We start from the raw sequence: 129,655 nt of genomic DNA, 5'->3' as shown, positions 1-129,655 counted from the left end.
GGCCAGAAAGTTTTATTTTAATCCAAGTTAGAGCAAGATGGTTTCTATTGCTTGCTTCCAATGAAGACCTAAATAACAACAGTCCCTCATCACAAGCACTGTAACACACTGATATGATTTGGCGGGGTCCCCACCCAAATCTCATCTTGAATTCCCAGGTGTTGTGGGAGGGAACTGGTGGGAGGTAATTAAATCTTGGGGCAGGTCTTTCACATGCTGTTCTTGTGATAGTGAATGAGTCTCACAAGATCTGATGGTTTTAAAAAGTGGCATTTTGGCCGGGCACAGTAGCTTACGCCTGTAATCCCAGCACTCTGGGAGGCCGAGGTGGGCGGATCGTGAAATCAGGAGACCGAGACCATCCTGGCTAACATGGTGAAACCCCGTCTCTACTAAAAATACAAAAAATTAGCTGGGCATGGTGGTGGGCACCTATAGTCCCAGCCATTCAGGAGGCTGAGGCAGGAGAATGGCATAAGTAAACCCGGGAGGGGGAGCTTGCAGTGAGCCGAGAGTGGCATTTCTCTGCACAAAGTCTCTTCTCTTCTCTGCCGTCATGTGAGATGTGCCTTTCATCGTCCAGTCTCAGGTATGTCTTTATCAGCAGCATGAAAACGGGCTAATACACTAATACACACACACATCCATACACATACACAACTGTGTAGGTACACACCATACAAATACACAGACCCGGACACACCATAGTGCACGTGTCTTTATTTCTGGATGATATAAAAGAAAAAACTTAAAAAACACCCCAAACCAAACACCAGTGGATCCCCAAAGCAATGTGATTCCCTCATCCCACCCGGATAAATAGAGACTTCTGTCAGTCTACCCTCCCGCCCCATAAACCCCTCTGCTATAGACATACTCTGGGTATATATTACTCTACTCGGCAATAGACATCTCCCGAAAATAGAATTCCTGCCCTGACACCTGACTCTTCCCTGGCCTCATCAGACCACCCGCCACTGTAGCACACTGGTGTCCTTGCCCCCCGTGGTCAGGGCCATGCTGTCATCCCACAAGAAGGCCACATTTGTCACGTGGCTGCTGTGTCCACCGTACTTGTGGCTGAGGGCCTGTTATAAGGAAAGAAGTAAGTGAAGAAAGGTCAGTGGGGACAATGCCACTCCATCATGGTCCTCTTGTCTTGACCCAGTTCTTCTCTGCTCTTCCTCTATTTTTTTTTTTTTAAATCACTTAGGTTAGAGTGAAGTCACTGAGGCGTGAGCACAGCTTCAATGTAGCCTCGACCTCCTGGGCTCAAGGGATCCTCCCACCTCAGTCTCCCGAGTAGCTGGGATCACAGATAAGCGCCACCACACCTGGCTAATTTTTTTTACTTTCATAGCGATGGGGTGTCCCAATGTTGCCAGGGCTAATAAACCCTTGAAGAACCAACGGAGGCCAGGTGCGGTGGCTCACGCCTGTAATCCCAGCACTTTGGGAGGCCAAGGCAGGCGGATCACAAGGTCAGGAGATCAAGACCATCCTGGCCAATGTGATGAAACCCCGTCTCCACTAAAAATATAAAAATTAGCTGGGCGTGGTGGAGCATGCCTGTAATCTGAGCTACTTTGGAGGCTGAGGCAGGAGAATCGCTTGAACCAGGGAGTCGGAGGTTGCAGCGAGCCGAGATTGTGACACTGCACTCTAGCCTGGCGACAGAGTGAGACTCCTTCTCAAAAAACGCAGCAACCTCCGAAAAGAACCAACAGAACAGCTGCGTGTGGTGGCTCACGCCTGTAATTCCAGCACTTTGGGAGGCCGAGGTGGAGGTGGATTACTTGAGGTCAGGAGTTCGAGACCAGCCTGGCCAATGTGGTGAAACCCCGTCTCTACTAAAAATACAAAAAATTAGCTGGGTGTGGTGGCACATGCCTGTAGCCCCAGCTACTTGGGAGGCTGAGGCATGAGAATCACTTGAACCCAGGCGGCGGAGGTCGCAGTGAGCCGAGAGCATGCCACTGCACTTCAGCCTGGGCGACAGAGGGAGACTGTCAAAAAAACAAAAACAAACCAACAAAAAACCCAGCAGGGCAACTGAATTGGTTTATTCGACAAGTTAATGGCATAAATAGAAGAAACAGCATGCACATGGGGAAGGCTGTTCTACATGCTGAGATTTGAGACATAAGCAAATGCAGTTTGGACCCTGATTCAAACAAACCAACCGTAGAAGGCCAGTCTGGGGCACATCAGGGAAATGTGAATATGTACTGGCTATGAGATCATATTTAGGAACTGATGTTTTGTTTTTGCCTCCCTAGGGATGAGGCATATAAGAAATTAATGTTGCCGGGCGCGGTGGCTCACGCCTGTAATCCCAGCACTTTGGGAGGCCGAGACAGGCGGATCGCCTGAGGTTGGGAGTTCAAGACCAGCCTGACCAACATGGAGAAACCCTGTCTCTATTTAAAAAATACAAAATTAGCCAGGCATGGTGGCGCAAGCCTGTAATCCCGGCTACTTGGCAGGCTGAGGCAGGAGAATCGCTTGAACCCAGGAGGCGGAGGTTGCAGCAAGCTGAGATCGCGCCATTGCACTCCAGCCTGGGCAACAAGAGCAAAATTCTGTCTCAAAAAAAAAAAGAAGAAGAAGAAATTAATGTTAATGAGTAGGAGTGGTCAGAGGCTTGTGGATATGTAAGAATTCTTCTTTTTATTATTATTATTATTTTGAGACAGAATCTCACTCTTTTGCCCAGGTTGGAGTGTAGTGGTGCAATCTCAGCTCACTGCAACCTCCGCCTCCCAAGTTCAAGTGATTTCTCATGCCTCAGCCTCCTGTGTAGCTGGGATCACAGGCGCCCACTACCACCCACGACTCCTTTTTTTGCATTTTTAGTAGAGACGGGGTTTCACCATGTTGACCAGGCTAGTCTTGAACTCTTGACCTCAGGTGATCCACCTGCCTCGGCCTCCCAAAGTGCTGGGATTACAGGCGTGAACCACCATGCCCGGCCAGAATTATCCTTGTTTTTTTAAACATGAATGCTCAATTTAGAGGGCTAAAAGATAACCTATGTGTTTTTGTGTGTGTGGTGTTTTTTTTTTTTTTTTAAGACAGAGCCTTGCTGTCGCTCAGGCTGGAGTAAAGTGGCATGATCTTGGCTCACTACAGCCTCTGCCTCCCGGGTCCAGGCAATTCTCCTGCCTCACCCTCCCCAGTAGCTGGGATTACAAGCGTGCACCACCAGGCTTGACTAATTTTTGTATTTTTTTTTTTTCTTTTTTTGAGACAAAGTCTCACTCTGTCACTCAGTGCGGTATCGCTCAGTGGAGTGCAGTGGCATGATCCTGGCTCACCGCAACCTCCGCTTCCCAGGTTCAAACGATTCTCCTGCCTCAGCCTCCTGAGTAGCTGGGATTACAGGCACCTGCCACCACGCCCAGCTAATTATTGTATATTTAGTAGAGACGGGGTTTCGCCATGTTGGTCAGGCTGGTCTCAAAATCCTGACCTCAGGTGGTCCATCACCTTGGCATCCCAAAATGCTGGGATTATAGGCATGAGCCACCACACCCGGCTACATATGCAGTTTCTTAAAACTATAGACCAGGACAGGTGCTGTGGCTCATGCCTGTAATCCCAGCACTTTGGGAAACTAAGGTGGGGAGGATTGCTCAAGTCCAGAGATCAAGACCAGCCTGGGCAACAGGGACATTATCTCTATCAAAAATACAAAAGTTGGCCAGGTGTGGTCATGCACGCCTGTAATCCTAACTACTCAGAAGGCTGAGGTGGGAGGACCGCTTGAGTCCAGGAGGTCAAGGTGCAGTGAGCCGAGATTGTGCCATGCCACTGCACTCCAGCCTAGGCAACAGAGTGAGACCCTGTCTCAAAAATAAAAAAAGAAGAGAAAGGAGAAGGAAGAAACAAATGAAATAAATATACCAAATCTGGTAATAGTTGAACATGGGTAACAGGTACAGGAGGGGTCACTGTACTAGTCTTTCTGCTTTTATGCATGAAAATTTCCTAGGAAAATGCTGAAACAACCCCTCTTCTGTTAGAACCAGAGAATGGTAAAATTAACGTCCAGCTTTTTTGTTTGTTTGTTTTCGTCTTTGTTTTGAGACAAAGTCTTGCTCTGTCGCCCAGGCTAGAGTACAGTGGTGCAATCATGGCTCACTGCAGCCTCAACCTCCTGGGCTAGCAATCCTCCCACCTCAGACTTTCTTGTAGCTGGGACTACAGGCGTGCACCACCATGCCCAGCTAATTTTGTGTGTTTTGTAGAGATGGGGTCTCACTTTGTTGCCCAGGCTGGTCTTGAACTCCTGGCCTCAAGCGATCCTCCTGCCTCAGTCTTGCAAAGTGTTGCGATTACAGGTGTGAGCCACTGCACCTGACCTTGGCCTCCCTTAAAAACTTGTAAGATCTGGTTGTATATCCTGTGCCCAGGTACATAGTAGGTGCTCAATAAATATTTACTGAGTTAACAAGGATAAAAGAACCAAAGAGCTCAGAATTGCAGTTGCTCAGAATTTTAGAGAACCACGTCTTCGGCTGGGCACCGTGGCTCACGCCTGTAATCCCAGCACTTTGGGAGGCCAAGGCGGGTGGATCACGAAGTCAGGAGATCGAGACCATGGTGAAACCCTGTCTCTACTAAAAATACAAAAAATTAGCCAGGCATGGCGGCGGGCGCCTGTAGTCCCAGCTACTCAGGAGGCTGAGGCAGGAGAATGGCGTGAACACGGGAGGCGGAGCTTGCAGGGAGCTGAGATCACACCACTGCACTCCAGCCTGGGCAACGGCGCGAGACTCCGTCTCAAAAAAAAAAAAAAAAAAAAGAGAACCATGTCTTCAGCATGGCACACTCTGAAATTCATCCACCTTTGGATTAAGAAAGGCCCTTGGGATCAAGACCACTGTCTTCCTTGTACAGATGGGGAAACTGAGGCTTACAGAAGGGGTGGGGTTGGACCAGAGCTGCCCGAATCTTGTCCCCACCCCTGCTTGCTACCCCTGTCCACCCCCATCTCCCCAAGGGACTCACTCGAGGCTGACAGCACGGGTAACTAAACAGGTGAACTTTGCCAAAGTCATCAGCTGAAGCCAGCAACTTCCCATCATGGGAGCGGGCCACAGCATTGATATCAGTGCCATCCGCCCCCTCGGACCAGATCCCTGTGGGCAAGATGGAGGTAAGTTGTAAGATGTCAGCTGGAGCCAGGGACTGCCAAGAGAAGCAGATTGCCACACCAGCCACCCTAATTTGTTCCGACCTAGCCTGTATGTATCCAAGGATACGACCCAGAATGACCTTCTTAAAATGTGAATCCGAGCCTGCCCCTGCTCTGCTCAAAACCCTTCCATGGCTCCCTGGTGATCTTAGAAGAAGGTCTATGGTTCTAAGCCTCAGCGGGCCCCATGCACTGCTCCAGCCTCATCCCTCATCAGTGCTCCCGTTAAACTCTGTAATGATTTGGCCACCCTGCCTCCCTGCATTTCTCCGAATGCCAAGCTCTGTGTCACGCCTGGGCTTTTGTATGTGCTATTCCCTTTGCCTAGAGACTGCTTTCCTTCTTCACTGCCCTGGAAAGTGACTCCTTATCCTCCAGGTCCTAGCTCAGATGTCTCTTCCTCCAGGAAGCCCTCCCTGATTCCCTCCAAGACTAGGCCAGATGCCCCACCCTGGGTTTCCCTGTCCCAGCCCTGCTCACTCTGGGTCATCACTGTCTGGGGACAAGTCTGCCTCCCCAACTGGACTGAGAGCCCCAGGAGAGCAGGGCCCTCAGTCATGGTCACTGCCAAGCCCATAGCGGGCACAGAACTGCTCAGGGAATACGTGTTCGCTGATTTCGTGCCTGAATGAATGGGTGGCTAGGGCACCGGCAGTGTGGTCTCTCCTGGCCAGTCACCACGCCCATTTGGTTTCATTTTATTACAGCTCTAATCAGTCATCTCACCCTACCCTTTCCTCTTACACAAACACAGCCCACATGCAGTAAAGGAGTGAGCTTCCTACACTGGAGGTAAACAGTAAGACTCTGGAAACCACCAGCAGGGATGTCTCTCAGAACTCCTGTCCTCGTTGAGACCTCTCTCATTCCAGAACTCACCAAACACCCCAAACCCCAGGACACAAGTAGCTGTGGCCCATTCCATGTTCCTCACAGCATCTGCACTGGTGATCTGCTTACAGGTAGCCGGGTCCCCTGGGGCAGAAAATGGGAGGAGACATTCAGAGTTGGAAGAACTACGCAGTAAACCCGTCCCTTTCTTAGACAATGGGAGCTGAGGTCCAAGACAGAGGAGGCTAAGGTCCCAGGGCTCATTCCACCTGTCAGGACTGGCTGAGAAGGCTGCATGCTGGGTCTTCACAGCCAGCTGCATAAGCGGGAGCATCTGCTTTGAAACCTGCATCTGGCAGGGCGTGGTGGCTCATGTCTGTAATCCCAGGAGGCGGCATGAGCCACCGCGTCAGGTTGGATCACCTGAGGTCAGGAGTTCGAGACCAGCCTGGCCAAGATGCGGAAACCCCATCTCTACTAAAAATACAAAAATTAGGCCGGGCGTGGTGGCTCATGCCTGTAATCCCAGCACTCTGGGAAGCCGAGGCAGGCGGATCACCTGAGGTCAGGGTTTAAGATCATCCTGGCCAACATGGCGAAACCCCATCTCTACTAAAAATACAAAAAAAAAAAAAAAAATAGCTGGGCGTGGTGGCAGACACCTGTAATCCCAGCTACTCAGGAGGCTGAGGCAGGAGAATCACTTGAACCTGGGAGGTGGAGGCTGCAGTGAGCCAAGATCACACCATTGCATTCCAGCCTGGGAGACAAGAGGGAAACTCCATTTCAAAAAAAAATACAAACAGAAATATTAGCTGGGCATGGTGGTGTGCTCCTGTAATCCCAGCTACCTGGGATGCTGAGGCAGGAGAATGGCTTGAACCCAGGAGGTGGAGGTTGCAGTGAGCCAAAATCGTGCCACTGCCCTCCAGCCTGGGTAACACAGTGAGACTCCATCTCAAAAAATAAAAATTAAACAGCTGGGCGCGGTGGCTCACACCTGTAATTCCAGCACTTTGGAGGCCGAGCGGGCGGATCACGAGGTCAGGAGATTGAGACCATCCTGGCTAACACGGTGAAACCCCGTCTCTACTAAAAATATTAAAAAATTAGACGGGTGTGGTGGCAGGCGCCTATAATCTCAGCTACTCGGGAGGCTGAAGCAGGAGAATCACTTGAACCCGGGAGGCGGAGCTTGCAGTGAGCCAAGATCGCACCACTGCATTCCAGCCTGGGGGACAGAGCAAGACTCCGTCTCAAAAAATATATAACAATAATAATAATAAATAAAAATTAAAAATTTAAAAATGTAAAAAAGAAACCTGCATCCCTGCATCCTACTCATCCAACCAGAAAGGGGAGGAACTGACTAAAAGTGGGGTACACCAGGGGGAAAATAAGCCAGCAGTCCCTGAATTCCAAATCAGAACCAGCCTTGAATGCTAAGGGAGCGAGACCTGAAGCCCCTGCCTCCTGTCCCAGAACTCAGGGAAGTCTGCAAATGAGACGGAGGAAGAAATGTCTCTGGGTCCCGGAGAACTCACAGTACAGAATCTCATAGTCCCCGGAGTTGGTGACAAAGCAGCTGCTGTCCTGGGCCCAATCCAGGTGGGTGATAAAACTGGAATGGCCCTGCGGGGGAGGGAAGGGATGGTGTTAGAGCTGCAGAGGGCGGAACCAAAGAGAGGGGGACAGGATTAAATCAGGAAAGTGGAAGGTCAAATACAGAGGTAGGGCAAGAACACAATGGGACTAAAGGAAGGATACACAGGCCTTTGGAGTGTGGGGGCAGGGCCAGACTACTGTGGGCGGGGCCAGACTGTGATGGGCAGGGCTAGACAAAAAGCACTTAGAACACAATGGGAGTTTAGAACAGGTGGGCAGAGCTAGACACGGAGGAGCTGGCTTTGAATGTGAGGGGCGGGGCTACACAGAGGGGCGGTCTCGGAACGTGAGGGGCGGGGCTACACAGATGGTGAGCTTAGCACGTGGGGGCGGGGCTACACAAAGGGGCGGGCTTAGAACACACGAGGTGGTGAATGTGTGGGCGGGGCCAAGACTCCTTGCTCTGATCAGGGCACAGTCAGTTGAGTGTTGAAAGCTGCGCTCCCTTGAAGTAGAAAATTGGTTAATTCTGCACCCCCTGGGCGGGGTGGCGGCGCGGGCTGGGGGCCACTGCCCACTCACCGAGCACTTGCCCAGGCGGCTGACCTTGCGGCCGCCCTGGTCCACCGTGTACACGTACACCAAGTTGTCGTGGGAGCCCACGGCCAGGTACGCCCCGTCTGGGGGAGGGGGAGGGGGGCTATGAGGAGGCACCCAGGCTCCGCCCCCTCCTTGCCCAGACTCAGCCCCCTCAACAGTCCCCAGCTCCATCCCCACTGCGTCCCTCATAGGCCTCCCTTCGAAGGCTCCACCCCTCCCCCTGCCAAGAACTCTGAGCCTCTGTCCCCTGGCCCTGCCGCTTGGGTGTCCCAGGCCTGCCGCTTACCTGGGGAGAATTTGACTACTGAGATCTGTTCATTGCCGTCTGTGTGGATAGCCACCAGGTCATGGGTCTCCGTGTCCAGCAGCAGCCATCTTGAAGGAGAGGGCGTGGTGGGGGGGAGGAGGGGTGAGATGATCTGACAGAGAGGGGCGGCAATTTGTGGGGTCTGAGGGAGGGATCAGAAGGACCCCAGAAAAGATCTGGGCTGGGCACGGTGGCTCAGGCCTATAATCCCAGCACTTTGGGAGGCCGAGGTGGGTGGATCACTTGAGGTCAAGAGTTCAAAATCAGCCTGGCCAACATAGCGAAACCCCGCCTCTACTAAAAATACAAAAATTAGCCGGGCGTGGTGGCGCATGTGCCTGTAATCCCAGCTACTCGGGGGGCTGAGGCACGAGAATTGCTTGAACCTGGGAGGCAGAGGTTGGAGTGAGCTGGGATCATGCCACAGGACTCCAGCCTGGGCAACAGAGCAAGACTCTATCCCAAACAAAACAAGGCCAGGTGCGGTGGCTCATGCCTGTAATCCCAGCACTTTGGGAGGCTGAGGCAGGCGGATCACTTGAGGTCAGGAGTTCAAGACCAGCCTGGCCAACATGGTAAAACCCCATCCCTATTAAAAATCAAAAAAATTAGCCAGGCATAGTGGTGGCCACCTGTAATCCCAGCTACTCGGGAAGCTGAGGCAGGAGAATCGCTTGAACCTGGGAGGCGGAGGCTACAGTGAGCCAGAGGAATATTGAGGGATCGGGGCTTGCTAAATAGTGGGATTTGGGCAAGTAGGAGAGAGGGAAGAAGGGCCAGTTACCCAGGGAGCAGAGAAGCCCTCCCGAAATGCCCTCCTCAGCTTTACCTGCCAGTCACTGTACCCACAGCCAGGACAGAGCCACTGGGGTGGAAGCCGGCTGAGCGGGCAGGGTCCTGAGAAGGGAGAGAGAAGAGGCAGGGCTCAGAGCTGGGGCCCCATGTCCATCTGGCCATTCTCCTGCCTCAGGGCCAAGTCTAATCTTGGGATGAGGGCTCTCCCCTCCCTCTGCTGCCCTTTGGGACACCACCACCCCAGACACCATGGCAGCCATTCCTCTTTCTATTCCTGTAACATGTTAGCCTGAACAGAAGACATTCCTCCTGTCACCGCTGTCCCGGGATCCTTCCTTACTCCTCTTCTAAATTCCCACAGCTTTATTCATCCAAGACAACTTCTTTAGATAATTTCCTAGATGTGGGAATGCTGGGACAAAGGGCATCCAGAATTTTAAGACTCTTTTTACTTTTATTTTTAATTCTTTTAATTTTTATTTATTTTTTTGAGATGGAGTTTCGCTCTGTCACCCAGGCTGGAGTGCAGTGGCACGGTCTCAGCTCACTACAACCTCTGCCTCCCAAGTTCAAGCAATTCTCCTGCCTCAGTTTCCCAAGTAGCTGACATTACAGGCACCCACCACTGCGCCCAGCTGATTTTTGTTTTGTTTTGTTTTTTGTAGAGATGGGGTTTTGCCATGTTGCCCAGGTTGGTCTCAAACTCCTGGATTCACACAATCTACCTGCCTTGGCCTCCTAAAGTGCTGGGATTACAGGTGTGAGCCACCACACCCAGCTGAAATTTTTATTCTCTTTACATTTTAATTAATTGTGAATAGCCATGTGTGGCCAGTGGTTACCCTATGGGACAGTGTAGCTCTACACTTGACTGTTGCAGCAGTCACACCTTCCTTGAACTCAGCGGCTCCTGACTCCCCGCTCCTCATGGCAGCTCCCGACAGGATGGTTCTGTGTCGTCCTGGGCTCCCTTCCAGTCAGGAACCTACTCCTCCACCCCTTCTGAGAGAGCTTCTAAGCACCCAGTTCCCTGGACAAAACCCCCACCCTGCTTAAAAAGACCTTGTTTGGGCCAGGCTTGGTGGCTCATGTCTGTAATCCCAGCACTTTGGGAGGCCAAGGTGGGCGGATCATGAGGTCAGTTCGAGACCAGCCTCACCAACATGGTGAAACCCTGTCTCTACTAAAAATACAAAAATTAGGCCGGGCGCGGTGGCTCAAGCCTGTAATCCCAGCACTTTGGGAGGCCGAGACGGGTGGATCACGAGGTCAGGAGATCGAGACCATCCTGGCGAACACGGTGAAACCCCGTCTCTACTAAAAAATACAAAAAACTAGCCGGGCGAGGTGGCGGGCGCCTGTGGTCCCAGCTACTCGGGAGGCTGAGGCAGGAGAATAAGTAAGCCGAGGCCCGGAGCTTACAGTGAGCGAGATCTGGCCACTACACTCCAGCCTGGGCGACAGAAGCTGAGACTCCGTCTCAAAAAAAAATACAAAATACAAAAATTAGCTGGGGCGTGGTGGTGTGTGCCTGAAATCCCAGCTACTCAGTGGAGGCTGAGGCAGAAGAATAAGCTTGAACCGGGAGGCCGAGGAGGTTGCAGTGAGCGAAATCATGCCATTGCCTCCACCTGGGTGACAGAATGAGACTCCACCTCAAGAGGGAAAAAAAAAAAAAAGACCTTGTTTGGTTTCAGTCTAATGTGCTGAGCTCTGACACATGGAGAAAGGTAGTTCTGTTAGAACGGTGCGTTTCCAGTCCCCGGGCCCCTCACCTCGATGATCCTGCTCCACAGGGGCTGGTGGGACTCTGAGCTCCACAGATGCACCAGCTTATCCTGCCCGCAGGTCACAAACTGGGCCTGACTGGGGTGTGTGGCCAGGCCCCACAGCTCTTCCACATGGCCCTGGTGGAAAAGGAGGACAGCAGGATGGAGACAGCAGCCCTGGCCTTTTCCCACCCAACCCTAATGCCAGACAAGTGCTGGATAACTCACCCTGCCCCAGCGGGACCCAGGGAAGACCTTTCCCGGTGTGTCTGAAGGGGGCCTCGATTGGGCATCTGAACCCAAGTTCTAGTGTGTGACTCAAGGCAAACCCTGCCCCTTCTCCAGGGACCTCTGCTTTCTTCTTTGTACAATGGGAGGCAGGAGGGCATGGTGGCTCAGAGCTTGATCTCAGGGGTCAAACAGGCTGCACTCTGGCCACACGCCTCCCAGGTCTCCAGCTCCAAGGATCTGGGAAGGCCCTCGTGGAGTCTGCCTGCAGCCAGACAGAGCCCAGAAGTCTGAGGGACCTCATGGAGGGCACTACACCTGATGGCTCTGACCCTCGGCCTTCTATTACTGACCGAGGGCAGTCACCTAGGCAGGTGACATCTCCTTGGAACCTCAGCTTGATCGTCTGTAAAATGGAGCCAGTTGGTGTGGGTGCCTCATAGCATTCTTGTGCTCACTCAAATCGTGGATGGAAAATGCTGGCCGGGTGCGGTGGCTCAGGCCGGTAATCCCAGCACTCTGGGAGGCTGAGGCAGGAAGATTGTTTGAGCTCAGGAGTTCGAGACCAGCCTGGGCAACATGGCAAAACCCCATCTCTACATAAAATACAAAAATTTGTCAGGTGTGATGGTGCACACCTGTAGTCCCAGCTACTTGGGAAGCTGAGGCAGGAGGATCCCTTGAGCGCCGGAGATGGAGGTTGCAGTGAGCCAAAATGGCACCACTACATTCCAGGCTGCGTGATATAATAAATAAATAAAATGCTAAACATAAGGATAATTCAGAGAATGTGGTCACAAAATGGAAATGTCTAACTATTATTATTTATAACAAGTTTTTTTTTGAGACGGGATCTCACTCTGTTACCCAGACTGGAGTGCACTGGTAGGATCTCAGCTCATTGCAACCTCCACCTCCCAGGTTCAAGCAATTCTTCTGCCTCAGCCTCTTGAGTAACTGGGATTACAGGCACACGCCACCATGCCCAGCTAATGTTTTGTATTTTTAGTACAGATGGTGTTTCACCATGTTGCCCAGGCTGGTCTCGACTTCTGATGTCAAGTGATCTGCCTGTCTCGGTGTTCCAAAGTAATATTAATATTACAATTAATAATTATTATAGCCAATATAATAGTATGGGCTGGGCGCAGTGGTTCATGCCTGTCATCCCAGCTCTTTGGGAGGCTGAGGTGGGTGGATCACCTGAGGTCAGGAGTCTGAGACCAGCCTGACCAACATGGCGAAAACCTGTTTCTAATACAAAAATTAGCTGGGTGTGGTGGTACATGCCTGTCATTCCAGCTACTTGGGAGGCTAAGGCAGGAGAAGCGCTTGAACCTTGGAGGCAGAGGTTGCAATGTGCCAAGATTGTACCACTGCGCTCCAGCCTGAGTGACAGAGTAAGACTCTGTCTCAAAAATTTAAAAAAAAAAAAAAAAAGTATAAATAGAGTGCTTCCCGGTAGGTGAGTTATTTAACTGGGTCAGGGACAAGGGAGGGAGGGAGGAGGCCAGGAAGGGAGGAGCAGGCATTTGAGCTTCGAGAAGAAATGCAAGCAGACTCCAGCAGAGCCTTCCCCAGTCTGTGGAGCTGGAGACCGAGAGGTGTGTGGCCAGGGTGTCTGCAGCCATGGGACAACCTGTAGGGACACTCACCAACCTAAAGGATGCCACCCCCAATCAGAGTGGCAGGAGGCAGCACAGTTGGAGCAGGGGCCTGGGGCCCCTCTGCTGTGCTCGGAGTTAAACTCTTGGTTGCTGGATCCTGGGAAGGGGTCCTGGGTCAGGGCCAGGTCAGAGAAGGGACACAGCAGGGAGGTGAGGAGAACTAGGAGTGGAGAGGGGGAGTGGATAATGCAGGGAAGACAAGCGGAAGAGTTGGGAAGAAGGGAGGGGTGAAGTGGAGGGAGGCGCACCTGGACCAGCAGCGAGAAGCCCGTGTGCACGGAGCCCTGCAGGATGGAATTGCGGGTGGTCCCCACGTACAGTGTGTCTCTGTGGCCCTCTGCCACAGTGCGTACAGGGCCAAAGTCCTCGGGGACCTGGGTGGGCAGATAAGAGGGAAGATGAGTAGGATGCACACAGGGGTGGGCGTGGGGTGACATGCTGTGGGGAGGAGGGTCTGGTGTTGGCAGCCCTGGTGAGATAGGGGGGTCTCTCCACCCCCATCTGAGCCCACTGCCCCTCCTCACCTCCACTTCCTGCAGCTTGCTGTAGTCAGAACCCCAGAGGACCACCCGCCGATCACGGCCCCCTCCGGACACCAGCGTCCCGTCCCGCAGGGCGCAGAGCCCAAACACGCCACCGTCATGGGCGCCCAGCACCGCCTGTGTGATACGGTTCCCACCTGCAGGGTGGCCAGGGGCAGGGTCAACAGGGAGAAGCAACCCCTGTGCTGACCCCTGAAAGCATCTTGAACTCTCAAGCCTATGTCCATACGTTCTCACTCACCTTTCCACCTTTCTTTTTCTTTTCTTTTCCTTTTTTTTTTTTTTTTTTTTTGGGACAGAGTCTCTCTGTCGCCCAGGCTGGAGTGCAGTGGTGCTACCTCGGACCACTTCAACCTCTGCCTCCCAGGTTCAAGTGACTCTCCTGCCTCAGCCTCCCAAGTAGCTGGGATTACAGGTGCCCACGACCACACCTGGCTAATTTTTTGAGTTTCTAGTAGAGACGGGTTTCACCATGTTGGCCAGGCTGGTCTCAAACTCCTGACCTCAAATGATCCACCCTCCTCGGCCTCCCTAAGTGCTGGGATTACAGGCATGAGCCACCATGCCCGGCCTCACCTTTCCACCTTTCTCTCTGCTCTACCACCCACCCAACCACCCAAGCACCTGCCACATACCCACTCAAATACAATACCATATCATCCATTCATTAAACCATCTGAACTAACATCTACCCATCCATCCATCCACCCTTTGGCCCATACACCCACCCATCCATCCATCCACTCACTTATCTACTGGTCTGTTAGATGAACACTATCCACTCATCCATTCATCACCCATTCATCCACCAGACTATCCATCCATCACCCTACCCATTCATCCACCCATCTCTCTACTGATCCATCCAGTCAGCCACCCTGCCATCTATCCATCAACCTACCTCTTATCCAATCATTTGCCCTCTCTTGTTTTTTGTTTTGTTTTTTGAGACAAAGTCTTGCTCTGTTGACCAGGCTGGAGTGCAGTGGCACAATCTTGGCTCACTGCAACCTCTGCCTCCTGGGTTTAAGTGATTCTCATGTCTCAGCCTCTGGAGTAGCTGGGATTACAGGCATGTGCCACCACACCCAGCTAATTTTTATATTTTTAGTAGAGACAGAGTTTCACTCTGTTGGCCAGGCTGGTCTCAAACTCTTCGACTCAAGTGATCTGCCCGCTTTGGCCTCCCAAAGTGCCAAGATTACAGGCACGAATCATGGCACCCAACCTAATAAAGACAATTTTTTTTTTTTTTTTTTTTTGAGACGGAGTCTCAGCTTGTGCTCCCAGGCTGGAATGCAGCATGGATCTCGCTCACTGCGCCCGGGCCCCGGTTCACGCCATTCTCCCGCCAGCCTCCCAAGCAGCTGAGACTACAGGCGCCTCAGCCACCACGCCTGCCAAGTATTTTTAGTAGAGACGGGTTTCACCATGTTAGCCAGATAGTCTCGATCTCCTGACCTCGATCCACCTCGCCTCGCCTCCCAAAGTGCTGGGATTACAGGCTTGAGACACCGCGCCCGGCCAAGACAATTTTTTAAAAAGAGAGGGCAGGCTGGCTGAGCTGTGACTGATGTCAACAGAGCACTTTGGGAGGCAGAGAGGCAGGCAGATCACGAGGTCAGAGATTGAGACCATCCTGGCTAACATGGTGAAACCCCGTCTCCACTAAAAATACAAAAAATTAGCTGAGTGTGGTGGCAGGTGCCTGTAGTCCCAGCTACTTGGGAGGCTGAGGCAGGAGAATGGCATGAACCCGGGAGGCGGAGCTTGCAGTGAGCCGAGATGATGCCACTGTACTCCAGCCTGGGCACAGAGCGAGACTCCGTCTCAAAAAGAAAAAAAAAAAAAAGAGAGAGAGGGCAGGCTGAGGCGGGTGGATCGCTTGAGCTCAAGGGTTCGAGACCAGCCTGGACCACATAGCGAAACCTCATCTCTATAACAAATACAAAAATTACCTGGGCCTGGTGGTGGGCACCTGTAGTCCCAGGTACTTGGGAGGCAGGAGGATCACTTGAGACTGGGAGGCAGAGGTTGCAGTGAGCTGTGATGGCACCACTGCACTCCAGCCTGGGCGCTAGAGTGAGACCCTGTCTTAAAAAAAAAAAAAAATTCTTTATTAAAAAAATTTTGTTTTTGTTTGAGACGGAGTCTCACTCTGTCCCCTAGGCTGGAGTGCAATGGTGCCATCTCTGCTCACTGCAACCTCCGCCTCCTGGGTTCAAGCGATTCTCCCACCTCAGCCTCCTGACTAGCTGGGATTACAGGTGCTTGCCACCATGCCAGGCGAATTTTTGTATTTTTAGTAGAGATGGGGTTTTGCTATGTTGGCCGGGCTGGTCTTGAACTTCTGACCTCATGTGATCTGCCTGCTTCGGCTTCCCAAAGTGCTAGGATTACAGGTGTGAGCCACCGTGCCTGGCCTAAAAACTTTTAAAAGTAAAGATGAGGTCTCACTATGTTGCCCTGGCTGGTCTCAAACTCCTGGGCTCAACCAGTCCTCCTGCCTCAGCCCCTCAAAGCGCTAGGATTATAGGCGCTAGCCACCTCAACCAGCCCATCCTCTCTTTCAGTCAACTACCACTCACCAGTTAATGTGTCCTTCTATCTACCCATTTTAGGCAAGGCGCGGTGTCTCACGCCTGTAAGCCCAGAACTTTGGGAGGCCGAGGCGGGTGGATCACTTGAGGTCAGGAGTTCAAGACCAGCCTGAGCAACACCGTGAAATCCTGTCTCTACTAAAAATACAAAAATTAGTTGGGTGTGGTGGCGCGCGCCTGTAGTCCCAGCTACTCGGGAGGCCAAGGCAGGAGAATCGCTTGAATCCAGGAGGCGGAGATTACAGTGAGCCGAGATCGCGCCACTGCACTCCAGCCTGCACAACAGAGTAAGACTCCATCTCAAAAACAAGCAAACACACACAACAAAAACAAACAAACAAAAAAACACAAAAAACAAACATCCATCCATTTTCTATTTTCCCATCTATCTACCCATTCACCCCTCTATCTACCCATCTGGCAATCTGCCTATTCATTCTTTCATCCATTAACCCATTCAATCAATAATTCGTTAACCAGTATTTGCTTTGGGCCCAGGTTCATATGGGGACACAGTGGTGACCAAGGCAACCACACACCCTACCCTTGCAAGGCTCACTGTAAGTCAGCGCCAACCCCAGGTGTTCAGGCCCAGAAGACTCAGGTGCACACCCAGGAGACTGAGATCCCATAGAGGAGGGAGACTGAGATCCCATAGAGGGCTCCACCCAGCCAGGTGAGTCAGGGAGGGCTTCCTGGAGGAGGAGATAGCTAAGCAAGGATCTGGAGGTAGGGTAGGAGTCAGCTGGGACAAGAGAGGACGGGAAAATGTTCCAAGTGGAAGGAACAAGTTTTTGTTGCAAAAAGCAGAGAGTAGGCGAGAACATGGATAACTGAGGGAACTAATAGAGATTTGGTGTGATTAAGTGTAACATATAAGGGCATGTATGTCAAGGCAGGAGATGGCAGGGCCAGATCGGGCAGAGTCCTGGAGGCCTCAGTGAGGAGCATGGACTTGTCATAAGGGAACCTGGGAGCAATGGAAGGAGAGGGATTGGGTCAGATTTACATTTGCTTCTGGGAACAAACCTAATCGGAGGTGGCGAGGCTGAAGGCTGTGAGGTCAGGAAGGAGACTGAGAGAGGAGAGGAAGAAACAATAATTCTCTTTAATTCCCATCCTTCAAGACTCAAATGTGGTTTCACTTCCTCCAGGTGAGCTGGGCTCTCTTTTTTATTTTTTGAGACGGAGTCTTGCCCTGTTGCCCAGGCTGGAGTGCAGTGGCACTGTCTCAGCTCACTGCAGCCTCTGCCTCCAGGGTTCAAGCGATTCTCCTACTTCAACCCCCCCCCCCGACCCCCCGTGTAGCTAGGATTACAGGCACCCACCACCATGTCCAGCTAATTTTTTTTTTTTTTTTAAACAGAGTCTTGCTCTGTAACCCAGGCTGGAGTGCAGTGGTGCAATCTCAGCTCACTACAACCTCCACTTCCCAGGTCCAAGCAATTCTCACGCCTCAGCCTCCCAACTAGCTGGGATTATAGGCACACGCCACCACACCTGGGTAATTCTTTTGTATTTTCAGTAGAGACAGGGTTTCTTTCTTTTTTTTTTTTTTTTTTTGAGACGGAGTCTTGCTCTGTCGCCCAGGCTGGGGTGCAGTGGCCGGATCTCAGCTCACTGCAAGCTCCGCCTCCCGGGTTTATGCCATTCTCCTGCCTCAGCCTCCCGAGTAGCTGGGACTACAGGCGCCCGCCACCTCACCCGGCTACTTTTTTGTATTTTTTAGTAGAGAGGGGTTTCACCGTGTTAGCCAGGATGGTCTCGATCTCCTGACCTCGCGATCCGCCCATCTTGGCCTCCCAAAGTGCTGAGATTACAGGCCTGAGCCACCGTGCCTGGCCAACAGGGTTTCACCATGTTGGCCAGGCTGGTCTCGAACTCCTGACCTCAGATGATCCACCTGCCTTGGCCTCCCAAAATGCTGGGATTACAGGCATGAGCCACTGTGCCCAGCATGTTATTATTATTTTTTAATTTTTTGTAGATATGGGGTCTCACTATGTTGCCTAGGCTGGTCTAGAACTCCTGGGCTCAAGCAATCTTCCTGCCTCGGCCTCCCAAAGTACTAGCATTACAGGCATGAGCCACTCTCCCAGCCTCAACCCATTAGTTTATTAATAAAGTCATCCATTGGTTGGAACAAGCATTTCTTCACTCAACCATTGGCTAAGACAATCAAGTCATTTATTCATCCAATCATTGATTAACTTCTTAGAACAATCTGTTCTTCATAACACATTAATCCATTGGCTGAAACAACCATCCATTCATTCACTCACTCATTCACTCATTCATTCATTGCTGTATAGATCCACTGCCTAAAACAAAACCTATTCACTAACATAGCTAGCCATTAGTGGTAACAACCCACTCATTTGTTCCTTTACCTAGTCACTCTTCCTTTAAGGAGGATGACACATTCATTTACTTATTCTTCCATCCATTTCCTAGGATCACACCTTCATTCATTCCTTCGTTCACTCATTCATTGATCCACACTCTGGGACAAAGCATGTCCATTCATCTGCTCATCCGTCCTTCCTTCCATCCGCCCATCCATCCATTCATCATCTAACCACAACTGAACTAACCCATTCATTGATAATCTGGACTTGATCCCTAACAGGGGATTTCCAGAGGTCAAGGCGGAGGGGAGTCAATAAAGATTTCCTGGAGATGAGGATATTTGAGCTGAGCCTTGACGGGGTGTTGGAATCGGACATCCGTTTACACTCATTCCACACAAGCAGCATTCTACGAAAGGAGGCAGAGCCAGGAGTGTTTGGGAAGACTGGATTGGGGACCAAACAAATAGGGTGACACTGACCTTTGCCCCAAACATAGAGGTTCCCCCCAGAGTCCCCCGTGACCACGTCGCCACCTTCCAAAAAGGTCACACACAGCACATACTTCGGTTTCTCATGTTTCTAAGGTGGGGGAGGAAAGGAAGGTTTCAGAGCGTCACTGAAGCAGGTAGCCTCCCAGAGGTCATCTGTCACCCAGGACCGTGGCCAGGGAATCCCCTGTATGCATTTGGGTGTAAGGCTCTTCGTGGAACATCACTTCTCCCACCTGCCTCCATCCCGCCTGCAGTGCTCCGGTGGCCTAGAGGTTCTGACCACAACTGTCTCGCTTTCCTACCCCTGGGCCCACTTCCTGCCCTCTCTCTGGTCCCCCTGACTCTTTCTTTTGAGACATAGTCTCACCTGTCATCCAGGCTGGAGTGCAGTGGTACATATCGGCTCACAGCAACCTCCACCTCCTGGGTTCAAACGATTCTCCTGCTTCAGCCTCCCAAGTAGCTGGGATTACAGGCCTGCACCATCACGGCTGGCTAATTTTGTTTAGTTTTTGTTTTTGTTTTTGAGATGGAGTCTCACTCTGTCACCAGGCTGGAGTGCAGTGGCACAATCTCGGCTCACTGCAACCTCCGCCTCCTGGGTTCAAGCGATTCTCCTGCCGCAGCCTCCCAAGTAGCTGGGATTACAGGCGCACGCCACCACACCCGGCTAATTTTTGTACTTTTTTTAGTAGAGATGGGGTTTCACCACGTTGACCAGGCTGGTCTCAAACTCCTGACTTCATGATCCACCTGCCTCCACCTCCCAAAGTGCTGGGATTACAGGCGTGAGTCACCGCGCCCGGCCTGGTCCCCCTGACTTCTCCACTCCTGTTGGCACCTCATTCGTCCTATCTCTCCTCCTCCCTCCTCATCTTCAGTCTGTCTCTCTACGTCCCCTTCCCTGCCTCACTCCACCTTCTCAGTGTCTCTGTTTCATCCCCATGCCCAGTGTTCTCTGGGCTTCCCTTTTTGGGGTGGAAGCCCCATCTCTCACCAAAGGCAATGAGCCCTATGGGAGGAAGCCCTGTGTCTTCCCACCCTCTGCTTCCCACTCAGTTTGTCTGCCTCAGCTTGTGGCTCTCTCAGCCAGGCAGCCTCCGAGTTCTCTGATTATCCCTCATACTGACAACCGCAGCACCCCAGTTTTTTTTTTTTGTTTGTTTGTTTGTTTTTTTTTTGGAGACAGGGTCTCACTTTGTCACCCAGGCTGGAGCACAGTGGCACCGTCATGGCTCACTGCAGTGTCAACCTCCCTGGCTCAAGCGATCCTCCCACCTCAGCCTCCCAGGTAGCTGGGATTACAGGTGCGCACCACCATGCCGGTTAATTTTTGTATTTTTTGTAGATATGAGGTCTCACCATGTTTCCCAGGCTGGTCTCGAACTCCTGGATTCAAGGGATCCTCCCACCTCAGCCTCCCAAAATGCTGGGATTACAGGCGAGAGCCACCTCGCCACAGTACCCATTTATTGAGCATTTACTATCTGCTAGGAGCTGCTATACTCTTCATCCCTTTGAATCCTCACGACCTTTTTTTTTTTTTTTTTTTTTCTGAGACAGGGTCTTGTTCTATCATCCAGGCTGGAGTGATCACGGCTCACTGCAGCCGTAAACTCAGGCGATCCTTCCACCTCATGGCGCCCGGCCACCCTCTTAAATCCAGAGTTAAGGCGGATCATCACCATGGTATGGAGAAAGAAACTGAGGCCCCAGCAGGCAACATCTCAGCGTCCCTGTAATCCCAAACCCCTGCCACCCTGTGGGGGATCTTGCTACCTCCCTGCCTGTCCCTGACTACCTCTCTCAGGGCCAGCCTGTCCCCCAAATCCCTGGCACTCACCTCAAAGAGGCCTTGCCGCTTGCTCAAGCTGCCCCCCTCCAAGGTCCAGAAGTAGATGTGAGATTTCCCGCAGGTGATAAGCACAGTGGGGTCCGTGGGGTGGAAGGTGGCCACCAATACAGCCTCGTTGGAGCACTTTGGGGGTGGGGGAGATTCTGAATGAAGATCTCAAAGTCCCCAAGGCTACTATACCCACCCCTCACAGGACTGCCCTGTACAGCTGTTCGGGTTGTATGCTGCACACCTGAACTTTTCCTTTTTTTTTTTCGAGAAGGAGTCTTGCTCTCTCACCCAGACTGGAGTGCAGTGGCATGATCTTGGCTCAGTGCAACCTCCGCCTCCTGAGTTCAAGCAATTCTCCTGCCTCAGCCTCCCGAGTAGCTGGGATTATAGGCACGTGCCACCACACCCAACTAATTTTTGTATTCTTAGTAGAGATGGGATTTCACCATGTTGGCCAGGCTGGTCTCGAACTCTTGACCTCGTGATCCACCTGCCTCAGCCTCCCAAAGTGTTGTGATTACAGGCGTGAGCCACCGCGCCTGGATTTTTTTTTTTTTTTTTTGAGTAAATAAATAGAACAAAACCCAAGTTTCCTGCCCCCAGCCAGGATAGGTATGCAACCTGAGGCAAGTATGTCTTCCCCTAACCATGCCTCATCCATAAAATAGGTCACCTTCCAGAGAGGCAAATCGAGACACCACAGGACTGCAGAGTCAGCAGCCACCTCAAACCCACCCTTCTGTTGGGCCTGGTACACCACACCACATATCCCCACATCCTGACCAAGGCCCTATGAGGAAGATGCTACTCACCAAGGCCCTACGAGGAATATGCTACCATTATCCCCATTTTATTTTATCTATTTATTTATTTTTTTTGAGACAGGATCTCACGCTGTTGCCCAGGCTGGAGTGTAATGGTGCAATCATGGCTCACTGCAGCCTCAACCTACCAGGTTCAAGCGATCCTTCCACCTTAGCCTCCCAAGTAGCTGGGATTACAGGTGCACGCCACATCCAGCTAATTTTTTTTTAAGTGCCAGGAGTTTTTTTTGTTTTTTTGTTTTTTGTTTTTGAGACGGAGTTTAGCTCTTGTTGCCCAGGCTGGAGTGCAACGGTGCGATCTTGGCTCACTGCGACCTCCACCTCTGAGTTCAAGAGATTCTCCTGCCTCAGCCTCCCAAGTAGCTCGGATTACAGGCATGCGCCACCACGCCCAGCTAATTTTGTATTTTTAGTAGAGACAGGGTTTCTCCATGTTGGTCAGGCTGGTCTCGAACTCCCGACCTCAGGTGATCCGCATGCCTTGGCTCCCAAAGTGCTGGGATTACAGGCATGAGCCACCGCACCTGGCCTTTTTTTTTTTTTTAAGTAGAGATAGGTCTCCTTATGTTGCCCAGGCTGATCTCAAACTTCTGAGCTGAAGCAATCCTCTCATGTCGGCCTCCCAAAGTGCTAGGATTACAGGTGCGAGTCACCTTGCCCAGCCTATTATCCCCATATTATAGATGAGGCCACCGAGGCTCTGAGATGACAAGCAGCTTGCTCAAAGTCAAACAGCCAGCAAGGAGTAAAGCCAGGGCTTAAACACGGGTCTATCTCATTGCAGATTCCTAACCACTGAGCTTGGGCAAGTCCCACAGTGGCACCCAGGGGGAGAGGATGAGAAAAGTCACCTCACCTTAACATCCACCACCTTGGTCTCCTTGGCCCAGTCCCACACCGAGAGCATGTGATCATTGGATTCGTCCACTGCGCACAGCAGGTTGCCCCCATTCTAAAGAGGAGGAGAGAGGAGGGGGACAGAGGCAAGGGGAGTCAGGACCCATCCTCCCCCATGCCCATCAAGGCATTCACCACACAGGCCTGTTTTAAAACCTTCAGGCTGGGCACAGTGGCTCATGCCTGTAATCATAGCACTTTGGGAGGTCTAGGTGGGAGGATCGCTTGAGCCCAGGAGTTTGAGGCCAGTCTGGGCAATATAGGGAGACCCTGTCTCTTAAACAAAACAAATTTAAATATTAAAAAAAAAAAAAAAAGCTGAGTGTGGTGGCTCACGCCTGTAATCCCAGCACTTTGGGAGGCCGAGGTGGGCGGATCACGAGGTCAGGAGATCAAGACCAGCCTAGCCAACATAGTAAAACCCCGTCTCTACTAAAAATACAAAAAATTAGCCAGGCATGGTGGCAGGTGCCCGTAATCCCAGCTACTTGGGAGGCTGAGGCAGGAGAATCACTTGAGCTGGGAAGCAGAGGATGCAGTGAGCCAAGATCATGCCATTGCACTCCAGCCTGGGCGACAGTGAGAGACTCGGTCTCAAAAAAAAAAAAAAAAAAAAGACCTTCAAAGGCCCTGCCATTTTGCAGGAAACACATTAAAATACACCCTCCATTAGAAGCTGTGAAGACATCTGAAATGGTTTTCATACTATGCCTTGAAATGACTCATCCCTAAGAAACTCATCTCATTTGCCTTCAGCTATTGTTTCTCTGAAGCCAGCACCCCTAGCCAGGAATTCTTGGTGACATCATTTCATTTGCATTTACATATATATAGAATGACTGATGTAGGTGAAATTCAGCAATTAACCAAGTTGGTATTATTTTGGGTTTTTAATTTTAATTTAATTTAATTAATTAATTAATTTTTTTGAGACTGAGTCTCACTCTATTGCCCAGGCTGGAGTACAGTTGCACCATCTTGGTTCACTGCAAGCTCCGCCTCCCTGGTTCAAGCGATTCTCCTGTCTCAGCCTCTCAAGTAGCTGGCATATGCCACCACATGCCCTGCTAATTTTTGTATTTTTAGTGGAGACAGGGTTTCACCATGTTGGTCAGGCTGGTCTTGAACTCTTAACCTCTGGTGATACACCCACTTCCACCTCCCAAAGTGCTGGGATTGCAGTCATGAGCCACCTCGCCCGGCCAATGTTGGGTTTTTATGCCTTTCATTAAATACAGGTTAATTCTGATTTGGCAAGGTTTTATTTTTCCCACACCTTTGGTAACAATATAGCTTACCCCCACCCCAAGCTCTTAAACATTTCTTTAGGCCTCAGAAAACCCATGAAGCTCCAATCCAGTGCTTCTTAAGCTATCTGTGCAGGAGACTGGCTATTTTTTACTCCCTAATCCATTGAAGACCAATATTTTAATCAAATATGATACAAATGTAAAATGTGATTTATATATATACATATATATTTTTAGATAGAGTCTCACTCTGTCCCCCAGGCTGGAGTGCAGTGGTGGGATCTGAGCTCACTGCAACCTCTGCCTCCCAGGTTCAAGTGATTCTCCTGCCTCTGCTTCCTGAGTAGCTGGGATTACAGGTGCCCATCACACATAGCTAATTTTTGTATATTTTTAGTAGAGATGGAGCTTCACCATGTTGACCAGGGCGGTCTCAAACTCCTGACCTCAAATGATCCACCCATCTTGGCCTCCCAAAGTGCTGGGATTACAGGCATGAACCGCATCTGACCAATTTTTATTCATTTTTTACTTTTTCAAGTCAGGGTCCTGCCATATTGCCCAGGTTGCAGTGTAGTGGTGTGATCACAGTTCACTGCAGCCTCGATCTCCTGGGCTCATTCAATCCTCCCACCTCAGCCTCCCAAGAAGCTGGGAGTACAGGCCCACACTAGTACACCCAGCTAATTAGAATTTTTTTTTTTTTTTTTTTTTTAAGATGGAGTCTCGCGCTGTCGCCCAGGCTGGAGTACAATGGCGCGATCTCGGCTCACTGCAATCTCCGCCTCCCGGGTTCAAGTGACTCTCTTGCCTCAGCCTCCCGAGTTGCTGGGATTATAGGCACCTGCCACTATGCCCAGCTAAGTTTTGTATTTTTAGTAGAGACGGGGTTTCACCATGTTGGCCAGGCTGGTCTCAAACTCCTGACCTTGCGATCCACCCACCTCGGCCTCCCAAAGTGCTAGGATTACAGGCGTGAGCCACCATATCTGTCCTTTTTTTTTTTTTTTTTGAGACGGAGTCTCGCTCTGTCGCCCAGGCTGGAGTTCAGTGGCGTGATCTCGGCTCACTGCAACCTCCCCCTCCCGGGTTCAAGCAATTCTCCTGCCTCAGCCTCCCAAGTAGCTGGGATTACAGGCGCCCGCCACCACATCAGGCTAATTTTTGTATTTTTTTGGTAGAGACGGGTTTCACTATGTTGGCTAGGCTGGTCTCAAACTCCTGACTTCAAATGATCCTCCCACCTCAGCCTCCCAAAGTGCTGGGATTACAGGCATAAGCCACCATGCCCAGCCAAAATATGATTTTTTTACCAAAAAGCCCACAATCACACACTTGGATGTTGTGCTGCTGTCATTGCTCTCCAAATTCCTAAAGGCTTACTCTCGCTTTCTGTACTTATCTCTGCCCGGACATGCCAAAACCCGCCTGCAAATGGGCAAGGAGCAGCTGGGCCCTAGGTACTGGGTTTAAAAATGCCTGCGAGAGCTGGCCAGGCACGGTAACTCACCCGCCCCTTGGAATGAGGCCACGCCCTCATTGTGACGTCACAGAGGCGGGCCACGCCTCTAGCAGAATTCCTAGCTCTTAACCCAAGGGACGGGTGAAAAGGTGCGGGCACTTGCCCTCCTTTTGGGGGCGAGGGGGAGGGGTTAGAGTGGGCGAAGGACTTACAGATTTGGAGAAGCCTACACAGCACACGGCTCTGTCAAACACCCCCAAGCCCAGCACGTGTAAGGTGGAGAGGGAAACTGAGTCCCAGATGCGCACGTGGGGTGGCAGCGGCTGCAGGGAAGAGAGGTTTGTTATCTTGAGGGGACCAGCTGCTTGTCCCCCACAACTGCGTCCTGCACTCTTTTCGGCTTTCCCCTCCCTTCCATTACCTTCCCTTCCTTAGTGGTGCCCGCCACTTGTCCCGTGGCGATGGTGACCATATCCGGGTGGATGGCCAAGCTGCAGAAAGGGACAGACAGACCAGGGCTCAGTGGGAAAGAGGAGGCCCAGGACATTCATTCCACAAATTGGCTGGTTCAGTTTAGTCAATAAACGTGTATTTAGTCCATTAATAGCCGTAAGCGGATGCCCTCCGGGTACGCTGGCTCAGCAGCAAGACTTAGGCCTGGGGTCTCTAACTCAAATGCCAGCAGGACGCAGGTCTGTACTTCAAATAGCGGGCAGGAGAGCACACTGATTTAAGGGGGATTACACCACCCAGCTCCAACCACGAGGAATTGTCTGGAATGTCTATTCAGTTTTTTTGTTTTTGTTTTTGTTTTCAAGAGACGGAGTCTCCCAGCACTTTGGGAGGCCAAGGCGGGCGGATCACCTGAGGTCAGGACTTCAAGATCTGCCTGGCCAACATGAGGAAACCCTGTCTCTACTAAAAGTACAAAAATTAGTGGGGCGTGGTGGCGGGCACCTGTAGTTCCAGCTACTCAGGAGGCTGAGGCAGGAGAATCGCTTGAACCGAGAAGGCGGAGGTTGCAGTGAGTGGAGATAGTGCCACTAGACTCCAGCCTGGGAGACGGAGTGAGACTAGTTCTCAAAAAAAAAAAAAAAGATGGAGTCTCGCTCTGTCTCCCAGGCTAGAGTGCAGTGGCAGGATCATAGCTGACTGCAGCCTCCAACCCCTGGGCTTCAGCGATCCTTCCGCCTTGGCCTCCCAAAGTGCTGGTTTTACAGGTGTGAGCCACCTCGCTGCCCAGATTTTCTTTTCTTTTCTTTTCTTTTTTTTTTTGAGACAGAGTCTCGCTCTGTCACCCAGGCTGGAGTGCAGTGGCCAGATCTCTGCTCACTGCAAGCTCCGCCTCCTGGGTTTATGCCATTCTCCTGCCTCAGCCTCCCGAATAGCTGAGACTACAGGCGCCCATCACCACGTCCGGCTAGTTTTTTGTATTTTTTTAGTAGAGACGGGGTTTCACCATGTTAGCCAGGATGGTCTCGATCTCCTGACCTCATGATCCGCCCGTCTCGGCCTCCCAAAGTGCTGGGATTACAGGCTTGAGCCACCACGCCCGGCCTCAGATTTTCTTTTCCTTTTTTTTTTTTTTTTTTGAGACGGAGTCTCGCTCTGTCGCCCAGGCTAGAGTGCAGTGGTGTGATCTCGGCTCACTGCAAGCTCTGCCTCCTGGGGTCACGCCATTGTCCTGCCTCAGTCTCCCAAGTAGCTGGGACTACAGGTGCCCGCCACCATGCCTGGCTAATTTTTTTGTGTGATCTTAGTAGAGACGGGGTTCCACCGTGTTAGCCAAGATGGTCCCGATCTCCTGACCTCGTGATCCACCCGCCTCGGCCTCCCAAAGTGCTAGGATTAGAGGTGTGAGCCACTGGACCCAGCCCCAGATTTTCAAAAGAAGGGAATGATCCAGGAATTGAGTGAATTCACTGTCTGAATTTTTTCTGAGATAAAGCTTGCTCTTTCACCCAGGCTGGAGTGCAGTGGCTCAATCACAGCTCACTGCAGCCTTGACCTCCTGAGTTCAAATGATCCTCTCGCTTCAGCCTCCCGAGTAGCTGGGACCACAGGGGCTCACCACCACACCCAACTAAAACATCTGAAATATTGAAATATTGATATTCAATCCACATTTTCCCACTGAATTCAGCCTGAGGGCAGCTGGTGGCTTTGGAGAGGGAGCAAAGTCTTGGCCTCGCCCCAAACCCCACAGGGCGGCAATGTGAAAAGAGGCCTAGAGAGGCAGGGGCTGGAGCTCCACCTCCAACCACAGCTCCCTCCTGTCCCCTCCCTCCCACATCTCACCATTTGATGTCATCGTTGTGTCCCAGGTAGTGTCGCTGCCTCTGCTCCTCCACGCTGTATAGCACAGCCACGGAGGCCACAAAGTACACTATCTCCCCGGTGGGCAGCAAATAAAGATTGGCCCGGCAGTCTCGGCCACGGTAGCCATAGCTGGAGCCACCCAGGGGTCGGTTAAGGAATGTGTCTTTTTGTTCTTGTTGTTTGTTTTCTTTTTATTTATTTATTTTTTCTTTTTTTTTGAAAAGTGGCACAATCTCAGCTCATTGCAACCTCCGACTCCCTGGTTCAAGCGATTCTCCTGCCTCAGCCTCCTGAGTATCTGGGATTACAGACACACGCCACCAAGCGCAGCTAATTTTTATATTTTTAGTAGAGACGGGGTTTCCCCATGTTGGCCAGGATGGTCTCGATCTCCTGACCTCATGATGTGCCCGCCTCAGCCTCCCAAAGTGCTGGGATTACAGGTGTGCGCCACCACACCCGGCCGGTTTTGATTTTTTAAGATGGAGTCTGTCGCCCAGGCTGGAGTGCAGTGGCATGATCCCAGCTCACTGCAACCTCCGCCTCCCGGGTTCAAGCAATTTTCCTGTCTCAGCCTCCCAAGTAGCTGGGACTACAGGCACATGCCACCATGCCAGGCTAATTTTTGTTTTTTTGTTTGTTTGTTTGTTTGTTTTTTTTGAGACGGAGTCTCGCTCTGTCGCCCAGGCTGGAGTGCAGTGGCCGGATCTCAGCTCACTGCAAGCTCCGCCTCTTGGGTTCACGCCATTCTCCCGCCTCAGCCTCCCGAGTAGCTGGGACCACAGGCACCCGCCACCTCGCCCGGCTAATTTTTTGTATTTTTTAGTAGAGACGGGGTTTCACCGTGTTAGCCAGGATGGTCTCGATCTCCTGACCTCGTGATCCGCCCGTCTCGGCCTCCCAAAGTGCTGGGATTACAGGCTTGAGCCACCGCGCCCGGCCTAATTTTTGTATTTTTAATAGAGATGGAGTTTCACCATATTGGTCAGGGTGGTCTCCAACTCCTGACCTCAGGTGATCCACCCACCTTGGTTTCCCAAAGTGCTGGAATTAGAGGCATGAGCCACTGGCGCCCGGCCAAGGAATGTATTTTGCATCACACACACTGGCTGAGGACCAGACTCAACAAGCTCATTGGAATGAGGTTTTTCCGTTTCCACTCTCACCCCTGTAGTGGGCCTCCCACTCCAAAAAAAACATGTCTGTTTCCTTTGTTTTTTGTTTTTTGTTTTTTTGATATGGAGTTTCATTCTTGTTGCCCAGCCTGGAGTGCAATGGCATGGTCTCGGCTCACGGCAACCTCCGCCTTCTGGGTTCAAGAGATTCTCCTGCCTCAGCCTCCCAAGTAGCTGGGATTACAGGTATGCGCCACCATGACTGCCTAATTTTGTATTTTTAGTAGAGACAGTATTTTTCCATATTGGTCAGGCTGGTCTCGAACTCCTGACCTCAGGTGATCCGCCCGCCTCGGCCTCCCAAAGTGCTGGGATTCTAGGTGTGAGCCACTGAGCCCAGCCTGTGTCTGTTTCTTAATCCCCTCAACTTGCAAATGTGACCTTACAAGGAAAATGGTTCTTTGCAGATATAATTATAGATCTCAAGATGAGATCATCCTGGATTATCAGAGTGACCCCTAAATCCGATCACAAGTGTCCTTATAAACGACAGAAGAGGCAACCTCAATCTGCTGGGCTTAAGTGATCCTCCTGCCTCCGCTTCCCAAATAGCTGAGACTACAGGCATGCACCACCATGCCCAGCTAATTTTTTATATATTTTTTGTAAAGATGCAGTCTCGCCATGTTGCCCAGGCTGGTCTCAAACTCCTGGGCTCAAGCAATCCACTTGTCTTGGCCTCCTAAAGTGCTGGGATTATAGGCATGAGCCACTACACCCAGCCTACATGGCTAATTTTTAAAAAAATTGTTGTAGAGATGGGATCTCGCTCTGCTGCCCAGGCTGATAGTTATCTGGTTTATTTGTTAAACTGCTCATATTCCCCAATAAGACTGTGAGTTCCATGGTGGCTGAGATTGGGCTGTTCTTTTCATTTCTATATCTCCTCCTCCAGGAAGCCCTCCATGACCCCAGGCTGGGTCAGCCCCATCCCTTTGGATTCCCCATCCCAGCCTTGCACACTCTGGGTTGTCACTCTCAACGAGTCTGTTCCCATGCTAGACTGTATGCCCCAGGAGGGCAGGTGGATGCTGTCATGGTCAGCACTGGGTCCCCAGCCCTATGTCGCAGATGTTCAGAAAATATCTGAATGGGCCAAACACGGTGGCTCACGCCTGTAATCTCAGCACTTTGGGAGGCCGAGGCAGGTGGATCGCTTGAGGTCAGGAGTCCGAGACCAGCCTGGCCAACATGGCGAAACCCTGTCTTGACTAAAAAAAAAAAAAAAACACAAAAAAAATTAGCCAGGCATGGTGGCGCATGCCACCCAGCTGCTCGGGTGGCTGAGGCAGGAGAATGGCTTGAACCCAGGAGGTGGAGATTGTAGTGAGCCAAGATCGTGCCACTGCACTCCAGCCTGGCTGCCTCAAAAACAAGAAAATATCCGAATGATTGTCAGTACACATATACCCTGACCCAGTGGAAACTGCTCTGCCCTGCAGTCACTGCAGAGGGGAGCAATCTGAGGTCCATGCTTTTGCAGTCTCAGCCACCTCTCATCAGATGCTTATCAAGCCCCACTGGCAGGACATTCGGGACAGACTCCAGGGGACGTTTCCAGCTGCCTCGAGAAGGCTCTGGGCTCCCAGAAGGCCAGGCCATTTCACCAACCACCCTGTCTCCTCCAAAGAGTAAACCAAGGCTCAGAGAGAAGCAGACACGGACCGGATTCCTGGGGTGTGGACTCCAAGCTCAGTAGGCTTTTAGGAAAAAGTTTGAGTCCCAGAATCAGGATTCTTGTCCCTATCTATAATCTCAGTTTCCGTATCTGGAAAGGGGGGTATAATAATTTCCAAACTGTAGGCCTCGGAGAGCTCTCGGAGGCCACTAGTTGTAAAAAAACAAATTCATACCTGGAATAACTTAGAACAGTGTCTGTCACATAGTAAGTGCTTGAGTTATTATTATTTTGAATTTTTTGTTTTGTTTTGTTTTGTTTTTGAGACAGGGTCTCACTCTGTTGTCCAGGCTGGAGTGCAATGGTACAATCATGGCTCACTGCAACCTCGACCTCCCAGGCTCAAGTGATCCTCCCACCTCAGCCTCCAGAGTAGCTGGGAATCACAGGAGCATGCCAGCATGTCTGTCTATATATATATATTTTTTTTTTTGAGATGGAGTTTTGCTCTTGTGGCCCAGGCCGGAGAGCAATGGGGCAATCTCGGCTCACTGTAACCTCTGCCTCCTGGGTTCAAGCGATTCTCCTGTCTCAGTCTCCCGAGTAGCTGGGTTTACAGGCACATGCAACCACGCTCGGCTAATTTTTGTTTTTTTGTTTTTTGTTTTTTTGAGACGGAGTCTCGCTCTGTCGCCCAGGCTGAAGTGCAGTGGCTGGATCTCAGCTCACTGCAAGCTCCGCCTCCTGGGTTCACACCATTCTCCTGCCTCAGCCTCCTGAGTAGCTGGGACTACAGGCGCCCGCCACCTCGCCCGGCTAGTTTTTTGTATTTTTTAGTAGAGATGGGGTTTCACTGTGTTAGCCAGGATGGTCTCGATCTCCTGACCTCGTGATCCACCCGTCTCGGCCTCCCAAAGTGCTGGGATTACAGGCTTGAGCCACCGCGCCCGGCCAATTTTTGTATTTTTAATAGAGACGGGATTTCATCATATTGGTCAGGCTGGTCTCAAACTCGACCTCAGGTGATCCTCCCGCCTCGGCCATGAAATTCATTTTTCAGAGAAGGCAATTAACACACAGAGTCAAGGCGACTTTTCCAGGGTCACGCAGCCAGCTACGGGCTGGACTGGGGTTTGATCCCATCTCTGTCAGACTCCAAAACCCAGGCTCCCAGCCATTCCCAACTCATTGTTGCTCAAATGCACCATTCCCACTCTGGTCACACAGCCCTTGAACGTGCTGTACCTTTTTTTGTGTGTTGCCGAGGCGGGTCCCAAACTCCTGGCCTCAAACGATCCTCCCATCTCAGCCTCCCAAAGTGCTGGGATTACAGGCCTAAGCTGCCTTGACCGCCTTTCTATTTCCTCTTGAAGAGATGGGAGCACTGAGGGGATTCCAGAAAAGGATACACCCAGTCCAGCTTGAGCCGGCAAGAAGGCAGCTCCGAGCGTGTGTCCAGGCTGTAGGTGGGTGCCAGCTCATCTGGGATCAGCATGGGCACAGGGCGGCCCCTCAGGAACATTTTCACGGAGCCATCCTCTGCCAGGACACCCCCAGAGGTCAGGCACTGACACCAGTCCCATCCCTATTCCCTCTCCTCTTCCAGCTTTTTTTTTTTTTAAAGGCAAGGAAACTGAGGCCAGAAAGGCAAAGACCCAGTAGCCAGGATTCCTGACCTCTGGCTCCAGCCTGTCACCCCAGCAAGCAAGCTTCCACCAAGCCCTTCCCCATCTCCCCACTCACCCACACTGAAGATAACTTCTTTGGTTTTGCTGTCAGGAAAGGACAAAGAAAAACAAAAGGTCTTAGCAGTCAGGTCAGAAAAGGGGAGAAACCATTCCTCCTCCCCACCGCTCCCCGGAGGTCTCCGATGAAAACGGGGCCGAGTAAGGGGCAGAGCGCTGCCTCTCTGCAGGCCGTGTGCTTTGCTCGGTTGATCTTGCAGAGCCTAAGACACAGGCCCAGAGAGGCAGTGATCGCCAAAGATCACACAGCACGAAGCGGCAGGGACGCGATCCTGAAAGAAGGGAGTCACCAAGGAACCTTCCCTCCTAATCAGCACGGTGCTCCCAACGCCCCCAACCCGCAGTCCCCCAGCACCCCAAACGTCAAGCAGCGGGAGAAACCTGGAGAGTTTAAGGGAAGGGGCGTGTCCCCACGCCGGCCTGGGCCCCAGGAGATGGGGGAGACCTGAGATCTAAGCCCCGGGAGCGCGGAGAGGAGATGGGGGGTCGTCTGCAAAAGGGTCTCACCCAGCTCCAAAGCTACTCATGGCGGCGGCTGGCGGAGCTTCAGGGCCGGGGGTGGAGCCGGGACCGGCTCTGCCGCTTCCGGCCCTGGGAGGCGCCCGGACCGCCGCGCCCCTGCCCCGCCCTCCACGGCCGCCCCTGGAGCCGGAGGGTCCCACCGGGTCACACATCCCGGATTGTGGACTCCCGATCCCAGGTTCTTTCAGGGTGGGTGAGGGAGAGTGGTTGAGAAGACGGACTCCGGAGCGCGCCTTCTTGAGTTAAAACCCCCGTTCTGCTAATTCCTAGTAGTGTACATAGGTCGTCCAACCTCTGCCTCGGTTTCCTCATTTTAAAAATGGGGATAATAACAGTACCCGGCCGGGCGCGGTGGCTCACGCCTGTAATCCCAGCACTTTAGGAGGCCGAGGCGGACGGATCATCTGAGGTCAGGAGTTCAAGACCAGCCTGGCCAATGTGGTGAAACCCCATCTCTACTAAAAATACAAAACTTAGCAGGGCGTGGTGGCTGGCGCCTGTAATCCCAGCTACTTGGGAGGCTGAAGCAGGAAAATCATTCGAACTAGGGAGGCGGAGGTTACAGTGAGCTAAGATTGTGCCATTGTGCTCCAGCCTGGGCAACAAGAGCAAGACTCTGTCTCTAAATAAATAAATAAATAAAGATAACCCACACCTCCAGGGGATAGTTGAGAGGATGAAATTGGTTAATTATTGGGAAGTGCCTGGAGTATACATGACGCTGTATTTGTGTTTGCTATATTTGAGCAGAGTTGAAATGTGCAACTTTTGACCTTGGTCTTGCCCTTGCGTGGCCTCCTAGCTCTGACCACGCCCACTACACCATAACTCCAGGTTTAGGGTGATTTTTATTTTGTTTTGTTTTTGATACAGTGTGTTGCTCTGTCGACCAGGCTGGAGTACAATGGCGTGATCATGGCTCACTGAAACCTTGAATTTCCTAGGCTCAAGTGATCCTCCCGCTGCAGCCTCCCAAGTAGCTGGGTCGACAAGCTCAGGCCAGCACGTACGGCTATTTTCTCTCTCTCTCTCTCTTTTGTTTTTGTTTTTTGTTTTTTATTTGTTTGTTTTAACTGAGTCTCGCTCTGTTGCCGGGCTGGAGTGCAGTGGCGCGATATCGGCTCACTGCAACCTCCGCCTTCCGGGTTGAAGTGATTCTCCTGCCTCAGCCTCCCGAGTAACTGGGACTACAGGCACGCGCCACAACGCCCAGCTAATTTTTGTATTTTTAATAGAGAAGGGGTTTCACCATGTTGGCCAGGATGGAGATCTTGTGAAACACCCGCCTAGGCCTCCCAAAGTGCTGGTATTACATGCGTGAGCCACCACGCCAGGCCTAATTTATTTTCATTTTTAGTAAAGACGAGGGCTCACTATGTTGCCCAGCCTGGTCTCGAACTCCTGAGCTCAAACGATGATCCCGCCTCCGCCTCCCAAACTGCTAGAATTATAACCTCAGGTTTTTACTTGGTCCAGATCTTCAGTATGGCCCCGCCTCTGGAGTTGACCACGCCTGTCATTCTGATCTCAACCACCTGCTCCCTTCTAACCCTGTCCCTGAGTTGACTCAGTCGCTTGAGAATTGACTGCTACCTCCCCGCAAAGCTCCTTCTCCGGCCCGCCAGGCATTCTGACTACGTCCATTTTCTTTTTTTTTTTTGAGATGGAGTCTCGCTCTGTCGCCCAGGCTGGAGTGCAGTGGCCGGATCTCAGCTCACTGCAAGCTCCGCCTCCCGGGTTTATGCCATTCTCCTGCCTCAGCCTCCCGAGTAGCTGGGACTACAGGCGCCCGCCTCCAGGCCCGGCTAGTTTTTTGTATTTTTTAGTAGAGACGGGGTTTCACTGTGCTAGCCAGGATGGTCTGGATCTCCTGACCTCGTGATCCGCCTCGTGATTACAGGCTTGAGCCACCGCGCCCGGCCTTCGTCCATTTTCACGTACTCCTTAGTTGAGTACCTTCGAGGCCTCCAAGTTGGCTCCACCTCTTGCATTTGACCATGCCCCTACGGCCCCGCCTAACCTTTAAACCACGCCCTTTTCCACCAGGCAGTGTCCCCTGATTTTGATGTCAGGGCTTCTGGAATCTGGCATGCCTCCACCTGGTCTCAGCCTCTGTTACCCCGTACCCCAGGTTTTAATTTCTCCCAGGCGAACACTCTGGCCGCACCCTTAAATTTCTCAGACTCCCTCTTTCCTTGCAGAAACTCAGTGGCTGCTCCCTTGACTTCATCCCTGAAACTCAACGGGACCTCTCCTTTACTTTAATAACCACGTCCATAAGCCAAGCTCCTCCCTGACTTCCTCGCCCTGTAGACCTGACTGTCCAGCTCCTAAAAACTCTGGCCACGCCCCTCAAATATTGACTCCGCCCTCCCAGACCTTCCTCTGTTACCGTGCCACCTCAAGATTGGTCCTTCCAAGGCTCTGGCACTGTCCCCGCATTTGAACCAGCTGGCCCCACTCTAGGTTACGACCTCGTGGCCTGGGGCATGACTACATTTCTCGACCACTTCCTCCCTATCTCTTTCTGCTGCTTGACGCCGCCCCAGTCCTTACCCTTCCTTTTTGGCGCTACAGTTGCTGCTGGAGGATGTGGTCCGGCTGCGGGGGTCCTCGCGGCGCACCGAGGCCAGGCGCTCTGGTGACAAGTAGCGGCGGACACTGCTAAAAGAGAGCACACAGTTGGGGGCAGAGCCTTCGAGGCCAGCAGGCAAGTGCCGTGAGCGGGCGACATCCTCCCTGCACCTTCTGCTGCTGAAGCTCAGGCAAACAAACCACCTCTGTCTCCCACGAGGTCTTGGAAGAGGCTGGGGGTCCCGGCCTTGTGCCTTACCTGCGCCCGGAGGTCGCCTCCTTCTTGGGAGAGGATGGGGACGTGGCATAGCCACCCACGCGCCGCGGGGGTCCCGAGCCATTAAGGGGCGTCCTGGTGGGAAGGCCTTTCAAGAGCTGACACACTGGAGGGACGGGGACAGAAGAGGGTGAGTATGAGGACCAGGCCCCGGTCCTCCCCATCCCACCCCTCCAGTCTAACGGGGATACCCGAGGCAGTGGTGCCTAAGCGCGGAGGCGCCCGGCCCTTGGGGGTGCCCCGCGCGCGGAGCGCAGCTCCCTGTTCTTCGCACGCCCGCAGGCGACGCAGAGCATCCGCCAGCGCCGCCTTTAGGACCGCCAGCTCGTCTTCCTGTAACTGCAGCCGCTGCTCCAGCGCCGACACGCGGTCGTCCACTTCCATACCGCTCGTGCCCGACAAATTGTCATCTGGAAGACGGGGTAGTGCCGGCTGCAGGGCCACCCAGGAGCTCCAGTACCCAACGGGTCCCTCCCGCCTTCCTGGGTCTAAGCGAGGGGGCCAGCCACGCCCCTTTCCTGTCCCGCTACCTGGGGCTGGGACACTTGGAGATGGGCCAAGGAAGAGGACTCTGAAGGGGGAAGGAAATCCCCACCGCTCTCCAACCCATCCCCACACTCCTCTCTGCTGCAGCGCGCTGGCCCTGTGACCTTGGGGAAGTCCCTTCCCTCTTATTTTCTAAGATTCTGTGAACCCAGGAGCCTCTCGCTCTGGCTTTAAGATTCTATGACTAAGATGTGGCCAGGCACGGTGGCTCACGCATGTAACCCTAGCACTTTGGGAGGCCGAGGCGGGCGGATCACGAGGTCAGGAGATCGAGACCATCCTGGCCAACACGGTGAAACCCTGTCTCTACTAAAATACAAAAAGAAAAAGAAAAAAAAAATTAGCCGGGCGTGGTGGCGTGTGGCTGTAGGCCCAGCTGCTCTGGAGGCTGAGACAGGGAAATCACTTGAACCCGGGGGGTCAGAGGTTGCCATGAGTCAAGATCACGCCACTGCACTCCCACTCCAGCCTGGGGACAGAGCGAGACTCCGTCTCAAAAAAAAAAAAAAAAAGATTCTATGACTAAGACTTTAAGTATCTATGAGTGATAAGAGCATTTGCAAAATGACACACTAACCTACTCCTAATGACACTAAAGTTCTAGAATTGATCCCCAACATCCTCCGACGAAGATGATGTTATGAATTCCAACGTCTCTTCACTGTTTCTAAGACTTTCCCAGTCAAAAGGTCATGCCTAGCCTCCCCATGTCCCCTCCTCTCCTCACCCTGGGGTTCGACCCTAGAGCCAGCTGCAAGGACAGAGCTTCGGCGGCCCCTGGCGGCGGACTTGGGGGTTGCAGGCAGCGCATCGCAGACCCAGAAGACCCAAGGGAGAATGCAGACGGAGATGACACCTAAACTCTTCCCCAGCAGGCATTCCTCTTTTCTGTTTTCCTTCTTTATTTCGCCTCTACCCCGAGCCCCAGATTTGGCTCTCCAGCCTATGGATGCAACCAAAATGACTCCCCGAGTGGCCCCCCCAACCCCGCTCATTTTCCCAAAGTGGGAGGGGCGGAGACCCAAGGGGTCCCTCTCCCTCTTTTCCCCCAGAATACTCATACCCAGACTCATTGCTGACCACAACCAAGGAAGCCCTGGTTCCCAGCCTGGTGGAAGTAAAGGTGGTAGCTTAGACAGGGACAGGGCGTGGAGCTCGCACCTGCCATCCCGCGTCCATAGGCCGCCCAACTGGCCCTCTGGGCTCCGCAGTGCAGCCGCCGCTCCTCCCTCCTCCCCGCCGTAGCCCAATCGCCTGCCGAGGCTTGTCCGCCCTGCCCCCAACTCAGCGCCTCCCAGGTCCGGTGCCTGGACCTGCAGTGGGAGGTGGGAGCCTCCTGAGGTCAGAAGGAGTGAGCCGTCAGCACTTAGAACTCATAACAGTGGGAAACCTCTAGGGGTCTTGTTGGCATCAAGTTTTGCAAACGGGAAACTAAGGAAGGAGGCTAGCAGGAGTGTGCAGAGACACGCCAAAGATCACCCAGCCAGTAGGTGGGGGCGGGGGACCCAGTCACCTCCTTTGCTCAGCCTGGTCCTACCTACCATTAATAATACGACCAGAAAAAAATGGCATCTGATACCGTGAGCTTACATGTGCCAGGCGCTGCTCACACAAAACACTTAGCGCGTTCCTGGCTCATGTTGATGCTCGATAAATCCAGAATAGGATTAACTATTTTTATGATACCTAATGCTTTTGGCAACTCTAGTAGTCGTAGTGGCATAATCCATTTTAGGAGGAGAGGAGGAGGAAGGGTACTGAAACCCAGAAAGGTGACGTTACTTGTTACATGCACACACAGCCGATCAATGGAAGAACCCATACTCAACCCAGGAATGGCCACCCTGTCATTCTGGCTCTTAGAGGGACAGAGGAGGACAAAATAAGCATTCTGGGTCCCCTGCTAATTCCAGTGGTCCCTGGCACTAGCGTGTGTGCCCAGAGGGCTGAACCTCCAAACTGAGTTAAATAGAGGTGCTTTCATCTTGACACTTGTGCCCCACCCAGAGCGGCCAGTTGCACTGTCAGGCCTTGGCCAGCCCATCCTGCCAACCCCCACACCTCCACCATCCCCATCCCTGTGACTCAAGCCCTCTGCTCCCTCCTGACCATCCCCCCATCCTCAGCCCTTTTTCCCAGAGACCAGGCCTCACTTCCCACTTTTCCCTCCCAACTCCCCTCTTCTCCTATCTCCCTTCACCTGAGCCTGACACCCACAGTGGCCCTTCTGGTATCACACGCATTTGTCTAGGGAGAAGGGATGGTCCTAATGCACGGGAGGGCCAGGGCCAGAGGATTTGGGAGGTATCCTAAAGGCAAAGTCCTCTGACTGTCCCTTTCCAGTCCCACACTCTGCCCTCAACTCAACACCAAATCCATCCCCACCCCCTCTGTCTGTCCCCCTGCTACGGAGATAGGGGAGCGTTCCAGAAGCTTGAAGGGAGAAAGGGCAGAGTTCCAGGCCCAGTCGACTCCCAGGTCCTTCCCTCTTCCAATCCCTGGTTCCTTGGTGTTCTGCCCTTCTCTCCTCTCCGTCTAGCCACCTCTGGAGTAGCGGAGGATCCAAGTGGACGGGGGGCTGGGATCTGGGTTTTGGGGGCCAGGGACCTTCTCTTGGGTCAGGGTGCTGCTGAGGGAGAGGAAAGGGGGATCTTCAGCAAGGGAGGGGGATGGGGACTTGGAAGGAGGAGGTTGGGGCAAGAAGAGATGGGTCCAGCCTTGGGCGGGGCCAAGGTCGGAACTGAGGAGGGGTCTCACCGTTGCAGTATTGCAGCAGCGAGGACGTGTCGTACAGGCCGCAGAAGGCCGGGCCGCGCTCCGCCATCGTCCCACCACAGCCACCGCCGGCCCCCCCGGTCCCAGCTCGGGCCCGGTCCCCCCCACCAGGCCCTGCCTCCCGTTGCCATAGCAACGCCCTTCGTTCCAGCATCCCCAGCTCAGCTTGCCTGGCATCAGGCGGCCGGCGCCGGGCCTGGCGCTGGGGTCATCCCCCAGGATGCCCAGAAAGGGGGGTAGGACACCCCCCTGCCAAGCCCCCCAACACAATCCTCGGGCCAGGATTGGCTGCGCCCAGATCCCCCTAGGTACCGTCTGGTCCCGCCCACAACCAGAGTGTTTTCTCTCTAGACCCCCCTCCTCGCCGTTTCAGAACCAATGAGAGACTGTCGCGCAGGGCCTTCCACCAATAGGGATGCAGAGGGATTGGAAGGGGCAAGGCCTCTCCTGCTTTCAGCCTGAAGCGCAGCCCCGAGCTCCGGGAGGAGGATGGGTTGGAGGTAGTCACTCCCCTATCCCCAAAACCTTCTCTTCAGATTTTCATTGGATTTTCCAAAAGCTCCCTCCTTAAGACCAGGGCCCGAACTTACAGCCCCAAACCCGCTCAGGGAGCTCTTGTTTATTACATCTAGGCCCACCCCCAGGCTCTTAGCCCCACCCCCGGAATCTTGCGGGTGCTAAAGTTTTATTCTTGCCCACAGAATCATTAGCACCGCCCCCTGAACCTCCAAGGGTTTATAGTATAGTACTTCTCCAGAGCTCTGGACAGGACCTTCTTATAGGATTAGTTCCGCCCTCGGAATTTAAACCCCTCCCCCCGCGGTCTGTTAGTCCCTCCCCAAACTTCCCCACCACTCTGTCTGCGGCCCCAGGCCCTTAACTCCGCCCTTAGAGCCGTGGCCTCCCACAACCGTATTATCCACTCCGGGCTTTGGCACAGGCCCAGTTGTGAGGCTTGGACTAGCCCGCGTGTCAGGCAGAGATGGCTCGAAAGTTGTGGGGGAAGAGGGGAGGGTAGAAAACCCGACAATGGATTTCAAGAATATTGGACCGCCTTCCGCAAGTCTCCAACGAGGGTAAACACCTAGAGTATAGTCAGGAGAAGTGAAGTCGAGAGTCGAAAAAGAATTCCCTCTGGACACAGAGACAAACAGTAGAAACTTTGGAACCAGATTGACCTGGGTTTGAATCCTGACTCCTCCACTGTCTGGTTTCGTGACCCAAAAGCTCCACTTCCGCATCTGGAAAGTGGGGTCTCATAATCGTGCCTGCCTCATTCTTTCATTCAAAAATGTTTACTGAGTGCCTAACGGGCCAGGCTCTGTTCTAGGTGCTGAAGTTTCAGGAGTGATTAAGTGAACCTGTTTCCTCTCATGAATCGTTCATTCAATGCAAGAGGTAAACAATCATACACAAAATAAATAACAATACCTAACGTTTAATCAGCAGTCACTATGGGCAAAACACTGAGTTATCCTCACCAAAAGCCCTATTTTGTTGTTGTTTGTTTGTTTTTGAGACTGATTCTCGCTCTGTCGCCCCGGCAGGAGTGCAGTGGTGCAATCTCAGCCCACCGCAACCTCCGCCTCCCGGGTTTAAGCAATTCTCCTGCCTCAGCCTTCGGAGTAGCTGGGACTACAGGCGCGTGCCACCACGCCCAGCTAATTTTTGTATTTTTAGTAGAGACAGGGTTTCACCATGTTGGCCAGGATGGTCTCGATCTCTTGACTTTGTGATCTGCCCACCTCATCATCCCAAAGTGCTGGGATTACAGGCGCGAGCCACCACGCCCGGCCTATTTTTTTATATTTTAAAAATATTTTGTAGAGAGGAGCTCTTGCTATATTGCCAAAGCTGGTCTCGTACTCCTGGCCTCAAGTGATCCTTTGGCCTGGGCCTGCCAAAGTGCTGGAATAATAGATGTGTCTCACTCAGTCTTGCCATGCCTGTAATGCAGTGGCATGATCTTGGCTCACTGCAACCTTCACCTCCCAGATTCAAGTGATTTTCGTGCCTCAGCCTCCCCAGCAGCTGGGATTACAAGTGTGCACCACCATGCCTGGCTAATTTTTGTATTTTTAGTAGACACAGGGTTTCACCATATTGGCCAAGCTGGTCTGTAACTCCTGACCTCAAGTGATCCTCCCGCCTCAGCCTCCCAAAGTGTTGAGATTACAGTCGTGAGCCACTGCGCCCAGCAAAGGCCCTATTTTAATCACCATTTTCGAGATGATGATACAGAAACAGTGTGGCAGTGGCTTACAACCTGTTAATTCCCAGCACTTTTGAAGGCCAAGGAAGGGGGATTATAGGGGCGCGAGATCAGCCTGGGCAACAAAGCAAGACCGTGCCGCTACAAAACAAAATTTCTTCCTTTTTTTTTTTTTCTTTTGAGATGGAGTCTTGCTCTTGTGGCCCAGGCTGGAGTGCAATGGCACAATCTTGGCTCACTGCCACCTCTGTTTCCCAGGTTCAAGCAATTCTCCAGACTTAGCCTCCCGAGTAGCTGCGATTACAGGCACCCGCCACCACGCCCGGCTAATTTTTTTGTATTTTATTTATTTATTTATTTATTTATTTATTTATTTATTTTGAGATGAAGTCTCGCTCTGTTGCCCAGGCTGGAGTGCAGTGGTGCGATCTTGACTCACCACAACCTGCACCTCCCTGGTTCAAGCGATTCTCCTGCCTCAGCCTTCCAAGTAGCTGGGACTACAGGCTCAGGCCACAATGCCTAGCTAATTTTTGTATTTTTAGTAGAGACAAAGTTTCACTATGCTGGCCAGGCTCGTCTGGAACTCCTGACCTCATGATCTGCCCACCCTGGCTTCCCAAAGTGCTGGGATTATAGGTGTGAGCCATCGCACCCGGTGAAAACAAAATGTTTTGTCAGCCTGGCATGGTGGTGCACGCCTGTAGTTCCAGCTACTTGGAAGGCTGAGATGGATCACTGGAGCCCAGGAGGTCGAGACTGCAGCAAGCTATGATCATGCCACTGCACTCCGGCTTGGGCAACAGAGCAAGAAGGTTTACAGACAGGATAATATAATCAAAAAGGGAGCAGGAGGCTCATTTAGAGACCATAGAGCCAGGCAGTTACCTCTGAGGAAGTGATATTTGAGCTGACATGTGTAAAACAAGAAGGGTTGGGTGCGGTGGCTTACACCTGTAATCCCAGCACTTTGGGAGGCCGAGGCAGGCAGATCACCTGAGGTCAGGAGTTCAAGACCAGCCTGGCCAACACGGTGAAACCTTGTCTCTACTAAAAATATAAAACTTAGCTAGGCATGGTGGTGTACACCTGTAATTCCAGCTACTCGGGAGGCTGAGGCAGAATTGCTTGAACCAGGGAGGTGAAGGTTTCAGTGGGCAGAGACCAAGCCATTGCACTCCAGCCTGGGTGATAGAGTGAAATTCCAGCTCAAAAGAAAAGAAAAGAAAGGAAGAAAGAAAGAGAAAAACAAGAAGGAAGCAGTTATGCCTGGAGTTGGGAGGCAGGGGATTTCTAGGCAGAGGAAAGAGCAAGTGCAAAGGTCCTGAGGTTGGTTTGAGTTTAGCATATTCCTGGGGAACCAGAAGGTTGATGAGGATGAAGCTATGGAGAGAGATGGGAAGGCGAGGATGTGAGATAAGGGAGGCTATGGGCCTTCCATATCTTACAGGGCCTCAAAGGCTGGAGGAAGACTTTGGCAGTTTGTCACTGTATCCTCCACAAGCCACAGTGAGTCACAGATATAAATTATATATGAGTGGCCAGGCCACGCATGTAATCCCAGCATTTTGGGAGGCCAAGGTGGGTGGATCACTTGAGGTCAGGAGTTTGAGACCAGCCTGGCCAATATGGCGAAACCCCGTCTCTATTAAAAATACAAAAATTAGCCAGGCGTGGTGGTGCATTGCCTGTGATTCCAGGTACTCAGGAGGCTGAGACAGGAGAATGGCTTGAACCCTGGAGGCGGAGGTTGCAATGAGCCAAGATGGTGCCACTGGACTCCAGCCTGGGCAACAGAGCAAGACTCTGTCTCAAAAAAGAAAAAAAAATTATACATTGAGGACAGTGCCTAGCACACAATGAGGCATCAATGATGGGCTGGGCACAGTGGCACGTGTTTGTAGTCCCAGCTACTCGAGAGGCTGAGGTGGGAGCATCCGTTGAGCTCACGAGTTCTGGGTTGTAGTCCACTATGGCAATTGGGTGTCTGCACTCAGTTCAACATCAGTTCGACTACCTCCTTGGAGTGGGGGACCACCAGGTTGCTTAAGGAGGGGTGAACTGGCCCAGGTCAGAAAGGGAATAGGGCAAAACTCCCATGCTGGGCAGTAGTGGTTTCCAGCCTGTGAATAGCCACTGCACTCCAGTCTGGGCAACATGGGGAGAACCTATCTCTGAAAAAGTAAAAAACAGAGGCTGGGCACAGTGGCTCACGCCTGTAATCCCAACACTTTGGGAGGCTGAGGCGGGTGGATCACGAGGTCAGGAGTTCGAGACTAGCCTGGCTAGCATAGTGAAACCCCGTCCTAAAAATACAAAAAATTAGCCAGGCGTGGTGGTGTGTGCCTGTAATCCCAGCTACTCAGAGGCAAAGGCAGGAGAATCACTTGAATTGGGGAGGCAGAGGTTGCAGTAAGTGGAGATTGTGCCATTGTACTCCAGCCTGGGTGACAGAGCAAGACACCATCCAAAAAAAAAAAGGTGCTCATGCCTGTAATCCCACTTTGGGAGCCAAGGCGGCTGATCAATTTAAGTCAGGAGATCCAGACCATCCTGGCAACACAGTGAAACCCCGCCTCTACTAAAAAATACAAAAAATTATCTACATGGTGGTGGTTCTCAGGTCTCCAGCTACTCAGGAGGCTGAGACAGGAGAATGGCATGAACCTTGGGAGGTGGAGTTTGGTGAGCCGAGATCATGCCACTACACTCCAGCCTGCGACAGAACTAGACTCCATGTCAAAAAAAAAAAAGTGGCCGGGCGCGGTGGCTCAAGCCTGTAATCCCAGCACTTTGGGAGGCCGAGGCAGGTGGATCACAAGGTCAGGAGATCGAGACTATCCTGGCTAACATGGTGAAACCCCGCCTCTACTAAAAATACAAAACCAGCCGGGCAGTAGCGAGCCTGTAGTCCCAGCTACTTGGGAGAGGCTGAGGCGAGAATGGCGGAACCGGGGCGGAGCTTGCAGTGAGCCGAGATCGCCTACTGCACTCCAGCCTGAGACAGTGAGACTCGCCCAAAAAAAAAAAAAAAAAAAAAAAGTAATAAATAGGGCTGGGTATGGTGGCTCACATCTATACTCTCAGCTCTTTGGGAGGCCCAACAGAAGGATCAATTGAGGCCAGGAGTTTGAGACCAGCCTAGGCAATATAGCAAGAGCTCCTCTCTCACAAAAATATTTAAAAGTTAGCTGGGGCAGGGGTACAGTGGCTCACGCCTGTAATCCCAGCACTTTGGGAGGCCTGAGGCGTATGGATCACAAGGCTCTGGGAGATCGAGACCATCCCACACAGTGAAAACCCTCGCTCTACTAAAACAGCTGGGGTACCAGCCAGGCGCCGGGTGGTGGCTAGTCCCAGCTGGAAGCCGAGGCAGGAGAATGGCGGCTCGAAAGTGAGGCTTGCAGTGAGCCGAGATTGCATTGCTGCACTCCAGCCTGGACCCACAGAGCAAGACTCTGCTCAAAAGTTAGCTGGGGATTACTTTTTTTCCCCAGATGGAGTTTCGCTCTTGTTGCCCAGGCTGGAGTACAATGGTGTGATCTCTGCTCACTGCAACCTCCACCTCCTGAGTTCAAGCAATTCACCTGCCTCAGCCTCCGGTGTAGCTGGGATTACTGGCATGTGCCACCATGCCTGGCTAATTTTTGTATTTTTAGTAGAGACAGGGTTTTACCATGTTGGCCAGGCTGGTCTTGATCTGCTGACCTCAGGTGATCCACCCGCCTTGGCCTCCCAAAGTGCTGGGATTATAAGTGTGAGCCACCATGCCTGGCCAGTTAGGCTTACTTCTTGTTGAACAGGTCTAAAAAAAGAAAAATAGGCAGGCCTGGTAGCTCATGCATGTAGCTCCAGCTACTTGGGTGGCTGAGGCCAGAGGATCACTTAAGCCCAGGAAGGAGTTCGAGGCTGTCGTGAGCTAGGATGGCACCACTGCACTCCAGTCTGGGTGGCATAGTGAGACCCCCATCTCTTAAAAAACAAACAAACAATCAAACAAAAACAAATAAAATAAATAAACAAATTTAAAAATCAATGATGGGTTCAAAGTGATGACCAAAATAGCCGTGGGTCCTTATCCTCTCACGATCATCACTAATTGTCCTACTGATAGAAACAACGCAGGAGGTTTTCTGCCTCCCAAATCCCGCTTCTCCCACCCCCGCCCCCAATCCTCTTGAGCTCAGATTCTAGGAGAGGGGAAGTCAGACACCCAGATACAGAAATCTGAAGCAGGCTGCAAAGTGTTAAGGGCTGTTACCGGGATGTCCCGAGAGGACCGCGGAGTCCCAGGGGAGATCAGATCCAGGGGCTCCATAGGGTGCGGGAGGAGGAGGGAGGAGAGCCAGGCACAGGGATTTAGCTTGATGAGTTATGGGAGGTGGGAGATGGCACACAAAGATGAGTCAGAGCCAGTCCTTGCCCTTGAGGGGCCCCCAGGCTCCGTGCGGACACCGAACACTGTCAGGGTCCACGCCAGCTAAGTGATCTTGGCTCGGCGCCTTGGTTTTTCCTCCTCTGCAAAACAGGAGTCAACCCAGCCCCCACTTCCCAGGGGAGCAGAGCAGGTTGAATGGGCTCATGCTCATAAAGTGCCCAGCACAGTGGTTTGGGGGTACAGGTAATGGAGGTGGTTTGATTACAACTGCTTTTGCAGGGAGAGGTCAAGGGTGTGGGAGACAGACGTGGGGAGAGAGCGGCTCTGTCTGAGGAGGGGGTGGGGGCAGGCAGGGCTCACCGTCTCTTTGTCTTTCTGCCTCCAGGTTCCCTTCTCCCTGAGGCTTGTCGCTCTCATCTCTATCTCTGTTTTTCTTCATGTCTCTGTCTAGAAATTGGATTTCATCCCAGCACTTTGGGAGGCCGAAGTAGGTGGATCACCTGAGGTCGGGAGTCCGAGACCAGCCTGATCAACATGGAGAAACCCTGTCTCTACTAAAAATACAAAATTTCTGGGCGTGGTGGCTCACACCTGTAATCTCAGCACTTTGGGAGGCTGAGGCGGGCAGATCACGAGGTCAGGAGATCAAGACCATCCTGGCTAACATGATGAAACACCGTCTCTACTAAAAATACAAAAATTAGCCGGGTGTGGTGGCGGGCGCCTGTAATTCCAGCTACTTGGGAGGCTGAGGCAGGAGAATTGCTTGAACCCAGGAGGTGGAGGTTGTGGTGAGCCGAGATCGCACCATTGCACTCAGTGAGCTGAGATTGTGCCACTGCACTCCAGCCTGGGCAATAGAATGAGACTCCTTCTCCAAAAAAAAAAGTTGGACAAACTGAGTCTTCCTTTCTTCACCTATGAGACATGTCACCCTGAGCAAGTTACTTCCCTTCTCTGGGCCTCAGTTTCCCTATCCAGAAAATGGGGATAATATAACACCTCTGCTACAGGTCTGTTATGAGAAGGGAGATATAGATGTGTAAAATACCCAATATGGTGGCCATTATTATCATTATTATTACTGATACTAATCTCTGACTCTGTTTTTCTCTCAGCATCTCTTTTATTTATTTATTTATTTTGAGATGGAGTCTCGCTCTGTCATCCAGGCTGGAGTGCAGTGGCGCGATTTCGGCTCACTACAAACTCTGCCTCCCAGGTTCAAGCAATTCTCCGGCCTCAGCCTCCCAAGTACCTGGGATTACAGGTGCCCGCCACCACACCCGGCTAATTTTTGTATTTTTAGTAGAGACGGTGTTTCACCGTGTTAGCCAGGATGGTCTTGATCTCCTGACCTCATGATCCACCCGCCTCGGCCTCCCAAAGTGCTGAGATTACAGGTGTGAGCCACCGCATCCGGCCACTTTCTTTTATTCTTTCATTTTTTGTTTGTTTTTTGAGACAGAATCTCGCTGTATTGCCCAGGTTGGAGCACAGTGGTGCAATCACAGCCCACAGCAGCCTTAACCTCTTAGGCTCAAGTGATCCTCCTGCCTCACCCTTCTGAGTAGCCGGGACTACACGCACCAGCAGCCATGCCTTGCTAATTTTAAAAAAATTTTTTTGTAGAGACAGGGTTTCACTGTGTCGCCCAGGCTGGTCTCGAACTCCGGGGCTCAAGCGATCCTCCTATCCCAGCCTCCCAAAATGCTGGGATTACAGGTGTGAGCCACCATGACTGGCCTCTTTCTTTCTTTGTGTTTCTCTCTCTATGTCTCATTCTGTCAGTCTGTCTCCCTACTCCTGGCTAGGAAGCTCTCTTTAGGACAGGCATTCAAGACCAGCCTGGGCAACAGAGTGGAATCCCATCTCTAAAAAAAAAATAAAAATATAGTCGAGCATTGTGGAGGGCACCTGTAAACCCAGCCACTCAGGAGGCTGAGGCATGAGAATCGCGTGAACCCGGGAAACAGAGGTTGCAGTGAGCCGAGATCGTGCCACTACACTCTAGCCTGGGTAACAGAGCAAAACCCCATCTCAAAAACTCATAATAATTAAAAAAATAAATAAATAAATTAGCCGTACTTGGTGGCCTGTGCCTGTAGTGCTAGCTACTGGGGAGGCTGAGGTGGAAGGATCACTTGAGCCCAGGAGGTCAAAGCTGCAGTGAGCCGTGATTGTGTCACTCCACTCCAGTCTGGACGACAGAGCGAGAGGCTGCTCCAAAAAAAAAAAAGCCTGGAGGAAAAGGGCCAGGTTTGCCTGCTCTCCCTGAGGCTTGAAAAGGGGCTTAGGGGCTTGCTGAGCACTACCAGGGAGCAATCAGGGACCCCTACAGGTTTGAATCTTTCAACTGATCCTGCCCATTGCTGGCTGTTTGCACTGGGTTTTGGAGGCAGGGAAGGCTGGAGCTGTCTCTAGGGCCCCAGCTGAGAGCCCCTCCGCTGGCCTCTGAGCCCCTGGAGCCCCCACCCCACCCCGCATGAGATTATGTCAACATAGCCCAGACGATTCTGGCCAGGACAATATTTGCCCTCAGGATCTGGGGAGGTCGCTATGGAGATGTGCCCTCCCCCACTAGGCCGGAAGAGGCCGAGGGGAGCCATGCCTCTCTGTCTCATGGAGTCTGAGGTTAATCCCTGTTCTCTTCTGGGCTATAAGTCCCTCTCTCTGTTTTTGCCCCTCTCTGCTCCCCTCCTTTCCCTTTCCTTCCCCTCTCCTCCCCTTCCCTCTCCCTATCTTTCTCTCCTTTTTTTTTTTTGAAGACAGGGTCTCACTCTGTCACCCAGGCTGGAGTGTAGTGGCGTGATCTCCGCTCACTGCAACCTTCACCTCCCGGGCTCAAGAGATCCTCCCACCTCAGCCTCCCCAGCAGCTGGGACCACAGGTGCGTGCCACCACGCCCAGTTAATTTTTTTTGTAGAGATGAGGTTTTGCCATGTTGTTCAGGCTGGTCTCTAACTCCTGAGCTCAAGCGATCCATCTGCCTCATCCTGCAATCTCGGATCAGTGCAACCTCCGCCTCCCGGGTTCAAGCGATTCTCCTGTCTCAGCCTCCTGGGTAGCTGGGATTACAGGTGCCCGCCACCACACCCGGCTAATTTTTTTAATTTTTAGTAGAGATGGGGTTTCACCATGTTGGCCAGGCTGGTGTCGAACTCCTGACCTCAGGTGATCCACCTGCCTTGGCCTCCCAAAGTGCTAGTATTACAGGCATGAGCCACCGCGCCCGGCCTTGTTTCTTAGGTCTTATCTCTCTGCGTCTCCTCTCTGTCCCTCTTTCTCTGGGTCCCCATCTCTGTGTTTCTGTCTCTCTATGTCTCTGTCTCTCCCTGGGTTTCACGTCTGTGTCTCTCTTTGGGTCTCTATATTTTTTGTTTGTCTTTCCAGGCCCCTGTCTTGGGATCTCTGTCTCTTCTCATCTCTGGGCTCCCCTCTCTCTGGTTCCTATCTGTTTGTCTGTGTGTGCCTGGACCCACATCTCTCACCAGGTCTCTGTCTCAGCTCTTCTGTCTCTCACTCTCTGTGTCTCTTTTCATTCTGTGTATTTGTGTGTCTCTGGGTCTCTATCATTCAGGCCTCATCTCTCTGCAGTCCTGAATCTTGGGGACGGAGCGGGGGCTGTCACAGCTTCCCACTCCTGGTCTCTGTCCCCACGGGGCGCCCCCTCTCCCCATCTCTCTCTGCCTCATTTCTCCGGCACCATCTGCCAGCACCCCAGGCCCCCGCCTGCTCCCCACAGGCTCTGCTTAGCCAGGCAGCCCCATGGGGGGAGACACAGGCCTTCCAGCTTCCACCCCACCCTTACATCCTGGGTAGGGGCACTGCCTGGTCATTGCTGGAGGGCGAGGGGAGGCAGGAGGGCAGGAGACCAGAGCCAGGAGACCAGGGACCAGGGACAATGGATAGAGAGAAACAGACGCAATCCCAGAGAGGAGATGGAAAAAGGGGAAGAGAAAGGAGAAACTTTAAAGACTGGCAAAAAGAGGCTAATTCAGAGGGAGAGAGAGATGGTGAAAGAACCCAGCAGAGAGGCAGAATGAAAAATGGAAAAAGAGAAGAGAAAAGCCTTCCCAACAGACAGGAGAGAAAGACAGAGGCAACCTGAGTGTGGGCTCAGAGAAAAGAAATAAGGAGGCCGGGCACAGTGGTGCCCGCCTTTAATCCCAGCACTTTGGGAGGCTGAGGCAGATGAATCATTTGAGCTCAGAAGTTCAAGACCAGCCTGGGCAACATAGCGAGACACCACCTCTACAAAAAGTAGAAAAATTGGCTGGGCACTATGGTTCACACCTGCAATCCCAGGACTTTGAGAGGCCAAGGCAGGTGAATCACCTGAGGCCAGGAGTTTGAGACCAGCCTGGCCAACATGGCAAATCCCCATCTCTACTAAAAATACAAAATTAGTTGGGTGTGCATTCCGTAATCCCAGACACTTGGGAGGCTGAGGCATGAGAAATGCTTCAACCCGAGAAGTGAAGTTTGCAGTGAGCCGAGATGGCGCCACTACACTCCAGCCTGGGTGACAGAGAGAGACTCCGTCTCAAAAAAAAAAAAAAAGGCTGGGCATGGTGGCTCACGCCTGTAATCCCAGCACTTTGGGAGGCCGAGGCGGGCTGATCGTGAGGTCAGGAGTTCAAGACCAGCCTGGCCAACACAGTCAAACGCCGTCTCTGCTAAACAAAAATACAAAAAATTAGCTGGGCGTGATGGCAGGTATCTGTAATCCCAGCTACTCCAGAGGCTGAGGCAGGAGAATCGCTTGAAACCCGGAGGCGGAGGTTGCAGTGAGCCGAGATCGTGCCATTGCACTCCAGCCCGGGCAACAGTGCGAGACTCCATCTCAAACAACAACAACAACAACAAAAATTAGCCAGGCATGGTGGTATGTGTCTGTAGTCCCAACTACTCAGCAGGCTGAGGTGGGAGGATTGCTTGAGCCCAGATAGGGGGTCGAGGCTGCAGTAAGCTGTGATCGTGCCACTGCGCTCCAGCCTAGGCAACAGAGGGAGACCCTGTCTCAAAAGAAAATAAAATGAGTAAGGAGAGATTTGGATGAAAGAGAGAAACAAGGTAGGATGGACAGAGAGAGAGAGAAACATTGTGTCGGGGGAGGTGGGAGAGAGATGGGAGAGGCAGAGGGGTTGGGGGAGAGGGTTTGCCAAACATGGAGACAGGACTAGAGAAGGAAAATGGAGGAGGGAGAGGAGAGGCTGGGGAACGAGGCTTGTCTCGTTCTGAGTCCCCTGTTGCGGGAGCGAGGCGTGGGACTAAGCTGTCTGGGAGCACTGAGTTGGGATGGTGCATGCTGTTTCTTGGCCTGAGGTTTTCAGAAGCCACGAACAAAGCAGCTGGAGGGGGCCTGTGCAGCCAGCACCTTTGCAGACCCTGGGAGACAACAGAGGACCCCAGGAGGGCTGAGGTGGGCAGAAGACCAGGCATCTACCCAGCCCTGAATCTCTCCTTACTTCTCTCTTTTTTTTTTTAGAGATGAAGTCTCACTCTGACGCCCAGGCTGGAGTGCTGTGGTGCAGTCTCAGCTCACTGCAATCTCCGCCTCCCGGGTTCAAGCTATTCTCCCGCCTCAATCTCCCGAGCAGCTGGGATTACAGGCACGCACCACTACACCCAGCTAACTTTTGTATTTTAGTAGAGATGGGATTTCACCATGTTGGCCAGGCTGGTCTCGAACTCCTGACCTCGGTCTCCTGAAGTCCTGGGATTACAGGCGTGAGCCACTGCACCCGGCCTCTCCTCATTTCCTTTCTTTTCTTTTCTTTTCTTTTGAGACAGGGTCTCCCTCTGATACCCAGGCTGGAGTATAGTGGCATGATCACAGCTCACTGCAGCCTCGACCCCCTCCCCGGGCTCAAGCAATTTTCACTCAGTCTTTCCATCTCGCAGTTTCTTTTCTGGTTATTTTTTTGAGACAGAGTCTGGCTGTGTCGCCCAGGCTGGAGTGCAGAAGCACAATCTCAGCTCACTGCTACCACTGCCTGCCAGGTTCAAGTGATTCTCCTGCCTCAGCCTCCCGAGTAGCTGGGACTACAGGTGCCCACCACCTTGCCTGGCTAGTTTTTGTATTTTTACTAGAGCCTAGGTTTCATCATGTTGGCCAAGCTGGTCTCTAACTCCTGACCTCAGGTGATCCACCCACCTCGGCTCCCAGGGTGCTGGGATCACAGGCGTGAGCTACCGTGACTCTGTCTCTCTCCGGCTCTTGCTCTGTTTTCTTTCTTGGCTTCTCTCCCCCACCCCCTCTTATCTGTGTCTGTGTGGTCTGTTTGTTTCTCTGTGTGTCTTTCTCTCTGTCTCTGTCTCTCTCTCTCTCTCTCTCTTTCTTCTATTCTATTTCTCTCTCTCTTGGTCTTTCTCTTCTTGTCTTTTTTTTTTTTTTTTGAGACAGAGTCTTGCTCTGTCGCCCAGGCTGGAGTTCAGTGGTGCAATCTCAGCTCACTGCAACCTCCGCCTCCCTAGGTTCAAGCAATTCTCCTCCCTCAGTCTCCCCAATAGTTGGGATTACAGGTGCACACCACCACACCCAGCTAATGTTTGTATTTTAGTAGAGACGGGGCTTCATCATGTTGTCCAGGCTGATCTCGAACTCCTGACTTCAGGTGATCTGCCCGCCTTGGCCTCCCAAAGTGTTGGGATTACACGCATGAGCCACCGCGTCTGGCCTCTCTTCTTGTCTTTATCTGTCTCCCACTCTAGATCTTTCTTGGTCCTTGGTTTCTTTTTTCTTTTCCTTTTCTTTTCTTTCTTTCTTTTTTTTTTTTTTTTTTTTTTTTTGAGACAGGATCTCACTCTGTCACCCAGGCTGGAGTGCAGTGACACGATCATCACAGCTCACTGTAGCCTCAATTTCGTGAGCTCAAGCAATCCTCCTGCCTCAGCCATCCAAGTAGCTGGGACCACAGGTGCACCACCACCACACCTGGCTAATTAAAAAAAAAAAATTTGAGAGGCCGGGCATGTTGGCTCACGCCTGTAATCCCAGCACTTTGGGAGGCAGAGGCGGGCAGATCACCTGAGGTCAAGAGTTTGAGACCAGCCGTGGCTAACATGGTGAAACCCCACTTCTACTAAGGATACAAAAAAATTAGCTGGGCATGGTGGTTCATGCCTGCAATCCCAGCTACTCGGGAGGTTGAGGCAGGAGAATCACTTGAACCCAGGAGGCAGAGGTTGCAGTGAGCTGAGATTGTGCCACTGCACTCCAGCCTGGGCAACAAGAGCAAAACTCCGTCTCAAAAAAAAAAAAAAAAATTGGCCAGGTGCGGTGGCTCACACCTATAATCCCAGCACTGTGGGAGGCCGAGGAGGGCGGATCACCTGAGGTCAGGAGTTCAAGACCAACCTGACCAACTTGGTGAAAACCTGACTCTGCTAAAAATACAAAAAAACTAGCTGGGCATGGTGGCAGGTGCCTGTAATCCCAGTTGCTCGGGAGGCTGAGGCAGGAGAATCACTTGAACCTGGCTCACTGCAATCTCTGCCCCAGCCTGGGTGACAGAGTGAGACTCTGTCTCAAAAAAAAAAAATTTTTTTTTTAAACCTAGATGACGGGTTGATAGGTGCAGCAAACCACCATGGCATATGCATACCTATGTAGCAAACCTGTACGTTCAGCACATGTATCCCAGAACTTAAGGCAAATTTTTTTTTAATTGGAAAACTGAAAAAAGAATTTTTTTTTTTTTTTTTAAAGACAGAGTCTCCCTCTGTCACTTAGCAGGCCTGGAGTGCGGTGGCGCAATCTCCTCGGCTCACTGCAAGCCATCTCCCAGGTTCCTGCCATTCTCCTGCCTCAGCCTCCCGAGTAGCTGGGACTACAGGCACCCGCCACCATGCCCGGCTAATTTTTGTATTTTTTTTTTGGGAACAAAGTCTCCCTCTGTTGCCCAGGCTGGAGTGCAGTGGCCGGATCTCAGCTCACTGCAAGCTCCGCCTCCGCCTCCCGGGTTTAGGCCATTCTCCTGCCTCAGCCTCCCGTGTAGCTGGTACTACAGGCTCCTGCTACCGCACCCGGCTAATTTTTTGTATTTTTAGTAGAGACGGGGTTTCACCGTGTTAGCCAGGATGGTCTTGATCTCCTGACGTCGTGATCCGCCCACCTCGGCCTCCCAGAGTGCTTGGATTACAGGCGTGAGCCACCATGCTCGGCCTTTTTTTTTTTTTTTTTTTTTTTTGCGGGGGGGACAGGGTCTCACTATGTTGCCCAGGCTGGTTTCCAACTCCTGGGCTTAAGTGATCCTCCCATCTCGGCCCCCCAAAGTACTGGTATCACAGGCTTGAGCTACCACACTAGGCTCTAGGCTCCTTTTCCTGTCTCACACCACCAGCTCATTTCCTCTCCACTGCTTCCCCCTCTCTGCCAGCCTCTCCCTTCCCCCTCTTCAGCCTCCCCACCCCTCACTGCCTTCCTCTGTGGAGTGACTCCAGGCCCTCAGTGGGGCCCAGGAGAGACTCCCTTCCAACCTCAACTTCTCCCAAGGTGCCGGGCAATCTCAGACCCCCTTCCCTCTCCACTCCAAGACCGGAGCCTTTCCCAGGACCCAGAGGGCGCCAGGAATGTGGGGCAGAGAGCGGGGAGGCAGCCTGAGGCCAGGAAACGAGGACCCTGGACCCTCGCCTCCCCTGAGACTTGTCTCCTTCCAGCCTCTGGTGCAGACCTCATGCCACCCCTTACTCCCTGTCCCTCCTGGGGCCTCTGGGCCTCAGTTTCTCCTCTACAAAATGGGCAGACTCCCCTCTGTCCCACTTAGAGTCCCAGGGGAGTGCACGCTCACAAATGTCCCTTGTATGATGAATGTGCAGCAATCAGTAGTTTGTATTAACAGGAGATGAGAGCTGGGAGCTGGGACTGGGCTCTGAGCCTGTCCCCCACCCCCAGTCACGTACAGATGTTCCCCATATTTAGGACAGAGGAACAGACTGGAAGTAGAGACAGCAGAGAATGTGTGTGATTCACTGGCGACTGTGGCGATGAGACCATGTGAGGCTATGGGTTAGTGTGCAATTGTGAGATGATGGTGTGTGTGACCCTGTGTGCACCTGCGTGACTGTGGGAGGTGGGATTGCAGGGTGTGACAAGTCACTGTGGCATGTGCACAGCTGTGGGCTAGTGAGGTTGTGTGTGTGACACGTATGTATGTGACGTGTGAATGTGGGTGAGAATAAGGGAGAGTTGTGAGTGTGTAGGACCATGTCACTCAGTGTGACTGTGGGGGTGAGGGTGACCGTGTGAGAGTGTGTGCCTCATGACAGTTGGGGAATGTGTGTTGTTGGAATGTGACTTGAGGACTCTGTGGGTGACGTGAAGTGTGACAGTGTTAATGGGTACGGTTGCATGACATTGTGTGTGACTTTCAGCTTGTGTCATAAAAAGATTGTATGATATAGACATGAAGAAAAAGAAAAGGGCTGGGCACAGTGACTCACGCCTGTGATTCTAGCACTTTGGGAGGCCGAGGCAGGAGGATCACCTGAAGTCAGGAATTTGAGGCCAGCCTGGCCAGCATGGTGAAACCCCATCTCTACTAAAAATACAAAAAAACAAAAAAAACCAAAAAAAAGCCAGATGTGGTGGCTCACGCCTGTAATCCCAGCACTTTGGGAGACCGAGGCGGGAGGTTCACCAGGTCAGGAGTTCAGACCAGCCTGGCCAACATGATGAAACCCTGTCTCTAGTAAAAATACAAAAATTAGCTGGGCATGGTGGCTCATGCCTGTAATCCCAGCCACCTGGGAGGCTGAGGCAGGAGAATTGCTTGAATCAGGACTCAGGAGTGGAGATTGCATTGAGCCGAGATCAGACACTGCACCCCAGCCTGGGCTACAGAGGGAGACTCAGAAAAAAAAAAAAAAAAATTAGCTGGGCATGGTGGCGGGCCCCTATAGTCCCAGCTGCTTGAAAACTAAAGACAGGAGAACTGCTTGAACCTGGGAGGCAGAGGTTTGCAGTAGAGCACAGGTGTGCCATGAACTTAGCCTGGGTGACAGAGGCGAGACTCAAAATCCAAAAAAAGAAAAGAAAAATAAAAGAAAAACAAGCAGAACAGGAAGTGCGGACGGTGGACAGGACACGGGCTGGCCGCTTATGCTGGGCGGACGGATGCGCAACACGCTGGACGGGCGGGACGAAATCAAAGTCGATCAATGGACATCGGATCCAGTTCGTGGATCGGATAAGCGTGGGTACACATGGACTGAAACATGGGAACAACAGATACTGGGGACTCCTAGAGGGCAGGGGAGGGAGCAAAGGGCTGAAAAACTACCTGTTGGGTGACATACTCACTACCTGAGTGATGGGATCATTTATGCCCCAAACCTCAGCATCATACAATACACCCCCATAACAAACCTGCACATGTACCCCCTGAATCTAAAATAAAAGTTAAGGCTGGAGTCGCGGTGGCTCACACCCTGTAACCTAGCACTTTGGGAGCCAAGGTGGGAGGATCACTTGAGGCCAGGAGTTGAAAGAACAACATGGCCAACATGGTGAAACCTCATCTCTACTAAAAATACAAAAATTAGCCAGGCATGGTGGCACACACCTGTAGTCCCAGCTACTCTGGAGCTGAGGCACAGAATCGCTTAGCCAGACCAAGGGCAGGCGTTGCAGTGAGCCAAGGCCAGGCATGCTGCACTTCGAGCCTGGGTGACGAATGAGACCGTGTCTAAAAAATAAAAAGAAATAAAGCGAGGCTGGTAGCGGTGGCTCAAGCCTGTAATCCCAGCAGCACTTTGGGAGGCCAAGGCCCGAGGTGGATCGAGGTCAGGAGATCGAGACCACCATTCCTGGCCTAACACAGTGGAAAAACCCGATCTCTACTAAAAATACAAAAAAAAAAAAAAAAAACCAGCCAAGTGAGATGGCCCGAGGCCTGTAGTGCCAGCTACTCGGGAGGCTGAGAGGCAGGAAAAAGAATAAAGTAAACCGGAGGGCTTGCAGTGAGCCGAGATCTAGCCACTGCACTCAGCCTGGGTGACAGAGCTTAAGACTCCGCCTCAAAAAAAAAAAAAAAAAAAAAAGAAATAAAGCGAATTAAAATAAATAAAATAAATAAAATAAGAATAAAAGTTAAGGCTGGGTGTGGTGGCACATGCCTATAGTCCCAGCACTTTGGGAGGTCAAGGTGGGAGGATTATTTGAGGCCAGGAGTTGGAGACCAGTATGGCCAACATGGCGAAACCCCATCTCTACTAAAAATACAAAAGTACAGCCTGGTGGCCAAGTGACACACCTGTAGTCCCAGCTACCCGGGGAGGCTGAGGCAGATCTCCTGAACCCTGGAGGTGGAGGTTGAAGTGAGCCGAGATGCACTCCAGCCTGGGTGACAGAGTGAGACCCTGTCTCAAAAAAAAAAAAAAGTTGAAATTATTTTTTAATAAAATGGTAGGGCGTGGTATCTCATGCCTGTAGTCCCAGCTGAGGCTGAGGTGAGAGGATCCCTTGAGCCCAGGAAGTGGAGGCTGCAGTGAGCTATAATTGTGCCAGTGCACTCCACTCTCATAAATAAATAAATAAATAAATAAAATTAAAAATGATTGTATGGGCCGGGTGTGGTGGCTGTCTGCCTATGTCCCACCACTTTGGAGAAGGCCAAGACATGTCACACCTGAGGTCAGGAGTTTGCAGAGACCAGCCTGGAGCAGCATGGTGAAACCCCATCTCTACTAAAAATACAAAAATTAGTCGGGTCTGGTGGTGTGTGCCCGGAATCCCAGATACTCGGGAGGCTGAGGTGGGAGAATTGCTTGAACCCAGGAGGCAGAGGTTACAGTGAGCTGAGATCGTGCTACTGCATTCCAGCTTGGGCAACAGAGGGAGACTCTGTCTCCAAAAAAAAAAAAAAAAAAGTATGTCTGCAAGTAACCACACAACTGCATACTGCATATATTTTTTTCATGACAATCCTTCCTTGAACCCCTGCTCTGAACGATACTGGGGACCCAGTGGTGACCCAGATGTCCTGGCTCTGCCCTCCCGGGCCACACAGGCTAGCAGGGCAAGAGTGTTTGTGATGAAAGCCGGTGATTGCGTGAATGTGTGTGTGATTGACAGTGTTGTTGGGATTGTGGGACACTATGAGTGTTACTGTGTGTGTGCAGGAGTCCATGGCCCTGGGTGTGTGACTGTGTTTCACTGTCAATGACTGTCAACCTGTGAGTGAGAGACTGTGGCTCTCTGGGTGTGACCGTGGGACTGTATGGGTGTGATTGAATGTGTGACTGTGTGAGTAACAGCTTGTGAGGTTCTATGACTGTGCCTTTCTATGGCTCAGCCTATCGGATTGTGTGTGACACTGCATGTTTGATTGAGTGACTGAGGCTGTGGGAATGAGTGGCAGTTGGGGGTGGGTACCTGTGGGTGGGACAGCATGAGAGATTGTACACACTTGGTGCAGGGGTCCTCAGGACGATAAGGACAATTCAGTAACTGCCCTCACTGATGACCTTGACTACTGCCCCCTGCTCGGCTCTCTGGCTCTCTGCCCCAGAGCTCCCCACTTCCGTTCCCTGTCTCGCCTTGGCCCCGCCCCCTCCCACCACCCTGGGCTGCCAGTGCCTGTCACCTCTCCCAGAGCCCAGACGAGGCAGTGGAGGCAGCGGTGGCAGGGGGCTGCAGGAGCAAGTGACCAGGAGCAGGACTGGGGACAGGTGAGGGCTCCCCAATCCCAGCCCATTCTCCCTGCCCCCCTTGACCCCTCAAGTCTCTGGCACTCTCCCTCTCTGCTTCTCTGCCCTGCCTCTGTCTCTCTGTCTCTGTGCCCACCACAGTCTCTGCTCATCTCTGTCTCTTGATGTCTCTGTCTGCGTGTCTCCATCTCTGGTTAGCTGCTAGATAACTTCTCTTTCCCCGGCTCTGTCTCCCTCCACGTCCCTGCTTCCTCTTTGTCTCCTAGCCCACATTTGTATCTCTTTCTCTGTTGTTTTCTGGTCTCTGGCTGGGGGTCTCATTCTGTCCCTCCGTCTCTGCGTCTCTCAGTCTTTATATTTCTGTCTCTTGTGTCTGTGACGTCGTTGTCTGTCTTTCTGGGGCTCGACCTGAGATCCTCTCTGCTTCCCTCTTTCTCTACGTGGGGCCGCGGGGACGCGGGTGAGTGGCTGTTGGGCGTTAGATAGATGGATTTCCAGGCATCTGCACACCTAACCCCGGATCCATCGCTTCTCTAGTCCCTCAGTATTTGGATGCTGGAAAAGGGTTGTTCCACTTACTCTGGGCTTTATCTACCCCCAGGGGGGGAAGTTTTATAAGGTTGGGTTCCTATCTGTGCTAGAAAACCCTTTGGGCTTGGAGAGTGGGAGCTCGGATGGGCGTTTCAAGTTCTCCACCAGGCTGTGGGAACTCAGATGGGCGTTTCAAGTATCCCACTAGGGGTTAATGAAAACCTTCAAGTTTTTCAGTTCCCCATAGAAAAGCGGGCTAGGCTGACGGTTTCTACTCCCTCCTCTCCAAGGCGGTCCCCCGGTTCCCAGGAGTCTGTAGGTCCAGACTTGCGGTGACACTGACACTTCCGCCCAACGTAGCTCTAGGGCAACCGCCCGCTCAGCAAACACCCCCCTTCCACCTTTGCTGCCCCAGCAACAGTCAGGGGCGGCCGGGGAATCACTTAAGGGGCCCCGCCCACCACCGGAGTCCCACCCACTCCTGTACCTCTCCCTCCCCGCAGATCATCACGCCTGGGAGTTGGGGGAGCGGGTGTGCTGCCTCGGAGTCCGCGTGTGTGAATCCTTGAGACGGGGTGACGCTGGGGTTGGAGTCGGAGGGCAGAGGTGCTGACCCTGTCCTGGGACCTTCCGGGCCTGATCGCCCCTACACGAACCAGACCCTTCGCCGCCCTCACGATGACTGCCTCTCCGATCCTGCAGTTGCTGTTGCGGCTCTCACTGTGGGGGCTGCTGCTCCGGAGGGCGGAGGTGAGGACGCGAGGAGCCCGAGGAGCTCCAGGCTTGGAGGGAGGTATGGGAACGGTTTTAGGGCTTCCCTCGTCCGGGCGCGGTCGCTCACGCCTGTAATCCCAGCACTTTGGGAAGCCGAGGCTGGTGAATCACCTGAGGTCAGGAGTTCGAGACCAGCCTGGCCAACATGGTGTGGTGTTAGCCGGGTGTGGTGGTGGCCGCCTGTAATCCCAGCTACTCGGGAGGCTGAGGCAGGTGAATCACTTGAGCCCGGGAGGCAGAGGTTGCAGTGAACCGAGATCGTGCCACCGCACTCCAACTTGGGTGACAGAATGAGACCCTGTCTCAGGAAAAAAAGAAAAAAGGCTTCCCTTAGCGCAAAGAGAGTTTCAAGACTGCCCCACTTGCCCAGATTCAAGTTGTTGGGTGGTATTTCGTTTGTTTGTTTTCTTTTTTTGAGACGGAGTTTCAGTCTGTCACCGAGGCTGGGATGCAGTGGCATGATCTCGGCTCACTACAACCTCCGTCTCCCGGGTTCAAGCGATTCTCCCGCCTCAGCCTCTCAAGTAGCTGGGATTACACGGGCACTCCACCACGCCCGGCTAATTTTTGGATTTTTAGTAGAGACGGGGGTTTCACCGTGTTGGCCAGGCTGGTCTCGAACCCCTGGCCTCAAGTGACCCACCCTCCTCGGCCTCCCAAAGTACTGGGATTGCAGGCCTGAGCCACTGTGCCCGGGCCCAGATTCAAGTTTTGATTATTGTTTTCACTCCCTTTTTTTCCCCTCCTGATAATTTCCAGCCACCCCCTCCCCAATTTTCTTGAAGGTTTTCAGTCTCCCATAGCAACTCCATTGGGTGGCTTCCAGGCACCCCACCCCAAAACTTGGAACTGGTTTCCAAGCCACCAAAGACTCCCGAGCAAAACGCGACAGCCCCTTGAAGTCTCTCTGGGGCGCTTCTGGCCCACATGGAACTAGCAGCCTGGGAGCGGGAGTCGGTCTCGGGGGTCCTCCCTTCTTTCTTTTACTAGACAGGCTCTGAGGGGCAGACGGCGGGGGAGCTGTACCAGCGCTGGGAACGGTACCGCAGGGAGTGCCAGGAGACCTTGGCAACCGCGGAACCGCCTTCAGGTGTGACCAGGAGGGCTGGGGACGCTGAGAGGGGTGGGCTTAGAGTGGGCTGGGGTGGGCCTCAGGCAGACGGGCAGCCGCGGAACCGCCTTCAGGTGTGACCAGGAGGGCTGAGGCTGAGAGGGATGGACTTGGGGTGGGCCTTGGGCTGACGGGCGGAGAAGAAATCTCGGGGCGATGTGGGCTGGAGAGGCCCGGGTGCTGACCTGAGCGTGGTGGGAACTGGCGGCAGGACCACAGTTTCTTCGGAAGGCCGGAGAAGCAGCTCGAAATGGGTGGAGCCTTGGGCGGGGCCAGCACATAAATAAACCTTGAAGGGGGCGGGGTTTGGGATGAAGACTGAAGGGCCCCTCCAGGTGGGACGATCTGGGGAGGGGACTTGTTTGGTGGGAGGAGCCCAGGGTGGGGCAGGGAGGAGGGGCGGAGCTTTGAGGCTGGTGGGAGGAGCTTGTGGCCCAGCCGGGACGGAACGCCCTCCGAGTGGGCGGGGCTAGAGCCGGGCTTGGTGTGGCCGGCGGAGAAGCACTGGCCCACTGCGCAGTAGGTCCACTGGGCACCTGGCCCTCATGCCCTCTCCCAGGCCTCGCCTGTAACGGGTCCTTCGATATGTACGTCTGCTGGAACTATGCTGCACCCAACGCCACTGCCCGTGCCTCCTGCCCCTGGTACCTGCCCTGGCACCACCACGGTGAGGTGTTCCCTGGGCCCAGAGCCCTCCCCAGACACAAACAGCTGCTAACCTTTGCCCCCAGACTCCTACATCCGAGTCCCGCAGCTCACCTGCACCCCTCTCCTGCTCTTCTTTGCCCTCTACTCCTTTCTAGCAGGCTGGGTTTCTCCTGTCTGTCCAACCCTGACTCTCTCACATAATGCAGCTTCTCTGTCTCCATATCTCTTTCTATTTGGAGATTTGTCCGCCGGACACCAGCCGAGTGCAGGGACAACCTGCTCATTGCAACTTCTGCACTGCCCAGCTAGCCTCTCCAGCTTCTGACTTCGAGAGCTGGATTACAGGCGTGGGCGCCACCACCGGCTTTTTGATTTTGTGACACAGTCGGTGCTTTGCTGTAGCTGGTCTCGTCCCTGACCCTGGGCGGATCTGCCAAAGTTCTGGGATTGCAGGCGCCACTGCACTACAGTTTATTTGCCTCCCTTCCTGAGGCCTCACCTCACTCAGCCAATGAACAGTCAGCCAGGTAGCTTCATTTTATTTAACTCTGTTTTTTTTTTCTTTTTTTTTTTTTTTTTTTGAGACGGAGGTCTCGCTTGTTGCTCCAGGCAGTACCCTGCTTCCATGCAAAGCCTCCCACCTCCTGGTTCACTTCACTCCTCCTGGCCTCTTAGCCTCCTGGCACCACCACCATGCCCGGATAATTTTTTAGTATTTTTAGTGAGACTGGTTTCACCGTGTTCTGATTCCCACTGATCTCACCCCAGCCTCCAAAGTGCTGGGATTACAGGCGCGGAGCCACTGTGTCTGCCTCGTATTTCTTTTTTCTCCTTTTTTTGAGACAGAGTCTGTTCAGCTCTGCCCATGTATGCATCTAGTTCAGTCGCCCTGAATCTGGGTTCTGTGCCACCCTGCCTCAGCCTCCCAAAGGTGGGATTCAGAGGCTGATGCTAGCCATCCAGCTAATTTTTGGCAGTGACAGAGTCTGCCATGTTACCCAGGCTGATCTGTAAACTCCTGGCCTCCCATGTATCCCTCTCACCCTTTCAGTCTCCCCAAAGCTGCTGGGATTACAGGCCTAGGCTTCGCCCTGTTGTTTTTGTTGTTTTGTTGTTGTTGTTAGAGATTTGACTGGTTTTGTTGCAAGGCTGGAATGCAGTGGCGTGATCTGCCCACTGTGTTCCCACCAGGCCCAACCACCCACTGCAGCTCCTGCTATTGGGATCATAGGCATGCTTCAGCTTAATTTCTGTATTTTTAGTAGAGACAGGGTTCCACCATGCTGGCCAGGGATGGTCTCCGCCCTGACCTCCTGATCTGCCTCCATCAGACCTCCCAAAGTGCTGGGATTACAGGCATGAGCCACCTGCACTGCCTTTAACTTTTTGTATGTCAATTTTCCCATAAGCAAAAATCTGTGCTTACATATTACCACCCATGGGCTTGTATGAATATTAAATTAATACATATAGCATGCCATATAAGGGTTTATCATCATCATCATCATGGTCACCACTTCTGCTCTCTCCCTCTCTGTTATTGTCTCACAGTTTGTCTTTCTGTATTTATCTCTTTCTCTGTGTGCCTTAATTCGCTCTCTTCTTTCCCCACAGTGGCTGCAGGTTTCGTCCTCCGCCAGTGTGGCAGTGATGGCCAATGGGGACTTTGGAGAGACCACACACAATGTGAGAACCCAGAGAAGAATGAGGCCTTTCTGGTAAGAAGAGGTGAGGGCTTCAGGTTAGGAGTCCAGGGAGAGAAGGAAAGGCAGTAGATTCAGGCAGGGCCTGAAATCCCTTGGACTATTCAGAGCTCTGGGTTGTAAGTGAGAGAAACTCAACTCAGACTTGCTTCCAAGAGCGAGGCAGAAAGATGTATTGGCTTCTGTGATGGAAAACAGTAAGATGGCTGGGTGCTGTGGCTCATGCCTGTAATCCCAGCACCTTGGGAGGCCAAGGAGGGTGGATCACTTGAGGTCAGGAGTTTGCGACCAGCCTGGCCAAGATGGCAAAACCCCGTGTCTACTAAAAATACAAAAATTAGCCGGGCGTGGTTGTGTGCCCCTGTAGTCCCAGCTACTCAGGGGGCTGAGACATGAGAATTGCTTGAACCCAGGAGGCAGAGGTTGCAGTGAGCCAAGATCGTGCCACTGTACTCCAACCTGAGTGACAGAGTGAGACTCCATCTCAAAAAAATAAATAACTAAATAAAAGAATGCTCTAGTTGGGCTGAGCTCAGTGGCTCATGCCTGTAATTCCAACACTTTGAGAAGATGATTGCTTGAGCGCAGGATTTTGAGACCAGCCTGGGTTACATGGTGAAACTCCATCTCTACAAAAAATACAAAACTTTAGCCAGGAGCAGTGGCTCATGCCTGTAATCCCAGCACTTTGGGAGGCCGAGGTGGGCGGATCACGAGATCAAGAGATTGAGACCATTCTGGCCAATATGGTGAAACCCCGTCTCTATTAAAAATACAAAAATTAGCTGGGCATGTTGGTGCGCACCTGTAGTCCCAGCTACTCTGGAGTCTGGGGCGGGAGGATCGCTTGAGCCCTGGAGGGCGAGGCTGCAAGGAACCATGATCCTGCCAGAGTACTCCAGGGCAACAAAGCAAGACTATATCTCAAAAAAAAAAAAAAAATATCTGGTTGACTGGTCACATGCCTCGTGCCCTGGAGCTGAAGGGTGGAGTCGGCCCTTCTCAAAAAAGGGTAAGCTGTTCCCCAAGAGAACATAGGGTATTTGGGCAGAAACAAAGAGCAGAGGTCCTTCCAGTCTCTCTCTGGGCCTGGGGCTTCGAGCCAAGCCTTGTTCCCTTCCCCTTCTCGCCCCCCCCAGGACCAAAGGCTCATCTTGGAGCGGCTGCAGGTCATGTATACCGTCGGCTACTCCCTGTCTCTCGCCACACTGCTGCTAGCCCTGCTCATCTTGAGCTTGTTCAGGTGGGACTTGAACCCTGAGTGGTGGCGGCAGAGATGTGAGCTCGGCTTCAGTTTGTCCAGTAAGATGGGGTGGTCTGGTTCCACCAGCTCCAACCATCCACTGGTGGTTCTATGGGGAGCAGTGGGGGTGGTTAAAGGAGCTCTCTTTGGTGGCTGATGCCTGTAATCCCAGCTCTTTGGGAGGCCAAGGCAGGAGGATCGCTTGAGTCCAGGAGTTTGAAATCTGGCTGGGCAACATAGTGAAACCTTGTCTCTGCGAAAAATAAAAAATTAGCTAGGCATGCTGGTGGTGCACCTGTGGTCCCAGCTATAGTGGGGCGCTGAGACAGGAGGATTGCTTGAGCTCGGGAGGTTGAGGCTGCAGTGAGCCCTGATTGTGCCACTGCATTCTAGCCTGGGTGACAGAGTGAGACCCTGTTTAAAAAAAAAAAAAAAAAATAGAGCTCTGTGTGGCTGAGGGCAGCTCTCCAGGGGCCCCCAAACTGCCTTCCAAATTCCCTAGGCGACTACATTGCACTAGAAACTATATCCACATCAACCTGTTCACGTCTTTCACACTGCGAGCGGCGGCAATTCTCAGCCGAGACCGTCTACTGCCTCGACCTGGCCCCTACCTTGGGGACCACGCCCCTGTGCTGTGGAACCAGGTGGGCATCCTCCTTCCGTTCCTCCAAATGGGAATCTTGCTTCTCTGGTGGGACCAGGACGTTCTCAGTGCATTTCCTATCTCCTACACTCTCACAGTTTATCTGAGCTGGGAGGGTCCCTCTCCAAATGTGTCTTGGGGTAGGGGATCAAGACACATTTGGAGAGGGAACCTCCCAACTCCGCCTCATTGAACTCTCCCAGCCTATCACTCCCATATTGGAATTTTCCATTCCTCTCCCTCATTATCTCACCCATCATTGAACTTTTTCACCAATGAGAGAATCCACCTGCTGGAGGTGAGGCATGGCAGGATACAAGAAAGTAACTGGGGACTGGGATGTGGTAGGTGCCAGTTTGTTACTAGGAGAAAGGGTGGGAGAGGCTAGAGGCTGGGAGTAGACGTGGTGAGAGCTATCTAGTCGAAAGTTGGACCATACCAATTGTTAAGAAGCCATAGTGGATGGGCGCGGTGGCTCACGCCTGTAATCCCAGCACTTTGGGAGCCGAGGCAGGTGGATCACCTGAGGTTGGGAGTTCAAGACCAATCCCGACCCCACACACATGGGAGAGAAACCCTGTCTCTACTGGGTAACACAAAATTAGCCAAGGTGGTGGCACATGCCCAACACAGCTACTTGGAAGGTTGAGGCAGGAGAATCGCTGAACCTGGGAGGCAGAGGTTATGTGGTGAGTCGAGATCAAGGGCCATTGCACTCCAGCCTCGGCAAAGACAAACCTGCCCTAAAAAAAAAAAAAAAAAAAAGCCATAGCACACACCAAGTACAGTGGTCAATGGCCTGTAATCCCAGCACTTTGGGAGGCCGAAAGGGCAGATCACTTGGTGTGTCCTGAGTTCAAGATCAGCCTGGTCAATATGGTGAAACCCCATCTCTACTAAAAATACAAAGATTAGCCGGGCATGGTGGTGCGCACCTGTAGTCTCAGCTACTCAGGAGGCTGAGGCAGACGAATCACTTTGAACCTGGGAGCTGGTAGATTGCAGTGAGTTGAGATACGCCACTGCACTCCAGCCTGGGTGACAGAGCCAGAGTCTGTCACAAAAAAAAAAATTTCAATGGTGCGGTGGCTCAAGCCTGTAATCCCAGCACTTTGGGAGGCCGTGAGACGGGCGGATCACGAGGTCAGGAGATCGAGACTATTTCGGCTAACACAGGTGAAACCCCCGCCTCTAGCTAAAAAACATACAAAAACTAGCCGGGTGAGGCAGGAGCGGCACCTGGGTAGTCCCAGCTACTGGGAGGCTGAGGCAGGAGAATGGTGGTAGACCTGAGGCTGCTTGCAGTGAGCTGAGAGATCCGCCACTGCACTCCAGCCTGGGCTTATGGCATTGTGGTCTGCCCAAAAAAAAAAAATTTTTTAAAGCCACAGCAGCCGGGCGCTGCGGGTTCAAGCCTGTAATCCCAGCATTCTTTGGGGAGGCCGAGACTGGTGTGATCAATGAGGTCAGGAGATCAAGACCATCCTGGCTGGCACACGGGTGAAACCCCCGGCTCTCATCGGGTAAATACAAAAACTAGCTGGGCGAGGAAGGGCGCTTCAGGTCCTGTAGCCACTCAGGAGGCTGAGGCAGGAGAATGGTGTAAACCCTGGGAGGCGGAGCTTGCAGTGAGCTGGAGATCCCGCCACTGCACTCCAGCCTGGCGACAGAGCGAGACCTGCCTCCCCAAAAAAAAAGCAGCATGGCCTGTAGAAGTGTGGCTCATGCCTGTGATCCCAGCACTTTGGGAGGTTGAGGCATGAGTTGCTTTCTGCCCAGAGAGTTCAAGACCCCAGCCTGCACATAGCAAAACCCCATCTCTACAAAAAACATGCCAAAAATTAGCATTTAACATGTAGGCCCGTGCTGCCTGTAATTCCAGCTGAGATGGTAGGATCACTGAGTCCAGGAGGCTGAGGCTGCAGTGAGTTGTGCTGCTGCGACAGCCAGTGCAATCCAGTGAGCAGACCGAGACCCTGTCTCAAAAAAAAAAAAAAAAAAAAATGGTTTGGATTATCGTTGGCTCACAAATAATTCCAGCACTTTGGGAGTACTGAGGCAGGCAGGTTGAAACACTGGCCTGACCGGGACAGTGAAACCCCATCCTGCTGGGGTGCAACACAGAGTTTGTATTTTGGTGGGGTGTTTGCCTCAGAACCCAGCTGGGAGGGCTGGAGGCAGGCAGAATTGCATGAGCTGAGATTGTGCCATTGCACTCCAGCCTGGGTAACAGAGCAAGGCTCCATCTTAAAAAAAAAAAAAAAAAAAAAAAAAGAGGAAGCCATAGGGCAGGAGAGTCCATAATGTGGGTACTGGCAGGAGAGTTCAGTTCTTAGAAGGAGCTGGGGTGACCAGTGACAGAGGTCACATTTTGGGGATCTAGGGGGAACTGATGGCAATGATGGAAGATACCCATTTTTTTTTGTTTTTTGTTTGTTTTGTTTTTCTGAGACGGAGTCTCAAAAAAGAAGCGGATTCCTTTTTTTTTTTTTTTTTTTGAGACGGAGTCTCCTTCTGTCGCCCAGGCTGGAGCGCAGTGGGGCAATCTCGGCTCACCGCAACTTCCGCCTCCTGGGTTCAAGCAATTCTACTGCTTCAGCTTCCCAAGTAGCTGGAATTACAGGCGCCTGCCACCACGCCCGGCTAATTTTTGTATTTTTAGTAAAGACGGGGTTTCACCATGTTGGCCAGGCTGGTCTCCAACTCCTGACTTCAGGTGATCCTCCCACCTCGGCCTCCTAAAGTGCTGGGATTATAAGGCGTGAGCCACCGTGCCCAACCAGATACCAATTGTTAAGGGGTTCAGAGTGGGAGAGTCCATATAGGGAAAGGGAATAGGGTGAGAGAAACCAATCACAGATACCATTCACTGGGGACACAGAGTGGAAGCACCTTTGATGGCAAGAGATGGGGTGGAAGGGCGATCAAGGTTGGGGGAGGTTCGGAGACACCCAGGCAGCGCTGACTACCTCTCTACCGGTCTGGCCACTCCCTAGGCCCTCGCTGCCTGCCGCATGGCCCAGATCGTGACCCAGTACTGCGTGGGTGCCAACTACACGTGGCTGCTGGTGGAGGGCGTCTACTTGCACAGTCTCCTGGTGCTCGTGGGAGGCTCCGAGGAGGGCCACTTCCGCTACTACCTGCTCCTCGGCTGGGGTGAGCCCCGATCCCGTCCCCCGCCCAACCCAGCGCGCCTCTCCTCGGCTCCCCCAACTGCCCTGCTGGTTGGCCTCTGGGGGTCTCCTCCCGTCTCTAGGCTTCTGCCTCCCCCACCCCGACAGAGGAATTCCGCGGGTCTTGGGCCTGGCGGGGCCCGTGAGCGCGCTGACAGCTGCGGCGGGGTGGGGGGGCGGGGTTGGGGTCTGCACAGGGGCCCCCGCGCTTTTCGTCATTCCCTGGGTGATCGTCAGGTACCTGTACGAGAACACGCAGTGAGTCGCAGGGTCTGGGGCGGGGCGTGGGAGGTGGGCGGGGCTTTGAGGGACGTGGGCGGGTTGTGATGGAAACGTGGGCAGGGTCGGAAGGCTATTCGGTGCTGGGGGTACGTGGGCGGGATCCAAAGGAATGGGGAGCTAGGAAAGAGAAAGATTGTAAGGGCAACCGGCAAGAGGAGGGAGTGGGACCTGGATCGTAATGGGCGGGACCTTAGAGAATGTGTGTGGTCTCAAGTGCGGTGGGCGGGGCCTAGCGAGCAAATGAGCTTGGTGATCGGTGAGTCTAGTTTTTCTCTCTCTTAGCTCTACTCCGCCTTCCTCAGGTGCTGGGAGCGCAACGAAGTCAAGGCCATTTGGTGGATTATACGGACCCCCATCCTCATGACCATCTTGGTAGGATCGGTCCCGCCTCCACCAGGCCGTCCTCAGGGATTTCCCATTCTGGGAAGTGGGGTGCCACCTCCTCCTCCCCCTCCAGAATGGGATCGCGGCTGGCTCAGCCCTTATCTCTCCCCACAGATTAATTTCCTCATTTTTATCCGCATTCTTGGCATTCTCCTGTCCAAGCTGAGGACACGGCAAATGCGCTGCCGGGATTACCGGCTGAGGTGAGGGCATGCGGTGGGGACCGAGGGGAAGGGGCCGGGTGCGAGATGGGGAACCAGGGCTGAGATGGGGAACCAGGGCTGCAGGATCACTGCTGCCCTCTCTCCCCAGGCTGGCTCGCTCCACGCTGACGCTGGTGCCCCTGCTGGGTGTCCACGAGGTGGTGTTTGCTCCGGTGACCGAGGAACAGGCCCGGGGCGCCCTGCGCTTCGCCAAGCTCGGCTTTGAGATCTTCCTCAGCTCTTTCCAGGTGCTCAGGCAGTGTGCAGGAGCTCCATCCTTCCACCCAGGGCCTCCTCCCCAGAGGGGCACGAGAGCTGCGGTCGTTCTCTGGTGCAGCCACTGAATGGGGTGTGAAGATGAGATTTAGTTCGTTCATTCATTCATTCATTCATTCATTTTTTTTTTTTTTTTTTTTTTTGAGACGGAGTCTCGCTCTGTCGCCCAGGCTGGAGTGCAGTGGCGCGATCCCGGTTCACTGCAGCCTCTGACTACCGGGTTCAAGCGATTCTCTTCCTCAGCCTCCAGAGTAGATGGGATTACAGGAATGTGCCACCACAGCTGGCTAATTTTGTATTTTTAGTAGAGACGGGGTTTCACCATGTTGGCCAGGCTGGTCTCCAACTCCTAACCTCACTCAGGTAATCCACCCGCCTCGGCCTCCGGAAGTGCTGGGATTACAGGCATGAGCCGTGGCGCCCAGCCCGTTCATTCATTCAATACAAAATACTAAGATAGGACTTTCCTGGGCTGCGGGGAGCAGCAGGGACCGGGACAGGAGATTGGCAGCCCCAGCAGTGCTGCCTGCTAGTGAAGAGTGAGGGCTTTGAGGCTGGACACAGCTGGGGCCAAATTCAGGTTCTGTCACTTTCTAGCTGTTTGCCAGCTGTGTGACCTTCACCTCAGGGTTGAGAGTAGGGAGAGGTAAGTGAAGTGCCAACGTGCAGAATCTAAGGAAAGATTCATTCCAAAATTGAAAGCCCACCCTACACTTGCTTGATTTACCTGAGTCCCCAACCTGCTTCACCTCATTCAGCCTCAGTTTTCTCATTTCTAAAGTGGGGACAATACCAGCCTCACTGGACAAGACTGTTCATTCATTAAATTCAGCAAAAAATTACTGAGCATGTATATATACTCAGCACTTCTCCAGGCTTATCACAGGGATATAGCCAAGAACCAAACGATCCCTATCCTCCAGTGGGAAAAACACACTGAACACACTATAGAAGTAAGGCATACAGCTGGGTGTGGTGGCTCACACCTGTAATCCCAGCTTTTTGGGAGGCCAAGGCAGGCGGATCACCTGAGGTTGGGAGTTCCAGACCAGCCTGACCAATATGGTGAAACCCCCTCTCTACTAAAAAATACAAAAATTAGCCAGGTGTGGTGGCAGCTGCCTATAATCCCAGCTACTCAGGAGGCTGAGGTGGGAGAATCGCTTGAACCCAGAGGGTGGAGGTTGCAGAGCACCAAGATTGTGCCACTGCACTTCTACCTGGCCACAGAGGGAGACCATGTCTCAACAAACAAACAAACAAAAAAGAAGTAAAGCATATAGAATGTCAGATGGTGAGATGTGCCTAGAGGGAGAATGAAGCAAGAAAAGAGATGACGAGTGTCCACTGAGGGATGGGGTTACTGTTTTATTTATTTTTATTTTTTTAGAGATGAGGTCTCCCTCTGTTGCCCAGGCTGGAGTGCACGGGTGTGATCCTAGCTCACTGCAGCCTTGGACTCCTGGGCCGAAGTAATCCTCCTGCCTCAGCAATCCTCCTGCCTCAGCCTCCTAAGTAGCTGGGAGCTCAGGAGCAAGCCATCACACCTGACTAATTTTTTTTTTTTTTGAGATAGAGTTTCACTCTTGTTGCCCAGGCTGGAGTGCAATGGCACGATCTCGGCTCACTGCAACCTTCGCCTCGCAGATTCAAGCGATTCTCTTGCCTTAGCCTCCCAAGTAGCTGGGATTACAGGGGTGTGCCACCATGCCCAGCTAATTTTTTTTTTTTTTTTTTTTTGAGACAGAGTTTCGCTCTGTCGCCCAGGCTGGAGTGCAGTGGTGCAATCTCAGCTAACTGCAAGCTCCACCTCTTGGGTTCAACCAATTCTCTGCCTCAGCCTCCTGAGTAGCTGGGATTACAGGCACCTGCCATGACTCTCGGCTAATTTTTGTATTTTTAGTAGAGATGGGATTTCACCATCTTGGCCAGGCTGATCTTGAACTCCTGACCTCATGATCCACCCTCCTCAGCCTCCTGAAGTGCTAGAATTACAGGTGTTAGCCACCTCGCCCAGCAAACTTTGTATTTTTGGTAGAGATGGGGTTTCTCCATGTTGGTCAGGCTGGTCTCAAACTCCCGACTTCAGGTGATCCATTTGCCTCAGCCTCCCAAAGTGCTGGGATTGTGCATGAGCCACTGCACCCAGCTGTTTTCTTTTTTGATATATAGTCTCACTCTGTCACCCAGGTTGGAGTGCAGTGGTGTGATCTCAGATCACTGCAACCTCTGCCTCCTGGGTTCACGCAATTCAGCCTCCTGAGTAGCTGGGATTAGGCGTGCACCACCACACTCGGATAACCTTTGTATTTTTAGTAGAGTTGGGGTTTTACCGTATTGCCCTGGCTGGTCTTGAACTCCTGCCCTCAATTGACCTCCCGCCTTGGTCTCCCAAAATGCTGGAATTACAGGCATCAGCCACCACGCCTGGCCAAATTTTTGTATTTTTTGTACAGATGGGGTCTTGCTATATTCCTCTGGCTTGTCTTGAGCTCCTGGGCTCAAGTGATCCTCCCACTTCGGCTTCCCAAAATGCTGGGATTACAGGTGTGAGCCACCATGCCTGGCCAGGTTGCTGTTTTAGGTGGGGTCAAGGGAAAGCATTTCTGAGCAGACACTGGAACAGAGACCTGAAGAACGTGAGGGGACAAGCCAGGTAGGTATTTGGGGGAAATGTTTCAGGCAGGGAAATACCAAGGAAAAGATCCCTGAGGCAGGAGAGTAGCTGGCGACAGGGAGGAAGACCAGGGTGCCTGAAGCATGGGAGCCAGTAGAGAGGCTGTGAGGAGATGAGGACAGAGAGGTGAGGGGCCTCGGGGGGCCAGGTGAGGACTTCGACTTTTCCTCTGCTTGAAGCAGGGGCCATGGGAGGGCTCTCAGCAGAAGGATTTGGTCTGAGTGAGATTTTTTTTTTTTTTGAGACTGGAGTCTCGCTCTGTCGCCCAGGCTGGAGTACAGTGGTGCGATCTCGGCTCACTGCAACCTCCGCCTCCCAGGTTCAAGCAATTCTTCTGCCTCAGCCTCGTGAGTAGCTGGGATTACAGGTGCCCACCACCATGCCCGGCTAATTTTTTTAAAAATTTAATTTAATTTAATTTTTTTTTTTTGAGGCAGAATCTTGCTCTGTCGCCCAGGCTGGAGTGGCACCATCTCAGCTCACTGCAAGCTCCACCTCCCAGGTTCATGCCATTCTCCTGCCTCAGCCTCCTGAGTAGCTGGGACTACAGCCGTCTGCCACCATGCCCAGCTAATTTTGTTTTTTTATTTTTAGTAGAGATGGGGTTTCACGGTGTTAGCCAGAATGGTCTCGATCTCCTGACCTCGTGATCCTCCCGCCTCGGCCTCCCAAAGTGCTGGGATTACAGGTGTGAGCCACCATGCCTGGCCAAGACTCCCATTTCTACCAAAAATAAAAAATTAGCGGCCGGATGCAGTGGCTCATGTCTGTAATCTCAGCACTTTGGGAGGCCGAGGCAGGCGGATCACCTTAGGTCAGGAGTTAAAGACCAGCCTGACCAACATGGAGAAACCCTGTCTCTACTAAAAATACAAAAATTATCCAGGCTAGGTGGGACACACCTGTAATTTCAGCTACTCAGGAGGCTGAGGCAGGAACATCGCTTGAACCCGGGAGGTGGAGGTTGCCCTGAGCTGAGACTCTACCACTGCACTCCAGCCTGGGCAACAAAATAAGACCCTGTGTTAAAAAAAAGAAAAAAAAAGTTAACTTGTGTGGTGCATGCCTGTAGTCTTAGCCACTCTGGAGGCTGAAGTGGGAGAATCCCTCTAGCTCAGGGGTTGAGGTTGCAGTGAACCATGATCACTCCACTGCACTCCAGCGACAGAGCCAGACCCTGTCTCAAAAAACCAAAAACAGGCTGGGCGTGTTGGCTCACGCCTGTAATCCCAGCACTTTGGGAGACTGAGGCGGGTGTATTGCCTGAGCTCAGGAGTTCAAGACCAGCCTGGGGAACATGACAAAAATTCTGTCTCGGCCGGGCGCGGTGGCTCACGCCTGTAATCCCAGCACTTTGGGAGGCGGAGGTGGGCGGATCACGAGGTCAGGAGATCGAGACCATCCTGACTAACACGATGAAACCCATCTCTACTAAAAATACAAAAAAAAAAAAAAAAAAAATTATGTCTCTACTAAAAATACAAAAATTAGCCGGGCGTGGTGGAGGGCGCCTGTAATCCCAGCTACTCAGGAGGCTGAAGCAGGAGAATCGCTTGAATCCGGGAGGTGGAGGTTGCAGTTTGCCGAGATCGCACCACTACACTCCAGCCTGGGCAACAAGAGCGGGATTCCGACTCTTTAAAATAAAATAAAATAAACGGGGAGGGGGCGCGGAGGCGGTTACAGTCCTGCCCCCACCAGCGATGTAACCCCCCGCGCCTCCTCTGGCAGGGCTTGCTGGTCAGCGTCCTCTACTGCTTCATCAACAAGGAGGTAGGAAGACCCCCGGCCGCCGCCCCCGCCCTCTGGCGGCAGCGCCGGGTACGGCGCAGCCTCTGAGCGCCATCGTGTCGCAGGTGCAGTCGGAGATCCGCCGTGGCTGGCACCACTGCCGCCTGCGCCGCAGCCTGGGCGAGGAGCAGCGCCAGCTCCCGGAGCGCGCCTTCCGGGCCCTGCCCTCCGGCTCCGGCCCCGGCGAGGTCCCCACCGGCCGCGGCTTGTCTTCGGGGACCCTCCCAGGGCCTGGGAATGAGGCCAGACGGGTGTTGGAAAGTTACTGCTAGGGGGCAGGATCCCTGTGTCTGTTCAGTTAGCATGGATTTATTGAGTGCCTACTGCGTGCCAGGCCCAGTATGGAGGACGATGGGGAAATGGTGAAGGAAACAAAAAAAAAGGTCCCTCCTGGAGATGACAACTGAGTGGGGAAGACAGACCGTGAACACAAAACATCAAGTTCCACACACGCTATGGAATGGTTATGAAGGGAAGTGAGAAGGGTGCCTAGGGTGGTCTGGGAGGTGTCTCCAAGGAGGTGACATTTAAGCCATCCCCCAAAGAGGTGAAGGAGATCGCTTTGGGGAGAGCTGGAGAACAGGATTCTAGGCGGAAGCGACAGCATAGGCAAAGGCCCTTAGGCAGGAAGGCGCTCAGCCTTGGCTGGAGTAGAATTAAGTCAGAGCCAACAGGTGGGGAGAGAGAGAGAGAAGTGGGCAGGGGCACACAAGTTGGGATTTCATTTCAGGTGCTTTGGAGATTCTTAGGAGTGTCCCTTGGGGGTAATATTTTATTTTTTAAAAAATGAGACAGGATCTCACTGTTACTCAGGTTAGTCTTGAACTCCTAGGCTCAAGTAATCCTCCCACCGTGGGTCTCCCAAAGTGCTGGGATTACAGGCATGAGCCACTGTGCGTGCCTTTTTTTTTTTTTTGAAAAGGAGTGTCACTCTGTCGCCCAGGCTGGAGTGCAGTGGTGCAATTTTGGCTCACTGCAGCCTCCATCTCCCGGGTTCAAGCCTCCCAAGTATCTGGGATTACAGGCACCTGCCACCATGCCTGGCTAATTTTTGTATTTTCAGTAGAAAGGGGGTTTCCCCACGTTGGCCAGGCTGGTCTTGAACTCCTGACCTCAAGTGATCTACCCACCTCTGCCTCCCAAAGCACTGGGATTACAGGCATGAGCCACCACACCTGGCCCAAGTGGGCTAATGTTTTAAACAGATCCTTCTTGTCTGCCCTGTAGGAGGACAAATTGACAGGGGCAGGCGTGGAAGCTGGAGCCCAGAAAGGAGGGGACTGCAGGTGGGAAGTGACGGTGGCCGGACCAGGATGGAGGCCACTGAGGGGTATGAAGCAGTCAGATTTGAAGCTGTTTCAGAGGTGCAAGTGAGAGAATTTCATGAAGGATCACAGGAGGACACAGCAGCAGAGAGGACTCCTTGGTTTCAGATGGAGGAGAGACGAAAGATAGGGAGATTGGGTTCGCAGAGGGTGAGAACCAGGCACGCTCTCTGGAAATGTTAGGCTGGCAGTGTTTGTAGGACACCACAGGACAGGACACTGAGTGTAAGGGTCTGGCGCGCTCAGGAGAGGGGCGAGCTGGAGATAGTAATGTGAGAGGCACTGAGTCCTGAGAGGGTGATTTGGTGTGGACCGGAGCACAGGTGAGGCAAGGCAGGCCTCGCGGCTGAAACCTTATATCCAGAGCAGTCAGGGCCGCTGCTGGCTGCGGAGTGAGGACGCATATCCCCACTGTCCTGAGATGGGCGGTCTCTGGGACCTGGGAGAATGAGGGGGCATGCTGACAGTCTCATTATAGCTGGACCACCTGTACATACACCCACAAGACCCTCACCCCTAAATTCTCCCCCTACACATATGCACACTTCGTTACTGTGTGGGTGTTGTTGAACATTTTCCCTGGGGTCCGTGGCTCCCTGGACCAATGTGCCCCAAAGCTGAACTCACCCTTTTCAAGCTTATGGCCCTGCTGCCCGCTTCCCCTTTCCCCCACCTTGTGGGTTCTCATGGGGTGGGGGCCTCAGGGCAGGCCCTTGTAAATAAAGTATAAGAAACAGTTGCTTTTTCTCTTTCTTGGGTAGAAGCATCTTGTTGGCAGCGTCACAAAGGGAAATGACTGAGGCAGGCTGCCTGGTGGGGTGCGGGCCCATGGTGGCTTTGCTCAAATTTATCCATGTCGCTACGAAAACGGGACACCTGCTGCCACTGTCCCTCCTTCCTGAGAGAGTCCCCAGGTGGCCATGTCACATGTGATCTCTGCGACATATACGAACGGATGGTACCTGCATCCTTGGGTCGCCTGACATGCCCATGAGTGACACTTAGGACCCTGCCTGGTGCTGGTGTGTGGGCAACACTGGGCCAATTTGCCCAGGGCTATTCCTGCCACCTCTGCTTTTATTTCACCCTCTAAAGGCGGACGCAATGGAAAGCATGTGGGCAGGAGGTGAGGAAGGAAATTCAGACAAGCTGAGCAGAACGGCCAGGACTGGAATCTTGGGTGCCAACCCGCAAGGTAGGGAAACTGATTTGCATTTCCCAGTAAGTACAGGTCAACACCCAAGAAGGCAGGCAGGAACAGAACCTGGACTGTGACTCCAGGGCTCTGTTACTTTCTGCATCAGAACCAAACCCCGGGTGACCTCCTGTGGCATGCCCATTGTCCCAACTTTACAGATTAGGACACTGCAGCTCCATCTTGCTACCCAAGAGTTCAAACTTTTTCCGGAGGACCTGACTCCCCGGGTTTGGAAATAGTACCACTGTTTCCCAACTGGGTGACCCTGAGCAAGTCGCTTACCCTCTCTTGGCCTCAACTATCTCATCTATAAAATGAGATCACTTAGGACGGGCGTGGTGGCTCATGCCTGTAATCCCAGCACTTTGGGAGGCCGAGGTGGGTGGATCACGAGGTCAGGGGTTTGAGACCAGCCTGGCCAACATGGTGAAACTGTGTCTCTACTAAAAATACAAAAATTAGCTGGGCATGGTGGCAGGTGCCTGTAATCCCAGCTACCTGGGAGGCTGACGAAGGAGAATTTTTTGAACCCAGGAGGCGGAGATTGCAGTGAGCCAAGATGGTGCCACTGTACTCCAGCCTGGGAAACAGGGTGAGACTCCATCTCAAAAAAAAAGGCCGGGCGCGGTGGCTCATGCCTGTAATCCCAGCACTTTGGGAGGCTGAGGTGGGCAGATCACAAGGTCAGGAGATCGAGACCATCCTGGTTAACACAGTGAAACTCCATCTCCACTAAAAATACAAAAAATTAGCCAGGCGTGGTGGTGGGCGCCTGTAGTCCCAGCTACTCGGGAGGCTGAGGCAGGAGAATGGCATGAACCCCGGAGGCAGAGCTTGCAGTGAGCCGAGATTACCCCACTGCACTCCAGCCTGGGCGACGGAGCGAGACTCCATCGCAAAAAAAAAAAAGGAGAGCTCCAGTATCTACCCCACAGATGGCTGTTTCCAGTTAGATGTAGTAAATGCACACCTTTATAACCCCATAACCCACTGCTTTCTGTATATCAGGTCTCTCTCTGCTGCAGGGTCCCAGCTCTGCCACAATGCTCACAGTGTATCTCAGGCCATGCCTTTCTTTTCTTTTGTTTTTCTTTTTTTTTGAGATGGAGTCTAACTCTGTTGCCAGGCTGGAGTGCATCCATCAGGCTGGCATGCAGTTTCACCATGTTGGCCAGGATGGTCTCGATCTCTTGACCTCGTGATCCGCCTGTCTTGGCCTCCCAAAGTGCTGGGATTACAGGGTGTGAGGCACCGCGCCTGGCCTCAGGCTGTGCCTTTCACAGCTCAGAGTGGGCCACACATCTCACTGAGTGCGCACTGACCTCAGGGCTGCAAACTCTTGCACCTTTCAGGTGTTTGCCTATATCCAGAGGACACAGACATAGGCAGAGACAAAGATATGAGGGGAGGGCCTGCTGCAGTGGCTCACACCTGTAATCCCACCACTTTGGGAGGCCGAGGCAGGAGGATCACTTGAGCCCAGGAGTTCAAGACCAGTCTGGGTAACATAGCGAAATCCCATCTCTACAAAAAGCTGGCAGGAGGATCACTTGAGCCTGGGGGGGTCAAGGCTACAGTGAGCCATGATTGTGCCGCTGCACTCCAGCTTGGCAGACAGAATGAGACCCTGTCTCAAAAAAAAAAAACAAAAAAAACCCCACAAAGATATGGGGAACACACGGTGTGTGTGTCAGAGCAACACAGGGAACTTCCTTATCCCCCCGCAATATATATACCACCTCACCGCCTCCCTTTCCCACCTCCATCTATCTCCCCATATTTGTCAGAGAATTCCTCTCAAGGGTAATGCAGTTGAATCTGAGGGGCAGCAAAGCTCAGGGGTGAAGCCACAGGCTCAGGACGTGAGTTTAAATCACAGTACCACCACTTCCTGGCTGGTTTGCCCCTGGAAAGTGACATCGTCTCTGTGTCTCAGTTCCTTCTTCTGGAAAAGGGGGAGAATAAATTAACAGGCTCACCCCAGAGCTGTTGGGAGGATGTTTGAAAAGCGCTAAGCCTGGCCTGATACCTAAACAGCTCAGCAAAGCTGACTGCTTTCTTTTCTCTTTCTTTTTTCTTTTTGAGAGGGAGTCTTAGAATCTGTTGCCCAGGCTGGAGTGCAGTGGTGCAACCTCAGCTCAGTGCAACCTCTGTCTCCTGGTTCAAGCTATCCTCCTGCTTCAGCCTCCCAAGTAGCTGGGACCACAGGTGTGCGCCACCATGCCTGGCTAATTTTGTATTTTTAGTAGAGATGAGGTTTCACCCCGTTGGCCAGGCTGGTCTCGAACTCCTGAGCTCAGGTGATCCACCCGCCTTGGCCTCCCAAAGTGCTGGGATTACAGGCGTGAGCCACTGCGCCTGGCCCAATCTTTGTATTTTTAGTAGAGACAGCATTTCACCATGTTGGCTAGGCTGGTCTTGAATTCCCAATGTCAGGTGATTTGCCCGCCTCAGCCTCCCAAACTACTGGGATTACAGGTGTGAGCCACCATGCCTGGCCCCAAAAGATATTTTGGTCAAGCGAGGCCAATTCATTTTAAGAGGCAGAGAAGAGAGCAACAGAGTGACAAGGAGAAGCTCAGAAAGATTAAAGCAGGAGAACTAAAATGTTCTCCAGTGCCACAACTGGGTGCTCATTTCCATCCAACCTGTTCGCTTTGCGGAGGGGGAAAGTGAGGCCTCGATGGGGCAGAGCGAGGGCCTCTCCACTTGCTCACGGGTCCTGGTCCCAGCATTCAATTTGATATTAGCTGCCTCCCCCAAGCCCTCCTGAATCCACCCCACTCACAAGGCTCTGGGAACACATACCACTAGAAAAAAAACACAGAGCTTTATTATTCTCAACACCAATGGCAACGGTCTTCATAGGACAAGAGAGTGAGTTCTGTCGATGGATAGGCAGCCCCTACTTGCCGGCGATGAGCGGGTTCCGCAGGACCACGATGACCGAGTCCCCGCGCAGGAACATCTTGGAGATGTAGCGGTCTTTGTTGACTGGCTTGGATTTCTTCTTGCCCTTGCCGCTCTTAGGGACCTCAGTCCACATCTCCTTCACGTTCTCCAGCACCATGTTGCAGTGCCTGGTGGGGAACAGGGAGGGGAGGCACTGGGTGTGAGGGGGGTGCCTCTGACAGCGCTGCCTGCTGCTCGCCCCCTCCAGCAGCATGGCTTGGGGAAGGGTGCAGGTGCTAGGCTGGATGACCAAGTTGCCAAGGCCAATTCTGCCAGTTCTTAGGTTGAGGCTGAGGCAAAGGACTGCACCTCTCTGTGCCAGTTTGTTCATCTTTAAGAGGGAAGACAATCACAGTACCTTCCTCACAAGGTCGTTGAATATTATCTTTTTTTTTCTTTTTTTTTTTTTGAGACAGAGTGTCGCTCTGTTGCCCAGGCTGGAGTGCAGTGGTGTGATTTGAGCTCGCCGCAACCTCTGCCTCCTGGGTTCAGGCAATTCTCGTGCCTCGGCCTCCTGAGTAGCTGTGCACCACCACACCCGGTTTTTATATTTTCAATAGAGATGCTGTTTCACCATGTTAGCCAGGCTAGTCTCGAACTCCTGACCTCAGGTGATCCACCTGCCTTGGCCTCCCAAAGTGCTGGAATTACAAGCATGAGCCACCACACTGGGCCATACACCCCAGGCGTCTGAGAAACCTTTGAGGTCTTCAGACTGGAGCTAGGGCAGCCTCTCTAGGCCTGCACAGAACACCTCCCAGGACCCAGCACTCACCTATCGAAGGCCTTCACGCGGCCCAGGAGTTTCTTATTGTTGCGACAGTTGATGAGCACTTGAGTGTTGTTCTTGACTGACTGAGTGAGCACAGAGAGTGGACCCGTGTTAAATTCCTCCTCCTCTCGCTTCTGCAGCTCCTCTGGGGTCATCTCACTCTTGGGCTTGTTGAGGAGGCTCCTGCATGGACAAACATGGAACCCACAAGTGAGAGAGGCTGGAGCTGTGAGGATGGGTGGTCAGGGCCTCAGCCTCAATGTCTCCCCAGCCTTGTCCCATCACATCCGTCCTGTTCAGCCTTCTGAGTATCACCAGCTGGATGCCTAACAGACATTTTCTTTTTCTTTTCTTTTTTTTTTTTGAGACAGAGTCTTGCTCTGTTGCCAGGCTGGAGTGCAGAGGCATGATCTCGGCTCACTGCAACCTCTGCCTCCTGGGTTCAAGCGATTCTCCTGCCTCAGCCTCCTGAGTAGCTGGGACTACAGGCATGCGACTACAGGCACGCGCCACCTCCACGCCCAGCTAATTTTTGTATTTTTAGTAGACAGTGGGTTTCACCACGTTGGCCAGGATGGTTTTGATTTCCTGACCTCGTGATCCATCTGCCTCGACCTCCCGAAGTGCTGAGATTACAGGCGTGAGCCACCGCGCTCGGCCAGACATTTTCAACTCTGCATGTCTCAGGTCGGGATCCAGATCACCCAACCACCGAAGCCTACCCTATCCACAGTGTTCCCCATCTGCCTTCTAGTTCTCTGGGCAAAAACTCTTTGTCAACTTGATTCCTCTTTTTCCCTCACATCCTACAATAAATCTGTAGGAAGTGGCCATTTCTTACCATGGCCTAAGCCTCTGTCATCTCTGACCTGGAATCTTTCTGGTCTCTCTGCCTCCACCCATGTTCCCTGACAGTCTGTTCCCTGACAGTCTGTTCTCCACAGAGCGGTCTGAGGGGGCTGTGCTAAAACCTAAATCATAACATGTCACTCTTCAAAGCCCTCCCAGGGGCTGGGTACGGTAGCTCATGCCTGTAATCCTAGCACTTTTGTGGTGCAGAGGTTGCGGTGAGCTGAGATCGCACCACTGCACTCCAGCCTGGCAACAGAGCAAGACTCCGTCTCAAAAAAAAAAAAAAAAAAAAAAAGAAAAGAAAAGAAAAGAAAATGTCTGTTAGGCATCCAGCTGGTGATTCACAAGGCGGGTGGATCACTTGACGTCAGGAGTTCGAGACCAGCCTGGCCAACACAGTGAAAACCCATTTCTACTAAAAATACAAACAAAGCAAAAACAACAACAACAAAAAATTAGCCAGGCATGGTGGTGCACGCCTGTAATCTCAGCTACTTGGTAGGTTCTGGCAGAAGAATCGCTTGAGCTCAGGAGTCGGAGATTGCAGTGAAGCGAGATCATGCCACTGCACTCCAGCCTGGGTGACAGAGCGAGACTCTGTCTCAAAAAATAAATAAATACAAATTAGAAAATACAAAAATTAGGCTGCGTGCGATGGCTCATGCCTGTAATCCCAGCACTTTGGGAGGCCAAGAGGGGTGGATCGCCTGAGCTCAGGAGTTCCAGACCACCTAGGGCAACATGGTGAAACCCTGTCTCTACTAAAAATACAAAAAAAATTAACCAGGTGTGGTGGCGCATGCCTCTAGTCCCAGCTACTTAGGAGGATGACGCAGGAGAATCGCTGGAGCCCCAGCAGCGAAGGTTGCAGTGAGCCAAGATTACACCACTGCACTCCAGCTTGGGTTACAGAGTAAGACTCCATCCCCCCCACCAAAAAAAAGTAGCTGGGCATGGTGGCACATGCTTGTAATCCTAGCTACTTGGGAGGCTGAGGCAAGAAGATCACTTGAACCCAGGAGACAGAGATCGTGCTACTACACTCCAATCTGGGTGACAGAGCGAGATTCCATCTCAAACAAACAAAAGAAAATCCTCCCATGCCCCCCGCCATCTCAGTGTAGAAAGTAAAACCCCGGCCAGGCACGGTGGCTCACGCCTGTAATGCCAGCACTTTGGAAGGTCGAGGCGGGTGGATCATTCGAGGTCAGGAGTTTGAGACCAGGTTGGCCAACATGGCGAAACCTGGTCTCTACTAAAAATACAAAAGTCAGCTGGGCATGGTGGTGGGTGCCTGTAATCCTAGCAACTCGGGAGGCTGAGGCAGGAGAATTGCTTCAACTCGGGAGGCAGAGGTTGCAGTGAGCTGAGATCGCACCATTGCACTCCAGCCTGAGCAACAGAGCAAGGCTATGTCTCAAAAGAAAAAAAAAAAAAAAAGATTTTTTTTTTCCTTGGGAACAAAAAGTTTCATTCACTGATGTATCCTATGTGGCTTAAGCAGTGTCTGATACATAAACATTCAATGTAATATTTGGTGCACTAATAAATGAGCAAAATCATGCCAATGACTCGTTATCCCTTTAAGTTGTGAATTAGGTCGAAAACGCATCTGTCTCCAGCTCAAATGATCAGGAGAAGTCCCTTATTTCAAATCATTATTTCTAAAAGTCCTAACTTCCCTTCCCCAGTATTCGTTTTGATTTCTTTTGTTTCGTTTTGAGATGGAGTCTTACTCTTCGCTCAGGCTGGAAGTGTGCAGTGGTGCAATCTCGGCTCACTGCAACCTCCGTCTCCCGGGTTCAAGCGATTCTCCGGCCTCAGCCTCCCAAGTAGCTGGAATTACAGGGGCCCGACACTACGTCTGGCTAATTTTTGTATTTTTGGTAGACATGGGGTTTCACCACAATGGCCAGGCTGGTCTCAAACTCCTGACCTCAGGTGATCTGCCCGCCTCGGCCTCCCAAAGTGCTGGGATTTACAAACCTGAGCCACCGCGCCCGGCCTCCCCCAGTATTCGTTAAATCGCTGCCCCTTAACATTCACTTCAATAGGACTAATTATCTAGGACCCCCCTCCGTTATCGTTTAAAATATGTTTTTCATAATTAAAAAAAATTTTTTTTTTGTAGAGACGGGGGTCTCGCTATGTTGCCTAGAGTAGTCTCGAAACTCCTGTGTTCTAGCGATGCTCCCGCCTTGGCCTACTAAAATGCTGGGATCACAGGCATGAGTCCCCGCGCCCAGCCCAGCGCGTTATCTCATAAAGCTGTCCCCTCTCCCGAAGTCACGATGCGTCAAAGGCCCCACGCCCGTTCTCAAACCCATCAGGAGAAAAGCAGGACGCTCCATCCCTAAAACATCTGCCCCGTCCCCCACCCCCCTCTCTGCTCAACCCTTCCCACCCTCAATCGGTCAAAATTTCCACCCTCAACCTCCTTCCCGCCGCCTAAGCCTAGCCCGGTCTCACATGATGGTCACTAAGCTCTCCGTTCACTCCCGTTTCCTCCGCGTTGCTGCAGCCTGAGGCGAGAGAGGCGGGACTTCCTCTTCCTGCGACCCACTTCCGTTGGCGCCTGCGCAAAGCCAACCAGTAAGTGGAGGCGTGGCCTGTTGCCATAGCATTGCCCACCAACGGTGCACAATGAAAGAATAAAAGCCTCGGTTAGGGGTTCGAGGCCAGTCAGAACCACACGGGGCAGATGTTTATGACAATGAAGACAAAAGGAAAGGCGGTCTGATTCAAACCGTTTCGTTGAAGAATGGTACAGGTTGAAGGAGGGAAATGACAAACTATTTCCAAATGCCCGCCGGCTGTGACTTCGGGGGCGCGGCCTCCGTTGAAGCCAATCCGCTCCTCGCTTCGGAGACAGGCACCGCCCCTCTTCCCTCTGGGACGGGTTATTGACGTATCTACTGATCTTTCCGACCCTGCGCCACCAATCCCCTGCCTACATCCGGGAGGGGCATGGACCTGCGCCCGAGAGATTGAATATTTTCCACGATCAAACGCTGCTCATTGGCTTTCCCCCTCCGCTAAGGCGGAGCCTATCTCTTTTGCGCTCCCTTTTGGGTCGTGCCATTCTCAGAAGAACCAACCCCAATACCCAAGGGAGGCCGGGAGTCGTGTCCTCAGGACCGTAGCTCTTATTGGTTTCGCTGCTTGCTGTGGGGTGGGCAGGTGCAGCCGCTGCTGTTGCTTATTGGCCCACTGATTCCATGGGGTGGAACTTGGCTGGGCCTAAGCTCAATCGTGGTCTGGTACAGGTTTCAGGGCAAAGCTGCCATGCGTTCCGGGGGCCGCGGGCGGCCCCGCCTGCGGCTAGGGGAACGTGGCGTTATGGAGCCACTCTTGCCCCCGAAGCGCCGCCTGCTACCGCGGGTTCGGCTCTTGCCCCTGTTGGTGGCGCTGGCCGTGGGCTCGACGTTCTACACCATTTGGAGCGGATGGCACCGCAGGACTGAGGAGCTGCCGCTGGGCCGGGAGCTGCGGGTGAGGCTGGGCGGGGACCCGGGCACCGCGGGGACCCTCATTCCCTCCCCGCTGTTACCCAGGGTTGACTTGGCTTTAGCGTACGGCCCTAACCGCAGATGCCACAGTCTTCGTCATCTGAGCGCATGACCCTTACCAAAGGAATAAGGCTTCGGGCTGGTTTTCCAACAGTAGCTTCCTTTTATGAGGAAAGGTCTGAAATAGTAAGACGAGGGGATTCAGGGTTCTACGCCTTTAGTCAACTATTTGGAAGAGTCCCTTCCTCCATCTCCCCTCTCTCTCACTGGGCCTCGATTTCCCCATCAAGTTTGAGGTAGGCTGGACCGGATGGTCTTGGAAGGACTTTTCCTGAGCCTTGGATTTATCCTAGAAGTCTCCGATGCTGGAGGCCGCAAATTAGAAAGAGGACCTGGGGCTGCTTGTGGGTGACGGCGCCCGGGGTAGGGATGAAATGGGGGGTTGCTCTCATTCTTCCCTTCCCTATCCCACCTCCTTCCCAAGGTCCCGTTGATCGGAAGCCTTCCCGAAGCCCGGCTGCGGAGGGTGGTGGGACAACTGGACCCACAGCGTCTCTGGGGCACTTATCTGCGCCCCCTGCTGGTTGTGCGAACCCCAGGCAGCCCGGGAAATCTCCAAGTCAGAAAGGTAAAGGGACCCACCTCCAGTCCCTGACCCCCTAGCCCTCCAGGGAATGGGAAATAAGCATCCTGTTCAAGATCCCAAAGGAGCTAAGAGGAGGAACTGGGGCGCTGACTGGAGTTAATCGGACTCTAGACTCCCATGCTGAAAACAAACCACCAGGCTGTACTGCCCCCCTTAATGCCCCCACCAAAAGCTTACTGTGTGCTAGGCATAGGCAACAGACAGCCCTTTAAGGTGGGTACCAATATGATCTTCATTATGCAGATGGGGAAATTGAGGCTCAGAGAGGTTATACACATTGCACAAATCCTACAGATTATAAATAGTAGACCTTAGCCGGGTGCACTGGCTCATGCCTGTAATCCCAGCACTTTGGGAAACCAAGGTGGGGGAATCATCTGAGAACTTCGAGACTAGCCTAGTCAACATAGTGAGACCCAATGTTTAGAAAATCATAGACCTAGAGTTGAACCCAAGCAGGTTGGCTCCAACCTGGTGCTGTAATGTGAGTCATTTAAAGGCCAGGCACAGCGGCTCACACCTGTAATCCTAGCACTTTGGGAGGTCAAGACAGGCAGATCACTTGAGGTCAGGAATTTGAGACCAGCCTGGCCAACATGGTGAAACCCCATCTCTACTAAAAATACAAAATTAGCCAGGCGTGGTGGTGGGTAACTGTAGTCGCAGCTACTTGGGAGGCTGAGGCACGAGAATCACTTGAACCCGGGAGGCGGAGGCTTCAGTAAGCTGAGATTGCTCCACTGCACCCCAGCATGGGTGACAGAGCAAGACTCCACCTCAAAAAAAAAAAAAAAGAGTCATTTAAATACTGCCTGAGTCCCAGTGCGACCTCATCCACTTAGATTGTGACCTTGGACTTGTTTCTTTTTTCTTTTCTTTTCTTTTTTTGAGAAGGAGTCTCACACTGTCTCTTGGGTTGGAGTGCAGTGGCGCAATCTCGGCTCACGGCAACCTCCACTTACCAGGTTCAAGTGATTCTCCTGCCTCAACCTCCTGAGTAGCTGGGATTACAGGTGCCCGCCACCACGTCTGGCTAATTTTTTTGTATTTTTAGTAGAGACGGGGTTTCACTATGTTGACCAGGCTGGTGTTGAACGCCTGACCTCGTGATCCACCTGCCTCAGACCCCCAAAGTTCTGGGATTACAGGTGTGAGCCACCGCGCCCCGCCCGAACTAGTTTCTTAACCTCTCTGAGCCCATTTCCTCATCTGCAAAATGGGATCATGTATCGGCAGTCCCTCCCCTTTATGGTTCCGAGAAGACAGCTTAGCACACAGTGAGAGCTATTTAAGGGTAAGCTGTGATGAGTCTTGTTGGCTTCAAGAGGCGGGGTCACCCCAACATCTGGCACCCAGTAGGTACTCACCAGGACTATCAAGGGAATGATTTTAATCACAGTAGGGGACTGGGCACAGTGGCTCACACCTATAGTCCCAGCACTTTGGGAGGCCGAGGCAGGCAGATCACTTGAGGTCAGGAATTTGATACCAGGCTGGCCAACATTGTGAAACCTCATCTCTTCTAAAAATACAAAAAATAGCCAGGTGTTGTGGGGGGCGCCTGTAACCCCAGCTACTCGGGAGGCTGAGTCAGGAGAATCACTTGAAGCCAGGAGGCGGAGGTTGCAGTGAGCTGAGATCGAGCCACTGCACTCCAGCCTGGGTGACAGAGCAAGACTCCATCTCAAAAAGAAAAAGAAAAAAAGAGGCCAGGCACGGTGGCTCACGCCTATAATCCCAGCACTTTGGGAGGCCGAAGCAGGCAGATCACGAGGTCAGGAGATCAAGACCATCCTGGCTGACACGGTGAAACCCCGTCTCTACTAAAAATACAAAAAATTAGCCGGGCGTGGTGGCGGGCACCTGTAGTTCCAGCTACTCAGGAGGCTGAGGCAGGAGAATGGCGTGAACCCGGGAGGCGGAGCTTGCAGTGAGCCAAGATCGCGCCACTACACTCCCTTCTGGGTGACAGAGCGAGACTCTGTCTAAAAAAAAAAAAAAAAAAGAAAAAGATAAAAAAGAAAGAAATCCATTAAATCAGAGTGGGACTTTAGAGTCAACCCATCTGCTCTACATGGCTCAGGTCACGTGGCCCTTCTCCCCACCTCCTCCCCAGTCCCCATCCACCCTCCCACCTCTCTCTTGCCGCTAGTTCCTGGAGGCCACGCTGCGGTCCCTGACAGCAGGTTGGCACGTGGAGCTGGATCCCTTCACAGCCTCGACGCCCCTGGGGCCAGTGGACTTTGGCAACGTGGTGGCCACCCTGGACCCGGGGGCTGCCCGTCACCTCACCCTTGCCTGCCATTATGACTCGAAGCTCTTCCCACCCGGATCGACCCCGTTTGTAGGGGCCACGGACTCGGCTGTGCCCTGTGCCCTGCTGCTGGAGCTGGCCCAGGCACTTGACCTGGAGCTGAGCAGGGCCAAAGAACAGGTAAGGAACAGGAGTTGGGGAGGGTAGTGGGCTACCTCCACCTTTTCCCAAGCCCCCACCTTACCTTTCCTGGACATTTGTCATCCCTCTCATCTTCCCACTCTACTCCGCTCACAGTGTCACAGGGATCTTTTTTTCCTTTTTTGAGACAGAGTTTCACTCTTGCTCCCCAGGCTGGAGTGCACATGGTGGGATCTTGGCTTACCGCAACCTCTGCCTCTCGGGTTCAAGCGATTCTCCTGCCTCAGCCTCCCTAGTAGCTGGGATTACAGGCATGTGCCACCACACACAGCTAATTTTGTAATTTTAGTGGAGACGTGCTATCTCCATGTTGGTCAGGCTGGTCTCGAACTCCCAACCTCAGGTGGTCTGCCCTCCTCGGCCTCCCAGAGTGCGGGGATTACAGGCGTGAGCCACCACGCCTGGCCATCACAGGGATCTTTTTACCTCCTAGATGTCAGATTCTCTTTCCTCTCCCCCAAACCCTCCCAGGGCTCCCGCCTCATTGCAAGCATAATCCAGAGTCCTTATATTGGCCCATGGGCTGTGCCCTGTTACCTCTCCAGCCTCATCTCCCACCCCTCACCTCTTGCTCACTCTGCTGTAGCCACCCCTACCTCCTCTGGATTCCTCAAACCCGCAGGGCTCACTCCCGCCTCAGAGCATTTGCACTTGCTGTTTGCTTTGGATAGAATGTGCTTTTCTGGCCAGGCTCAGTGGCTCACGCTTGGAATCCCAGCATTTTGGAAGGCTGAGGTGGGTGGATCACGAGGTCAGGAGTTCAAGACCAGCCTGGCCAACATGGTGAAACCCTGTCTCTACCAAAAATATAAAAATTAGCCACGCTTGGTGGTACACACCTGTAACCCCAGCTACTCGGGAGACTGAAGCAGAGAACTGCTTGAACTCGGGAAGCGGAGGTTGCAGTGAGCCGAAGTTGCACCACTGCACTCCAGCCTGGGTGACACAGCGAGACTCCATCTCAAAAAAAAATAATAATAATTATCTGGGTGTAGTGGCATGCTACTTGGGAGGCTGAGAGGGGAGGATGGCTTGAGTCGAGGAGTTTGAGGCTGCAGTGAGCCATGATCATGCCACTGTATTCTAGCCTGGGTGACAGAGACCTTGTCTCTTAAAAAAAAAAAAAAAAAAAAGAATATGCTTTTCATAGATATCTTCCTGGCTGACTCCCACTCTTCACTCAGGTGTCCACTCCAATGTCACCCCTTTAAAGAGGCCTTCCCAGCCGGGCATGGTAGCTCACGCCTGTAATCCCAGCATTTTGGGAGGCCAAGGCAGGTAGATCATTTGAGGTCAGAAGTTCGAGCCCAGCTTGGCCAACAGGGAAACCCCATCTCTACTAAAAATACAAAAATTAGCTGGGCATGGTGGTGCACACCTGTAATCCTGGCTACTTGGGAGGTTGAAACAGGAGGATCGGCTGGGCGCGGTGGCTCAAGCCTGTAATCCCAGCACTTTGGGAGGCCGAGATGGGTGGATCACGAGGTCAGGAGATCGAGACCATCCTGGTTAACACGGTGAAACCCCGTCTCCACTGAAAAATACAAAAAAAAAACTAGCCGGGCGAGGTGGCGGGCGCCTGCAGTCCCAGCTACTTGGGAGGCTGAGGCAGGAGAATGGCGTGAACCCAGGAGGCGGAGCTTGCAGTGAGCTGAGATCTGGCCACTGCACTCCAGCCTGGGCGACAGAGCGAGACTCTGTCTCAAAAAAAAAAAAAAAAAAAAAAAAAGAAACAGGAGGATCACTTGAACCCGGGAGGCGGAGGTTGCAGTGAGCCAAGATCGCACCACTGAACTCCAGCCTGGACGACAGAGCGAGATTCTGTCTCAAAACAAACAGAAAAGAAAAACACAGATCTCATCATGGTCTTGCCCTGCTCAACCCCCCTCCGTACCTCCCCAGTGTCCCTATAACAAAGCCCACACTCCCTGGCCCTTGCTAAACCCTCCGGACTCCTCTCAAACCCCTGGGACCCCTTCCCTGGCCACAGCCTTGCCCTGTGTTGCTCCCTTGGCTGGGAATGCTCTTCCTCCTGCTCCATTTTGCCAGGCCAGTTCCTACCCACTCTCATGGCAAACATCCCTTCCCAAAAGACCCAACGCCCTCTCCAGGCCAGGTCATCCCCCAGCCTCCTTCCTATGCCCTCTCAGGACTCTATAGTTCTTAGAAGCATTTGTCTCAACTGCATTTCGCTGTTTGTATAATTACTCATTTGTGGCTCTTATCTCTTTCTCCAAACTGAGCTTGAGGAATAATAATCAGAGATAACCCTTATTTAGTTACATGCCAGGCACTGTTCTAAGACCTGGATTCAAACCTTACCCTTTGAAAAGAACTGTTATTGCTGGGCGTGGTGGCTGACATCTGTAATCCCAGCACTTTGGGAGGCTGAGGCAGGTGGATCATTTGAGGTCAGGAGTTTGAGACCAGCCCGGCCAACATGGTGAAACCTTGTCTCTACAGAAAATACGAAAATTAGCCGGGCGTGATAGTGGGCGCCTGTGGTCACAGCTATATGGGAGGTTGAAGCAGGAGAATCTCTTGAACCTGGGAGGTGGAGGTTGCAGTGAGTCAAGGTTGTGTCATTCCATTCCAGCCAGGGTGACAGAGCAAGACTTAGTCTCAAAAAAAAAAAAAAAAAAAAAAAAACACCTCAGCCAGGCACGGTGGCTCAAGCCTGTAATCCCAGCACTTTGGGAGGCCGAGGCCTGATCACGAGGTCAGGAGATCGAGACCATCCTGGCTAACACAGTGAAACCCCGTCTCTACTAAAAAATACAAAAAATCAGCTGGGCGTGGTGGCGGGCGCCTATAGTCCCAGTCACTCAGGAGGCTGAGGCAGGAGAATGGCGTAAACCCGGGAGGCGGAGCTTGCAGTGAGCTGAGATTCGGCCACTGCACTCCAACCTGGGCCACAGAGCGAGACTCCATCTCAAAAAACAAACAAACAAAAAAAACTTATTAACCCCATTTATAGATGAAGAAACTGATGCTTCTAGAAGTTAGTAACTTCCCCATGCCTGCTTTGTTATGAAGCAGCCAAGTACGGATTTGATCCCAGACAACTGGACTCAGAATCTGTGCTCTTGGCTACCACGTTCAATGAGTGAGGACATCTCATTTGTTCTGTTAAGCCATGCAAACGGGCAAGAAGTGTGAGTGTGCTGAGGCTGAGGGCTAGTCCTGAGCTGTCGCTGACCACCCCCCGCTGCTCCCACAGGCAGCCCCGGTGACCCTGCAACTGCTCTTCCTGGATGGTGAAGAGGCGCTGAAGGAGTGGGGACCCAAGGACTCCCTGTACGGTTCCCGGCACCTGGCCCAGCTCATGGAGTCTATACCTCATAGCCCCGGCCCCACCAGGATCCAGGCTATTGTAAGACCAGGGTCCCCTGACTTCTGGCGAGGGAGGGAGAAGGTGAAGCGGGGCTGGCGTCATCTTGCGCGGGCCCCTCCAGTCCTGGCCTTTCTCCTTAGGAGCTCTTTATGCTTCTTGATCTCCTGGGAGCCCCCAATCCCACCTTCTACAGCCACTTCCCTCGCACGGTCCGCTGGTTCCATCGGCTGAGAAGCATTGGTAAGGGTGAATGTGGAGGTGGGCCCCAGCCCACCTGGGGTATGGGGTACAGGGTGGCGGGCTGGGGTAGGACAGGCACCTACTCTCTAAAGGCTCATCCACCAGTCTGGGCCACATAGGAAGACCCCATTTTTTTTTTTTTTTTTTTTTTTTTTTTGAGACAGAGTCTCGCTCTGTCGCCCAGGCTGGAGTGCAGTGGCGCGATCTCGGCTCACTGCAAGCTCCGCCTCCCGGGTTCACGCCATTCTCCTGCCTCAGCCTCCCGAGTAGCTGGGACTACAGGCGCCCACAACCGCGCCCGGCTAATTTTTTGTATTTTTAGTAGAGACGGGCTTCACCTCCTGGTCTGACATCTCCTATTCCCGTGATCCACCGGGCTCTCCCAAAGTGCTGGGATTACAGGCGAGCCGCCTTTTTGAGATGGAGTCTCACTGTAAGCTCACCAGGCTGGAGTGCAGTAAGGGTCTGTTCTCACTGTAACCTCCACCTCCTTAGGAGCCTCAGCTTCTGTGCCCATTGGGTAGCTGGGACTACAGGCACATGCCACCATGGCCAGCTAATTTTTATTTTAGTAGAGCATTGTGGTTTCACTATGTTGGCCAAGCTTGTCTTGAACTCCTGATCTTGAGATTCACCTCAGTCTCTCAAAGTGCTGGGATTACAGGCGTGAGCCATTGCACCCTGTGACCCCATCTCTTAAAAAGAGAAATTAGCACCGGGCATGGTGGCTCACGCCTGTAATCCCAGCACTTTGGGAGGCTGAGGCGGGCAGATCACGAGGTCAGGAGATCGAGACCATCCTAGCTAACACGGTGAAACCCTGACTGTACTAAAAGTACAAAAAATTAGCCGGGCGTGGTGGCGGGCGCCTGTAGTCCCAGCTACTCGGGAGGCTGAGGCAGGAGAATGGTGTGAACCCAGGAGGCAGAGCTTGCAGTGAGCCGAGATTGCGCCACTGCACTCCAGCCTGGGCAACAGCTGGGTGCAGTGGCATGCACCTGTCATCCTGGCTACTAGGGAGTATCCTTTGAGCCTGGGAGGTCAAGGCTCCTGGGAGGTCAAGGCTGTAGTGAGCCAAGATTGCACCACTGCACTCCAGCCTGAGATCCTGTCTCAAAAAAAAAAAAAAAAAAAAAAAAAAAAAAAAAAAAAAAAAAAAAAAGCTGGCTTGGTGGCTCACACCTGTAATCCCAGCACTTTCAGAGGCTGAGACGGGTGGATCACTTGAACTCAGGAGTTCCAGACCAGCCTGGGCAACATGGCGAAACCCCGTCTCTACAAAATAAAAACAAAAATTAGGTCAGTCGTGGTGGCTCACGCCTGTAATCCCAGCACTTTGGGAAGCTGAAGCGGGTGGATCACCTGAGGTTAGGAGTTTGAGACCAGCCTGGCCAACGGGGCGAAACCCCTTCTCTACTAAACATACGAAAAGTTAGCCGGGCGTGGTGGTGTGTGCTTGTAATCCTAGCTATTCAGGAGGCTGACGCAGGAGAATCGCTTGAACCTGGGAGGCGGAGGTTGCAGTGAGCCGAGATCGCGCCACTGCACTCTAGCCTGGGCAACTGAGTGAGACTCCATTTAAAAAAAAAAAAAAAATTACCCAGGCGTGGTGGCACCTGCCTGTAGTCCCAGTGACTTGGGAGGCTGAAGTGGCAGGATCACTTGAGTCTGGGAGGTCGAGGCTGCAGTAAGCTGTGATTGCACCACTGCACTCCAGCCTGGGTGACAGAGTGAGGCTCTGTCTCAAAAAAGAAATAAATAAAAATAAAAATTTAAAAAAGTTAAAAATTGTTTTTCTTCCTTTTTGTGGAGAACAGGGTCTTGCTATATTGCCCAGGCAGGTCTCGAACCCCTGGGCTCAAGTGATCCTCCCGCCTCTGCCTCCTTGAGAGCTGGGATTACAGGCATGAGCCACTGCACCCGGCCTAAAAATTGTTTTTAAAAATAAAGGCTCAGCCAGGTGCAATAGCTCACACCTGTAATCCCAACACTTTGGGAGTCTGAGGTGGGTGGATCACAAGGTCAGGAGTTCGAGACCAGCCTGGCCAATATGGCAAAACCCTATCTCTACTATAAATACAAAAAGTAGCCAGGTGAGGTAGTGTGCGCCTGTAGTCCCAGCTACTCCGGAGGCTGAGGCAGAAGAATCGCTTGTACCCGGGAGGCATAGGTTGCAGTGAGCTGAAATTGTGCCACTGTACTCCAGCCTGGGTGACAGAGCGAGACTCTGTCTGAAAAAATAAAATAAAATAAAGGCTCATCCAGCCTTTTCTCTACCTCCCTATCTTTCTAAGGAACTAGAGATTAGTGATAGTGATTAACAGACGGGCTATAAGGTGAGACAGCTGTGGTTTCCAATCTTACCAGCTGGGTGAACTTGGACAAGTGGCTTCATTTCTCTGAGCCTCAGTTTCCTATCTGTAAAATGGCCAGTGGAGGCTGGGCCTGGCGGCTTACGCATGTAATCCCAGCGCTTTGGAAGGCTGAGGCAGGTGAATCACAAGGTTGGGAGTTCGAGACCAACCTGGCCAATATGGTGACACCCCATCTCTACTAAACATTCAAAAATTAGCTGGGCATGGTGGCGGGTGCCTATACTCCCAGCTACTCAGGAGTCTGAGGCAGGAAAATTGCTTGAACCTGGGAGGTGGAGGTTGCAGTAAGCCGAGATTGCGCCACTGCGCTCCAACCTGGCGACACAGCGAGACTGTCTCAAAAAAAAAGGCCAGGGGGCCCAGAAGTAGTGGCTCATGCCTGTAGTCCCAGCAATTTGAGAGGCCGAGGCAGGAAGATCACATGAACCGAGAAGTTTGAGGCCAGCCCGGGCAACACAGGAAGATCCCATTTCTACACACACACACACACACACACACACAATTACCCAGGCGTGGGGGCATGAGCGTGAAGTCCCAGCTATTTGAGAGGCTGAGACTGGAGGATCGCTTAGGCCAGCAAGATTAAGGCTGCACTGAGCTGTCATCGCCCCATTGCATTCCAGTGTGGATGAGAGAACAAGATCTTTTTTTTTTTTTTTTGAGACAGAGTCTCGCTTTGTCTCCCAGGCTGGAGTGTAGTGGCCCAATCTTGGCTCACTACAACCTCTGCCTCCTAGGTTCAAGCGATTCTCCTGCCTCAGCCTCCCGAGTAGCTGAGACTACAGGCATCTGCCACCACGCCTGGCTAATTTTTGTATTTTTAGTAGAGACAGGGTTTCACCATATTGGCCAGGCTGGTCTCGAACTCCTGACCTTGTGATCCGTCCGCCTCAACCTTCCAAAGTGCTGGGATTACAGGCGTGAGCCACCTTACCTGGCCTTTTTTCTTTTCTGTCTTTTTTTTTTTTTGAGACAGAATCTTACTCTGTCACCCAGGCTGGAGTGCAGTGGTGCAATCTCAGCTCACTGCAACCTCCACCTCCCAGGTTCAAGCAATTCTGGTGCCTCAGCTTCCCAAGTAGCTGGGACTACAAGCGCCCACCACCACACCTAGCTAATTTTTGTATTTTTAGTGGAGACAGGGTTTCACTATGTTGGCCAAGCTGGTTTTGAACTCCTAACCTCAGGTGATCCACCTGCTTCGGCCTCCCTAAGTGCTGGGATTACAGGTGTGAGCCACCACACTGGGCCACAAGATCTTGTCTCAAAAAAAAGAATGTCTATGTCTTAGACTTGGAGGGATTGAATGAGACCAGGAACATAGTGAGCCCACAGGAAGGAGTAACTGGCATTCATCCTTGTTGGGATGACCAGGGCTTTGTCTCTGGGTGCTCTGCCCTCCTCTGATTTGTGGACTGGGGACCTTTGACTACTAAGGACTAACCCTTCCTCTCTAATCACCCCCACCTCCAGAGAAGCGTCTGCACCGTTTGAACCTGCTGCAGTCTCATCCCCAGGAAGTGATGTACTTCCAACCCGGAGAGCCCTTTGGCTCTGTGGAAGACGACCACATCCCCTTCCTCCGCAGAGGTACCTGCTGCAGGGAGGGATGGAGGGTGGGTGTCTAAGGAAGCCACAAGTTGGAACTGGCCATGGCCCCTTCTCAGGGCTGGGGAATGGTGCTAAGTGGCCTAACCTCTTTGTGCTTTGATTTATTCATCTGTAAAATGGGGATAATACTCCCTATCTTAGAGTATCGTTGAGGAGATTGAACGTGCTAACACCGGTAAAGACCTTACTTGGACCAGCACATAGCAAGCATTCCAGAAATGTTTGCAGCTGGGCACGGTGGTTCACACCTGTAATCCCAGCACTTTGGGAGGCTGAGTTAGGAGGGGTGTTGGGGGGCAGGAATCCTCGAGCCCAGGAGTTTGAAACCGGCCTGGGCAACATGGCATAAATCTTGTCTTTACTAAAAATACAAAATTTAGCAGGGCATGGTGGTTCGCACCTATAGCCTCAGCTACTCAAGAGGCTGAAGTGGGAGGATCACCTGAGCCTGGGAAGTCAAGGCTGCAGTGAGCCTTGATTGAGTAGCTGCGCTCTAGCCTGGACAACAGAGGGAGACAATATTTCAAAAAACAAAAAAAAAAGTGCCAGGGCTGGGCGTGGTTGCTCACGCCTATAATCCTAGCACTTTGGGAGGCTGAGGCGGGCGGATCACCTGAGGTCGGGAGTTTGAGACCAGCCTGGCCAACATGATGAAACCCCATCTCTACTAAAAATACAAAAATTAGACAGGTGTCGTGGTACCTGCCTGTAATCCCAGCTACCTGGGAGGCTGAGACAGTAGAATCGCTGGAATCCGGGAGGCAGAGGCTGCAGTGATCTGAGATCGCGCCACTGCACTCCAGCCTGGGCGACAGAGAGAGACTCCGCCTCAAAAAAAAAAAAGTGCCCGAACATACTATCTTTCACCAGTGTGTGAGGGCAAGGCAAGGTTACCTAGAGGCTGGGCTTGGGCTCCTGGGTTGTGGTGGGCTGCAGCGGACCTGACAAAGTCTCCTCTGTCACTTCAGGGGTCCCCGTGCTCCATCTCATCTCCACGCCCTTCCCTGCTGTCTGGCACACCCCTGCGGACACAGAGGCCAATCTCCACCCGCCCACGGTACACAACTTAAGCCGCATTCTGGCCGTGTTCCTGGCTGAATACCTGGGGCTCTAGTGCCCTCGGCCAATGCCTGTGCAGAGGACTGACAGAGAAGGTCCCACCGGGGGCCAGTGAAGCTCAGGCGGGATCTGCCTAGAGTGTGCTGGCTTGTCGTTTTCACACCTTTGTCTCCTAATTGTGCTACAATTGGAAGACCTTCTTTCTTTTGATTGTCTCAAGCTGCCACCCTTCAAGGATAGGGAAGAGACCATTGTGGGGTGACAGCCAGAGGAATAAGAACGTGGTCCCTCCCCAGAGGTAAACACTTGGTCCAAAGGTTTGCAGGGGCCAAATGGTGTTTTTTTTTTTCTTTGAGACGGAGTCTTGCTTCGTCGCCCAGGCTGGAGTGCAGTGGCCCGATCTCAGTTCAGTACAAGCTCCGCCTCCTGGGTTCATGCCATTCTCCTGCCTCAGCCTCCCGAGTAGCTGGGACTACAGGCGACCACCACCATGCCCGGCTAATTTTTTGTATTTTTAGTAGAGATGGGGTTTCATCGTGTTATCCAGGATGGTCTCAATCTCCTGACCTCATGATCTGCCCGCCTCGGCCTCCCAAAGTGCGGGGATTATAGGCGTGAGCCACTGGCCCGGCAAAATGCTGTTCTTTAGGTCAGCGAACTGAAAGAGTAAAAGACTGCTAGCTGTGGTGGCTCATGCCTGTAATACCAACACTTCGAGAGGCTCAGGGGGGAGGATCACCCGAGGTCAAGAGTTTGAGACCAGCCTGGCCAACACGGTGAAACCCTGTCTCTACTAAAAATACAGTAATTAGCTGGGCACGGTGGCAGGTGCCTGTAATCTCAGCTGCTTGGGAGGCTGAGGCAGGAGAATCACTTGTACCCAGGAGGCGGAGGTTGCAGTGAGCCGAGATCACACCACTGCACTCCAGCCTGGGCGACAGAGCAAGACTCTGTCTCAATTAAATAAATAAATAAATAAATAAATAAATATTTTTTAAAAAGAGTAAAAGACTAAAAGACTGTTACTGGTCTGGTCCAGTGATGCCACCCAACCAGATGAATTCTCCGTGGCTTGTTTTGTGTCAGGTAATTCTCCAGAATGGCAGGCTTGCTACTGTACCAGTCCTAACCTAACTCCCACATGGGCCACATAGGATGTGTTCATAACCAGGCACAGAGGAGACAAGCTGATATTTTGGAAGTCCAGATTCTTCTAAACCCAATGGGTAATAAGCCATTGTTTCTGGCTGGGCATGGTGGTTCACACCTGTAATCCCAGCTCTTTGGGAGGCAGAGGCAGAGGGATAGCTTGAGCTCAGGAGTTTGAGATCAGTCTGGGCAATATAGTGTGACCCCATTCTCCAGAAAAAGAAAAAAGAAAAAAAGTGTAACCAGTGTTCCTGCAGAACACCGCCTGCATAAGCCAGGTGTGGTGGTGCACACTTGTAGTCAGGAGGCTGAGGTGAGAGAATCCCATGAACCCAAGAGTTTAAGACCAGCCCGGGCAACACAGTGAACCCTGTCTCAAAACAAACAACAACAACAACAAAAACGCCAAACATTCTGTAGAACTCATGTAAATAGACATTGCATGACAAAGGGGATCTGAAATCCAAGAAGCAGGGTGAGACAACATAAAATGCGTTTCCTCACTGCATCATGTGAATTTTTAAGACAGAGGCTCCCAAAGTATTTCACTATGGAATGCTTTTTATTAGGAAGCACTTCATAGAACTAAGATACCTCGGCCGGGCATGGTAGCTCACACCTGTAATCCCAGCACTTTGGGAGGCCAAGGCCAGTAGTTCACCTGAACTCAGGAGTTTGAGACCAGCTTGGACAACATGATGAAACCCCATATCTACTAAAAATACAAAAATTAGCCAGGTATGGTGGCATGAGCCTGTAATCCCAGCTACTTGAGAGGCTGAAACAGGAGAATCGCTGGAACCTGGTGGCACAAGCTGCAGTGAGCCAAGATCACACCACTACACTCCAGCCTGGGCGACAGAGCGACACTCTGTCTCTACAAACAAAATACAACAACAACAAAAGAACTAGGATGCCTCAGAAGGTACTTTGGAAAACAAGGGGTTTTGAAAGTCTGGGAGCATCTACGAGCGCAATGGGTAAGACAGATCTAGATCTATTGCAGAGTAGCTACGGCACACTGGCTCTCCCTTTCAGCTGTTGGTGCAGCAGTGTGAGATGGTGGGTGTAACTGCAAACTCCAGTGAGCAAGTATTTCCCAACCCTACCTAATTTTCAGACTCAGCTGGGGTGCTTATTAAAAAATGCAGACTGGGTGTGGTGGCTCATGCCTGCAATCTCAGCACTTTGAGAGGTTGAGGTGGTAGGATCACTTGAGCCCAGGAGGTTTTTCTTGTTGAGGCGGAGTCTCGCTCTGTCACCCAGGCTGGAGTGCAGTGGTGAGATCTTGGCTCACTGCAACCTCCGCCTCCTGGGTACAAGCGATTCTCCTGCCTCAGCCTCCGGAGTAGCTGGGACTACAGGTGTGCGCCATCACGCCCAGCTAATTTTTGTATTTTTAGTAGAGACAGGGTTTCATCGTGTTAGCCAAGATGGTCTCGATCTCCTGACCTTGTGATCCGCCTGCCTCGGCCTCCCAAAATGCTGAGATTACAAGTGTGAACCACCATGCCCGGCCCATGCTATCCTTAAGGACACACTTTGGTGCATACACAGCTGCTCAGCAAACCAACTCAAAAGAAAAACCTGAGACGGATGGCATCTGGAAGCAGAGTCCTACACCGAGCTCTGTGCCTGTGGATTTATGACTTTGATGGAGACTTAGCAGTGAGCACGGATGCCAGGCCAAGGTGGAGGATTAGTACAGAGTGTAGCGAGCATCTGCCCTCCAAATCAACTCCAGGGCTGAAACTCAGGGTATCAAATGAGAGGATAAACATAGGTCCTCAATTTAGGTTCGTCCACATTCGCTGACATTTATTGAGCATCTACTATGTGCCAGGCATCATGAGAACTTTTTTTTTTAAGATGGAGTTTCGCTCTTGTCACCCAGGCTGGAGTGCAGTGGCACAATCTTGGCTCACTGCAACCTCTGCCTCCTGGGTTCAAGCGATTCTCCATCATCAGCCTCTAAGTAGCTGGGATTACAGGCGCCTGCCACCACGCCCAGCTACTTTTTCTATTTTTTTGGTGGGGGGAGAGAGCCTTACTTACTCTGTCGCCCAGGCTGGAGTGCAATGGCGAGATCTTGGCTCACTGCAAACTCCACCTCCTGGGTTCAAGCGATTCTCCTGCCTCAACCTCCCGAGTAGCTGGCAATACAGGCACCTGCCACCATGCCTTGCTAATTTTTTCTATTTTTTAGTACAGATGGGACCATGTTGATCAGGCTGGTCTCGAACTCCTGACCTCAGGTGTCCACCCGCCTTGACCTCCCAAAGTGCTGAGATTACAGGCATGAGCCACCAAGCCCAGCCCATGAGAACTTTTTTCTACATATATCAAACTGTGTAGTCTCCCTGACTACAAATCCTGAAATAGGTACAATTTCAGTTCTCATTTTGCAGGTGAGGCGGCTGAGACTGAGAATTGCAAACCAGTTGTGTGCGGTGTGAGGATTTTCACTCACAGCTGTGTCTGCAACCCCCATGTCCTACCTCCCTTCCAAAAAGTACCTGTGGCTGGGTGTGGTCACTCACCCCTATAATCCCAGTCCTTTGGAAGGTAGAGGCAGGAGGACTGCTTGAGCCCAGGAGTTCCCGACCAGCCTGGGCAACAAAGACCCTGTCTCTACAAAAAAAAATTTAAGGGCCAGGCGCGGTGGTTCACGCCTGTAATCCCAGCACTTTGCGAGGCCAAGACGGGCGGATCACGAGGTCAGGAGATCGAGACCATCCTGGCCAACACAGTGAAACCCCATCTCTACTAAAAATACAACAAATTAGCTGGGCATGTTGGCAGGCGCCTGTAGTCCCAGCTACTTGGGAGGCTGAGGCAGGAGAATGGCGTGAACCTGGGAGGTGGAGCTTGCAGTGAGCCGAGATTGTGCCACTGTACTCCAGCGTGGGGGACACAGCGAGACTCTGTCTCAAAAAAAAAAAAAAAAAAAAATTAAAATTAGCCAGTATGGTGGCAAGTGCCTGCGGTCCCAGCTACTTGGGAGGCTGAGGCAGGAGGATCTCCTGAGCCCAGGAGTTTGAGGTTATAGTCAGCTATGATTGTGCCACTGCACTCCATCCAGCCTGGGTGACAGAATGAGACCCTGTCTCAAAAAAAATAAAAATAAAAACACCCCAAATCCACCCCCACCACTACCAAAAAAAAATACACTTGTGCCAGATGAGATTTGTTAAGAAAAAGTATCCAGATAATTTTAACTTTAATCTGCTTTATGCAGATTTTTGGCTTGAATCTGGGGTAAGAACTATTAGCCCTGTTGTACAGATGAGGCTGCTGGTGCTTGGCAAGGTCCCACAGCCAGCAAACCCTTTTTTTTTTTTGTAGACAAAATCTCGCTCTGTCACCTAGGCTGGAGTGCAGTGGCAGGATCTCAATCTCTGCTCACTGCTACCTCTACCTCCCAGGTTCAAGCAATTCTCGTGCTTCAGCCTCCCAAGTAGCTGAGATTACAGGTGCATGCCATCATGTCCAGCTAATTTTTTGTATTTTCAGTAGAGAGGGTTTCACCATGTTGGCCAGGCTGGTCTCGAACTCCTGACCTCAAGTGATCCGCCCTCCTTGGCCTCCCAAAGTGCTAGGATTATAGGCGTGAGCCACCGTGCCTGGTCTAAATTAGATTTTTGTAGAGATGAGCTCTTGCTATGTTGCCCAGGCTGGTGTTGAACTCCTGGCCTCAAGTGATACTCTTGCCTTGACCTCCCGAAGTACAGAGAGCACAGGTGTTAGGCACCATGCTTGGCCTCTTTTTTTTTTTTTTTTTTTTTAAATGCTGTTGGTGTCTTTTATCAGTTTTTAATTTTCCAACTATCATGTCTTTAAATAGCATCTTTGGGCAGGGCGTGGTGGCTTATGCCTGTAATCCCAGCACTTTGGGAGGCCAAGGCGGGCAGATCACGAGGTCAGGAGATTGAGACCATCTTGGCTAACACGGTGAAACCCCATCTCTACTAAAAATGCAAAAAAATTAGCCAGGCGTGGTGGCAGGCGCCTGTAGTCCCAGCTACTTGGGAGGCTGAGGCAGGAGAATGACGTGAACCTAGGAGTTGGAGCTTGCAGTGAGCAGATGCATGCCAGCCTGGGCGACAGAGTGAGACTCCATTTCAATAAATAAATAAATAAATAAATAAATATTGTCTTTGTACTTATCCTTTCTTTCGTTTCTGGAATGCCAATTAAATGTGTTATCATTTTTTTTCCTTTAAAAAGACACTTGTATAAATGTGTTAGATCAATTTTTGCTATTTAACCCAGCCATTGGGTTACTATTGATTATTGCATTTTTTTTCCCCCTACACAACACTGAGGTACGCGTTTTCTTTCTTTCTTTTTTTTTTTTTTTTTTGAGACGGAGCCTCGCTGTGTCACTCAGGCTGGAGTGCAGTGGCATGACCTCGGTTCACTGCAACCTCCAGCTCCCGGGTTCAAGCGATTCTTCTGCCTCAGCCTCCCGAGTAGCTGGGACTACAGCTGCATGCCACCACACCCAGCTAATTTTTGTATTTTTAGTAGAGACAGGATTTCAACATATTGGCCAGGCTGGTCTCAAACTCCTGACATTGTGATCCCCCCGCCTCGGCCTCCCAAAGTGCTGGGATTACAGGTGTGAGCCACCGTGCCCGGCCTTGCATTTTTCATTTGTAAAAGTTATGTCAGTGGGTTCCTTTCCTACTTACTAGGCCATTTTGATGTTTTTTTTTAATTAATTGATTGATTTTTTTTACAGTTTTGGCTTCCTTGCTGATAATTCCAAGCTTTTAAAATTTTTAAACATAGTTTAAAATAAATTTTGTATTATAATCAGTGATTGACAGTTTCATCATGTGAAGCCAACTTTGTGGGTGTTTTTGTTGTTTCTGCTGGTTCTTGTTCATATTATTTCCATTTGTGTTTGGTTATTTGTGTACTACTCATTACCTGAAGAATTATTTGTGGTGGGCTGGGTGCGGTGGCTCACACCTGTAATCCCAACACTTTGGGAGGCCGAGACGGGCGGACTGCTTGAGGTCAAGAGTTCAAGACCAGCTTGGCCGACATAGTAAAAGCCCATCAAAATTGCTGTGCATGGTGGCAGGTACCTGTAATCCCAGCTACTTGGGAAGCTTAGGCAGGAGAATTGCTTGAACCAGGGAGGTGGAGGTTGCAGTGAGCTGAGATTGTACCACTGCACGATAGCCTAGGTGACAGCGAGACTCCATATCAAAAAAAAAAAAAAGCCAGATGTGGTGGCTCATACCTGTAATCCCAGCACTTTGGGAGGCCAAGGCGGGTCAGGAGTTCGAGACCAGCCTGGCCAACATGGTGAAACCCTGTCTCTACTAAAAATACAAAAAATTAGCCGGGTGTCACGGTATGCACCTGTAGTTCCAGCTACTTGGCAGGTGAGGCAGGAGAATCACTTGAACCCAGGAAGCGGAGGTTGCAGTGTGCCGAGATCACGCCATTGCGCTCCAGCCTGGGCAACAAGAGCGAAACTGCATCTCAAAACAAACAAACAAAAATTATTTGTGGGGCTTCTAGATGACAGTTCCTTCCACAGGTGGACTTGTGTTTGTTTGTGCCGGACATGTCAGCTAGAAGTACCCTGTATCATACGGAGAACATGAACCTGGCTGCGAACCTGTGCCAAGGGCCAGTCTGTGACCACAAATTCTCAGGATCTTTCTTGTATTTTCATTTGATTTCTGCATCTTGAATACCTCTGCAGTCTTCCGGGTCATCCTTACCTGAGCTTGTAGTTCTCTGGGATCCCAGTTCCTGCAGTTGCTCACCGTGGGCCGGCTTTGGTCTTGACTTTTGCTTGATCCTTCCAGTAAGGCTGCCAAGTAGGAAACCCCAGTGTGTCCACATCAGCAAACACCCTGACAGCAAATGTGGCCTCAGAGCCCCACATATCATTCTCTTAACTATTTGGCGTGGTGGGTCCTTACTGCATTTTATTGGCTATTTGATCCTTTTAAGGAGATTTTTTAAAATTTTCAGTTGTTCTCAACAGGAAGGTCTGAATAATCTAACTCACCCTCCCCACAAGATTCAAACCCGGGTCTTTTTGATTCTAAAATCTAAGCATTGAATCACTACCATAACGTATCCTAGTCCTCTGGAAATTCTGATTTCCTGAGAAGAATGTCAGAGACTTAGCTGCCTCTCAATGTCCATTTTTCCCTTTCTTTAAACTGAAATTTTAAGATACCCAGCTGGACGCAGTGGCTCACCCCTGTAATCCCAGCACTTTGGGAAACTGAGGCGAGTGGATTACTGGAGGCCAGGAGTTCGAGAGCAGCCTAGACAACATGGTGAAACCCTGTCTCTACTAAAATACAAAAATTAGCTGGGTGTCGTGGCGAGTACCTGTAATCCCAGCTACTCAGGAGGTTGAGGCAAGAGAATCATTTGAGCCTGGGAGGTGGAGGTTGCAGTGAGCCGAGATTGCACCACTGCACCCCAGCCTGGGCGACAGATCAAGACTGTCTTAAATAAATAAATAAATAAATAAATAAGTGGCTATTTTAAAACTGTAATTACAGGGATTTCTTTTTTTTTTTTTTTTTTTTTTTTTGAGACTGAGTCTGGCTCTGTCCCCCAGGCTGGAGTGCAGTGGCCGGATCTCAGCTCACTGCAAGCTCCGCCTCCCGGGTTCACGCCATTCTCCTGCCTCAGCTCCGCCTCCCGGGTTCACGCCATTCTCCTGCCTCAGCCTCCCGAGTAGCTGGGACCACAGGCGCCCGCCACTTCGCCCGGCTAGTTTTTTGTATTTTTTTTAGTAGAGACGGGGTTTCACCTTGTTAGCCAGGATGGTCTCGATCTCCTGACCTCGTGATCCGCCCGTCTCGGCCTCCCAAAGTGCTGGGATTACAGGCTTGAGCCACCGCGCCCGGCCACAGGGATTTCTAAAGAGTGTTTTGTTGGGCTATTGCACCCAGCTAAAAGACCGCATTTCCTAGACTCTCGTGCAGCCCTTCTGTGGCTAAGTCTGACGGGTGAGATGTATATAGAAGCATAGTGTAGTGCTTCTGGGAGGAAGGGGGCCTCCCTTCCGGCAAAATGGTGATAGTAAAAGCAAAATAATCTTGGCTGGGCACCGTGGCTCACTCCTGTAATCCCAGCACTTTGGAAGGCTGAGGAAGGAGGATTGCTTGAGCCCAGGAGTTTGAGACCAACCTGGGCAACTTAGTGACCCCATCTGTACCAAAAAAAATTTAAAAATTATCTCGGTATGTGGCGCACACCTGTAGAAAACCAGCTGCTTGGCAGGATGAGGTGGGAGGTTTCCTTGAGCCCAGGAGGTTGCTGCAGTGAGCTGTGATCACATCACTGCACTCCAGCCTGGGTGACAGAATGAGACCCTGTCTCTAAGGGGAAAAAAAAAAAATATCTTGTTCAAGCTTCTACTATTTTGAGATTTTTCAAATCCAAACCGACACAGATGAGAAGAGTAAAAAATAATCTCAGACTAAGGGACTTGGCTAGGGATCCCTTCTCTCTCCACTTTTTCCATCCCCCATGCACAGGCCTACAACTCCCCTCTCTTCCCAAACCCTCCCTTCACAACACACAAACCAGTCTGCGCACAGCCTTATAAATATTGATTTTATAGAAAGGACCAATTCAAAATTGGTCAGATGCCACACGCTAGAAGCTTCCAGAACCACAATGATGGAAAGAAAAAAACAAAAAACAGAGAGAACAAACAAAAATACCCCAGACCAAAATGCCTGAAAAATCAAGGTCTTGGTTGACCAAAGGATTCTTAAAGAAACATGTGGCCAGGGTGAGGAGACCCCAATGCCTGAATGAGAGCCCAGAGTGGAAGGAAAAACAACCCAGAAATGCAAATCCGAAGTCCCTGCCCACGGGGCCCCCCCACGCTGTCAAAAGCGAGGCAAAGGGCTTCACAGCTTCATGGGGGTGGGGTTGATGGCAGTAGCTTAAATAATAACGGGACGACGAGGATTTTTATACTTCAGCTTTTTTTTTTTTTTTTTTTTTTTTGCCCCCCTCTTCCTCTATGGGGAAGAGGAGAGACTGGTAGCTTGAGGTTAAGGAGAAAACAGTTATTTTCCCCTCACTTCTTTAATAGGCAAACCATCCAGAAATGGCGAACTGTCATGAAAAAATGCCAGCTCCCACCTGTGACCTGATAGCCCCCAATTCCTAGAGAGGTGAGAGTGGTGGTGTGGCAGGTTAGGAGAGGTGCCAACCTTGGGCGATGCAGCCTCTTGGGAAATAACAGCTCCAGCGAGAAAGAATTGGGGCGAGGGAGAAGATGGGGGCCACAATGGGGGAACCCTTACGTGATACCAAAATTAGCTGCCGTCTGCTCCCTGCTGGTGGGTCCCTGGGGTGGAGAGCGTGGCAGGGAAGGGGGTTGGGGCTGAATGGAGAATAAAGTGAGATGCTGATAAAAAAAACACCCTTCTCAGAGGGTCCACGGCCCTGGTTCTGAAGAGTAGAAAATCAACAGGATCAAGCAGAGTGCCTTCCTGGGTCACCCCTGCTGAACCCCAGCTCAGTTCCAGTGGGGGATCAATGCTGTCTGGAGTGGGGGAATGGGCAGGCGGCCCAGTCCGGACTCTCGGCTCCCGGGGGAGAGGGGAGGGGTGGGCGGGGTGGGCTCTCCCCCCCCCCTCCCCCGGCTTCACCTCCCCTCCTCCCGGCCTGCCCGGCCTCCGCCCGGCCCATTGCAGGGCAGCACCCAGTTGTTATCGTGGAGGCCCAGGCGGCAGCCGGGCGTCTCGCGGTCGGCTCGGCGGCAGCACATCCAGTAGGAACGTCCGTAAGGCAGGTCATGGTGGTAGGGCTTGGGGTGCCAGCGGCAGAGCGACACGTCGCCCTTCTCGTATCTCTTGCGGCACTGCTTGCACGGGTCATCGCGGTAGAGCGGGTCTCGGCTCCAGCGCGAGTCTGTGGCCCGTACGCCGAATGCCTCGATGATGCCCTTGAAGTGGTGGCAGGTGCACTTGAGGGCGGCCAGCGCGCGCGTGGGCAGGAAGCTGAAGATCTTGACCAGCACGTGCTCTGGCAGCAGCAGCATGTACTGTCGCGGCTCCAGCAGCCGCTGAATCTTGAAGCGGATCTCTAGGAAGTCGTGCGACACGTGCCTGTACAGGCGACACAGGGAGGTGTCCGCCGTGCCCTCGGCATCGTCTGGGCCGGGCGCGGTGGCCGGGGAGTCTGCTGGGGGTGGCTCCGGGGGCCCGTCCGGCCCGCGGTTCTGGAGAAAGAAGAGCTGGCCCGGAGGCGGCGGCTCCTCTGGGCTGACCGTCAGGCACACAGTCTCCTCCTTCACGTTCTTGGTGCCATCCTTGCCAAAGAAGATGCACTCATCTACCACGCCCGTCACCACAACGTCCACGTGGAAGCCTGACGCTCCGCAGTCCCGGGCAGGGGGCGGAGGGGGCGCCGGGGGAGTGTCCTCAGGCCTGGCGGGCGCCGGGCTCTCACCCTCGCTGGCCTCATCCGCCCTGGCCAGCAGGAACTCCACGTTGCTGGGGAGGGCATCCCGCGAGGGGCTGATGAGCTGGTATAAGTCACATGTGATCTTGTCCTTGGCTCGGGCCCCAGGACCTGGGCTGCCAGGGTAGGCACAACCAGGCCTGCCCCCGCCCCCAGTGGGCAGGCCGCTGTCTGGTGCACGGGGCTCCCGGCCATTGGAGATGCGGAAGGCGATGCGCACCTCCCCAGGGCCTGGCCCGGGTCGCTCTTCCTTGCGGAGGCCCTTGGTGGGAGGGCTGTCCCTCTGCGCCTCAAAGTGGGCCACGGCCTCCGCTACACGGCTGCAGTCCCCTCCACCGGACCGCCGTTCAGACCCCACCCCCTTGGCCGGTCCACCCTGCTCCGCGGACACAAAAACTACAGGCGCTGGGGTGGCCGGTCGTGGGTAGCTCTGCAGGGCCAGGGCCGCCCGCTGTTCCACGAGGGCCACCATCTCGGCCACAGAGAGCAGGTCCACGTCCTCACCGGCTGAGGCAGGGCCCTCCTCAGAGGCGGCCGGGCCCTCTCGGCCCCCTGGGTCAGGAGGAGCTTTGGTGGGGTCAAGACAGCGCCTCCTCCGCTTGGCCTTGGAGCTATCACTGCCCCAGTGCCCCTTGACCTTCATGGAGCTGGCCCGGCTGCCCCCACCACACTGGTGGGCCACAAAGAAGGCCACCTTCTCCTTTGTATTCCCGGGCTTGATGACATACCAGGTGTCCAGGAGGACTCGACCCTCATCACCAGCAGCTGCTGCTGAGAGGAGTGGAGCCGGCTGGGAGGCAGGGACCTCGGTGGCCAAGGCAGGTGGTGTGTTCTCTGAGTGGGCAGGCCCATGGTCTGGCTCGGCCCCGCCGCCAGGCTCAGGGCAGGCTGATGGCTTGAGGGCCGCAGAAGGCGGGCGCGGCTGGTTCTGTGAGTAGGTGCCAAAGGGCCGGGGGCACCATAGCTGGAAGGGCAGGAGGCTTCCGCGGTCCATGCTGGGGGATGACGGCAGACGGGCTGGGCTTCACCACATCTCAGGACCTAGGTGGTGGTGGGAGGCTCCACATGCCACCTGGAGACAGGAAGAGGAGGTTGGGGAGCTAGGGGGACAGCCTTTCTTGCCAGGACCACCCCAACCTCCACCTCTCCTCAGACCAAACCAGACCATCAAAACTCTATTCCTGGCTAGAAGCGGTGGCTCACACCTGTAATCCCAGCACTCTGGGAGGCTGAGGCGAGCAGATCACCTGAGGTCAGGAGTTTGAGACCAGCCTGGCCAACATAGTGAAACCCCATCTCTACTAAAAATACAAAACTGTGCTGAGCGTGATGGTTCACGCCTGTAATCCCAGCTACTCGGGAGGCCGAGGCACGAGAATCGCTTGAATCTGGGAGGCGGAGGTTGCAGTGAGCCGACATGGCGCCATTACACTCCAGCCTGGGCAACAAGTACGAAACTCCATCTCAAAAAAAAAAAAAAGAACTTTATTCCCACTGCCTTGCTCAGGTGAGCAAAGGGTTGCAGAGGGGATGAGAGATACCCTTTTAACTTGCAGAGTGGGACCCTAACTGGCAGCGTGCTCCAACCCCATAGATCCTACCCCACTGCCCAACTGCCTTCGCCCACAATCCAGAGGCCTTTACACTGCCATAACTTTTACACTTAAGTGAAAGGACCACTGACAGACAAGGTCCTTTTTCTATTTGCTCACTCAGTAGCTCGTCCCTGAAAAGACAGAAATTCCCAGCCCCACCCACAGCTATGGCTGCTTAAACCCAGAGAGAGAGCAATGAGATGGGCTGGGAGGCAGAAGAAAATCTGAGGTCAGATTCAGACAAGCACTTAAGAAATCGGCTTTTCTTTTTTTTTCAAGTCGGGGCTTAATGAGAATTTATTAAAGCTGTGTGTCCTCAGTCAGAAAAATGCACACCCTTGAAAAGACAGTACAGGTAATTCCCTGAAGCGCAACCATAGACCTGTGGAGTAAGAGGGCCTGTTCTAGAGCCTGGGAGTTCCAGGCTGCAGGGAGCAATGATGGCATCACTGCACTCCAACCTAGGTGACAGAGTGAGACCCTCTAAAAAAGAGAGAGCAAAACCAGGTGTGGTGGCTTGTGCCTGTAATCTCAGCACTTTGGGAGGCCGAGGTGGGCAGATTGCTTGAGCCCAGGAGTTTGAGACCAGCCTGGGCAAAAGCCATCTCTACCAAAAAAGAGACAGAAATTAGCCGGGGGGGTGGGGCGCACCTGTAGTCCCAGCTACTTGGGAGGCTGAGGTGGGAGGATCACTTGCGCCCAGGAGGCCCAGGCTGCAGTGAGCTGTGATGCTGTGATCATACCACTGCATTCCAGCCTGGTTGACTGAGAGAGAACCCATCTCAGAAAAAAAGAAAAACAAAAAACGGGGCGGGGGGTGCTGTTCTAGCCTAGCTTTCTCCTCAAGCTGCACACAGATAAACAGAAGCTCAGAGTGGGGAAGGGTGACATAGCTAAGATTCCAGTGGGTCCGGAGCAAAAAGAGGCTCTCAACTTGGTTTCTGGACTCTTCAATTTAGGGCTCTGTTAATAATGACTATTTTATTTTGGAATGACTTGATGTGAGTGATCTAATCTGGAGGCAATCTTGCACATGACTCCGATATGATCACTTTCATTGCAGTTTGAACCTACTAAGTAACATATGCCTCAATCTTTCTCTGGCTCATCTCCCTCCAGACAGCTCAAAACCAAAATGACCCTTTAAACCTTGAAACTTCCACATGCCTACAGGCCAGAGAGGTCAGCAAACGATGGCCCAGAAGCCAAATCCAGCTCGCTGTCTTTGTAAATAAAGTTTTATTGAAACATGCTCATTTGTTTATGGATGCTTTCATCTTCAACAGCAGAGCTGAACAGCAGAACAAAGACCACATGGCCTGCAAAGCTTAAAATACCCATTATCTGGCTCTTTATGGAAAAAGTTTGCCAACTCCTGCAGTACAGACTGTCCCTCTAAATTCAAGCAATTCCAGGCCAGGCGCGGTGGCTCACACCTGTAATCCCAGTACTTCGGGAGGCCCAGGCAGGCGGATCACCTGAGGTCAGAATTTGAGATCAGCCTGACTAACATGGCAAAACCCCATCTCTACTAAAAATACAAAAATTAGCCAGGCGTGGTGGTGCGAGCCTGTAGTCCCAGCTACTCAGGAGGCTGAAGCAGGAGAATAGCTTGAACCGGGAGGCGGAGGTTGTGGTGAGCTGAGATCTTGCCATTGCACTCCAGCCTGAGTGACAAGAGCGAAATTCCGTCTCAAAAAAAAAAAAAGGTAAACAAAACAAAGCAAAATCCAGACAGCCTCCGAGCACTCACAGGTACCAGTAAACACAGAGAAACCCCGTGTCAAGAATCTTTATCTCCCCTCCATAATCCCCAATCCCACCTACGCCTCAAATACTTACAGTCCCTGCTGTACTCTCAGTTCAGTGTTAAAAACATCACTCCATAGCCTCCAAAACATATAGATGGCTGTTTACCAACCACCAATTAACATACATGTTGAGTATCTCAAATCTGAAAATCCAAAATGCTCCCAAATTCAGAACTTTTTGAGTGCCAAGATGACACTGATAGGATATGCTCATTGGAGTATTTCAGATTTTCAGACTTGGCATATCAACTGGTAAGTATAATGCAAATACTCGAAATCCGAAGAAATCCAAAATCCGAAACACTTTTGGTCCCAAGCTTTTCAGGTAAGCGGTACTTGACCTGTATATCCAACTGCCCAGAGAGGCAGGCTAACACAGCAAAACCCAGTCTCTACAGATGCCATCCTGCTACAACTTGGCCACCCACTCAAGTCCCCTAATCAGTTCCAACCTTACCTCCAGCATCTCAATGTCCTCCCCCAAATATCGAAAACCTTCCAAATACTACTTTAAACCACCGAACCTAAAAATATCCTCGCCGGTACTGAAGGGCCGAATCTCAATCTCTCACAGATCCCAACACAGCAATTCCCCAACCTATGTCATAAACAACCACTCTCCCGGAATCCTATACTCCCCCCAACCCTCCTCCATTATCTTCTAATTCTACTAGAAGCCCTCCAACAGCAGACGAACTCTTTGAAAACACAAAAGCTCCCTAACACTTTAAGATGAATCTTAAACCTTAAAAATGTTTCACAAAGCCAAAAAAAAAACAACCCAAAGACACCTCACAAATGTTACAATAGCAGACATGTGCTTACTGCACACTCGCTGCGAGCTTGTTAGGTACTGCGCTAACAATTCCTGCTAATCCTCCTCGGTCCCTAGGAAGCAGGTAGTGTTATCAATGCCTAGTTCCCGATGAGACACAGATGAAATCTCCTGTCCGAGTTCAGACAGGTAGGAAGTCAAGATGCAAGCCCAGACATTCCAGCTCTAGAACTGGTACTCTCGGGCTCTTTGCTTCCGTCTCTCCCGGAGCTCCCCAAATCCTATGCCCAACAAACACTCCAAAACACAAAGGGAACCTGATCCCGAGAACACAACCGAACCTTCCGCATTACAAACGAACCCAAACTCCAAGGTGCCCCATAGGCGCAAAGGAACCCCAAAAGTATCCCTTGAACCCACGTTAAAACTTCCCCAAGCCCCAGAACATTTTGCAATGCAAAGGGAACCCCCAAATCTTGTAACCGCCCCGCCAAAGAAACCTTCTAAACCCCTCAGGTGACCCTCGAAACCTATACACGACCCCAAAGAGCCCTCACCCGCAGCCCCCCCAGGCGGCGGGAGAAGGCTGCAGCCCACACGCATGCGCGCGAAAGGTAAGAGGGCCCGCCCCCTCGCTCCTTCCCTCCGGCCACCGCGCGGGCAGGGGAGCAACTAGCTTCCCTCCGCCCCTTTGTTGACAGACGCGCGCGTGACGCCCTCAGCCAATGAGCGGCCGCCATTCGGGGCCGTGCCCATATAAGGCAGGCCTTGGCGAAGGGACCCAACTTCGAAATAGGGAGGAGTAGGCGAGAGGTGACGGGAGTGGGTGGTGGGGTAGACACAGCCGGATGCAAGGGAGCGTGGAACAACTCCCAACGTCCAGCTAAACGGAACAAGGTCAGGGCAAAGGCCACGGCACTCCAGGGGAGGCTTATTACACCACGTTCCCTCGAACAGAAGCCCTGATTGACGATTGAGATTTAAAGGGCCAGGCAGCCCGGGGATTAAGAACACCAAGGCGGAAGGAAGCAGGCGGAGAGATCAGAGTATCCAGCTTTAGTTGGGAACTATGAGGAGCGGGAGGTGGGGTGCTGAGGATTTCCGCGGGGGGAATTTGGCATTGGGATAGCCCCACCCTGAAAAACAAATGGACAGAACCCTTCGAAGGTTCCCACGGCAACAGAAATCAAGCCTCTGGGCCTGGCATTCAAGGCTCAAGCCGTGTAGCCATTCAGAGCTGCCAGTCCATCCTTTCCAAACGGGCGCCCCAAGCCTGCCTCGCTTAATACAAAAGAGCAGCCAGGAAAGTCCTGTTAAAGCACAATCCTATAAACCTGAACCCGTCCCTATCCTGGTGAGAACCTGCCATGGCTCCCCAGTGCCCTCTGGAGAACACCCAGGTACCCCACCTGTCCAGTGGCATCCCTCCCCACTCCTCCGCCCCGCAGGCAATACCCCAGTGCACCCTAGTGGGCACCTGATCTGGCATACATAGAATACTCAGGCCCCATCTGATCCCCGGTAGCAGTGATGGTTTCCATGGTATGGATGAAGAAACACGCAGGGCAGATCTCCTGACCACAAGGTCACAGAGCTGGGGTGTGAGCTGGAGCAGGGATATGAAGCCAGGGAATCTGATTTCCCAGTCAGTGTGCCCTACTGTTTCACTATATATTCCCTGGGGTTTCAGCTTGACCACCCCTCCTCCAGGAAGCTGACACCCCCAATCCCCCTAGGCCAGGTCAGGCTTCACCCAGGGCGTCCATGCGGTGGGCTCTTTGCTATCTATTCCTCACAGTCACCCGGCTCTTGCCTTCCCTGGTCTCTGCGTTTGCTGTTCCCACCAACAGCAATACATTCACGCTCTGCAAGGCTCAATTCCTTACTGCATTCAGGTCTGTGTTCAAATGCAGTTTTAATGGAGAGGCCTTCCCCAACTCCCTTCCTGGAAATCACCCACCTGCCCAGAGAGGACCTCTGGGTTCCCTCTTCCCTGGCCACTCTGGGTCATCGTCTTGGGTGGGTCTCTCTCCCCAACTATGATCCTCCTGTGGAGGTTGGGGCAGGAAGGGGAGAAGGGCCTGAGGCAGGATCTTCTAACTCCCCCCACACTGAGCCCAGCATAAGGCCCTACACTAGGTCAGCCTTCAGTAACTACTCCATGAAAATCTATTCATTGTAAAACACTGTGAACCAAAAATATGGAAAATCAAAAGATGGCAAAAAACTGGTTGGGAAAACACGAACCAAGAGACAAGTAGAGGAGTAACATTACCCCTTTAAAAAAAAAAAAAAAACAAACTTGGCCATGTGCGGTGGCTCATACCTGTAATCCCAGCACTTTTGGGAGGCTGAGGTGGGAAGATCCCGTGAGCTCAGGAGTCTGTGACCAGCCTGGGCAACATGGTGAAACCCCATTGCTACAAAATATACACAAATTAGCAGGGTGTAGTGGCACGTACCTGTAGTCCCAGGTACTCAGGAGGCTAATGTGGGAGGATTCCTTGAGCCCAGAAGGTAGAGGATGCAGTGAGCTGAGATCGGGGCCATTGCACTCCACTCTGGGTGACAGCACGAGACTGTCTTAAATTAAATTAAAAATAAATAAAATAAAAAACTGACAAAAGCAATGGATGATGACAAAACAAAATGACCCATTATTTATTTCTCTACATGAGTACCTAGGGCTGGGGGAGGGAGGTAGAAGTGGCCCATTATACACAAAAGTTCTCAACATACATGATCCAAATACTATGGCCTCCAACTAGATAAAGCAAAAAACGACCATCTCTACACATGACAGCCATAAACTTACAAAACGACAAGGGAAAGTTTGTTAAATCCACAACTGATATGGGAAACCTTAACATATTTCTAAGAAAAGACTGCTTGGGAAAATTAGTAAGAACCTGAACCACGCATTTTACACCCTTGGTCAAATGCCCTCAACAATTAAATAATCCACATATTTACATCCCTAGCATACATGGAGCATTTGCAAAAACTTGTCCCTGACATTCACTGTGGTCCTGCATGTTGGCCACTGTTGGGTGCTGGAACACACAGGTGACACTGAGCTCCCCATGAATGGCTCATGGGAAAGGGGTCAGACATCCAAATAAACAGTCAGAACCAACATGAATATATTAGAAAATGATCATCACAACAGCAGTCAATACTTGAGCACTCTACAAATACTCGAGCACTCTACAAATATGAACTTGTTTGATTCTTCCATCTTTTTTTTTTTTTTTTTGAGAGAGTCTCGCTCTGTCGCCCAGGCTGGAGTGCAGGGGCGCAATCTCAGCTCACTGCAACCTCCGCCTCCCACGTTCAACCTATTCTCCTGCCTCAGCCTCCCATGTAGCTGGGACTACAGGCGCGTGCCACCATGCCAGGCTAAAGTTTTCCATTTTTAGTAGAGATGGGATTTCACCATGTTAGCCAGGATGGTCTCGATCTCCTGACCTCGTGATCCGCCCGCCTCAGCCTCCCAAAGTGCTGGGATTATAGGCGTGAGCCACCGCACCCAGCCTCTATCTCCTATTTTTAATTTCGTGTTAAAGACTAGGAAACTGAGGCAGAGAATGGCTAAGTAATTGCCCTCATTTAGAGCTTTGTGGCAGAACTCTTTTGTGTTTTGTTTTTTGTTGTTTTCTGAGACGGTCTCACTGTCACCCAGGCTGGAGTACAATCTCGCCTCATCGCGGCCTCAATCTCCTGGACTCAAGTGATCCTCCCATCTCAGCTGCCCTCTTTTTTATTTTTTTTTTAGACGGACTCTTGCTCTGTTGCCCAGGCTGGACTGCAATGGTGCGATCTCAGCTCACTGCAATCACTACAACCTCTGCCTCCCGGTTCAAGCGATTTGTTTGCCTCAGCCTCCCAAGTAGCTGGGACTACAGGCATGTGCCATCATGTCCAGCTAATTGTTTTATTTTTTAATTTATTATTTATTTATTTATTTAGAGACAGAGTCTCGCTTTGTCGCCCAGGCTAAAGTGCAGTGGCCCTATCTTGGCTCACTGCAAGCTCCGCCTCCCAGGTTCACGCCATTCTCCTGCCTCAGCCTCCCAAGTAGTTGGGACTACAGGCGCCCGCCACCAGACCAGGCTAATTTTTGTATTTTTAGTAGAGATGGGGTTTCACCGTGTTAGCCAGGATGGTCTTGATCTCCTGACCTCGTGATCCGCCTGCCTTGGCCTCCCAAAGTGCTGAGATTACAGGCATGAGCCACCGGGCCTCGCCTAATTTTTTTATTTTTAGTAGAGATGGGGTTTCACCATGTTGGCCAGGCTGGTCTCGAACTCCTGACCTCAGATGATCCACTCACCTTGGCCTCCCAAAGTGTTGAGATTACAGGTGTGAGCCACTGTGCCCGGCCTAATATTTGTATTTTTAGTAGAGACAGGGTTTCACCATGTTGGTCAGGCTGGTCTTGAACTCCTGACCTCAAGTGATCCACCTGTCTCAGCCTCCCAAAGTGCTAGGATTACAGATGTGAGCCGCTGTGCCCAGCCTATCCCAGCCTTTTGAGGAGCTGAAACCACAGGTGTGTACCACCACGCCCAGCTAATTTTTACATTTTTTTGTACAGATGAGGTCTCAGTATGTTGCCTAGGCCAGTCTTGAACTCTTGAGCTCAAGCAATCCTCCACCCTGACCTCCCCAAGTGCTGGGACTATAGGCAGGAGCAACCAAACCAAGTCAGAACTTAGAATCAAAGATCAGCTGATTCTAGAGCTCAAGGTCTAAACTACAATCATCCTGGCTGGGCGCGGTGGCTCACGCCTGTAATGTGATGGCGGGCTCCTGTAATCCCAGCTACTCACGAGCTGGAGGCAGAAGAATTGCTTGAACCCAGGAGGCGGAGGCTGCAATGAGCTGAGATTGCCCCACTGCACTCTAGCCTGGGTGACAGAGTGAGACTACGTCTACAAAAAAAATAATAATAATTAGTTGGGCTTGGTGGCCGAGGAGGTTGAAGCTGTATTGAGCTGTGACAGCACCACTGCACTCCAGCCTGGGTGACAGAGTGAGATCATCTCAAACAAAAAACAAAACAAAACGAAAACAAAACGAAAAATGTATTGAACACAGCTCTGGAGCCAGAGTGCCCAGCTTTGAGTCCTGGTTTTATCTCTCATCAGCTGTGTGACCTAGGGTAAGTCACTTGATCCCGTTGGACATCAGTTTCCTCCTGTGGAAAATGAGGGTTCATTCCTTAAGTAATCCACAAGTGTTTGATTCATTTATTTACTTAGAGACAGGGCCTGCCTCTGTTGCCCAGGCTGGAGTGCAGTGTATGATCATACCTCATTGCAGCCTCACACTCCTGGGCCCAACGGATCTTCCTGTCTCAGCCTCCCGAGTAGCTGGAACTACAGGCTCATGTCACCATGCTCAGCCAATGTAAAAAATTATTTTAGTGATGTGGTCTCACTTTGTTTCCCAGGCTGGTCTTGATCTCCGAGGCTCAAGCAATCCTTCTGCCCTGGCCCCCCAGAGTGCTGGGATTAAGTCATGAGTCACCACCCACAGCCTTCACTTTCAATTTTCATTTTTAATTATTTATTTTTTTGAGATGGAGTCTTCCTCTGTAGCCCAGTCTAGAGTGCAGTGGCACAATCCCGGCTCACTGCAACCTCCACCTCCCCGATTCAAGTGATTCTCCTGCCTCAGCCTCCCGAGTAGCAGGGATTATAGGCGCCTGTCACTATGCCCAACTAATTTTTTGTATTTTTAGTAGAGATGAAGTTTCACCATGTTGGCCAGGCTGGTCTCATCCTGACCTCAAGTGATTTGCCGACCTCAGCCTCCCAAGGTGCTGGGATCACAAGCGTGAGTCACCACACCCAGTCCACTTTTTTTTTTTTTTTTTTGAGATAGAGTCTGGCTCTGTTGCCCAGGCTGGAGTACAGTGGTGCAATCTCGGCTCACTGCAAGCTCCACCTCCCGGGTTCACGCCATTCTCCTGTGTCAGCCTCCCAAGTAGCTGGGACTACAGGCGCCCACCACCGTGCCCGGCTAATTTTTTGTATTTTAAGTACAGACTGGGTTTCACTGTGTTAGTCAGGATGGTCTCCATCTCCTGACCTCGTGATCCGCCTGCCTCGGCCTCCCAAAGTGCTGGGATTACAAGCATGAGCCACCGCGCCCAGCCCCAACTAATTCTTCTTAAAAATTTATTTGAAAACAAAAAAAGAGATAAAATTAAAGCAAAAAAGTGGCTCACAACTGTAATCCTAGCACTTTGGGAGGCTGAGGCAGGCAGATCACTTGAGCCTAGGAGCTTGGGACCAGTCCCTGCAACATGGTGAAACCCTATCTACAAAAAATAAACAAAATTAGCCGAGCGCGGTGGTGCACGCCTGTAGGCCCAGCTACCTGGGAGGCTGAAGTGGGAAGGTCAGTTTAGCCCAGGAGGGCGAGGCAGCAGTGAGCTATGACTGCACCACTGCGCTCCAGCCTGGGCCACAGAGTGAGACGCTGTCTCTCTCGCTCTTTTTTTTTTTTTTTTTTTTTTTTATAAGATGGAGTTTCACTCTTGTTGCCCAGGCTGCAGTGCAATGGCACAATCTTGGCTCACTGCAACTTCTGCCTCCTGGATTCAAGTGATTCTCCTGCCTCAGCCTCCTGAGTAGCTGGGATTACCGGCTCTCGCCACCACGCCTGGCAAATTTTTTTTTTTTTTTTTTTTTTTTGTAGTTTTAGTAGAGACGGGGTTTCACCATGTTGGCCAGGCTGGTCTCAAACTCCTGACCTCAGGTGATCTGCCCACCTCAGCCTCCCAAAGTACTGGGGATTACAGGCGTGAGTCACTGTGCCGGCTGACCCTGTCTCTTAAAGACAAAACAAAGATAAAAAGGGAAGCTAATAAAGACTTTGAGGCCGGGCATGGTGGCTCACACCTGTAATCCCAGCACTTTGGGAGGCCGAGGTGGTCGGATCACAGGTCGGGAGTTCGAGACCCGCCTGACCAACATGGAGAAACCCCATCTCTACTAAAAATACAAAATTAGCCGGGCATGGTGGCACATGCCTGTAATCCCAGCTACTTGGGAAGGCTGAGGCAGGAGAATCGCTTGAACCTGGGAGGCAGAGGTTGCGGTGAGCCGAGATCGCGCCATTGTACTCCAGCTTGGCCAACAAGAGCGAAACTCCGTCTGAAAAAAAAAAAGACTTTGAAAATCACTAACTGAGCCAAAGACTACTTCCCTCTTTATTTCCCATTCTGAAGTTAAAGTGATCCTAAAGAGTCACACACAAAAATAAAAATTAGCTAGGCGTGGTGGCTCATGCTGTAGTCCCTGCTACTCAGGGGGCTGAGGTGGAAGGATTGCTTGAGCCTGGGAGGCAGAGGTTGCAATGAGTGCAGAGACTGTGACGCTGTACTCTGGCCTGGGCGAAAGAACGAGACCCAGTCTCAAAAATAAACAAACAAAAAACTTAATTGGAAAAGGAGACAACAAATACATAGTAAGCATCATGGTGGCCAGCATTATGAGGAAACAAATATAGCAAAAGAGGAGGGTCAGGGCTGGGCACGGTGGTTCACTCCTGTAATCCCAGCACTTTAGGATGCTCAGGCAGGTGGACTACCTGAGGTCAGGAGTTTGAGACTAGCCCAACCAACATGGCAAAACCCCATCTCTACTAAAAATACAAAATTAGCTGGGCGTGGTGGCACATGCCTGTAATCCCAGGTACTTGGGAGGCTGGGGCAGGAGAATCATCTCTTGAACCTGGGAGATGGAGGTTGCAGTGAGCCGAGATCACATCACTGCACTCTAGCCTGGGCAACAAGAGCAAAACTCCATCTCAAAAACAAAACGACAAACAAACAAAAAAATTAGCCAGGTGTGGTGGCGCAGGCCTGTAATCCCAGCTACTTGGGAGGCTGAGGCAGAAGAATTGCTTGAACCCAGGAGGCGGAAGTTGCAGTGAGCTAAGGTCACGCCATTGCATTCCACCCAGGGCAACAGAGGAGGAGACTCCGTCTCAAAAAAAAAAAAAAAAGAGTCAGGAGAATTTGGAAGGGTGAGGTTATGATTCTAAATCAAGGGGGCTAGGCATGGTGGCACATGCCTGTAATCACAGCACTTTGGTAGGCTGAGGAGGATGGATCACTTGAGCCCAGGAGTTCGAGACCAGCCTGGGCAACATGGCAAGAACTCATCTCTATCTTTTTTTTTTTGTCCTTTTTTTTTTTTTTTTTTTTTTCCTTTTTGTGGAGAACGGGGTCTCGCTATATTACCCAGGCAGGTCTCGAACTCCTGGGCTCAAGCTATCCTCCCGCCTCTGCCTCCCTGAGAGCTGGGATTACAGGCGTGAGCCACCGCGCCCAGCCTCTCATCTCTATCTTTAAAAAAAAAAAAAAAAAAAAAAAAAGCTGGGCACAGTGGCTCAGGCCTGCAATCCTAGCACTTTGGGAGGCGAAGGCAGGAGGACTGCTTGAGCTTAGGAGTTGGAGACCAGCCTGGGCAACATAGTGAGAGTCTAACTGTACTAAAATGTCAAAAACAAACAAACAAACAAACAAACAAAAAGTACTAGCTGGTTGAGGTGGCACATGCCTGTAATCCCAGCTACTTAGGGGGCTGAGGCAGGAGGATTGCTTGAGCCCGGGAGGTTGAGGCTGCAGTGAGCCCTGATGGTACCACTGTACTCCAGCCTGGGAGAAAGAGTGAGACTCTGTCTCAATAAATAAATAAATAAATAATAAATCAAGGGGTCAGGGATGGCATCACCAAGCAGGTGCCACGAACCAAACCGTTTAGAAAACTTGTGCTTTTAGGGCCGGGCGCAGTGGCTCACACCTGTAATCCCAGCACTTTGGGAGGCCGAGGCGGGCAGATCACAAGGTCAGGAGATCGAGACCATCTTGGCTGACATGGTGAAACCCCGTCTCTACTAAAAATACAAAAAATTAGCCGGGCGCGGTGGCAGGCACCTATAGTCTCAGCTACTAGGAAGGCTGAGGCAGGAAAATGGCATGAACCCAGGAGGCGGAGCATGCAGTGAGCTGAGATTGCGCCACTGCACTCCAGCCTGGGCAACAGAGCAAGACTCCGTCTCAAAAAAAAAAAAAAGAAGAAGAAGAAAAAAGAAAACTTGTGCTTTTAGGAGTAAGACAGTTTTACCATAGCAGTTAGAAATACACCATTAAACGTGGTAAAAAATACAATTTTCTTCTTCGTTTCCTAGTACATGTCACAGGTTTTGAAATAAAGATGGTAAAAATACCATTTTGTATGAGTAAGCTTCAGACAAGCACAGGCTGAAAACAAATTTAAGATTTTAAGAAAAGGCAAAACAACTTGGAAAGCAGACAAATGCTGTAAGACAAACAAATGAAGGCAATGGAAAACAAAAAAGTGTCAGATCACCCCAGGGTGGACAGAGGTGACACATAGGATTGGGGACAAGTGAGGGACTGGAAACTTTTTCCCAAACCAATAGGTCTGCGGATAATTCAATGAGGGCCGGAGACAGAATGTTAAAAAATCCATGAAAGCAGTGACAAGCAGGCAAAGCTGACATAAGGGACTGAAAATGAACCAGGAATAGAGAAACTCAAACTTGAAAACGAGCCCAAATGCCCGCATACCTGCAGAACTTCCCTACCATTATGACAACAGCGAGTTCCCCAATGGCAGGGTCGAGTCTGCACCCAATACAGACGGTGGCACATGGTAAGTGCTCTATTAACACTTGTGGGCTGGGCTCTGTGGCTCATGCCTGTAATCCCAGCACTTTGGGAGGCCAAGGTGGAAGGATCACTTGAGTCCAGGAGTTTGAGACCAGCCTGGGCAATATAGCAAGACCCTGTCTCTACAAAAAAATTTTTTTTTTTTTAGTTTTCTTGGAGACGGAAACCTGTTCGTCACCCAGGCTGGACTGTAGTGGTGCGATCTCAGCTCACCGCAACCTCCACCTCCCGGGTTCAAGCTATTCTTGTGCTTCAGCCTCTCGAGTAGCTGGGACTACAAGGGCATGCCACCGTGCCCGGCTAATTTTTGTTTTTTTAGTAGAGATGGGGTTTCACCATGTTGGCCAGGATGGTCTCAAGCTCCTGACCCCAAGAGATCTGCCCACGTCGGCCTCCCAAAGTGCTGGGATTACAGGAATGAGGCCACTGTGCACCACCAACAAAATTCTGTTTTTGTTTTTGTTTTTGAGACGGAGTCTCGCTCTGTCGCCCAGGATGGAGTGCAGTGGTGCGATCTCGGCTCACTGCAAGCTCCGCCTCCTAGGTTCACACCATTCTCCTGGGTTCATGCCATTCTCCTGTCTCAGCCTCCCGAGTAGCTGGGACTACAGGCACCTGCCACCATGCCCAGCTAATTTTTGTATCTTTAGTAGAGATGGGGTTTCACCGTGTTAGCCAGGATGGTCTTGATCTCCTGACCTTGTGATCCGCCCACCTCGGCCTCCCAAAGTGCTGGTATCACAGGTGTGAGCTACTGCACCCGGCCAAAAAAATTTTTTTTTAATTAGCCGGGCATGGTGGCAAGCACCTGCAGTCCCAGCTACTCTGGAGGCTGAGGCAGGAGGATCACTTGAGGCTAGGAGGTTGAGGCTGCAGTAAGCTGTCATTGCACCACTGTACTCCAGCCTGGGTGACAGAGACAGGTTCTGTCTCTAAATAAATAGGTTGGGCTCGGTGGCTCAACCCTATAATTCTAGCACTTTGGAAGGCTGCAGCGGGTGGATCACTTGAGCTCAGGAGATTGAGACCAGCCTTGGCAGGATGTATTTTTTATCTCTACAAAAATTACAAAAATTAGCCAGGTGTGGTGGCATGCCCCTGTAGTGCCAGCTATTTTGGAGGCTGACGTGAGAGGATGGCTTAAGCCCAGAAGGTGGAAGTCACAGTGAGCCAAGATAGTGCCACTGCATTCCAGCCCAGTCAACAGAGCCAGACCCTGTCTCAAAAAATAAATGAACAAATAAATACATAACTAAAACACTTGTAGGCCAGGTGTGGTGGCTCACGCCTGTAATCCCAGCAGTTTGGGCAGGTCGACAGCTTGAGTCTCGTTGTTCAGGACCAGCCTAGGCAACACAGCAAAACCCTGTCTCTACAAAAAATTTTAAAAAAATTAACTGGGCATGGTGGTGCACGCCTGCAGTCCCAGCTACCTGGAAGGCTGAGGTGGGAGGAAGGCTTGAGCCCAGGAGGTAGAGGTTGCAGTGAGTTGAGATTGTACCACTGTACTCCAGCCTGGGCAACAGAGCCAGACTTTGTCTCAAAAAATTAAATAAAAATAGGCCGGGCGCGGTGGCTCAAGCCTGTAATCCCAGCACTTTGGGAGGCCGAGACGGGTGGATCACGAGGTCAGGAGATCGAGACCATCCTGGCTAACACTGTGAAACCCCATGTCTACTAAGAAATACAAAAAACTAGCCGGGTGAGGTGGCGGGTGCCTGTAGTCCCAGCTACTCCGGAGGCTGAGGCAGGAGAATGGCGTAAACCCGGGAGGCGGAGCTTGCAGTGAGCTGAGATCTGGCCACTGCACTCCAGCCTGGGCGACAGAGCGAGACTCTGTCTCAAAAAAAAAAAAAAAAAAAAAAAAAATTAAATAAAAATAAATAAATAAACACACGGACTACCTAAGGAATGAACCCCCATTTTCCAGATTCAAAGCTGGGCACTCTGACTCCAAAGTCCATTTTTCTCTTTGTTTTCTTTTTCTTTTGTTGCTTTTTTTTTTTTTTTTTGAGATAGTCTAGCTCTGTCACCCAGGCTATAGTTCAATGGGACAATCAGAGCTCACTGCAGCTTCCACCTCCTGGGCCCAAGTGATCCTCCCACCTCAGCCTCCAGAGGTGCTGGAACTATAGGCTCATGCCATCAAGCCTAATTTTTAAAAAAAAATTATTTGAGGCTGGGTGCAGTGGCTTATGCCTGTAATTTCAACACTTTGGAGGGCCAAGACAGGCGGATCATTTGAGCCTAGGAGTTCAAGACAAGCCTGGGCAATGTAGTGAGACTCCATCTCTACAAAAAAGATACAAAAATTAGCTGTGTATGGTGGCATGCAGTTGTAGTCCCAGCTAGTCAGGAGGCTGACGTGAGAGGATCACTTGAGCCCGGGAAGTTGAGGCTGTGGTGAGCTGAGATCGCACCACCGCACTCCAGCCTGGGCGACAGAGCGAGACTCTGTCTAAAAAAAAAAATGGCCAGGCAAGGTGGCTCATGCCTGTAATTCTAGCACTTTGGAAGGTTGAGATGGGTAAATCACTTGAGGCTAGGAGTTTGGCACCAGCCTGGCCAACATGATGAAATCTCGTCTCAACTAAAAAGACAAAAATTAGCAGGGCATGGAGGTGCACACCTGTAATCCCAGCTACTTGGGAGGCTGAAGCAGGAGAACTGCTTGAACCCGAGAGACGGAGGTTGCAGTGAGCTGAGATCGCGCCACTGCACTCCAGCCTGGGCAACAAAGCGAGACTGTCTTTAAAAAAAAAAAAAATTTTTTTTTGTTTGTAGAGATGAATTTTCCCTGTGTTGCCCAGGCTGGTCTCAAACTCCTGAGTTCTACTAATCCTGCCACCCTGTTAATCCCAGCCTCCCACCTTGGCCTCCCAAAGTGCTGAGATTATAGGCATGAGCCACCTTGCCCAGCCTCAATACCTTTTCTTGAAAGAAAAAGAATCATAAAGACCTCACACTTAGGCCGGACGCGGTGGCTCACGCCTGTAATCCCAGCACTTTGGGAGGCCAAGGCGGGCGGATGACAAGGTCAGGAGATCGAGACCATCCTGGCTAACACGATGAAATCCCGTCTCTACTAAAAAATACAAAAAACTTAGCCAGGCGTGGTGGCGGGCGCCTGTGGACCCAGCTACTCGGGCGGCTGAGACAGGAGAATGGCATGAACCCGGGTGGCGAAGCTTGCAGTGAGCCGAGATCGCACCACTGCACTCCAGTCTGGGCGACAAAGCAAGATGGAGTCTCAAAAAAAAAAAAACAAAAAACACCTCACACTTAATGAGAGCATAAAATACCCCAGGCATTTTATATATGCCACCTCATCAGTTACCACGTCAACTCCTTACAGGAAGCTCAGAGTTTAAATGTGGCCCCATTTTTACATGAGAATACTGAGGCCAGCTGGGCACTGGGGCTCATGCCTGTAACCCCAGCACGTTGGGAGGCCAAGGTGGGTGGATCACTTGAGGTCAGGAGTTCAAGATCAGCCTGGGCAACGTGGTGAAACGCTGACTCTACAAAAATTAGGCAGGCGTGGTGGCACACACTTGTAGTACCAGCTACTCGGGAGGCTGAGGTCAGAGGATCCCTTGATCCTGGGAGGTGGAAGTTGCAGTGAGCCAAGATCACGCCCCTACATGCCAGTCAGGGCAACAAAGTGAGACACTGGCTCAAAACAAAACAAAAAAAGAGGTCGGAGCAGTGGCTCACGCCTATAATCCCAGCACTTAGGGAAGTCGAGGCGGGTGGATCACCTGAGGTCAGGAGTTCGAGACCAGCCTGGCCAAGATGGTGAAACCCCATCTCTACTAAAAATACCAAAATTAGCCAGACGTGGTGACACAAGCCTGTAATCTCAGCTACGCGGGAGGGTGAGGCAGAAGAATCATTTGAACCCAGGAGTTGGAGATTGCAGTGAGCCAAGATCATGCTACTGCACTCCAGCCTGGACAAGAGTGAGACTCTGTCTCAGAAAAAAAAAAAAAAAAAGGAAAAGTAAACTGAGGCCCAGAGTGGTAATGCAGCTTGGCTAAGGACACACAGCAACAGAAGCAGGAATTTGAGCCTGGGCCTCTCTGAAGCCAATGTTTTCAACCATAAGCTTACTATCACAGTCACTGAATTAAGCCCAGAAAGCTCACAATAAATAAACCAAACTGTTTCAAGGTGAATTTACAAAGTTGTCAAACTGCCCAGTGAGGCCTTAATGACCCAAAAGTTAAACGAACAAAAGCAAACTAACAACAACAACAACAGGAAAAACCTAGTTAGAAATATTTCCTCTTCACTGAAGCACCTGGAGTAAGGCCAGACTGGGTAATTGGCGGGGACAGGAATGGGAATGGGGCCACACTGAGTTTCTTTTTTCTTTTTTTTTGAGACAGAGTCACTCTTTCGCCCAGGCTGGAGTGCAGTGGCACAATCTTGGCTCAATGCAACCTCCACCTCCTGGGTTCAAGAGATTCTCCTGACTCAGCCTCCTGAGTAGCTGGGACTACAGGCGTCCGCCACCACGCCCGGCTAATGGAGACGGGGTTTTGCTATGTTGGCCAGGCTGGTCTCGATTGAACTCTTGGCCTCAGGCCATCTGCCTGTGTTGGCCTCCCAACGGGTTGGGATTACAGGCATGAGCCACCATGCCCGGTCCACGGATTGAGTTTGTAAGCACCATCTCCAGAAGTCATAATTGGATTTAGGAGCCCAGGGGTGGAGGGCAGGGATATGGTGACAACATAAGACAGAAAGGAGACAGCCTGACATCTTCCCTCTCGGTTCCTCTCTACCGCCTTCTCTTTCCCGCTAACATTCAAAAATAACAACTCACATGTACTGAGCCCTTCAATAAGTATTGGAGTAAGGGCTCACAAAGTAAGTTCCACTATACTGCATTATCTTCCCGAACCTCTCACCTTCCTAGGGTTACTGATCCCATTTTATAGGTGAGAAGAACCCAAAAGACTTGCCCAGGGCCAGGCGTGGTGGCTCATGCCTGCAATCCCAACACTTTTGGAGGTTGAAACAGGAAGACCCCTTAAGCCCAGGAATTTGAGACCAGCCTGGGCAACATAGTAAGACCCGTGTCTCTACAAAAATAAAAATACAAAATTAGCTGTGCATAATAAAAAATTAGTCCCAGCTACTTGAGAGGCTGAGGTGGGAGGACTGCCTGAGCCCAGGAGGTTGAGGCTGCAGTGAGTCATGATTGCACCATTGCATTCCGGCCCGACAGGCAACAGAGCGAGACCCTGTCTTTAAAAAAATAAAAAGGCAGGCCGGGCATGGTGGCTCACAGGAAACGCCTGTAATCCCAGCACTTTGGGAGGCCGAGGCGGGCAGATCACAAGGTCAGGAGATCGAGACCATCCTGGCTAACACAGTGAAACCCTGTCTCTACTAAAAATACAAAAAAAATTAGCCGGGTGTGGTGGTGGGCGCCTGTGGTCCCAGCTACTCAGGAGGCTGAGGCAGGAGAATGGCATGAACCCGGGAGGCAGAGCTTGCAGTGAGCCAATATTGCGCCACTGCACTCCAGCCTCGGTGAGAGTGCAAGACTCCATCTCAAAAAAAATTTAAAAAATAAAAAATAAAAAGGCTGGGTGCGGTGGCTCACGCCTGTCATTCCAGCACTTTGGGAGGCTGGGGCAGGCAGATACCTGAGGTTGGGAGTTCGAGACCAGCCTGACCAACATGGAGAAACCCTGTCTCTACTAACTATACAAAATTAACCAGATGTAGTGGCGCATGCCTGCAATCTCAGCTACTTGGGAAGCTGAAGCGAGAAAACCAAAGCACCCAGGAGGCGCAGGTTGGGGTGAGCCGAGATCTCACCATTGCACTCCGCCTGGGCAACAAGAACTAAACTCCGCCTCAAAACAAACGAACAGAAAACCCATAAAAATAAAAATAGGGCCAGGTGCGGTGACTCACGCCTGTTAATCCCAGCACTTTGGGAGGCAGATGGATCACCTGAGGCCGGGAGTTTGAGACCAGCCTGACCAACATGCTGAAACCGTGTCTCTACTAAAACTACAAAAATTAGCCAGGCATGGTGGCGCATGCCTGTAATCCCAGCTACTCAGGAGGCTGAGGGAGGAGAATCGCTTGAACCCGGGAAGCGGAGGTTGCAGTGAGCCGAGATCGCGCCATTGCACTCCAGCCTGGGCAACAAGAGCGAAAATCTGTCTCAAAAAAATAATAATTAAAATTTAAAAAATAAAAATAGGCCGGGCACGGTGGCTCATGCCTATAATCCTAGCACTCTGGGGGGCCGGAGCGGGTGGATGGCTTGAGGTCAGGAGTTCAAGACCAGCCTGGCCAACTGGCGAAGCCCCGTTTCTACTAAAAATGCAAAAATTAGCCAGGCATAGTGGCATGAGCCTGTAATCCCAGCTACTCAAGGAGGCTGAGGCAGGAGAATCGCTTGAACCCAGGAGGCAGAGGCTCCTGATGAGCCATGATACCACTGGTGACAGAGGTAGACTCTGTCTCTAAATAAATAAATGAATATAAAAGAGTTGCCTAAGGTCATATAGCAAGTAAATGGCAGAACTAATATTCTAGACTGCTTTGTTCTCTGTCTCTACTCATCACATTGTATATTTCAGTATGGAGAGGGGACTAAATTATAGTGCTGAAAGCACAGATTCTGAGCCAGGCTGCCAAGATCGGAATCCTGAGTCTAGCAATTAATGCTGGATAGCCTTGGGAAAGTTGCTTAATTTCTCTGCACTTCTGTTTCCTTTCTGTAAAATGGAGAAAATAACAGCACCTACCCCTCAGGGGTGTTACCAGAATTAAATGAGTTAATGCATACAAACAGCTAAGGACAGGGCCAGGCATTTTGTAAAACAATAAGCGTTAACTGTAATCCACAGTAGGGAACCCCTACATGCTTCTGAGCTGGGGTGTGTGCCCAGATCAGTGCCAGCTTTTGAAAAAACGCCCTCTGGGACTGGACTGGAAAGGAGGAAATCCATTAGCACCTGTAACCCAGTCACATTCCGGGGACGGAGAACTTCCCACCAACAGCTCTGAGACTGAAACTTCACAGCCCAGATCTCCCATTAATAGTAACGATTTTAATGACTCCCTTTAACCCTGTTCTCAGAGGCATGCTTGCCGTTCCCATACTACAGATAAGGGCACTAAGGCTCACAGATTTGTCCATGGCACAAAGAGGTGGGAGAATAGGGGATGTGAATGCTGTACTTCTCATAGGGATAAACCACTACACTCTTCTAAATTCCACTGGGGAAGTGAGGGTGCAAAGCCTGTCTGGATGGCCCTTTCTGGCCATATTATCCTACAGTTCTGTGCCCGTCCAGCTCACCGGGAGTCTCTGGCGGGACTAGGGAAATTATCACTACATCCACGCCCCTAATTTCACGCTCCTCACCCCACCCTCAGTCCTGGAGCCTGAACCCACACTCTCCTACCACTGATTTCTCCCTCCCACCTCCTCAACTTGCCTTCCTGCCCCCAATCCGATCCAGAGGCCCCATCCCATCGCGTCCACCGTTCGCCTGTCCCTTGGAGCTTCCAGACCCCCTCACTCATCCTAACCGTGATCCTCATACCCTCGCCACAGGTTAACACCCTATCGAAATCGACACCTTCAGGGCCTCTACCTGGACGTCCAGCCCCGTTTCCAACTCGGGGCCCACTTCCCCAGCTCTGAGCCCCTTTACAATCAATTCCAAAGCTCCACTCCCACCCCACCTCCAAGACCCCTCCCCAAGCCACCATTCTTCTACTACTACCTCCGGCTCCCATTCCTCCCAATCCCCTCCCCCAGGCAATCTCCCCTCGCCCAGCCCCTTCTTTCGCCCCTGCCTCTTCCCCCTCGTCACCCGGTCCCGAACCCCCGTCCCGACTCTCCAGCGCCCCCGGCCCTCGCCTGGGCTCTCACCATCGCCGCGCGCTGCATCTCCCTCAGCTACGCGGGTTTACCCTACTCACTCCTCTCCAGCCTCCCCTTCCGGGTTCTCGTCCCGAAGCCCGGTGGGAATTGAAGTCCGGACAGCCACGGACTACATACCCCAGAAGGCAGCACGGTCAAGAGTGGAGGTGGGGTGGGAAGCAAATTAGGCGGGCGGAGGAAAAGAACGACTCGAACTCCCGGGAGACAAAGCCGGAGCGGACTTGGCAGCGCAAGCGCAGGGCGCTTCCCCGCGGAGCGCGCTGGGAGATGGAGTCTAGCCAGGAGGGCTCCATTTTTGCCCGGGGCCCTTGGGAAGGGAATTGAGAGTATTGCAATAGGGTGTTGCTGAGGGGTGGAGAGTTGGGGAAGAGCACATTTATTGATTCATTTGTGCCGATCAACACAATAGCTAACAGTTCCTTATGCTTTTCCAAAGTCATTCCCATCCATCCCCTTCTTCTTCTTTTTTTTTTTTTTTTTTTTTTTTTTTTTTTTTTTTACGTAGTCTTGTTCTGTCACCCAGGCTGGAGTGCAGTGGCGTAATATCAGCTCACTGCAACCTCCGCCTCCTGGGTTCAAGCGATTCTCCTGCCTCAGCCTCCTGAGTAGCTGGGATTACAGGCGCCCGCCACCACGCCCGGCTAGTTTTTGTATTTTTTGTAAAAACGGGGTTTCACCATGTTGGTCAGGCTGGTCTTGAACTCCTGAGCTCGCGATCCACCCTCCTCGGCCTCCCAAAGTGCTGGGATTACAGGCATGAGCCACTGCGCCAGGCCCATCCCCTCCCTTCTTACCTCCTGATTTACAAATGAGAAAATTAAGCCTTAGGAGGAAGGAAAGTCCCATGCATTAGGAGTTAGTCCACATCACAGAATAGCAGCTCCACATCGCTCGAGCCCAGGAGTTCGAGGCAGTTAGCTGGGGTTACACCACCGCCCGCCATGGAGTTCAGCCTGGGCGACAGAATGAGACCCTGCCGTCTCTTTTTGGGTGACAGAATGAGACCCTGCCGTTTCTTAAAAAAAAAAAAAAAGAAGAAGAAGAAGAAGGCCGGGCGCGGTGGCTCACGCCTGTAGTCCCAGCACTTTGGGAGGCGGAGGCGGGCGGATCGCGAAGTCAGGAGATCAAGACCATCTTGACTAACACGGTGAAACCCCGTCTCTACTAAAAATACAAAAAAAATTAGCCGGGCGGGGTGGCGGGCGCCTGTAGTCCCAGCTACTAGAGAGGCTGAGGCAAGAGAATGGCGTGAACCCAGGAGGCGGAGCTTGCAGTGAGCCGAGTCCGCGTCAGCCAGGGTGGGACAGAGCGAGAGTCCGTCTCAAAAAAAAAAAGAAAAAAAAAAGAAGCTCCACGAGGGCAGAGATAATTGTGTACCTTGT

The 129,655-nt window shown here is 52.0% G+C and overlaps 5 protein-coding genes and 1 long non-coding RNA gene across 15 annotated transcripts; 3 read left to right on the top strand and 3 right to left on the bottom strand.

The window, feature by feature from the left end:
• Window positions 1–700: 700 nt before the first annotated feature.
• Window positions 701–39,149, bottom strand: EML2 (EMAP like 2). Of its 9 annotated transcripts, none has more exons than XM_003915725.3 (22): window positions 38,799–39,149; window positions 35,687–35,905; window positions 35,478–35,601; window positions 35,201–35,308; window positions 32,121–32,149; window positions 31,787–31,916; window positions 27,564–27,713; window positions 25,687–25,756; window positions 25,478–25,588; window positions 22,513–22,608; window positions 20,830–20,964; window positions 18,975–19,074; window positions 13,527–13,681; window positions 13,251–13,376; window positions 11,114–11,245; window positions 9,373–9,440; window positions 8,523–8,611; window positions 8,219–8,316; window positions 7,576–7,663; window positions 6,080–6,175; window positions 5,014–5,144; window positions 701–1,088 (listed from the first exon to the last, which is right to left on the bottom strand). In XM_003915725.3, the coding sequence occupies exons 1-22, from the start codon at window positions 38,968–38,970 to the stop codon at window positions 963–965; spliced, it is 2,553 nt and encodes an 850-aa protein (XP_003915774.1). In that variant the 5' UTR covers window positions 38,971–39,149; the 3' UTR covers window positions 701–962. The 9 variants fall into 9 exon arrangements, 7 of the variants coding, with proteins under 7 accessions (XP_003915774.1, XP_009193013.1, XP_021786897.1 ...); XM_009194749.2 differs by having other exon boundaries at window positions 35,201–35,305; XM_021931205.2 differs by lacking the exon at window positions 38,799–39,149 and adding an exon at window positions 37,203–38,069.
• LOC103880127 lies at window positions 35,445–36,383 on the top strand. The gene is made up of 2 exons (XR_001897761.2): window positions 35,445–35,625; window positions 35,778–36,383. It is a non-coding gene; the product is annotated as an uncharacterized LOC103880127 (long non-coding RNA).
• A 19,616-nt stretch (window positions 39,150–58,765) lies between the features above and the next one.
• GIPR (gastric inhibitory polypeptide receptor) lies at window positions 58,766–74,365 on the top strand. The gene is made up of 13 exons (XM_031659147.1): window positions 58,766–59,341; window positions 60,356–60,455; window positions 61,036–61,143; window positions 62,739–62,842; window positions 63,967–64,070; window positions 64,573–64,717; window positions 67,713–67,872; window positions 68,087–68,147; window positions 68,474–68,543; window positions 68,670–68,758; window positions 68,868–69,006; window positions 73,443–73,484; window positions 73,568–74,365. The coding sequence occupies exons 1-13, from the start codon at window positions 59,270–59,272 to the stop codon at window positions 73,772–73,774; spliced, it is 1,401 nt and encodes a 466-aa protein (XP_031515007.1). The 5' UTR covers window positions 58,766–59,269; the 3' UTR covers window positions 73,775–74,365.
• A 4,467-nt stretch (window positions 74,366–78,832) lies between these two features.
• SNRPD2 (small nuclear ribonucleoprotein D2 polypeptide) lies at window positions 78,833–83,513 on the bottom strand. Of its 2 annotated transcripts, none has more exons than XM_009194757.3 (3): window positions 83,071–83,513; window positions 79,753–79,932; window positions 78,833–79,105 (listed from the first exon to the last, which is right to left on the bottom strand). In XM_009194757.3, coding segments are annotated over exons 1-3 (357 nt in total). In that variant the 5' UTR covers window positions 83,073–83,513; the 3' UTR covers window positions 78,833–78,930. The 2 variants fall into 2 exon arrangements, with proteins under 2 accessions (XP_009193021.1, XP_017808022.1); XM_017952533.2 differs by having other exon boundaries at window positions 82,588–83,098.
• A 161-nt stretch (window positions 83,514–83,674) lies between these two features.
• On the top strand, window positions 83,675–97,662 carry QPCTL (glutaminyl-peptide cyclotransferase like). Its single transcript, XM_003915732.4, has 7 exons — window positions 83,675–84,093; window positions 84,595–84,738; window positions 86,909–87,190; window positions 90,432–90,584; window positions 90,686–90,785; window positions 94,634–94,750; window positions 95,740–97,662. The coding sequence occupies exons 1-7, from the start codon at window positions 83,887–83,889 to the stop codon at window positions 95,883–95,885; spliced, it is 1,149 nt and encodes a 382-aa protein (XP_003915781.1). The 5' UTR covers window positions 83,675–83,886; the 3' UTR covers window positions 95,886–97,662.
• Window positions 97,663–104,570: 6,908 nt separating this feature from the next.
• On the bottom strand, window positions 104,571–128,423 carry FBXO46 (F-box protein 46). The gene is made up of 2 exons (XM_003915735.4): window positions 128,262–128,423; window positions 104,571–107,525 (listed from the first exon to the last, which is right to left on the bottom strand). Exon 2 carries the CDS (start codon window positions 107,445–107,447, stop codon window positions 105,636–105,638), a length of 1,812 nt encoding a protein of 603 aa, XP_003915784.1. The 5' UTR covers window positions 107,448–107,525; window positions 128,262–128,423; the 3' UTR covers window positions 104,571–105,635.
• Between the last annotated feature and the right edge of the window lie 1,232 nt (window positions 128,424–129,655).

Source organism: Papio anubis, chromosome 20 (genome assembly GCF_008728515.1).
Source record: "Papio anubis isolate 15944 chromosome 20, Panubis1.0, whole genome shotgun sequence".
Classification (NCBI taxonomy): domain Eukaryota; kingdom Metazoa; phylum Chordata; class Mammalia; order Primates; family Cercopithecidae; genus Papio; species Papio anubis.
Note: the sequence above shows the minus strand (reverse complement) of the source record. Positions and strands in the feature narration are given on the sequence as shown.

What these genes read in the sequence shown, in the direction of transcription:
- EML2 (XM_003915725.3), bottom strand. Translation starts at nt 38,970, where the DNA reads ATGCTGGAACGAAGGGCGTTGCTATGGCAACGGGAGGCAGGGCCTGGT. An exon ending in CCAAGGTGGTGGATGTTAAG is followed by an intron (nt 20,965 to 22,512) that starts GTGAGGTGACTT and finishes CCACCCCCAAAG; the next exon opens with TGCTCCAACGAGGCTGTATT. An exon ending in GCAAGCTGCAGGAAGTGGAG is followed by an intron (nt 13,377 to 13,526) that starts GTGAGGAGGGGC and finishes CTGCCCACCCAG; the next exon opens with GTCCCCGAGGACTTTGGCCC.
- GIPR (XM_031659147.1), top strand. Translation starts at nt 59,270, where the DNA reads ATGACTGCCTCTCCGATCCTGCAGTTGCTGTTGCGGCTCTCACTGTGG. An exon ending in TGCTGCTCCGGAGGGCGGAG is followed by an intron (nt 59,342 to 60,355) that starts GTGAGGACGCGA and finishes TTCTTTTACTAG; the next exon opens with ACAGGCTCTGAGGGGCAGAC. An exon ending in TACCTGTACGAGAACACGCA is followed by an intron (nt 68,148 to 68,473) that starts GTGAGTCGCAGG and finishes CGCCTTCCTCAG; the next exon opens with GTGCTGGGAGCGCAACGAAG.
- SNRPD2 (XM_017952533.2), bottom strand. Translation starts at nt 82,643, where the DNA reads ATGTTAAGGGGCAGCGATTTAACGAATACTGGGGGAGGCCGGGCGCGG. An exon ending in GGCCGGGCGCGGTGGCTCAG is followed by an intron (nt 79,933 to 82,587) that starts GTTTGTAAATCC and finishes TTGTCCATGCAG; the next exon opens with GAGCCTCCTCAACAAGCCCA. An exon ending in CGCGTGAAGGCCTTCGATAG is followed by an intron (nt 79,106 to 79,752) that starts GTGAGTGCTGGG and finishes GTTCCCCACCAG; the next exon opens with GCACTGCAACATGGTGCTGG.
- QPCTL (XM_003915732.4), top strand. Translation starts at nt 83,887, where the DNA reads ATGCGTTCCGGGGGCCGCGGGCGGCCCCGCCTGCGGCTAGGGGAACGT. An exon ending in CCATCGGCTGAGAAGCATTG is followed by an intron (nt 90,786 to 94,633) that starts GTAAGGGTGAAT and finishes CCCCACCTCCAG; the next exon opens with AGAAGCGTCTGCACCGTTTG. An exon ending in CATCCCCTTCCTCCGCAGAG is followed by an intron (nt 94,751 to 95,739) that starts GTACCTGCTGCA and finishes CTGTCACTTCAG; the next exon opens with GGGTCCCCGTGCTCCATCTC.
- FBXO46 (XM_003915735.4), bottom strand. Translation starts at nt 107,447, where the DNA reads ATGGACCGCGGAAGCCTCCTGCCCTTCCAGCTATGGTGCCCCCGGCCC.